The sequence below is a fragment of the Rhipicephalus microplus genome, chromosome 1, assembly GCF_043290135.1.
Source record: "Rhipicephalus microplus isolate Deutch F79 chromosome 1, USDA_Rmic, whole genome shotgun sequence".
NCBI classification, from domain to species: domain Eukaryota; kingdom Metazoa; phylum Arthropoda; class Arachnida; order Ixodida; family Ixodidae; genus Rhipicephalus; species Rhipicephalus microplus.
The window spans coordinates 141,594,683-141,738,861 of NC_134700.1; the positions used below are offsets into that span (position 1 = coordinate 141,594,683).

General features: G+C 43.8%; 1 pseudogene; it reads right to left on the reverse strand.

Moving 5' to 3' along the window:
- Positions 1-1,096: 1,096 nt before the first annotated feature.
- On the reverse strand, positions 1,097-66,130 carry LOC142765781 (hemicentin-2-like; annotated as a pseudogene).
- Between the last annotated feature and the right edge of the window lie 78,049 nt (positions 66,131-144,179).

Sequence of the window (144,179 nt, forward strand, 5' to 3'; positions counted from 1 at the left end):
CCGGCGAGCACGCGCAATGCATCACATCGAAATGTATTGGCGCCTTCACTGTGGCACGTAGTCACGTTCTCACATGACACGCATCTCAGGATTATCACGCTTGCACCAGTCACATACCTTCGTCATCCATTCACGTGCTATAATACCAAATTTGGTATATGTGACTCTAGCGAAACGGCCACGAGCGCATCGTGAGCGTGGCATGTAGTCATGTTGTAACATGACAGGCATGTCATGATTTCCATGTTAGGGTCTGTCGCTTGTGTTCGCCATGCACTCATGCCATACCGTACAAGTTTCGCAGCATGCTATTTGAGCGAAACCACCGCAACAGCTGCAGGACCATGAATTGTAAATCATGACATTCGTGACATACATGTCATCATTTTCATGTCACGACCGTTCAAATATGTTCTACGTACAGTCACGTTATGTCTTAGCAAGTTGTGTATCGATACCATTATAGAAACGGCCAGGAGAGCTAAAAGTCCTAGGTGGCTAGATAGATAGATAGATAGGTACGCGTAAAGTAACTGTAGTTCGCTAAGCAATGCTTCGCAATTAAATTCGTTTGTGCCCTTTTAGTTTGCTAAGGGTTTCTATGTTAGACTTGCGAATTAAAAGTACGGAAATATGCTTTATATCTGCATACTAAGAAAACAGTAAAACGTGGCATGAAGATGCTTATTGCATATCCGAGTTCAATGAGAACGAGTAAAATTGGCCGCATTATGGGATAAAAAATTAGAGCCACCTTCTTCACACTACAATTGTGTCAAGCCAAAATTCAATGGTAAGCAACTAAGAGTAAATACCTGTAAAGCACACATGATTGTAAAACGTGATACCATTGCGTTATACATTTTCTTATATCGTACACGAGTCTTAGACATCCTGTAGTATATTGCATGTTGTCCTATGTGATGTTTATTTTTTTAATTTTTAAAGCGATGAAGTTTTAAATAGTACTTAGTAAGCTCGCTGAACTTGTTCAGCTAATAAACCCTGCTCTACAACGCAAGAAACAGTGAAAGTGATAAGGTATAAAACAACTTGACACAATAAATATCACGGTTGAAGACTTACATGGGGCTTTTAGCCGCTTTACGTTGGCACATCCTCCTTACTCGCCACCGGTTGTTGAGCTTGAGGTCACGGGACTGATGAGTATAGACGAAGTCGCTAAAATGGTCGCTTTCACATTCATCATAGTCAATAAATGTCCATTTATATACACAGCTCCCTCATCGCATACCGCAATTAGCACATCCATGTCTTGGAGCGCCTGAGATGAACAAGGGAAGTCAATTTGTTCGTGGTGGCCAAAACACGACGATGCACATGAACACACACACGCACCTGAAGCTTTACCTGTGCGCGACCAAACAACTGCAATATGCCGCATGTCATTTCATTACACCCGGACTTCATAGGTGCTCCTTCCATCGCTTCCAGATAACATCTCCCTGTCATAACACTAGTTCTAGTTTCTCACATTTGCTCTCCACATAACAACAAGACTATAGAATAGATCTTACGCAATAGCCTCCATGTTGCTATTCCAATAAATGCTCAGTCCTTTTTCCAAGCAGGAGTGCTTTCATTCACCATTCAACTTTGCGTATTTCTTTCCCTGTTTGCTATCACAGTATAAAGAGACAAGGTAAGGATTGAAAAATTGGGTCTAAATAAAATTGTTCAAGTAAACATCGTTTGTCTAAAGTAAATCAACCGGTGTAACTACCGCGAGCTCTTTCTGTTAGCCGTCTTTGTGAAGACCGTCGGCTTTCTTACTCCAATAATCTCGTAGTTGATTGTTGATTAGGCCGCCTGCAATTAGACCCTAGATGAGGTGGAACGTGTCACTGCTGGATTCAGCACCAAGCTGACGCAGTCATGAGCGGCAACGGCTTGGTCACGGGGTAAAGAACACCGGCTGTAGATGCTCATAGGCCCGTGCTCTTCTTTACAATCCACACTTGGTTGTCCTCTTTAGGATAGATGGAGGCTATCTGAAGTTGCGTGGCCTCCTCAGGTGTGGCAACTGTGGTTGAAGGGCAGGCGTCTTCGTCTGTCGCATCCTTCTTCGACTCCGGGCCTGTGAAGAAAACATACAAAGATATAAAATATTCACTCCTTGATTGCGTACGAACGGTATGAAATGTTTTACACTTTACTAAAAGAGTTATGTTTCAAGTACTAAAATAGAACTGGATTGGCCACAGCGCCAAATAAATGCAAAACGAGCACTCACTCTTGTTGAAGAAGCGTCGTCCTTTCAGTTCAACGGCTCCCAGCACGATGAGAGGCAGGATGCACAGAAGCGCCACAGCGGCAATCACCGTCACTAGGAGTGCACTCGAGTAAATCTTGGCTGCACTTCCTGCGTTCCCATAGAATACGATTTCAGCCCTATTTTCGGCAACACGCAAACATGTAGACGATGGTTTTGGTTATTTTCGCTCATTCCAACTGCAGGACCCATACCCGAGTGCGGAAAAGCTTGTTATTGCATCCATTCACCCATTCTGAGCACGAATATGAAAATCACTTGCCAGAGTTTATGTATTAGTCTTCGTGACGCTGGTTTTGTGCTTTAATTGCTGATATTAATACCGCGAAACCGATAAAGTTTTATGGGACACGAAATAAACCAAAATAAGAGCCAAGGAACAGCACGGATGCATGAAACGTTCTAAAGTAAGTATCGGTGACGGTGAGCAGGCGAGCAATCCTTCGATTTCTAGTTTATACCAGAATATCCCAAATAACTTACTTAAATATATATTGATGGCACATCCCACTTTGCTCACAATATTACAAATAAATGATCAGTTATGCTGCTCAGTACAACGTGAGCTTGCGTTCGTTATTTCAGAACACCAGTTTTATTGTGCGTAAGGTAAGCCATAAGAAGTCGCACATGCAAAGCTACTTATTCATACCGCCCGAATATCCCTGTATAACATAGTGCACAACACAAAGAAAAGAATTCAACATTTTACTCTACACGTAAATATGGTGACATCATTTATTCGTTGTTAAAAAATGTAGTAACCTTATCAACAAAGAAAATATTTTTTCTTCAGATTTCACTTATTGTTTGCTCATTCCACACTATTAATTTAGCTTCTTTCACCCGACTCACAAATGTAGTTTTTATTGTTGTCCTGATAATCGTAGCTTCCCCTGTCTCATTATACCAGTATAATGTGCTATCTGAGTTGCTGGGTAAGATAACATCTAGTTTCTCTTCCTGTTGGAGGACCCATAATATAAGCGGATCAATATATATGTCACTAGAATTACGTTGAAAGTGTGGTTAAACTAGATATATTTAAGCTATTATACAAACAAATAAAAAAGTATCTTTTTGAAGCCATGTCCCTTGTGAATATTATGCATCTACTGCATACTCTTCCCAAACATACACACAAAAAATGATGTAGCGGCTAAACGATTTAAAATTTGAAGAAAAAGCCAACGCGTTTCGCTCGTTCTCTAAGTACGCACCGGACTTTGTCAGCTTTCCCACGAGAGGCATAATTGGAGGCAGTATTGTGAGCTCTGGACTTCGGCCTCACTCGTTGACGGCGGAGACCACAAGAAAGTATTCCACACCAGGAAGGAGATCGCGGACCTGCGGACAGTGACGTAAGCATTGCGAATATTCTTGCATGACACGACACTGCTACAATATCAAGCACAACGTGTTTTTCGGCTCATAATTGCCGAGACACAATCGCTAAAGCTTACTGGGAGGCAGTATGTGTAAGTGGCACAAAAGTGCCGGTAAATCGTTATGTTTAATACGACATAGCACTTATCGAAGCAATCTGTAGAAAAAGCATATATATATACTGAGAATTTGTTCCATTATGTTTTCTAAGGCTCTTTATTATTTCTGATGCAATTAGATAAGTGAAAGAATTCTTTCAAAGTTGCGCTTTTAATTTCGGCCTGAGTAATACTGTTTCAACCCTACTAAGCTAGTTTTTCTCCGCTGCGTTTAGTTATATAGAGGATTTCCAGAAAAAAAAACTATTCCCGGCAAAAATAGTTCTCGTTGAATTGAAGTTTGACACCTAATATAGGCAGAAAACAGAAAAGGGGAATATATGTTACCCCATAGAAATTTCCCTTCAGTGAATCAAAGCACACACCTAGAAGGGTGGGAAAATCTTAAGCATAAAAACTGCGAGCGTTGTACACGCTTACGCGTCTATGCGACAAACTGGCGAACCGCAGTTTTCTCTTAGGGGAGCTAAAGTCTGCTTATACGCGAATTTTATTTTCCCCGGTGCATGGGAGTTCGTAAGCAGTCACCCTTTAAACCCGGCGCGTTGGAACATGTGAATCACGCCCAACGCAGCTTAAAGGCATTCCTCGATTTTCTAAGCAGGACAGGTTTGCATGCCCATCTTTAGAACACGTGTTAATGTTTACCTTATGTAGAGACGTTTGTCTGTGTCCTACCCCAAATAGAATAGTGTGAGAAGTAACTCATTGTGCTAGATATCACAATCACACCTCATCATGCGCTCCTCTTTCTCTTTCTTTTCTCCTTGCCCCCTTGAAGATTATCAGGCTAGAAACCCGCTTTTCAGGCCGAGCTCTCCCTCTTTTCAATTAACACCTTCTTCTTCTTCACAACGCTTACAATTTTGTTCATACAAACCACGTATCGAACATCTGGTCGAGAATAAAAGCCTGACAGAGAATAACATTTTTATTTATGTATTGTTTATTTATATATCTATTTCTTTATTTATGTGGTTCATATATGCTGAAAACACCATCTCCCAGAGGCATTGGGAAGGTAACAGCTGACAACCGCCACCAAGGAGGGCCCAGCAGTTGGCTGCCTGCCCTCCACAACAGATATTGTTTAGAACAAAAGGATAGTCCGTAATAATACAGAACAGTAAGTTCCCGTTATTTATCAGTTAAATAACCTTTCATGATGAGAACTGAAAATATAGACCGCTACCTGTCCAGGTGTACTTCTGAGGTAACACGGTTACTCGACCATAACTACGTTAACAAAAGTGCGTGGTGTGTTCAACTATTCGGACACTATATTAGGAATACACGGTAGCCAGTTCTTCTTACTTCACCAATGAACATTCCGTTTTCACCTGAGAGTGATGTGCTGTCACAATAGAGCAGCAACTATTTTTATTTCATTTAACATAATATATTAGTTGTATGGGGCTCCTTGGTGCTCAAAGGTGGTGCAAGAAAGTGCGAGTCGTCTTCACAGTAAACTATCTCAACTCATTTGCTCAAAAATGAACACAGGGAGACATTTATGTAAGCAGAAAAAAAAAGGTGTCCGCACTAGCGATTGCCTCCACCATTGCTGTTACACGTGTTCGTGGTTGCGGCTACGATGTTGCAGTGAAGATGTCCTAAACAAACGCTATGCATTAGCTCTGCCAGGTGAGCACTTCATTCGATGGTATACCCTCACCCAGAAATCTGGCTTGTCGGCGGTGAAGTTTGCTGACACTGTGGCTGTAAGTGCGTCATGCACGGAGAGCACGAAGTGCGCCGGAAGGTGGCCATCTGATCCTGCCTGGCACTCGAGGTGCAGTGATCCCTCAGTTTGGTTGGTGATGGAACAGTTCTCCACAGGGCCTGGGGGTCCTACTTTCAAGTGAACCGCCGACACATAAAGCAAGAAAATACCGAAAAGAAACGTGGGAAGGTTGGAAAGAAGAAGTGAGGAACGACGAGTTAGATCACACTTGGTGAAGCATAAAATACATACCTATATCAATGTATCTGATTTGCATTAGCTTTAGGTAAAACAAAAGTTGTTACCAGCTTGTTCACACTGCTCTGAAAAGAAAACTGACTTGGGATGAACGAAAGCTAGTTCATTTTCTTGACAAACGATTTTCGCTGGTGTAGTTTTTAAAGCTCCGCCCCGCCGCGGTGGTCTAGTGGCTAAGGTACTCGGCTGCTGACCCGCAGGTCGCGGGTTCGAATCCCGGCTGCGGAGGCTGCATTTCCGATGGAGGCGGAAATGTTGTAGGCCCGTGTGCTCAGATTTGGGTGCACGTTAAAGAACCCCAGGTGGTCTAAATTTCCGGAGCCCTCCACTACGGCGTCTCTCATAATCATATAGTGGTTTTGGGACGTTAAACCCCACATATCAATCAGTTTTTAAAGCTCCAGATGATAAGCACGTCTGTCACTGCATTTTACAAGCAGCAATAAAATAATGGTGAATGAATGTCATACCTCTTGATTCCGCTACTGTTATTTCTATAAAGAACAGATAACATCGTCACCGTGATAGCGCATAGTGTTGACAGTTTCACATTTTTACTATAGGTTCAGTCACGCTGTACCATCAAACGCTTTGTTAAAGGGGCACTGAAACACTTTTTTAAGTAACCATGTAATGAACTCTCCGAAAGAGGTTATTGCTTCACAAATTCAATGCTTCAAAAATTTTAAGAATCCGTGCAGTGCGAGTGGAGTTACAAAAGTTTTTCGCATGCTGCACTTGCGTACTCTAGGGAGAAATTGCAGGGCCACGGAAAAACGCCACACGTGCTTCGTGACCTTGAGCACTTTTTTCTTTTTTTTCAAATGCGCGGCTTTCTCAGGGTGATCGCGCGTGCACGCGTGGACAAGTAGCGGCCTTTCACGGAGATCTGTTTAACAAGTGGGTGCGTCGTGTTCAAATCAACCAATTGCTGTTATGTGTGTCGTTGACGCGTGATTTTTTGGCATATAACATGATTTGTCTAGAGAATAGACGCAATTTTAGCTTACTTTGGTAATTTATTGTGAATTCGAGGCCGTTTACTGTGCTTTAATAATTGGCTCGCGTGTTGTCGAGAGCATGTACTACCGATCGGTAGCATTTTCTGACCATGCTCAAAAAGTGGTGCAGAGCCCCTTTAAAAAGTATTGTGCTGTGCTGTAATGCGCGGTAAAGAGCGTTCAACATGATTCGTCAGTGAATTTATATTTAAATCAATACTCAACAGTACACCATATTGAGCTGATTGATAAACAAAGGTAAATAGAAAGGGATGGTGATAGACAAGACATATGCACGGGATAGCACCCTGTCTGCAGTTATGTCATCGCCACGTGTCTAGAGCTGTTTGTTCCTGTTGAAAAGCGAAAGGCGCTATTGTTATATGCATTTGTGCCATGCGAGTTTACAGTGTGGTCAGCTTACTTCTGGACGTTATTAGAAGATTGAAGTGAGTTGTCTTTTTCACAACAAAACATGTTTTATTATAGCGCAGTTTCGCTGTCATCGTGAGTGATAGACGGCCGGCTCGTGCACTTGACTGTGTGTGTTCTTAAGTAGAAAACTTCAACAATTTCTCATGATAGCTTATCCCTGTGTTTGTATATAACAATGCTTCACTTAAACATGGTATCACATGCGCTGTACTCGAAGTTTTCTCATGCAAATAAAAACTTTATACATCAAAAGAATGAAGATAAGTGCAACAGCCAGCGGTCTGTATTCCTCTTTCCTAACGAAATAGCTCATTTGCACTATGAAAGCAAAAGTATTCACTTGTTGGAACCATTTCTAATTAATTACCTTTGCTATTTTTGTATCCATTAATGTCGTGGTCTGTGCAGGCACGCAAGCTTTGGCCTACCCATATAAACAACCCATTTCGTCAAGATAAACTTCTGTCGATAGTCAGTGCTCTGCGCTGTTACGCGTGCCTTAGTATTTTTTTCCTCGTATTTCCAGCGCTGTCCATAGCAAATTAGAAGGCTAAGGGCCTAGAGGAAAAGAAGCAGCCCTACGTTTTTGTTATTTTGTACCTTGTCTCTGTACTGCACTCCCAACAATTATTGATGCCCCGGTCTAACTAACCGAGGTAAAACTCGCTTGAATCACTTTACTGTGGTACTTATTACGCCTGATAAATTTCAACGTATGCAGCTTCACACTCTATTTTCTATTACGCACGTTCATTTGTATTAGGTTTATTTTGAATTCCCCTTAAACTGAAATAAGTTTGTAATCCAAGTCCTTAGACACAGCTATAGTAATCTTCAATAGTTGTTTTTTTTTCAGACGCAGCAAAAGGGACTATGTAATGTGTGTCATACTGAAAATAATTATATCAGTCGTCCATTATTGTACGCAACTCTGCGTACACGATTTTGTTGTCCAGCCAACAAACAAAAGCTTTGCTGTTCAACGCGTTAGAGCAGCAAATAAATTGCCTGAGTAATCATATGCGAGCAGTGCTTAAAGCATGTTTGTTATGCGATTCACTTCTGGCGCGCCTTTTCCACAGTGAACTCGTCCCACAAGTAGCGTGGGGAAATTAGCCTCTGCATTTAGGTTCACGAGACTTCTGTTTCTATTCTCCTTGATGACGCTTGCTGACGGCGTGAAATGACGGATTTGTCAACAGATGAATTACATAAGTCCTTTCCTGAAGCTTTCGTTTTGATAACAATGTCGTTTATAGCAGCACACTCGCTAAATTATTCTTTTACTTCTCAGTCATCTTGTTTGCATTCCAAATGCTCCGCTTATGGTCTCAACGTCTGTACCGGCAGTAGATGTCCCACACAGAGAACATCCACGCCATTCATGTCGTACGTTCTCTGTCCTCATTGGCCCCGCTAAAACAACTCTACGCGAAATCTGCCTGCATGAATACAACTTTACTGACCTGCCTGAACGACGTGGAACAGACATGGTTGCCGTTGCTTCCCGATGCGATTAGAGGCTGTGCAGAGGAGGGTTCCGTACTCAGTGTGGCTGTGGGGGATGTACTGGGCGACACTGCTCGTGCCCTGCGCCGTGAAGCTCTTTAGGGGCCGTTGCTGAAGTGTGCTGTTGAAACGCCACTCGAAGGTGACATTGGTGGGATCCGCTTCCACTTCGCAATGCACCTCGACCTCCTGGTGCCGTGACGCAGCGTACACTACGTGCTGGTTGGCCTTGCACAGTGGCGCGTCTGTACGGAGAACAAACAAGCGACGTGCGAAACATCATTTGTTCTTTTATATTTTCAGATGACTGAAATTTTAATTCTAAGATCATACAGGGAGCTTCAATAGGCTTTCCTTCGCCAGTTTTGAAGCCTGGCTTCAGAAACGTACTGCGTGGCCTTAGCTGAGCTCGCGAATTTGAAAACAACTTTTTTTTTAATGTGTCTGCAGCCGAGCTTTATTTCAACGAGGAAAGAATGAAATAGGGGGAGGGGTAAACAACAAGAGGGAAAGGCAGGGAGGTTAACCAGGCACATGCCCGGTTTGCTAACCTACGCTGGGGGAATAGGAAAGGGACATAAAGATGAGAGAGAGAGGAAAGAGAAGAGAAAGAGAGAGAGAGAGAAAAGGAGGATTGTCAGTCAACCGGCTGGCGCGTATGCAGCGGTGGCACTACACAAAAGTTAAAGGTGGTCACCGAGGCCTGTAGTCCTCAAAAAGCACAAGACAGCTTTGACTGCTTTTTGAGCCGACGAAAGGCGATGACGGTGTTCCAGTAGCATCTGAACAGAGAGTGGCCGATCGTCCAATTGTCGCATTGCATCCGAAAGCTTCTGTCTTTCAGAAGCAAATCGAGGGCAATGGCATATCAGATGGTCGATGTCTTCTTTGGTGCAGCAGACGTCGCATTCCGCATTGTCGGTCAATCCGATGAGGGTTCTGTATGCTTTTGTGAAGGCAACCCCCAAACATAGGCGAAAAAAAGTGAAGCTTCACGTCGACGAAGTCCGGATGGAGGTCGAAGTTCGAGTCGAGGGTTTATTTGGTATAGTCTCGTATGCCTTATGCTTGGGGTGTTCCACTCCTGCAGACTAAGACTACGTGCCAGGTGACGAAGTTGATTTGCAGCGTCAGTCTTTGACAAAGGAATCGGAAGGGTGTGTTCTTCTTGGTGCGATGTACGAGCCGCGCTGTCTGCGGAATCATTGCCACTGATCCCACAATGGCCAGGGAGCCACTGAAACTTGACCTCGTGGCCTGTTTCTGTGACGTGGTGAACGAGCTTGACAACTTCGTAAGTTAATTGTTCATGGCAACCTCGTCGAAGGACTGACTGCATGCTCTGTAGGGCTGGTTTTGAGTCGGAAAACACAGCCCATTTACTAGGTCTTTGGGATTTGATGTACTCTGTGGCGCCACGCAAAGGCGCAAGTTCTGCTGCTGTGGATGTAGTGGCATGTGACAGTTTGATTCGCAGAGTGATTCTTCTAGCTGGAATCACCACCGCACCACCAGAACCAGACGCTGTGGTTGAACCATCGGTGTATATGTGCACGTGGTTGTTGTACATTTCGTGCAGATGGCTCAAGCTCAATTGTTTTAGGGCTGACGAAGGCAAATTTGATTTTTTCCGTATTCCTGGAATTGAAACACGTACTTGTGGAAGTGTCAGGCACCACGGAGGATACACCAGTTTCTCATCAGGCGTAAAACCTGATGTAAACGACGCACGATGAGCGCAGACAATTGTACTAAATTTCGTGCGGGGCCTCTCAGTAGCGAGGGTTGCCAAGTGGTGGGAAGGATTCCTAGCATGTTGCCTGAGGTACGTACGCATCGTTTCAATGGTGATGTGCGTCATGATAGAGTAGTCCTGTGCAATGGCAATTGTTTCAGCTGTCGATGCGCAGCGGGGTAAACCAAGGCATATCCTAAGCGCTTGGGCTTGAATATTTTGGATTGTGCGCAGGTTCGTTTTGCATGTGTTAGATATAACAGGTAGGCTATACCGCAGGAATCCAGTAAATAATACCTTGTACAGCTGTAACATAGACTCGACAGACATTCCCCAACGTTTTCCAGCAAGAAACCTGAATAAGTGACAAATGGCAGTCAGCCGCTTTTTAACGTAGTTTACGTGGGGTGTCCAAGACAGGTTTCGGTCGATTACGATTCCCAAGAACCTGTGACTCCGGCTGCATGACACCAACTGCCCGTTAATTGATATTTCCGTAAGCGGACATTGGTTTTCTGGTGAAGGCCACGACTGCACACTTCTCACTTGCGATTTCAAGCCCTTGTTTGCGTAAGTGGTACGATGTCACTGATGCTGCCTTCTGAAGTCGAGCGCGAAGTTGAAGTCGAGTCACACCTGATGTCCACACACAGATGTCATCAGCATAAATGGAAAGTCGTACACTGCTTGGTTGCTTGCCAACTAGTTCAATGAGTGTTAGGTTGAACAGCGTCGGGCTTAGCACTCCGCCTTGCGGGACTCCTCGGCTGCAGTAATACTCGGGTGTCGGGCCATTCTCTGTCTGCACGTGAAATGATCTATTCTCTAGGTAGCTCTGAACCCACGTATATGTCCTGCCACCGAGTCCCACTCCTTCTAGTGCGCTGAGAATGGCTTCGTGGGTGAAATTGTCGTAGGCCCCTTTAACGTCAAGAAATAGAGCAGCAGATAACCGCTTGCAGGCCTTCTGGTGTTCTACATATGTCACCAAGGCAACTACATTGTCAATTGACGAGCGGCCTCGTCTGAACCCGGACATGGCATCTGGATATATTTCGTAGAATTCTAAATACCATTCCAGACGCGTTAAAATCATCCTTTCCATAACTTTTCCCACACAGCTCGCGAGGGCAATCGGGCGGTAAGAGGAAATGTCCAAGGGTGACTTGCCGGCTTTGAGAAGTGGAATCAGGCGACTTGACTTCCATTCCTGTGGAACCATGCCAGTTTGCCAGGAGTCGTTGTACAGCTGCAAGAGTACCTGCCGAGCTTGATCTCCTAGGTGACACAGAGCGCGGTAAGTAATGCCGTCAGGTCCTGGCGCTGAAGAACGTCTACACAAAGCAAGCGCAGCCTTTAGTTCGTTCATTGAAAACGAAATCTCCATTCGGGGATCACGTGAGGATACAGAAAAGTCGGGCGTCTTTGTCCCAGTTGAATTTGAGCCGCAGGCAATCCTTCGACAGAAGGAATCTGCGACATCAATCTCTTCGCAGCGTAAGTAAAGTGCCAGAGATTTTAATGGGTAGCGCTGAGTAATGGTTGTACGAAGACCCCGGACAGTTCTCCAGATTAGTGACAGAGGCTTTCTGGGATCCAAAGACTCGCAAAAAATAGCCATCGTTGCTTGGCTAACTTGTCCATGTGACGCTGTATTTTCTTTTGTGTGCGTCTGGCCACTCTCAGATCATCAAGTGACCTCGTGCGTCTATAACGTCGTTCTGCGCGACGACGAATCGCTCGGAGTTTTTCGAGATCAATGTCCATATCAGTGCGAGATGAGCTCACCGGAAGCGAACGCGTCGTTGACTGTAGGGCACTCTTTATTGCGTCCTCTAGGTTAAAAGGTGAGGCGCCAACATAGTCTTCCATGATTAACTTGTATTTTTGCCAATCGGTGCACTGGACGGCTCTGGAGGACTTGAGACTTGGAAAGCCGTCAATCTTCAGGTATGTTGGGATGTGGTCACTACCCCTTGTTTCCAAATCCGAAAACCAGTGCACTCTGCGTGTGAACGAGCGTGAGACGAAAGTGAGGTCCAAGCAACTGCTATAGGCCGATCCGCGCAGATAAGTAGGGCTGCCATCATTCACGAGGATAAGTTCACATTCAGAAGCGAAAGACACTAACTGTCTACCTCTAGTGTTGACGCTGCAGCTTCCCCATAAGTAGTGGTGGGCATTGAAGTCACCAGTTATCACCCATGGCTGGAGAGTTGAATTCAAAATTCGGCGCAAGCGCTCTCGGTCTAGACGACTTGATGGATGTAAGTAGGCTTCGATGATGGTGAATGTGGTCTTCTTGTTTTTTACTGTTAGGCAAACGTACTGGTTTTCTTCGTCAGGGGGTACAGGGTGATGAACATAAGTTAAGTCACGCCGTATGAACACAACGACCTTGCTGCGTTCTCCATGGGTAGAAGACGTAAAGCACTCATATCCAGACAGTCTCATCTGGGCTGATAGGTTCGGTTCACAAATCACAATTATGGAGAACTGGTTTGTGAATACATATTGCCGGAACTCGGACATACGCGCCCTAAGTCCTCTGGCATTCCACTGAAGGACAGATGCGTTCTTGACCTCCTCGCGAAAGGATAACATGTTGCGGGCCATCGTTTTACCTTAGAGCTGCAAGCACCGGACTCAAAGTGTCCAGCACTTGGAGTGCGCTCTGCGCTGATGGGGTGTTCATGTTGCTTAGGAGCATGCGCATTGCGCTCATAAGGGTCTGCAACATGTTGATGACCTGGCGATCCTCAGTTGTCTTTTCATCAGTGGTTCGTGATGGCATCGAGGTTGGCGGGGATCGATGCACCTCTGAAACAGGCTGTGTTCGTGGAAGTGATGGCCACTCTTCACGATGTGGGAGTCTTGACCCTGATTCTGTTTTCGGTGTATCCGTCTTCGCAGAGCTTGACGATGGGGGGCCAGTTCTTCTTGCTTGAGATGACGGGTCTCTATCGGCAGATGCCACGTTGCGTGATGATCTTCTGTGGTGACGCCGACGTCGCCTGACAGTAGCAGCGGCTTCCCTGTGCGTTGAATTGTCACGCACCATGCGTTTCAACACCGCGCGTTCATTTCTCACTCGTGGGCAATCTTTAGACGACGCTTTATGAGCGCCGTGGCAATTGGAGCATTTGAATGCAGTTGCGTGGCAAGTGTCTTCTGAATGAGGTTCGGCACACCGCGGGCACACGACATTGCTGGTACATACTCCTTTGACATGTCCCATCTTGAAGCATCTGAAGCATTGTAGGGGCTTCGGTATGTATGGACGGACCTGATGGCGAACGTGGCCAACTTTGACGTGGGGGGGGAAGACTGTCTCTCTCAAAAACAATCTTCAGGCATCGTGACTGACCAAGCCTTGTGATGTGCTTGATGAGGATGTCGTCTGTAGTTGGCTTTATCAAGATTGGGAAATCGTCAGCCGGAATAGAAATGTCCACGTCATAAATGACGCCAACACTGCCCTTACAGTCAGTGGGGATCACTGATTTAACTGTCACTCTGTCGATTTCCGAGATGTTCTGCAGGCTTTGCAGCGCACTACGGTGTAGAACATCAACTGCCAGAATATTCTTGCGTGAGTTGATCCTGACGTCTTTAATTTCGTTTGGAGCGAGTCCTTCGAGGTATGCAGAGAGGACTTGCCTGTTAAGCCACCGTAGGTTGGCTGAAGGGTCCACTGCCATGAAGAGTATAGTGTGTGGCCAACGCTGCGCGGTAGCCTGCACGGTGGATATACTCGTCGTCGACGATGTTCGTAGCAGTCTTCTTTTTGCATTGCGGCTCATGACGACTGTGTAGTCGTCATCCGATGACTCGAAACCGTCGGAATAGAGCTCCGTTGCCTCGCTGTCTGTGCCACTTGAGGTGGTCCCACGTTTTCTAGCCGCTGCCAGACGTAGCGGTTGTCCACCTCGAAAATCCTGAGAGGCTTCTTCATCCATTCTCGCAAGAAGGGAGCAGCAGCTCCCAGAATTTGCGGTAAAACAACTAGAAAATTTGAGACAAGGGTACAAGCGTTCTATGAAATAGACACTTCGTCGTCGTCCAAGAATGAAATACATTACAAACAATGTATATATGACACCACAAACACTGTTAATTTTGTGGATGAGGTACAATTCACGAGCCGCCCGGTCATAATGTGTTTTGAAATTCGACTGAACCACCAACACTAGAAATGTGTGGAGGAGTTGGCCAAAATTATTAACAAGTTTGTTAATTGCCGCAACTACCTGCGACGCCTCCGAAGACAGCAGCCGACTTCATTAAACGAACCGAACTCCATCCCCCCAGGTGCATGGGTAAGTAGGCACATAACGACTTTTTGCGCGCTTCAAGAAGATACCATGCTGAACAAAGAAATACGCACTCTGGGTTGACGTCCGGTGCACATAACCACTTCCCCTTTCATCCCCTAGCGAAAAGATATTTCTCATTTAGCGGCGTAATCGTCGCGTCTTGAACATATGATGCTTGTTCACTTTTGTGTAGTGCCTCTCTTTTTCAATAGCATGTGTAGCCTCATCTCCTTTTTCCTTTCTATTAGTTATTTATTGATTGCTTGTTTGCTTGTACTGGCCCTACCTCTTGTTATACTTCAATAATTATCGAATTTGTACGCATTTGTCTCCCTCTTGCCCTGAACTATTTTGCTGTTGTACTCGCCTTGCTTTCGCCCCGTTTTAACAAACCACAACGTAATGTGTACTTGTGCATGTACCGTTGCATTCCGTACTTTATCTCCAACTCAATGTACTCATCGCATCTTTGTTAAAGACTGGCCGAAAGCACAGGATAAATGTTCTGTATGTTTTTCACGGTGACTCAAGGAACAGGCAAAACGAGATGTGCCTTCACGTGCAACTGCCAATCACCGTCTGCATCTTTTATGCTTAAGGCCACGCTGTCCGGTTTCATTCGTCATACACAGGAGGGTGTTTCACCTCTGTTGTTTAGCGTTACATCACAAGATGTACCGATATCATAGGGTCGTTATAATGATATAATTTGTAATATCCTGATGCCACCACCTGATTACGTTCTGACGTTAAGATAGTTTTTTTCATCACTTGCTTCAATGTCGCAGAACAGTTGCAGCATACAGTCTAATTTACATTGAGTTTCATGAGGCAAAAACGCTTTTTTTTGGATGACATTCCAGTATTCATGCTGTGTAGTTAAAGACTTCGCGTCGCAGAAATTCCTGTGTTGGTGGCTTTCACAGCGCCTTTGGTTGTGAGTGAAAAGAAGAGCGTTGGCTGTGGCTGAAGATCAGAGGTAGATGCAAATACATATAGGAGCCGAAAAGCGTTTGCACTTCGGCTTTGATTGCGACTCAGTTTAGGTTTGCACCGAGAAGCGAAGACAGCCAAGCAAACGGAAAGGTGTGAAGAGGAGTGTGTGTGTGTTTGTGTGTGTGTGTGTGTGTGTGTGTGTGTGTGTTTGTGTGTGTGTGTGTGTGTGTGTGTGTTTACACGTGTGCGAGGGTCACACAGATACGCTTCATATTCATCTCCCAAAAAGCAATACTTTCGGGTCTCCCGATTAGCCGTTACATTCACACGTCATGTCGAAATATAAACTATACAGGATAGTGAAAATGATGCTTCAGTCATTCCCCAAATTTTATGGCCTGTATCTGTTGGATATAATTGAACAGTCTGGCCAGTTTTTGATGCTTTAAAGTTAACACGTAGCCATGAATTTGTCTAGAAAAACTATGACGTAAACATTGCGTTCATAAACTGATGCATGTTAGCGAGAAACTCACGTTGCACACGAAGTTGTAGTGTCTCGCCCTGAGTCCTTCCTTCCGAGTTCTCAGCACTGCAAGAGTACAGGCCCGAGTGGTATGTCTGTACCCGCTGAATCACCAGAAAGTTCTTTGAGACGATCACATTTTCAGATGCCTGTAACTCGTCGCCGTCGAACTGCCAGGCAACTTCTTCAACTGGAGGATTGGCATCCGCGCGGCATTCCAGGTACACGTCGTTATTTTTCTGGATGTTCTCAAGACTTAGCTTGGTGCCTAACTGCAATGAAATCCTGGGCTTGTCTGCAAAGGAAAAAATTGTGCGGAAAACTCAACGTGCAAAATATTTCCTCTATGATGTGGGTGATTTAGGTGCGTGGCTAGGCGCCGCAAGGCAATTAATGCAGAAAATCACGAGTTTTTTTTCGGCTTACCATTATTACCGTGAGTGAAATTATCAAAGAAACAACCCCTCTTTCCCAATAGCAAAACTTTGATATGTTGAATTTCCGTTCCTTTGGTTCACATAGCAAAAGCTGAATAACCGCCTGTTTAGGGAGAGAATCATTCATTGCAGAGCCACATTTAATAATATCAAGGGCATTCAACTGAACCTCACCCCCGATGTTTTGCGTCCGTGATTGTTCCTTATGTTTGCTAGATGGGCTGCAGACCTTAATGTTATGCGGCATCGGCGACTTGCGAATTCTAAAACTTTCACGGATATACACAAAACTATTTTCTTGAATAAATCAACTGTAGCTCTTTGCAACGATATTCGACGCAACTAATATACATAGTCCAACACAACATATATGCTTGTAACAATAGAGCGTATAACATATTCATTCCGTCCCACAAATCACTTTTCTTTCTGCCAAAACCTAGAACAAATATCATTTATTACCAATTTTTTCTAACGAATAGGCTTCAAAGAGCAATAAGTGAAAAAAATTGAAAGCCACTGCTGATGGTATCTTCACAAAGGGGTAGCCTAGAACATTACATGTATAAATGTGTGTACATGTGTATGCGAGAGTGCATCATGCGTATGTGCTCACATGAATTGAGAGTGTCCACTTACACTGCACGTCCATGGTCCACGTGTCCTCTTCAACACTGTCCACCATTGCTGGGTTTTTGGCTCGACAAGCGAGACTGGAGCCGTGGTCATCACTCGAAGGTGTGAACGAGACCACGCTGGTGGTCATGTTGCCGTCCGTTGACACGTACACAAAAGTGTGGTTCAGTTGACGCAGGCCTTTCCACCACGTCACTACAGGCGGTGGCCGCGAACCCCACACTTCGCATACGATTTCAGCAGGCAGGCCCGCCGAGACGGGAATGTCGCCACGCCTGATCTTCACCGACGTTGGACGCACTGCGTACGTTGCAAAGGAAGTCGCAGCGAGGTTTACAACTCCTGTCAGTATATCCACGAACACTTCACAGCAACTCAAAAAGAAATACTTGGCCCCGCCGCGGTGGTTTAGCGGCTAAGGTACTCGGCTACTGATCCGCAGATTGCGGAATCGAACCCCGGCTGCGGTGGCTACATTTCTGATGGAGGCAGAAATGCTGTAGGATAGTGTGCTCAGATTTGGGTGCACGTTAAAAACCCCAGGTGGTCGAAATTACCGGAGCCCTCTACTACAGTGCCTCTCATAATCATACGGTTGGTTTGGGACGTTAAACCCCACATATCAATCAATCAACCAAAAACACGTACTTGAGCACACACACACTCGAACGCGCATGCACGCAGGCAACTTTGGAGATATACGCATCGTTCATAAGAACGGCCAGCATTGGGCAAACGTGGTTTGCGAAGAGTGAAGGCTACTTCTGCGCCAAAACTAGTATAATGCTTTTGATTACTTCGCGCAGTCCAGAATGCTAGCGGCTAAGCATGAATAGTTCGTGGGAGTAAGCGCTATTCCAGACATAATGTTTAAAATGACACTTGGAGTATTCAGCTCATGACATGAGAGTTAACACATGAGGTAAACATATAGTTACTGTACTGTACACTAAAAGAAAACATTTTGAATATTCGTGATTGCTTTGCACATTACTTTGATCGCATTGCAGTAAATATACAAAGTACTTTTGATTGTGCCTGCGAATAAATTGTATGTACAGGGCATGTAAGCGGTCGCACTTTCACGATTGTGTTTGAACAAGTAAGCAGTTTTGCAGATTGAACACTAATTATCACTGAATGTCAAGAGGCAAGGTCGTTAAGTGAATGTCAGGAAGTGTGATTGTAGCAGTTACACAAAGAGTCTTTACAAAGGGTTATGAAAGATCATTCTTCAGCATTCTCTGTGACTGTCCGGGGCGTTCGCCGCTGGGCTGGTGCTTTCATTGTGTATGTGAATGTGTGATTGTGATGACATAAACGGGACGACGCACTCGGTATAACAGAAATGCAAGAAAACGTGTTCTGTACGCCATAGTTTTTTTACAGCTAAAATCACTGCACTACAACAATTGCCTTTCGTATAGAAACTATTACCTAACAGATTTAGGCAATAAATTTTCCGCTTTTACTTCTTACGTGCGCAATATGCATGCAGAATTCCAGCGTGCATTTCCAGAGATATGCGGCACGCTTCAAGCCCTTTCTCTATGTTTTCGTCGCATAGAGGACGCTCAAATCTACAAATGTGGGACCACAAAGCGGCAAGACATAACCGCCATTTCATTGGATTCTCTCATTTAGAGTTCTCTTTACATCCGTGCCCTTACTTTCGTTGCTTTTACGAACACGTTATGGTGCAGTGAAAATGCATGTAAGTCTGGCAGTAGGGCAGTTCTAGCAATAGTAGTAATGGTAAAGTGAGAATGAAAGTCAAAGAAGTGTGAATGCACGGCGGCGCTATAGGTTGGAAAAACAGAGCTTTGCACGAACATGCAGAGGCACGCACTGCGGGCACAGGTTAGCTCAAATACTGATGTTAGTCAATGTTGTCTTTAGCATATTGCGTAGTCAAGCAATCTTCGTCGCTCTTATCTGTACTCACAGATAAGAACGAGCAAAGTTTAGCTGAGTTTAAACAATATTGTACACTGCCTCTTACATGTGGCGTCATATATTATGGCTAACATGATTACTAGAGGAACTTCTACCGACAGGCTATGTTCTCTGACCATGACCATGTTCAAAAGATGCTGCAGCACTCTGTTACTGTCTTATGCCGCAAACTGTTGGCTGCTATCAAAGCAAAATTTACAGCATTCAACGAACGTCAAATACTCATCATGTACACATATGTACATGTATAATTAAATCACGGAAACGTACACGTATACATAAAACCTACCTGAATTTGTTTCAGCCTAAATTGTTATTTAGACTTCGTACCGCTAAACAAGATGTCCTTCTTGATAGAAGGTGAACCAGATGATGATGAGCAGACCATGCATTGTATTCGCAATTTCATGTGATCCATAATGCGGAGGGTATCGTGTCCATCTCACATATAAAGTGCTCGACAAATTTGTTTCAAAGCTTCTCATCTTTTTAGCCAGGCCTTTCCCGTGCTGCTCTTTGTGTAGTAAAAGAATAGCTCACTTTAAAAAAAGAAGCATACGAGAAAATGAACAAAATATACGGCACGTGATATTTTATTTCATTTATATTCCAAGTATTGAGACCGCACTACATGTATATAGCGTGTGTGAGCAAGCAGTGTGGCCTTAATAAATCCACACGTGCGACGCTTTAGCAACAATCCTTTGTAAACCGCAGTGAAGTTTGTATTTTTGTCATGACTTTGAAGTTGTCAATTTCACTGAGGAAAGAAGTAGGTTGATGTTGACAGAATTCGGAAAAAGTGACGCTGTTGAAAACAGACCTACTAAAAAGCACCGAGCAACTGTACAAACAATTAGGCAACACTTTGTAAATTCCAAAGTCTGTTCGACAAAATCAGGCTCTCATTGGGATGGGGTTGGTGCAATGAAGTTTAAAACCTGTTTGGGTCCGTCGGAATGGAACATGATGCGCGCGTCTCCATTCTTTCATGCGTAGGCACAGGCACAGCGACGGTACGCTAGCAGAGCACGCGAGGCGTGTCCGACACGACTGGCATCCGTTGTGTGACCAGGAGGCCACCTTGTATCGTTCCAGGCCATGGACGGATGGACGGACAAACGTGAGCATCAGACAATAAAGGCGTTCGCTTTAAAGCCAAAACACGGAGACGCAGCGGCCGGGTCAGCACACCGAAAACGCAAGCTGCATATAAATGCCTCAGTGACACTGCTCACAAATTATTTCACTGTAAAAGATTAAGCCGGAATACCTGTGAACGATTTTCACATTACTAAGAACAAGAAACTAGATGGGTGCATGACCGTTGTCGTCCAGGGTGGAATGCGATAGATTAATCTGGCCCCGTCAACGTCGCCTTCCCAATCACTGGCCTTTCTTTACTTCTGAACCTCAACCATGGAGCAAGATAACGAGCGTCTGCGTGCATATCAATAGATGAGTCTAGCTATCATAAATTTCGAGTTGCGCACAACAGTGTAAGTATTGCTTTTCGGGATTTTTAAAGTACCAACTGTAAGTCCTCTAAACAAAACGCACACCTGGGCAGCTGTACACCTTGTTGATGCTGTTTCTACTTATGATAATGCTTTACTGAGCCTCGGCGCTTTCTAAATATTGGGTTTTTATATCTCTAAATCTTTGTGCAATGTGCCTTCCTCGACGCATGGTGTTATTCTACGCCACTGCTACGCAATATTACATTTTAAGGAGACTCCTTGCACTATGTGACTTTCATGCCACTTTCTTTCCAGACAGTTTGGAGCACTGACACGGCTCAGTTGTAGGATTGCTGTTGCCACGCAACTGGGTTTCGTTATTCACCAGACAATATATTTGCAATTCTTTTCACCCATCTCAAATGTTCGCTCTCGGAAAACGCTAGTTTCTCACTCATAAACAACACCATCTTTGACACAGGAATTTCGGCAAAACGAGTTCTCTGGCCTTGTCAGGCTAAATTGGACTGTAGTACTTTGCTCGCAATTACGTGCATAAAAGTGACAGCATCTTACGGTTGAGGTCGAGCGTGACGGATGTGTCGGCAGGCGAGGATATGTTGTTTGAGGCCGTGCAATAGAGGGTCGCTCGAAGGTCCTCTCTTCTCAGAGAGTGAATGAGTAGAGTCGAAGTGGTGAGTTGCGCCTCCGACGATGGGCGCACCTCGGCCATCATTCCTTCAGGCATGCCGCTCCACACCAGCGTAGGCTTGGGCTTACCTGCAAAGAAGTCCGAAATTGACGAAGGAGTGAGTGAGTGAGTGAGTGAGTGAGTGAGTGAGTGAGTGAAAAAGGAGTGAGCAAGTCATTGTGCTCCACACTCACTGACCCAAGATAGCACTGCTGTAGACCCCTGCAGAAACTCTGCCACTGTAAATGAATGATGAATTTGTGTGCTAACAGTGCTTAAGCAAACTTGAGACCAGCTAATATTACATAATTATAAATATACATGCAATTGGAACCGGCCAGCTAATTCAAAGCAACTCTTGAATAAAAGCACAGTGCAAACTTTCTCCACTCTTAGCAACACTCGGCTTTTTATATATTTTGAGTGATAGCTTCGCAATTAGGTCCACAGCAGTGCGCCACAAAATTTCATTCTAGAACAACCAAAAGTACCCACTCTATAGCCCTGTCAATCGCAAGGATATAATGATGAGTCTGAATAAATATTGAAACGAACTTTTAATCAGATAACTACAAGTGTGAAATTCTCAAGTGTTCTTTAGAACGAGCTGTCAAGAATTTTTTTAACGAACCACAAAGGGTGATGATCGATCGAAGGAACGCTTTTCGCGCAGCCAATTTTTTGTCAGAGCTGCTTAATCAAAAGTACAGTGACCAAGAGAACAAAAGGTGCACTTTCTTCTGGCGCAGCTCGCTTTTGTTTCCTCAAATGGGTGACGAAATAAAGTGTGAGCGTTGCGTTGAGAGCTACCCAAAATAAAAAATCTGCTTTCTTTTGAACAGCCACTTATTCCTCCCATTATCGCCTTGCCCAACCAAGAAAATATATTGGCGCAGTTTGAGAAGCGATAACATACATAGAGTTTCAATTAATGAAGACCCCCAGTAGAAAAAGTCCACTTAATCGTTCTTGGCCTTATATCGCAGGAGTGCGGAAACGTCTGGACTAGCTTCGTTCCGTGACAAGTTTGACAAGATAAGTTTAGCCCACGATTCATGAGTCAGAAGAGAGCGAACGGTATGAGAATCATAAGAGGCGTTACAAACTGAACTTAGGTTCGTTTCGTCGGTACTGTATGAGAATTCCTAATTAGTAATCAAATTATAACCTCACTCTATTCCTTGACGCACAAGCCCACTAAAATTCTTTTTAGCGAAAATATCTACTCTCCTCAGAGTGTATTCTTGCACTTCGCGTGTTTTGCCGCTAACAGAAGGTGTTGTGTGTTTACCGCAAACTAAAAGGGTGCTGCGTGTTTAAAAAAAAAATAACTAAAGGCTGCTGGAATTTGAAAATTGCTTATTGTAGGGAAAAAGAATAATAAATCTCATAGCTTGAATGAGCTTGATACTTGCGCGTGTGTTTTATGTGAACCTTAGTGAATGAAAAATTTCATCCAACGAATTTTGCGTGCCTGGCTGACGACAGTCAATAGCAGGTAAAGCGTTCTGGCAAGGTTCTCCTCTCCAAAGCTTCCTCAGGAAAGTGTGACAGCAATGTCGATTCAGTGCACCAACCTGCTTTTGCCTGAAAAGATGGCAGCCGTAGGAACACACAAGTATGCAACTTTCTTTCTACCAACTGCGCTTCAAGACATGATGTCACATGAACATTTCTTCTTTGATAACGCAGCGGTAGCACGTTTCTAGACTTAGTAAAATCACACAGTTCGTTCGTCGTCCACGACCTGAGTGAGTGGAAAATAATAAGTTATATTTGTAAAGGCAAAGTCAGAATTTTAGAAAACCCAAGAGAGAACAAATAAGCCGCATATTCCCGCTTCTCCTTGCTAGTAGCTTCAAATAAACCTACCTTGCCTTGTTTAAAACACGCTAAGAACAGTTACTGCGTTGTTTGACTGAGCACCGTCTTCACTTGCTCATACATTGCAAGTTTCCTCGCACTTATTGGTTTGTAAACTGTTTACACCAATTATAAACCTGCATATTGTAGGCATCTATTATGCTCTTCACCCTCATCTGAACAGCACTCAGTCATCATCACCTGTTCTGGCTGACAGTCATCATCGTCTATGAACGTGTGCTTCACCTTCGGGTCCGTTGCGCTTGTTCGTTCCCGAGTTCACGGCCAATAAACCTCGTCACAACTGAGTCGTCATAATAATATTGATTTTACCTGAGTACTACAAACTTCGGTTTAGAGGTTTTGCATCTCTATCAAAATTCCGCATTATAGAACGCAACATCCATATGTGTGGTGGAAAAAAATGGTGGACGCTTGAGCTTCGTCTTTAGGGGCGGATCATGACAGCCTAAGCGGAACTCGTGCACATTGCTTCCGGAACTGCTAGCCTGCTTTAGCTCTCGGTGCATATGTTAACCATACCCTACGGAAACAAACGACTTTGCGGATTATATGGACCGTTTTAAAGTATTATTGAGTCCCTATCTGTTGAGAAAGCAATTGTATTGACCTTCTCGGCTGGATTTTGTCACTGGCGTCACCGTCACTCAATATATATATATATATATATATATATATATATATATATATATATATATATATTTATATATACCTTGAGCGAACTGCGCAAGAGAGATAAGTGAACGCACGGTGGCGCGTTCCCTTATCTCCCCCACGTACTTCGCCTTGCTAAGATGAGTAGGTGGGTGTAAAACCCGTGAACGCACACTCGCACGCCTTTTGGAGCACCTTATATCTTGGCTGTCCGTAAGCTTTCAACGCAACAATTTAGTTGTAATTACCGGGCACACAAAGGCCACTGCAAGTGTTGCACAGGTCACAGTCTCCGGCAAGCAGATCAAAACGTGGGGCAAGTTTCGATGTGCTTGCCATTCAGCGCGTGACCTTCCGAATCGTTCTATCGTGTTCGATGCTTCACCTTTGTGGAAAAGCTGTTATTTGCACACTACGCCATATTTATTCTTTTTAAGAATCAGCGAAGCACCCGCTAGCCGTCCGTATAGGGCAACATGTGAACCTACGCAGCTGTTCAATTTGTTAGCGCTTCTGCTGCTGATGAATAAATATATCTGCGCGCTTTGTAATGGGTGGGCCTTTGAAACACCCACTCGTTGCTCAATTCACATCTTTTGAAGCTTGGCGCCATTCTATGCTTCTACCACGCACTATATGCTGCATTAAAAAGACTATCAACTACATCACATTCAAATAGGGATTTTGACATTGGTATAACAATTTTTTCAAAGAGTCATACGTGTTAGAACATCTGCTTGCCAGGCAGACTGCCTGTGTTCGCTCCTCATTCTGACCATGAATTTTTTATTATTCAATTTTTTTGAAACTATCCCATTTTTTTGTGACGGGCAAGGTGATTTATCGCTCACAACCAACGATCACCACTCAGACACTGACAGCTGACCATTGACAGCTAATCACTCGAATACTTTGTTTGCTTTGGTATTTATTCGTTTGAAACATGCTTGCAGAACTGGGTTTGCTAAGTAAACTTGAAAGCAAGTAGGCACTGTCTGGGCCCCTGTATAGGCACAGTTTAACAAAATTCCGAATAAATGCGGGAAGTAAAGCCAAATCACTGAGAATATTTTGTTACTGCGAGGTGTCTGGGCGAAAATTCAATGCAAGTATAGTCATCACTTAAAGTTTCGCGGGCAATACATCGCCCGAGGACTACTCCAAGTTCCATGTGGACTGTACCTACTTCGGGACATTTGTTGCTGCTCTGTGCATAAAGTTATGAGTGTACAGCAATACAAAAGTCTACTAGATCACTCATCACTACAAAGCCTCACCAAAATGCATAAATACTTTTGCCGTGTATATCCCGACTACATATCATTTACCTGTAATGACATTGTAGTGTCTGCGTGTCACAAGGGTCACATTACAAATATACATTACACATTGACATCAAAATATCTCTACAGTTTAACGAATGAACTACGCTCCTCAAGAACGGCAAATCAATTATATTCTAATCAACACAAATAAAAGTTAAATTTTTTATTGGCCCTTGAATGTTTATTACGGCCTATCAGCATTTCAATGCAGAATGATTACCGTTATACGGTAGACATAGTGTCAAATGAGAGCACTTTTATGGTGGCTCTGAAGCTAGTATGCACATCTATGACCTTCAGCAGAATAAGTTTAATTTAGGTCCTTAGAATGTGGAGCGCACACTAATTTCTTGACACGAACATGGGAAACAGTTCTCCGTATTTTAGCAAAGTCAATCATTATAGATAAATCTGCTTTTTCAGAAAAAAGACTGTTTGGGTGTTATAACAATTGTTCATGGGAATTAAAACATAAGATTTAAAATATGGCCTGTAAATGTTCCATCAGCAAAAGCGTGATTACAAAGCACGCTAGATATCTAACAAATTTAATTCTTCAGCCCACTGCGAAGCCAGATTCAACAATGCGCGCTTCTAACTATGCATAAACCTGCAGCGCAGCTAATATCCTTGATGAAACTTGGGGGAAACGCCATTCGTCGAGCCGCTGCAATCCACGTCGATATCTTGGTAACAGCTGGTTCACTCGCTCCTCATATCGTTATTTCGTACAGCATGGCTTTGCTCCAGGGTGCGCTTTGGCCAATACTTTTCTGCGTACTTTTCTGCCTCAGCGTATCTCTACTCCTTTTCACCGTTCCTTGTTCGAATCCAGATTTCAATAATCAACGACGTCACCTGTCGCGAATATATATTGGAGGACAAAGAAATTAGGATTTGACGTCTTAATTTTATATTTCTTAGGCACTACATCAATAGGAACCCTAGGAGAGCATCGGTCTATTTGTGGTAAACATAGTATAAATCTGAAAAAGTAAAGTGAACGCAAAGAAAACTTGTCACCAGTAGCAACCAAACCTGTAATCTTGAAATAAGCCACCCGATGCTCAACCAGTTAAGCTACCATGTCTGGTACCTTGCCATCGACTTTTGAACAACTGAGTAGCTAGTCACTGGTGCTCGTAGCCACGACTGGGAGTACGGATCACTCTTCTTTATAGATCTCCCACTGGAGATCCGAATCTACAAGTCTTCGCTCCTTGGCGAGCTAAATTAACCAACTAGACCACGCCAATAATGCTCCCCATCACAATAACGGTGCGCTATGTATATACAACATATGCCACAGGTTTACTAGCAATGGGCTTAAAAAGAAACATTCTTGAAAAAGGCCCGTACTTTTATTGTACATAGAAGGTAGTGCCAGTAGGAGAATTTTTGTGTGCATTGTTAAACAAAAAAATACTCGCAATGTGCGCGTTAACTAAACGTGGACTGCAGGTCTCTGAGTCCTATCGAAGTCTTCTGTTTCTCACTGTCCGCTAGCAGCATTTGTCATGTTTCAGTGAGAAACACCGATCCATTGCTGTGTGCTTTACGCCTCTCCAGCCTCCCTCTTGCGCAACGCCGCAAAGGAGGAAAAAGTGGGAAGGCGCGTTTAAAGTGCGTTCCACGGTGAGTATCATGGGGGCTAGCAGCACTGAATAACACTCAGTGGAATAAATGCAGTGTCACCGTTGATAAAGCGCACGGGAGGCTGGCCTTCACTACAGAACAACTGGCACCACGTCGGGTGTGTTCTTCAAAGGTTAAAGGCTCGGTATCTGCTAGAAACAAGTTCTCTTGTCGTGCACTTCAATATCCATGAATTTGTATGCTAATACTACTGATAATGTCTCTTCTACCTTCACAGAATTGTTGTCTGTTGAATTGCATTAATTATGGATGCAGTAGCTAAAGAATGTTACTTCTATGAATGCGTAACTTCTAGGCACCCTATGTTGAACTACACGCCCCCGGAGTAAATAACGACAAATGAAGGCGCGGCTACTTGCTGACTGAGCCTAAACGTGCATACTTTTTTTCTTCGCAAACAAAATCTCTGCTTAGTTGTTTGGCTCAAGCAATGAGTGTAATAGCAAGAAATTAGAATATCCGATGAAAAAATTGGCCCCGTATCTGCATGTTACACCGCAAATGTCGTCGAAAGACGATAGTCTTGTGTCTGGAGAGAGTGAACAAAACGTTTATTTGATGTTCTGCGCAAGAAAATCGGTGAAGAGTATTCTTGAGGCACGGCGTTACAGTGCCTTGAGAATGCAGTGGAGGCGAACGAGCGTATCAAGTCACGTCACACACGAGACATGAGCGCTATCTGGCAGTCATCTTGGAAAACCAAGCGCGCGGAGTGCGCGCCTGTCTCTGAGGTGATAAGGTGTAGAACGCAAGGTGACGGGTAGGTGCCACCACCATTCGTCTAACCAAAGCGTCGGAAAAACTTGCCTTTTTGTGCAAACGTTGCATGGTCCACGCAGCGTGATAAACGCTATGGTCCTTAGGGTTATTTATGTCTGCCATTTCAAGTAAAAAATACACATACACAATATTGACTTGCTGTTATGGTGTCTCAGATATGCGCAATATTGCTTTTACTAGACAATCGCACAAGTATGAACGCTCAGCCTAGAGCATTATTGGTGGGCGCTGCGGATGGGGTCGGCCATTTGAAGCATCGTTTTGCCACTTTGGTTCGTTTAAGGTACAGTTAAGGGTGGGCAAACATACAATTGTACAGACAGACAGACAAAAATTTTTGCGTCCAAGGTCCCCAAGAAAGGCCATCGTCTTTAAAACTACAAGCAGCTCGATACTTCCAGCACGCAGTGGCAGCGCATAGAAGGACACTCGATGACTCATTTGGTGGATTCCGTTCGGAGAAGTTGTGCCGTCAGCCAACTCCGTCGTCAGCGTAGCTCTCGCAGATCGGCACGCCATCCACGATTTCTCGACGCCATGTAGCTCTAGCTGATCAGTTCCCCGTCTGACTCTTTTAACCATGTTCGATTCTTTGCCTTTTCTGAATCTTTACTTCTCACTTCATCACTCGTTATGCCATCCCCTCATGAGCTGAGGTGTCTCACTTACCTGCAGACACTTGCGAGGCTCACATTTCTCTTCTTTTCATCTCTTACAAATGACTACCCCCTCCACACGAAAAAAAAAACGCACAGATATGCTCAAGACAAGTGCGAACTAACAACCTTCATGATTACTACGTCTTTTGCTTGAAAAACACACTGTAAATGTCTAAAATGGAGAAGCCCACGCTGTTTATTTTTGTAATACGAAGCATTTTAGCATTTCTTAGCGAACTTGGGTGACATTGAGCGTATCTATCTATCTATCTATCTATCTATCTATCTATCTATCTATCTATCTATCTATCTATCTATCTATCTATCTATCTATCTATCTATCTATCTAGCTGCTTGCAACTTTAAGCTCTCCTGGCCGTTTAAATAATATTAGCGATACCAAACGTGGTATATCATAACATGACTGTATGACGAGCATAAGTGACTATTTATAACAAGAAAATCGTGAAATGTGTGTAATGAAAGTGATTATTTACAATTTGTAGTCTTGCAGCTATTGCCCTGGTTTCGTTCACATGAAATGTATCGAAAATGGTATGGTATGACATGACTACATGGCGAACACAAGCGACAGACCCTAACATGAAAATCATGACATGCGTGTTTCGAGACAACATGTCTACATGCCACTCTCATGATGCGCTCAAGCGCGCTTTGCTAGCTTCACATATACCGAATTTGATATTACGGGACTTGAATGGCTGTCGAAGGCATGTGACTGTTGCAAACATAACGATGGGCAGATCCCACGTACAGTGAAAATCGAAGATATGCGAAGCACGAATGAAAAATTTATATATGTCACTTTAAAGTCAGCAGAGCGTCACGAGGTGGAGGTAAATGATGGCGTACATCACTTCCCTGTCATGATTGTCATGTTTGGTTGTGTCGTTTACCTTCGTCATCCATTCCTGTCAAGTGATACTAAACATAGTATATGTGGAGACAGCGAGACAGCTGTGAGCACGCTATGACCGTGGTATGTTGCCATGTTATTACATGACACGCGTGTCAGGATTATCATGTTTCCACTATATATATTTTGTTTGTTTGCACTATATATTCATATATATGTTCGTCATCCATTGTCGTCTCATATCACAAAATTTGGTATATGTGGAGCTAGCAAAACAGCTACGAGCGCATCATGAAGGACCCAATATACTCCAATGTAGCGTTGACACACGCGCAAGCTGGGTACAGTGAAGCAGCGTTAGCAAAACACGAGCACTCTGTAGTCTGACGCCACGCGCGACCGGCACGATCAGCGTCCGTCGGCGCGGCTCGACGACAACCAATGCGAAATGCGACATGCTGCATTTCGCACCGATGCGTTACCCATACAACACTGCGCTTCCCTCTTTTTTGTTACGGAGGAACGCGGAACGCGCTGAAACGCGCATGCGTCAAAGCAACGCAGTATATACGGCACGCGCCAGCGAGTATATGGGAGGACGCCGCGCCTGGCGTGGCAACGCCGGCGTGACGCGACGAAATAAACGCCGGCGAGCGCACGTACCGGGTCACGTCTAGATGTATTGGCGCCTTGACAGTGGCATGTAATCATGTTCTCAAATGACACGCATCTCATGGTTAGAATGTTTGCTCCAGTGTCATACATTCGTCATCTGTTGACATCCTGTAATACCAAATTCGGTATAATTGAAGCTTGCGAAACGGCCACCAGTGAATCGTGAGCCTGGCATGTAGTCATGTTGTTACATGACACGCATTTCATGATTATCATTTTTGCACCAATCACATACCTTTGCCATCCATTCACGTACATTAATACCAAATTTGTTATATGTGACGCTAGCGAAACGGCCGCGAGTGCATTATGAGCGTGAAATGTAGTCATTTGGTCACCGACGGACGCTGTTATAGAGTGCTCTATAGTCTGACGGCGCCATACTATGGAGGGCTTGCGTTTTCCTAGCGTAGCGTCGCTGCGCCCATCGTGCGCGCGCGTCAGCGTTACTTATACTTACAGTATATTAGGCCCTTCATGATGCGTTCATGGCCATTTTGCTAGCTTCACATGCACTATATTCGGTGTTACGTCACGTGACGTCAATGAATGATGAAGGTATATGGCTGGTGCAAGCATGATAATCATGACCTGCGTGTGATGTAATAATGTGACAACATACCACGCTCAAGATTTCCTCGTGCTCGTTTCGCTAGTGCCGCACATACGAAATTTGGTATTACATGACCTGACTGAATGGCGAATGTAAATGGCAGATCCAAACATAATAATCTTGATATTCGTGTCATGTGAAGCATGACTACGTGCTACGCTCATAGCGCGCTTGTGGCCGTGTTGCTTTCTCCGCATATGCCAAATTTGATATCAGGTCACGTGAGTAGATGACGAAAGTAAACGACGTGTCAAAACCTGATAATCAAGATATGAAAGTCATATACGACATAATTTACGTCCACCTCCTATCATTGTGCTGATCTTAAAGTGACATATCAACCTTCCTCATTTGTGCTTCGCATAGTATTGATTCACACTGTACGCGGGATCTACTTTGCTTTTTCTTTTAAACGTCGGCCCGTGGAATGAACCCTCTGCGTTTCGCGCCACGTCATAGCGTATCACACCAAGTGTTCCCTGTGTTCCCTTTTCCTTTTTTCTTCTATATCAAGAGTGATACAGAAGACGACCACTTTTTGTGCTCGTCTCCACGGTAATTTTCATTTGAAAGAAAATGTTAAAGCGGCGTTGATAAAATATACTCTCAAGCTGTTCCGAGGTGTACGTGCCGGAAGTGGTAAATGACAAGGAGTTTTAGAATAACGTTTGCAGGTGTTGAAGGCGTTGCTTTAGTTGCGGGCGCCATATGAGGTTTAAAATAGCGTTTGCTCCCCCAAGGAAAAGGTCTAGGGACTTTCGCCCCGACCGCGAACCTAAATGCACAGAAGCTACACACAGTACTTCATGGGCCACATGCACGTAGCATACGCCGCCCGCCTATTCAGATTTTCTGCGGGTGGGCCGCGAACGCGAACGGCGGCTCGCGTTACGACACAGGCGCAGTGGCAGTGACCGCACCAAAAGCGCTTGCGGTGCGCTATTTTAAAATTCCCTAGCAGCTCGCCGGTATAACGCCGGCACAGGCATACCCAGGGTTGCCACCTCCACGGTATGTTCGTCGATTCGCGTTCGTCAATGCAAAATCATTGCGAAAACCGGGAATGCTCTTCGTCTCATGCGAAGGGTAACGGACTGACGCAGAGGCCTCGAGGAGGACGACGTGCTTCAACTGATCAATGCCTTTGCGCTATGTCACTTCACCTGCACTATGGCCATGCAGAACTAGCTCAGAGCGAAGAACGACAAACTCAATGCCCTCAAGAGAAAAATCATCAAGTGAGCACTTGGGCTGCCTAGCCGGAGGATGCCTAGCCGGAGGAGATCCTCCGGCTAGGCATACAGAACACAATATAGGACATTGTCTAGGCTCAGAAACGGGCTCATCTAACACGGCTTTTTTACACATTGGCTGATAGGCGGATTTTAGTGGAGATCGGATACCCCAACCAAGAATTTGTCTATAGCAACATCCTGATTCCCAAGGAAATAAGACAGAAGCTCCTCGTCTCACCACAACTCCACAATGAGCATCCTGTAAACCACGCTAGTCGTCGCGAGGCGAGAGCTTCGAATATACTAAATAACATTACTGAGCACAACATAGACACAAGCTTCGTAGAAATCTCCACGCACCATAACGGCTAGGCTTTTGCCCTTTCCGTCGTGAATTCACTAGGCCATGTCGCCAACTGCGCCTCGTTTCGGACGACAGATGCCGAGGTGACTGAGCAAGTGGCCATTGCACTCGCCATACAAGACAGTAGTAAACAGAAACGGTGCTTAGCGACTAAACGGTGGCTGTAAGGGCATTTCAGAAAGACCGGGTAGGACGGCAGGTAGTTAAAATGCTGAAAGGCACCAAAAACAATCGCAGCACCACACACTTTGTCTTTTGGTTACCTGCCCACGTCGGGGCAATAGAGAGGGTTCCTTTTAAGTTCAATGAGTCGGCCCATGAGGTTGCGCATGGCTTTACCGACTGCGCTATCTCGGATCAGACGACTTTCTCCCCGGACACGCACCTAGCACTCACAATGAAAGTACTAAATTTTAGGGGCGAAGCTCCTTAAGCCATGGATCGTGCGTCCGTGATGCATGTAGTAGTAGTAGTAGTAGTGGTAGTAGTAGTATTAGGTAGCCACCTCCCGCGCACTCATTTGGATTGAGGAGGAAACCCGCGCACGTTAATGATAAATAAAAAAAGTGTTTCTGATGAAATACCCTACAGAGGTGAGTAACAGTGACTTATCATAAAACTTGCCTTGGGGTTGATGCTTACTAAAAAATCACAGCATATCCACAAAATGAATGATGATGAGTAGCGTGAAGCGTCTGTCAATCCGTCCGTGCTTCTGTCCTTGCATTCTTCCATCCGTACGTGTGCCTATTCGTCCGTCCGTGCGTACATCAGTCCATCTGTAAGTGCTCCCGTTCATGCGTCCGTCCGTGCGTCTGTCTGTGCGTTTGTCCATCCGTTTGTCCGTCCCTCCGTGTGTTTGTCTGTATGTCCGTCCATTCGTCCGTCCGTCCATGTGGTGAACACTTCAAGTACCGCCATCTCGCTTCTTTTTATCATATCTTCATTATACACAAGTACCACCATCCAGCGGACAACCCAAGCACTAAACTAGTGTATGTACCACATTTCTGCTGTCAGTGTTTTCGTAACACCGAGAGCGTATAAGGACGACGTGCTACGTTTTTAGTAACATGTGGACATGCGGATGTATGCTTGAAAGGGCGTATGTACCTCTGGAAGGCTACCGACTACTACTACAACCAAACACTTCAGAGGATGTACAGACCCACGCCTTAAGAAACTTCGTACCAAACGCGTCGGGAAGTGTCATGCTCATTAATTGTTTTTTTTTAACCAAAATGCTATTCCTCTATTTCTTCTAGACGCGCCATGTTACAAATATTCACAACTTTTTTTCTTCTCAAAGCTTCTTCCCAGCGTAAGCACATCCCAAAGATTGTCAATTAGGTAAGACTTCTTGTAAGTGATGCGGCTCTGTTCCGTTAGCAGAGGGCGCCAAGTTTTGCTTTCACAGTGAATCTGCGTCAGTATTTTGTTTTAAGATTTAGCGATATCCGCAGCCTTCATTTCAACCAGTAGAAACAGAATCAAGCATGCATTTCGAGGCACAAGTTTTATCATAAAAAGTGACAAGAAGAAATTGGTAAAACAATTTAAGTACGTAATAACTGATTACTTCGATGAAAGCCGCCGCGGTGCCTACGACACCGGGTGGCCGGTAATGAACCTGTCACCGCCATGTGCTCGCAAAACTACGTGAGGACGAAACTCTATGCGCAAGAAAAGCCTGCATGGAGGAAGGCCTAAAAGAATACTGTTCGCGCGAGAGTCCAGAGCTTTGCCCTGTTCGTAAATTATATCCGCACGCTATGTTGTCTGAAGCCTCTTTGAGCAAATATTGATGTCTGTTTCGGATAGTTCCCCTTTATCTATCATTTCCTGATTTGCCGTTTATTCAAGGTACTAAGGAGTGATGGCGGGCCATACTAAGCGATAGCCAAATTTGATCGGAGTAACTTGTCTTTCACGATACTAGGGGCATTCACGTGCGCCTGGTTCATGTTGGCTATGTGTTTTTGACAGAGAAAGATTCATTCGGACACTTATACATAGGCTCTCTGTTTGTACTACACTCAACAATGAAAATTCATTTGCAGGTATGCATCTGCATACCCAAATATGATTAAGCACTTATGCAGTGTAAACTTAAGTGATAGTTGTATTATTGAGGCTGGTAGTACGAAGGAACTTCTGCTGCACGATATTATGACGTCGAGCAACTGCTAAAGTGAATTGAAGTGAATCATAAAAACTCCATCCTCTTTTCCTTGACGCTGTTCATAAGGCAAAGAGTTCACTTCAAAAGTTTTGTCTGTACCGCAGCGCTTTATACTCAAGAAGTGGTAAGAAGCATGTTAAATTGGACACTTGACTAGTCAGCGTGCACTAGAAACTATTCTATTAAAGATTCAGTCCATTTATCTGCAATCTTTATCTATTAGCAACTTCCCTTAAAACTCGAGCTTTGCGATTTCCTAATATTTTATTTTCTGGCCCAAAAATATGCCTAATGTTTTCAACAACGATCAGCTAATAAGTGAGGCTTATAACAAGGGCGCTATAAAACAGACACTTTCACAGCACACTACTCTATGATTAGAAATTACTAGTAGGCCGTTTGATTCCCTAAGACTTATATGAATAAATATTTGCTTGTAAAACACGTTGCACAATATTGCAAAAATTGTAAGGGTGCAGCGGATGAGTGTATCCAATTTTACCTGTATGGCGTCTTTGTACGTCTTGTTTATTCATAGGAATATCCAATGCATAAATGCAATGGCCAATGCGAATCACGAATTTAAAACAGTCTGTTTGTCAGTATAGAGTACAGCTATATTGTTTCAACCACTAAGATATTGATCTGGGCTAATGGGATAGGGACCAGTCCCGGAAAAAGACAAAAGAGTCTTTTATAAAAGGCATGGAGGAGCCAGGAAAACAGAACCTTTTAGAGGCCTAAGTACCACCAACTTTTGGTGAAGCACAAGAAAACGTCGTCTCTTGCAAATGAATTGTTTCGGAAGAAAACAGCTTAAATATATACGCCACACTGCTCCTCGCAATGTAGAATCCGCCGGATGTTATGTCCAAGAAACCAATGTAAGAAATGACGAGCTCAGACTTCCGGGTTACGTAGGCCTTCCCAGCAATACCCAATGCACGGTGATGGCGTGTGGATATTTCCAGTGTACAGACACCACGCATGCGCAAAATGCTTCACAATGGTCATTATACGTACGATCTGATGTTCATTTTTCAGTGATAGACGTGAGTGACCTCTGCGGACCTGGCCAGACGTTTATAGTCGTTTTCTATTTAACTTAAAATTTTTTTTCGCACACTTGTCTAAGTTCTCATCATTTTTTCTTTACTTCTCTCTCTTTTTTCCTCTTTCTCTTCTCTTATCCTCGTTTTTTTTTGTCTTCTCCCGAAAAAGTAAACAGGCGTTGTGCCCGTAGAGTGGCAGTTGCCATTTCGCTTTCTTTCTTTCATCTTTGCCCTTGTGTTTCCGTGTATGCAAATAAAAAAATAAATAAATGCGCGAACACTACTGCCTCAACTAGTTGCTAGGCGTCAGACACGCGAGCAATCGTTTCTACTCCAGCGAAGAAGTTCCAAATTTCGAACTCAGACGCGCGCATAACCACAGACGTGACACCTATACCCAAGTAACTGTTTCTTCTTATCCAAAAAAAAAAACTTTCTATATTTACGGGGTAGGAGCATGTCAGATTTCGGCAAGATTAAAAACCCTAGGAAAGATTGCCTCACACGAGCAATGATTACTATGTGCATGAAAATTTACCGATAAATTGTTTTGCATTCAAATTTCATGCTCCCTGACAGTGATGTTCCCGAACCCTGCCTGACACAAACACGACTGTTTTGAGTAGCATTTCCTACTCCACACCAGCCTGCCGATATACTTATGACGAAGCGTGTTCGTTTTTACACAGGGAGAGCCTTGGTTATTTAGAAATGGGTGAACACAGGCCTGCCAGCTTGCGCGAAGGAGAAACGCCACAGGCACGTTGCGCCAGCTAGCCACGCTCTTGAGATTGTGGACCACCTTAAACACGAGGTACAACCAGAGGTGCTCTTACCATAAACTGCTTGCTTTACTTTGTGCCATTAGGCCTTTAAGAGAGGATTTCAGAACCAGATACTACGTAAGAGTTAGGAGAGGCTGCTGAATCTGCCTGCTCAACGTGAATAATTAAAATACCCTTCAGCGCCCCTTGAAGGCGGCTGGTTCACTGCAGAATGGCAAACGCAAAGAAGCATTTGACACAAAAATACCGTAAATAGCGCAGCTGTTCTAACCTGCCGCACGCATTTATCAAGAAGGCTGCATCATTTCCTCATTTTGAGACACTCACAATGATTCAGCGTTTTTTTTTATTCTATTGTTTCTAAAAAGAGCAAAATGTACGGGAAATTTGAGGTACTTCTAAATCATGGTCTGTGGAATCGTATCGTCATATCACTTCTGAAATAAGAGCTGTTTAACTCACAGAAATGGTATAAAACCACTCACAACAACGTTCGCAGATAGACCAACACTTTCAACAGTCTGTGCTTTAACACTGACGCAATAAATTTTGAATATTAGATGAGTTTTGTTTTAGGAGGCATTTGACTTTATGCTAGTTCAACATCAAACCGTAGGGCTATTTTTTTGCAATAGCAACCATGATTCGTTGAATTTATTTTTCTGTACTGGATGAGTATCCTTCCTTTTAACGAGAAGGAACCACTAGACGTGTTGAAAATTTGAAGAGTAAAACTTACCACCATGGACCACGCACACCAATGCCAGCGTGCTGCCTTCGTTGAAAGGACCGATGGTGCCTCGGAGTTCATTTCTTTCACCGTCTCGTATTGCTGGAGGCTCGGGTGGAGCTGTGTAAATACAAGAACGCGTTCAAACACGAGTCTATGTATTACAAATGACTCTCGCTGCAGCCCAAAGATATTGAGGCCATCGCTATCGTTTCGGTACACAGGACAATCACTGAAAAATTCCTGCAGCTCTCCACAGATTCGACCAGCCAGAAGCACACGCAGTGTTTTCCTAAGAGATGGGGAGGGGGACGAAGCGGGCTCTCAGTGTGTCTCCTTTCTATTAAACCAATGTATGGAGAGCGGACTTTGTTTCCCCTTTTAGGTGACTAGCTTAGGAAGTAGGCCTACACCCTCCCTCCCTCCCCTCACACATATGTACACGTTTAGGCAAGCAGCATTGAAATATTGCTTCATTTTCTCACCAGTTGATTTACCAGTGCTACCCAAGCAGGCTTAAAAATGCTGGAGTGGAAATAATTGGCCAGAAGCAGAGCCGTGGCAAGATGTCGGCTGCAGCGGCCATCTTACTAGGGGCATGATAAAGCTATTAAGACAGGGAAGTTTATTTCAAACTTGTAACAACACTTCAAGTGAGTACAGCTGTCTGGAGTAACAAAACCACTTCAGTGGCGCGTGCAAACAAGAAAACATAGTCACGATGTAATACAAAGCACTTCAATATTCTTACAGATTACGAATCACTCAAAGAAACAAGGAGAAAAGGAAACACAAAAAGCACGAAGTTGGAGCAGAATCACATATTATGTCCGACGAGATGCAAGATTAAGACAGGGAAGTTTATTGCAAACTGGTAACAGCAATTCAGGTTAGTACGACTGTCTGGTGTAACAAAATCACTTCTGTGGCATCTACAAACAAGAGAACATAGACACGATGTAACGCACAGCACTTCAATATTCTAACGGAACACGAATAAAAAAAAACAAAGAGAAAATGAAACACAAAATGCACTCAGTTTGAACATATTCACATAATATAGGTGCGACGAGAAGCACTGTTTTTTTGTGAATTAAAACGGCAGTAAAAGAAATAACTATTCCCATTCCGAAATCCAAAAAAAAAACGTGTATGCCAACTTCTGATGAAGGCTTCTTCACCCCGCTTTGCAATCTGTTCGGAAAGGTACCGAACCATGATCATTCTAATCTTCCGTAACGCTGGGTATGTAGCTCGTTGGGGTCATCGGCATTATTCGGCTATACAGAGCCGACGCCACACGACGAACATCGTGATGTAAAGTAGAAGTTGTTCGAATAAGCCCCTTCTGCGCTCTCCACCCGAAGGCACTGACATTCCGAATAGACGACGCACGACGTGCCACACGCCTTTGGCCGCTACGCATTCAAACATCGTGTGGCGGATCGTTTCTTTTTTCCCGCAGTTGGGGCAGTGGTCATTGGGAATGACGCCCCACTTTAACAGTCTCTGACGAGTGGGCAACGCGTCCCATCGCCGCAGCCAATCAAATTCTCTAACTATTTCCGGTACGCGGTTGTTCCGCCATTTCTTCCACTTGTTGGGCCTCCATCTCTGTTTTTCCTCGTCAGTAATCGAGCGACTGATTAACATTTCGCTAATGCGAGCGGGTGCGAGCTTTGCAAAGTATTCTTCGGCGGCATCACCGTCAACCGAACGCTTGAGGCCCTCTGCTGCTTTATAAAAAGCATGCGGGTGTTCTGCTTGAGGCCCCCGGTACCTTTTCGACGTGAATGCGGCTCCAAGAGATCCGGTCCAGTATGGCAATAAGCTACGACCAGGATAAGTCACTGTCCGGAAACAATTTTTGAACTGTTTTAGCCGTAAGTGCCTTTGTGAATGTCACAACATTTGGCAGACTAAGTCCTCCACACCTTTTTGAGAGCTTCAGGGACTTTTGTTGAAATTTTGGTGTCTTCGCGTTCCATGGGAAGGCTCCAACCAACGACGTAAGGCGGCCCGCAAAACATTTGGGTATGAGTGCAATGTGCCTGATTCAAGAAGCATATGCGCATGCTTTGGTTTTCACCACCATCAAGTGACAAATTGAAGTTAGAGGCATACGCGAAGACCTGCGTGGCTCAATGTACGGCGTGCTCCCAATTTCTTTTGGCCACCTCCCCGTCTTAAAAGCATACCCCGAGGACTTTAACGGCATCCACGTATTGAGTACCGCCCGGCAAAGAGGCGTGGAAGCTACCGAAACGAACGGCTTTGCTTTTTTGCGCATTCAGGAAAGCACCCGACAAACTGGCATACTGTTCAAACAACTCTAAGAAAGCGCGGTAACTGGCTTGATTTCGCACGAACACTGAGATATCATCAGCATAAGCGGTGATGCTGACTGACCCCAGATCTGTCATTGGAAATCCCTGAATATTAGGGCACTTTGCCACTTTCATAAGGAGAGAATTTATGGAAGGAACAAAAGCAACGGTGTGATTTAGCATACATGGCGAAAACCTCTTGTTACTGGAAATCTTGTTTCCAAGCCATTGATGAGAAGTCGGCTGGTCATATTGGTGTATAGAATCTCTATACAGTGGACGTATTTTTTTGGGTCACATAGTGCTCCAAGCGCATCATAGTGTTACTAGTTCTCTTTGGTAAGCCTCTGACTGGAGGAAAAGTTCATTGGAGATTCATTCTCCCATAGTCATTTCTGCGTGTTATTTTGTCGGGAACAACTATCTTTTAATATAGAAGTAACGTAGCAATTACATTAACTTATCAAAGCCACTTGATATCTAAGTAGGTTCTACCAGAAAAGAATATGCTTCCGCCGTCTTGGCAATAGCAAAAGCTGAGTTGACAGCTGCCCGCAACACAGTGATATATGTTTTGGAGGACCAAATAGAAGTTTATTCAATCTAATCAGCTGGCAAGGAAATCCGGGAGCTTCTACTCCAGCAGTTTTTCTTTAAACGTCCTTGGTGCTACCCGATGGTTGAGTATATGAGAGTCACCTAAGGTGCTGTGTCTGAGTGGCTCAAATGGGCAAAAAAAAACACGATATTTTGCCTCTTGGTAAAGAAGTGTGAGACTGGAAAACAAGAAAGTTAGCAGCAGAAAACGAAACGTAACAGATTCTACGGTAATAAAATATTCAGAGAAAAGTACCATGGAAGGTTGTAAGTAAATCAAGAAGTTAAAAAAAAATAACATGGATTGTTTTACCATCACGACGTTTAGGTATTATATGCAGCGATTCCTTTTGTTTGTTCAGCGAATGACGTTATCGCATTTAGTTTCAATTGTTACGGCTTGGTCATTTCACAAGACACAATATTATTCTACACCTAATACAAGGTTAAAACGCCCTTCTTGATTTAATGAAGCGGAAGGAAAAGGATGAATAAAAAAATAACAGAGAGAAAACAATGCTCTGACCTCAAAAATTGAGATACGTGGAATGAGATATACTTCCCCGAGATACGACAGGCGATAAAATGAGAAAACAATCAGTAAATTTCAAAATTTTTCTATATTCTTGGGATATACTTAACGCAACTCTAAATGTGTGCATGCTTACCGGGAAGTTTTAATAGATAAAATAGGCATGTCATATTTGTTCATGGATTCATAGCAATGAGTATTGATAAAGAACTGGCTTGAAACTTGACTAGGTAGCTCGAAAATCGCTTACGCTTAGACAGCCTGTGCAATTAGACTGGAGAGCGTCAATTTTGATTGCACATCTATGTTTCTTAGTCTGTGAAGCCTACTGTTACTTTCGAACTCCCGGTCATTAGAAAATTCTTCACTTCGCTTCTTTCAGAATATTTTGTGGTAAGCACGCTTCATTGGTCACCAATACTCCTAGCGCTAGTACATTGCGTATTGCAATATTGAAGGAGAGAACAAAACAGCATGCATTCATCATTACAACAGATACACGGCACTTCTTCCGCGGTGCTTTAACCCTGTGTCTTTTAGGAAAACCACTAAGGTAATATACCGACGCTTTATCACCTGGATGCCTTGTGGGCAAAATTGTATACTTTGCTGGTATTACAAAACGCACCACTTCCTAATGTACGGACGACATTTTCTTTTTTTATTGCTACTTGCTTTTTTTTTTTGTGGTCTAACATTGTTGACCTATAGAGGTACCTATTTCTTTCTTTTTTACTTTATTTTCAAGTTAGTAGCACCATCGGTAAAATGCTAACTGTAAACCATGATTGCTTTCAATGAATACGTCGGTTACCGCAGCATGATAGTTACGGCTATATGTTGGTATAAGCACGGCACCCACGCTCACTCAAAATTTATAGAAAAGTAACTGTAAAATTAAGAACCAGTAAATAACGTGAGGCATCCCGTTACGATTAACCATGATGCATGCAAATAACCAACCCCTGCTATCCTCCTCTCCCTTCTTGCCACTATTACGCATTACCGCTCTTCGTAATGGTCTTGTATCGATTGCACATGCAGGGCTGGTTATTGCGCCGTAGTGATACCTCTCATGCCGATGTAATCGCCACAGCCGACATTGTGTGGATCTAATTAGGCACTTCCGGGTTCATTTTTCTGGTGCACATGCGAAATGCGTTTGCCTTTGAGTGAGCCACGTGCGAAGAAGTGCACGGTGTCAAGTGTGCTGTAATAGCCAATTATGTGCAAACAAAGGGTGTTAAAGCAGAACATCTATAAAACTGAACAAAATGTTCATATATTTAAGTGATGGGCGGCACAGCTTGCATTGCAGTTTCAGTAAAAACAAGACCTTTTTGCGTATGCCCACATTTTTTTTTCACTGGTGCTGAGCAACGTTTCCAGAGAGGTTTTCACAATAACAGCAACGTAACCGTGCGTACTTGAGCTGAGCAACGCAATAATACATCGGTAATTTGACACTTTATGCGTTTCAATAAAGCAGTTGAACTTAAACTAAATTATGTGCATTCTATAACCTGTGTATCCATAATTCTGGTTTTGCTCCCATTTCTGCGTTATATTTAGTTAAACATTGGCGTATAAAAATATTGTGCTACTAGTTATGCGAGAATGAGGGATTGAGATAGCAAGGCAAAAAAACAGAAAGATTAGGTGGGTGTGCGTATCCCGTTGATACCGCAAGCTCGGCACGGGAAATTTCGGGACGGTCATGTTGGAAAACGAAAGACGAAGAAAAAGAAAAGTGTTCGAAGTGGACACATTGACAAAAAAACTTTAAAAATTGCTGTTCAGCTAGACTGTACTGAAATTCTGGATAATTATCAGAACTGGCACTCAAGTTCTTCACACATGAAGACACGTGTCATTCATACGCTAATGATAGATGCATAAAATTTTCATAGTGGGGTATCAGGAATCTCACAGCTGAGGCGCAATACCAAATAATAATGTTCTTGTGAGTTTCTTGACGCCAAGTATTTGGCTCTAAATCACTCTCGCACGTAGTGCTTACATGAGAATGTGAGTTTTACTGGCGGTGTTGATGCCACACCAGTGTCACCTGCAGCTCAACGCCATATTGGCTGAGCAACTGTGGCAAGTATTCCTTGATACTACGCTCATAAACGAGAAAACAAGCATGATATTTCTATGAAAAAGCGTGAAAGGAATCATACTATAAATCAGGAGGCGCAGCGTGAAAAACACGCCGATGCATTTAAATAAGGCATTTTTAAAGCGATGCCTTTGGCTCCTGACAGACCCGTCGTCCACACAACAAAGTTGAAGGCACACTACACGTCCTATTGGCATGTATTTATGGCCGAAGCGCGCCACCAGTTGGTCTGTCGCAAAACGTGATGCTAGTCGTGCTGCAGGAGGTTTTCTTCGTACTCCCCGTTTTTGTATTCTTCCTTTTTATTATTAGGAAGCAGATAAAACCGCAGAAAATGTGGGCTCTACAAACTTGTTTTTGCTATGGGCGCGCAACTTTTCACGCATCAGAAGCACAATGTGCGTTTCTTGAGTTGCCGCAGCTTAAAGGCTCACATCGTAGTTTATGTTAAATATCAGGCACTCACTCTGCTACACGCCATTCTTTTTTTGGTGGATAGTAACTTCCTGCAGATAGTCTAACCATAAATAACGTATACTATAGCATGTCGAGTAGCTTCTTGAATGAAAAAGACTCTTAGTTTGCTTGATTTCCTTTGTTTCAGCCGTTCCTTAAGACAACCGAGTGTGTTTGAATTCGTTTTTGATCATCAAGAACATGTACGAGTTAGTAAAAACTGATATTGTAAAAAATATTTACACCTACTTGGTGTCAACCTCAGATTTGGTCACAGTAGTGGAATAGTTTTTGTGGTGCTTCGCTGCTGGCTTTTAAGTCTCAGGTTGGATGCAGATATTTCTTAGGGCGAAACGCTAACTTTCTGTGTAGCTAGTTTTATCTGCCCGTTCAATAACTCTGGGTGTTCAACATTTCTGGGGTCTTTCATTAGGACGTGTGTGAAAATTTTATCCTGCTGAACGAATGAAACTTGGTTGTGCGATTTAGCGTTAGTTGAATGGCATTTAGCCAGTTTATATATTTCCCCTCTTAAAGAATTGGAGTACTAAAATTAAGAACTTCACCACATGCTTTGTTCCATGCTCCGGGTGTTCATGCAGCAGTTTGTTTTTTTTTTCTCATCCGCTCCTCAGTTGTGTTCGTATCAGCAATGCATTGGAACAACTTCTAGAGAACGTTAAACAAGATCATTGAGAGAGCGAGCGGCCCCTATAGGCGTCGGCCTTAAGCATAGTGCGGACTACTGAGATGTAAGACAAAGCAGGCTCATTCACAGACAGCAGCACCATTTTTTTTTTCAAGTGCCAAAACTTAAGCACCGTATATATTGAAAAGCTTTTTCTTTTTGTGAATATGGTACAAAACACGTCTTCGTTATTCTCAAATTTCGCTGAGTTCGGCATTGCACGGAGAAAATAGCGTAGACTTGTTCTGCATATAAACAATGCGTCTTCTTTCTCGTTGAGCCTGCCACGCTGATTAGTTATTTGCAGCTAGCAGTCTAGGGAAATCAAAGATTGTTCACGTGGAGGAATCGGGAGAGGGAGTGATTCGGAAGCTGTATAGCCATAACGCTAATACTATAGAGGTCACTGCTAGTACTATAGACTAATACTATAGAGGTCACTGCTAGTACTATAGGGGTCACACTAGTACTATAGATGTTACTGCTGCAAAACTATGGCTTCAAAGGTGGTTCTCCGGGGATGATAAAGGCCATCATGTTAAGATGTTAAGTTTGGCAGCAGTGCTCGCAGGCTTCACGTCGCTAACAGGTTTTCTCTGTACGCAGCTGATCACATTCCTGGGATCGTTATCGCCGCACACTGCAAGCAGTACCACTGACGAGAGCACTATTTCGGACAGCCAAATCGGTGCACATTGTGACGACATACAGTGCAGTTCTACGCCATCTACAAGAAGTGGCTGCGGAACGAATTGCGCCTGCGCGGATGACGTGTCCCCAGAACACGAGCACTTCATAAGTCAGGAAACTTCCGCTCTGACGGCAGTTTGGCAGCAGTGCTCGCAGGCTTCACGTCGCTAACAGGTTTTCTCTGTACGCAGCTGATCACATTCCTGGGATCGTTATCGCCGCACACTGCAAGCAGTACCACTGACGAGAGCACTATTTCGGACAGCCAAATCGGTGCACATTGTGACGACATACAGTGCAGTTCTACGCCATCTACAAGAAGTGGCTGCGGAACGAATTGCGCCTGCGCGGATGACGTGTCCCCAGAACACGAGCACTTCATAAGTCAGGAAACTTCCGCTCTGACGGCAGTTTGGCAGCAGTGCTCGCAGGCTTCACGTCGCTAACAGGTTTTCTCTGTACGCAGGTGAGAATTTCACTACTGCACCTAAACTCTGTTATTGCTAGCACTGCTGCCAAGCACCATTGTATACGTTGTGTCAGCTGCTGTTGTCTTGTTGAAGGATGAATAAGGAACTAGACGTATTTCAGCGAGAGATACGGAAGGAACTCCGCGATTTTAAAAAAAGTGTGGACTATTGTAGTGCAGTGTGTGATGACATAAAGCCGCTCTCCGAAGAGATAAGATCGTTACGAAAAGAACTCGCAGATGCGCGAAAGGCAAACGATATTCTCATGATGGAGACGAAGAAATTACGCATGAAAGTCGAGGACCTGGAGGCGTATACCAGAGCAAACAACCTTGAAATCAAGGGCGTGCCCAATGAAGGTGACCCTTCCGAAGTAGTCCAGAATATTTGCTCAGCAGTCGGGGAACCCATCACTTCCACAGATATTGATGTTTGTCACAGAATGGGAACAAAAAATCCCGATGTAAAGAATATCATTGTACGATTTGTTCGCCGGGAGAAACGAGATGCCGTCCTGGCTAAGGCCAAGAGGGCACGTCTTTCTGCTAACAAAATTGGTTTCCAGTCAACCGATCCTATATTTGTCAATGAAAACCTAACCCAGCTTGGGAAACAACTCCTAGGCGCAACCATAGCTAAGAAGCGTGGCGTTGGATGGAAATACGTGTGGACGCGCAATGGAAAAATTTTTGCCAGGAAAACGGAATCATCAGAGGTGCTCAGAATTGCTGAACGCGACGATTTAGAAAAGATGTGCCGCTAGGTATCGAACAGGCACTCTGAATTGATACAGTCTGCTGCGAAATGGCGTTATTTGACAGTTGTCAATACCATGATGCAGACAGTTTTAACAAAGCGGTCACGCATATTGGAAGGCACTTCAGTGCTTTACATTTGAACGTGCGCAGTATTAAAAATAAGGTTTCTGATCTCAGCATGTTCCTCGATTCCTTAGCTATAAAATTCGATGTAATTTTGCTTTCCGAGACATGGCTCGCTCCTAATGACTGTCCTTCACAACTACAGTCTTACAAATACAATGGTGTTACCAGGACTAATAGTCGTGGCGGAGGCGTTGCTTTGTACGTGAAGGACTGTATTCCTCATGATATTATTGATGAGCTAACCTTTTTGACGACTACCGTTGAATGTATTACAATCCGATTACCAAATGTTCTAGTTACTGCAGTGTATCGGCCACCCGCAAGCAGCAAATCTGATTTTCTTGTTATTTTTGAAACCATTATATCTAAGCTTCACTCGTTCCGCGTGCCATTTTTTCTGATGGGTGACGTAAATATGAACATGCTAAGCGATGACGTTGCCACTATACAGTTTGAAACTATTCTGTCCACCTATTGTACTGAAAACACTATCGGTCTGCCTAGCCGAATCACGGACCATAGCGCCACTCTTCTGGACGTCTGTATCACAAACGTGCCGACGAATAAGACTTTTACAGGCTTATTTTCACTCGACCTTAGTGACCACTTACCCATTTTTGCTCTTTTTTCCACTGCAACGAATAAGCCTAGGTACAATGAAAAAACAACGTACCGCGTCATAAACCAGCTCACCCTAGAAAAATTTCGTTCTGAAATAACCCATACGGACTGGTCTTTTGTGTACGCTGAGCGAAATTCAGATCACGCATATAGCGCTTTCTCGCGCTATCTGAAAGCATGTTATGACAACAGTTTTCCTATGGTGACATACACAATAAAGAAAACGAAAATTCGTAAACCATGGATCAACAAGAATCTTCACAAAAGAATCAAAACGAAAAACAAAATGTATCATAAGTTTGTCCAAACACGCGACCTAGAGGTGCTGAAAAAATTCAAAACGTATCGCAATAAGCTAAACGCCGACATACGCAAGGCTAAGAAGATTTATTATGAATGCCTATTCGCCAAGATTTATAATGATCCTCGTAAACTGTGGAATGAAGTGAATAACCTGGGACAATTTACCGAAAGTAAAATGCGTATTAATGTCAAAGCCTTCTCCCAAGATATGAGCGACGAAGCAGCTATCACGGCTATGAACGAATATTTTGCCCATTCTGGTGATTATGTGCCTCTTTCAGGACATTGTACGCAAGAAAGGATTACCCGTAGAACGAGAGAGCCTAACACAATCAGTCTAAGTCCAGTGACACCTTCAGAGGTACACAGCTCGATAATTAGACTACGTAACAATGTCGCAAGAGGCGCTGATGACTTAAGTGCAGCGCCCTTGAAGCACGTTGCGGACCTTATATCGGAGCCCTTGGCTCATATTATTAATTGCATGTTAGTTTCTGGTATTTTCCCCTCAGAACTCAAGGTTGCGCGTGTATGTCCTGTGCACAAAGGCGGTGCTTTGAATGACATTTCTAATTATAGGCCTATCTCTGTTTTACCAGTGCTATCGAAGGTATTTGAGAGTGCCATAAATTGTAGACTAAGGAACTTTCTTTCAAAGTATCAAATAATAAACCCTGCTCAGTATGGTTTCCAGAAAGGAAAGTCCACTGAATTAGCCCTATTAAACGTAAAAGAGGTCATACTGAACAATTTTGAAAAAAGACTATATACAGTAGGACTGTTCCTTGACCTGAAGAAGGCTTTCGATAGCATAAAACATGACATTCTAGAAGAAAAATTATTTGACTATGGATTGCGTGGCGCTGCTCTTAAACTTATTACGAATTACTTATCTGATAGAAAACAATATGTTACACTCGGAAGCTTAGCGTTAGAAGCAACTGAACTTAAGCAAGGCGTTCCACAAGGTTCTATCTTAGGACCCTTGTTATTTATACTTTATATAGATGATATATGTAATATCCCATACACAGAAAAACTAGTCATGTACGCAGATGACACGAATGCCTTTTTCAGTGCTGATACAGTGGCCGATCTTCAAGTTACTGTAACTAATTATTTAAGACACCTGGAACTGTGGCTCCATGAAAACAAGCTTGACTTAAACGCAAGTAAAACAAAATATGTTATATTTAGGCCTCCTAATAAGCCATGCATTACACTGAATTTCTCCTTTCAAGGCACCACGCTGGAATGTGTTAAAACGCAAAAATTTCTAGGAGTATGGTTTGAGGAAAACATGTCATGGAACATACATATATCAAAACTTGTCTCTGAATTAGGTAAAACTGTTGGCTGCATGTATAAGTTATCAGACCTTGTACCATTATGGCTTAAAAAGGCTATATACTACGCCCATTTCTATTCTCGGTTATCTTACTGCGCACTAGTATGGGCAAAAACGTCTGCTCAGAACCTCAACAAACTAGAGACGTTACAGAAAAAGGTTCTTAGAATATTTGAAAAATTTTATGGGCTTCCTAGCGAACTACGTACTCATCAGCTCTTTATAAATCATGATCTTATTAGAGCAAGTGACCTTTACACATATAAACTAATACTTTATATTCAGAAAAACAAACTTCATCAGCATTCAATTGACAGCTCCTGTCGATACGCTCTCCGAAATCAACTAAGACCAGTTCCCTTTTCTCGCACACGTTACGGAGAATGCCTTCTACACCACCAGATACCAACAATATTGAACAAATTCTTAACCAGTATCGACTTCGAACTGCCTGAACGTATATTCAAGAAACATGTACGAAGTATGTTGTTACACGCATAGGAATTGCTCAAACAGCACTAGCTATCTTTCGTTATCATGTTTTTTACATGTTTTCTTTCCTTTTTGTATAAGAATTGTTGTTTTGCGCATGTGCCTACAAGATTTATGCGACCTACGTGAAATTATGTATGTATTTTGTTCACTAAAAGGAAAAAGTACTAAGCTCTCATTTTGGCTTATGCATGTACAGTGAATTACGCGATATTTTTGTAAAATGCCTGCTGCTCTGGAACGGGTTCTTGGGCTCTCTCAAGATGTCTCCGACATCTTTTCGCCTAAGGACCTCCGACTTGATGTTGTTGGAAATAAACTTGACTTGACTTGACTTGAAGATACGTCCTGTGGGGTTTACGGTGAACAATTTTACTGCAGTAGCGTTATAAAACAACCTACTTTTCTGAAGTTCTTTTTGATGCGTGCAATGATATCGTTATGGATTCCACAGTACTCTTTCATAGGCAGACACTTTCAAAGAGCCAGATGCACAGATCTGACTGGTTAAACACATACAAACACCACAGTCCTGAAATCATTGTAATAAATGCGTGTGCCAGTATCAAAAGCCTCAATAAGTCAGAAATTATCAAATTTCACTTAGAAGCAAGTTTTCCGTGATTGGCCCACGAAAACCTATTCTTTCTACGTTAGGTATTTAGCAAACAGCCAAGCCTAAAGTTTCTGCTGATTGCTTTAATTAGCGTTAAAGTGAGCGATAACGTTTCCTGAGCATCTCTGTAATAGCATTCACTGCACTAGCCCCTTATCTTTCCAAATTCGTGGCTTCGTAATATTACGTTGATACGTTGATAATTACTCGTGTTTAGAGCTAATTGTCACATGAACAAAAGTACACCTTCCGGAATTCAGCGGCCAGTAACAGAACTTGCGTTTCAAAGAGATACATAATAAACCACATTTATTCCTCAGGCTACGGTATAATATTTTCACAACAATTCTAATAGGCCACCACAGTACATTGAGATAGTTAAGACAATTGATTTTGCGTTACATTGACTTCCTTCACAATATTAGCTTATTCGGTTCACAAAGGAGCGCCTTATGAGTTCACCCACATTTTCACCAATTAATTACCTACTTAGTTGCGGCTGCATAGATTTTGTTGTTATTTGGAGTGCAAGAATAATTGAACAAACGCTCGAAGGCATCACTGCGTCGCAAGTGTTCGCAGTAGACAACGTAAGGCAAACTCACCGACGACATGAAGACGCACCGTCGAGTTTCTTCGGGCACTGTCGCGGAACACGGCTGTGCACGTGTACAGACCAGCGTCCTCGAAGCGTACGCTGTTCACCTTGAGGCTGGCCGGGTGGCCGATAATGGAAAAATAGGCCCACCCCACCCAGCCATGCCCAGCTGAACGGTTGACCTGCAAGAACACATGCACATATAAAACAGCGTTGATGCAGGTGTCGCATATGATATTTCCCCAGCTAGCCCGCCACAGCGTCCTAGCAGCCAAAATGTCTCCAAAGCATGCAAAAAAGGACCTCATCCCGTCGTATTCTCGAAGCGCACATGGGCACGCCTTCAAATATAAAGTCAATAGCAGAAGGACATTGCATAAAGCCAGCGGCGTAAACATTTTTTGCGGGGGGGGGGGGGGAACCTCTTAGATTTGAGGGGAGGGGGGCACATGTCAAATGTGGCCACCCTGTCAGATGTGGCCAACGGCACTGCATGGAGCAAACGACGGGCATTTTCTGAACTTTCGTTGGGACCAGCCACAAAATTTGACAAGAACAGTTAGCCAACTTCAGCCATTGTGGTCACCAAAGTTTAGCAATATAATGTGCAAAGATGGTAGGCAGTGCATGTGTTAGTGGGAAAAGCTCTTCCTAATGATCAAAAGAGGCATCAAAAGAGCTTTTTATTTGGCCCAGCTACCTTGCATTTGTTTTCTCTTATTAATTTTTTGGGTTTATTACAGCTAGAATTATCGGCAAAAAAAATTGTTCCTGTAATACTATAATGGTAAGTCATTTATGACATTCCATAACTCAAGAAATGTACGTATGAATGAACAAACGCATCGATCGAATCACTATTATGCTTTTAAAACAACCTGCACAATATCTGAATATGAAAAAAAAACATCCATCATTTAAACCGAAATAGTACCTTCTGAGCTTAAGAAATTATTATGCTTTACTTCAAACAATGATATCCAAGTTAGTTCCTATACATAGTGAAAAATACTGAGGTATAGATATAAACGAATAAATTTGTCAACAAACAAGAATGTATCAGTAGCGATTGAAATGTGGTAACTCTTTACTATATTCCTAAGGGTAGTGTAGGCTGTTTCTTTTTCTGCATAAGACTTAAAACTCAGTAATATAGATCAATATAAATTGTACGACCATACGCGCCCCTGAAGGAAAAACGTTTTCCTTTCATAGCGATAAACCGTGCCTACCTGTAACAAGTTGTTCCCTCGTGCTCCCGTGGAGCTCGTAGCGCCGGAAGCCATAGTCCCGCCACCCACGGTTCCACTAGAGGTGGCCTCCTTGCTGACCGTCGGGTCCGGCCCGAAGTCCACTGTGTATATGGGTTCGCGGCTTGCTGCTGCCGCGCGGAAACCATAGCCTAGAGAGGGTCCCGCGCCACCAGAACCGTGAGACTCTCGTTCAGCCGTGTGGTACCAGTGCACGAAGGCCAGGGAGTCGTTGGAGAGTGCGTCCCGCAGGTCGCACGGGAGCTCCGTCTGATGGCCCTCGCGCACGATGAGACGCTTGGAAGTGCCTGTGAAACAAATTTTCGAGGGAAAGGTATAGGTGCGGGAGCACAGTATTTTTGCGTAAGCACGAAAATACCCAGTACTCCCGTGAAAAGTTCACTGTAATGTCCGCTAGCTTTTGTGTCATTGAAATTATCGCAAGAGCACGCTGCATGGCACCAAACTAACCTACAAATATAAGGCTTCATTTATTGTGTGGAGGAATAAAAAAAACAGATTAAAACAAGTTGATTTTCGGCAATTATAACAAAACATTCAACCCTGTCCGCCACCACCGTCTTGAGTCCATGTACCACACACATCGAATAAGCGCGGCTCACGTTTGGTACATAGTTGTCTCCCGTCTTCAAGGCGTCACTCTATAGTTGCTTCAAGTTTTCTCAGCAGTTGATTCTTATTTATGTGCGAAGCAGGGCGCGGAACACGCGTGTTTTCAGCTTCAGCCAATACGCCTAAATAAGAACCTCCACAGCTTTTCACGGTCCACGCGAACTAGTGGTTCGAATGGGGTGTTCCTTTCTCAACCCTATACGCATCTGAACGAAGAAACAAGAAACGGATCTTGTGGAAGCCAGTTTTTTTTTATTAACTACAACTACGTGATGTTTCATGAACTCTTGCCATGCTGCTTATGTTCTGGCCTGTGGCCAGTAGCCATGCGAAAATGCGTTGTAGTTGGGCGCATTCATGGCGTGGGAGAAGAAGATGGAAGCGATCATCCGGTATTCTTCGAAATAAGAACGTGGCAGCTACAAATGAGAATTTATTGCCCAGACCGGCGGGCTTCTGCACTTCTTCGAACGAGTATTCTCGTTGTGTAATCTTAAGCAAACAGTTCTTGGGGCGAGGTTGCTAGCGTTGGGCCTTCCTCGCAAGCGCCGAAAATCGCAGAGCCCACCAGACGTGACTAATTCATGCGTGAATACCCTAGGCTCTCGTGGTTGCTCGTAAGACGTCTCGAGACATTTTACCGCAAAAAAGGTTCGCAAGTTTTTTCGTTTATTTTTTTAGTTAGCAACTTTATTTTGGCTTTCTTTGCTGACTGATCTCTCAGCTCTTGCTTTCACATGGGCCTGTCTGTCTTGCCAATGTTTCTCGGTTAATAGCCACAGAGTCTTTCTCTGGCGGATTTTCTACGAGTTTGCATTTTTCTTTCTTGAAGTCTTTGATACGCTGTTCAGAATTCTTCCCCTCTGGGTTAATTAGGTTCCGGCATACAGAACGCGATTGTTTTCGCTGTTTCGAGCTTCTTCAGTGTTCTTTAAAGTTCTAACTAGTTCCTAGTACTTAACCAACTAGGTCAGCACGACAGCGGAAGGAAAAACGATCTTTGATTTTGCACACTCTCAGTCTTCCTGCATTTTTTTTCCGTGAAAGTTTTCAGTGGGTTATGTTTCGCGTTAACCCTGCTATACCATCTATGTCTGCTGAACCTCTTCCTGCTGGCTGCATAAAGTCATGTAATCTTCTTAGATATTCACTAGTATAGACGCGGAGGCAGGAACAGGTGGCTTGACTGAAATTATACCTCTTTATGACTAGTGTCATCCACGCAGTATGTCATGACAATCTGCATTTACGTAGAGTTGAATCTATAGTGCTCCCACTATACCTTGTGCAGTCGCTATTCGGGTCATCTCAATTACCGATGCTGCTTTGTCGGCCTACTGGAGCTACATAATCTACTGAACTGTTGCAATGGATTTTGCAATTGCCGCTGCACTTGCCGAGTTCAAGAATAACTTCTCACAACCCTCTCACCTCTAAACAATCTGCTTGAGGGTGAGAAGGTTGAAGCCCTTCGTGGTAGTTCCTGCGCTGTATAGAGGTGGAAAATCAACACTGGTGTGTAGAGGCAGGCACTGCGCCGTGCTCCCAACCGGGTTGCACAAATTAGGTGCCTTTCTCATCTTCTAACCACTACCACCACCATTGAGGCAGATATCTTTGAATACTCTCGAGTATGAAAATGAGGACGTTAATAGGCTTATAGTAGTGCTTAAGATGGCTAAATGGCACCGTTTCTCGGCAAGAAAAGGTAGAGCTCACTCAGATTGACTCAAGAAATATATTTTGTGCTTAGAGCTCACGCACACACAGATTGACCAAAAATGCCTTCAAGTGAGCTACTAGCCACCGAGACCACACTCCATTGGCTCGCGGCTATGGCAATGTTACAGATGTGCAGTATGCGGCTTCCTAACAGTACTTCACTACGCATACAGTAACATTCGTTGCGTAGTAAACGGCAAGCTGAAGTGGTGAGACTAAAGCATGCGCAGGAAGGAGCACAGTCAGCTGCACAGAAGAGATTAATTTGTAACGGTTGCTACACTACAGAGCTTCTTTTGATCGTGAACCAGGAGAATAACGACTCCCGATGACACCATCCCAGAACGCAAGCCTGATTCCTAAAGAAGACGACTTAATTTCCCGGTTCTCGGGTCAAACAGTAACTCTGCAAAATGGTGGCGATTATATTTTGTTCTTATCTTACCTCTTTCACGGCGTCCTTATGGGCTTCTCGATAAGTGAAAAAGTGAAAATGAGGTCTTGACTCGCAAATTAACTTTTGAGCACCTTGGAACATCATTTGTTTCAGTTGATGTTCTGTCAAGATAGCAATCGTCTCCATTATATGTCGTTTTATTTTTTTACTTCTACGAAAACCTAACGATGAAAAACTTTTTCCTTCACAGAGTTCTTAAAATTTTGAAATAAAGATAGAAAAGGCCCCCGTTAAATATTGATTGATTTTGTGTGGTTTAACGTCACAAAACCACCATTGATTATGAGAGACGCCGTAGTGGAGGGCTCCGGAAATTTTGACCACCTGGGGTTCTTTGACCCCGTTAAATATTCAAGAAGTGCTTACAAAGCTACAAAAAATATTTTTGCTGAAACCGCGCTGATACTGTTTATCAAGGGAGTTGGTATAATTTCTTCCGCCATTCGGAGTATTCTGGCCAAACTTCTTTCCATGAATATTATTATAGCGAAGCATTTCTTTGCGTACCGTGGCCACTTTGAGCATCTATCTATCTATCTATCTATCTATCTATCTATCTATCTATCTATCTATCTATCTATCTATCTATCTATCTGTCTATCTGTCTATCTATCTATCTATCTATCTATCTATCTATCTATCTATCTATCTCTCTATCTATCTATTCAGCCGACTACGTCTGGGTGCTTTCGTGATTACCCCCTTTACTTTAGGTGAACTAAACTTAGTATGGGAAGATGAATGTGACTCGCAGGTGATGACAAATCACGCTAGTGACAATCTCGTCGCGTATGTCTTTAAGCCCTCTTCACAAGACCTATGACACATACCTGCAGGAGGGTATGTGCCACAAGTATACAAGTATGCCTCACGGGTGATTCGTAGTTTACATTTACCCTGTAACGGTGAGATAAGGCATGACTAATTTTAACATGCGAGCGCAAACAAAAATTTTAACATGCGACGGATGCTAACAATAAGTGTTGGGGCCCCAGCAGTAATCAAACCCTAGAATTCTGCATGGCAAGCAGTATCCTACTACAGAGCTACGCCAGGTTTCAGAACTACTTTTCATATAGACCCTAGCATTCGTGAAACTTCAACTTTAGTGGCAGTCTTGACTACCCAATTTTATAAACACTACATATATGTACGCCTATGATGCACTCATCACATTGTGTTAACGTCAACTAGGGTTGGGCGCCATCCGCTCAAGTTTATTCATGTAGCAGTGTCCATGGCTATCATCCTCGTGAACACCAGTGCTTTATATCAACATACCACTTCTGTGTTTGTATTTATGTTTCCATTGGCATCGTTCCGGCCCTCTAAACAACTGGGTATACGAAAAAGGTATGCACGTGTCCAACGTTTATCTGCGAGTGTATTTTTGCGCATCGTCACTGCCGCTTCGTAACGTGTCGCGAAATGAAAAATAACAGGACAGCCATATTTAATCCACGAACTTCACATAAATTCAATTCCCAAGGTAGGTGAATTCGGTCAAATTTTAGTTTCCAAATTTATTCTCCACATACTGTTTTACCTAGACATATATACGGGAGTGATTTTATTTGGAAACCTAACATACGTGATTTTTGTTAATAAATTAGGATATTATGTAGGACTCACTGCGCAGCATCTCAAAACTATTCTAATGCTAAGCTGTTCTCAGTGCAAACAATCATTCTTAAAATTTGAAACAACTAAATCTCAAAGGGGTGTTTTGACGGAACGCACAGCCACGATGACAAGAAATATTGGAGGTGCCAGATATGGCGTGTGATGTGTGGTGCGCGTTCAAAGTGCGCGCCTTCGAAAAGTGCGCGTCACGGAAAAAAAAAACAAAAGGAGAAATACCAGAGTGCACGTGCGGTGCTGCTTAAACAAGAATGACGACGTTAAAGAGCGTCAAGCACGAGGATGCGTGGCAGGACGTGAAGTAAACAAAAGGTAAAACATCCAATGGGCAGCGAACACGGAGATTTCAAGGCCCAATGGCTTGACACCACGAAACAGTAGTATCTCCAATGAGAACGAGACAAGTGGGCCAGAGCTGAAGCAGGAGCCTGGGGAGACCAGAGCAAGGGGAATTCGAGGCAGGCAGTGCAAGCGGAAGGTCGTCACCAGACCGGGCGCTGAAGATGGGCCGTTGGGTTCCGGACCCGAGCCTACAGGACTTCCACCGGCCGGGGCCTCCTGCTGTCGGGTTCCCGCTCCAAAGGACCGTGGCCATCCGGTCCTGAACTCCTTTCCAGGGCCTGCGGACTTTGGTTCCGGCAGGCGAGCTACAGCCGTCGGGCTCCGGGCCCGAGCTGTGCGCCCAGCTGCTTGACTAGGTCGACCCTAGTTCCCGGACGCGTCGCCACCAGCCTGCGTTCTCCCATCTCCGACGTGTCCACGCTCCTCAAGCCGAAACCATCACGATTTGGTAGGGCTTTTCGACGTGTCGCCTGCAGCCAGCGTTCCCTCGTCCTCGTCCAGCCCACGCACTGACGCCGGAGTCACGGCGTTCCGGTTTCTCATCACCGCCGAAAACCAACTTGTGGGTGAGACTGCACCGATACTCTTGCGCTACTCCCATCACTCAGCCCCTTTCGAACGTTAGGTTTAGTTACTGACTTTGAACGTTCTTGTTGGGTGTTTACAGATGTGTTTCGTCATGTCCTGTCAACTGTTTATTAAGTGTTTTGTTTTGTGAGGAATCTTTGCCTTTTTACTTTTCAATTAAACTTTTTGTGTGTTTCTTGGAAACCGAACGGCTTTGTCCTTATTAACAAAACTCTCTGAGGCTCAGCCCGGGAGAAAAACAAATCAGCAACAAGAACCCTGCATCACAAACTGGCGTCCGCAGCGACAGGACAAAGCCGTTGGTTTGACACCTTCATTTATTGACGCGGTTGACATCATGTCGAATATGCGAGAGCTAATGGCCTTGGCGGATCGCATGGGAATTGATGGGGCGGATTTTAAAGCATGGTACGAGGAGAAGGAGGCACGAGCACGAGAGGAACGGGCTGCGGAACGAGAAGCTCGAAAGGAACAGTTGGAACGGGAGACGCAGGCCAAGAAGGAGCAGCTTGAGCTCGAGACGCGCGAAAAAGAAAAACAGCTCGAACTGGAGACACGCGCAAAGAAGGAGCAGCTGGAATTAGAGAACCAAAACCTGCAACTGCGTCTTAGACTTGCCGAAGCTGAGAGTAGCCGTGTGGAGACAAGAACTGTTGACTCAGCACCAGGCTCAGCACAAGAAAGGAGTGTTTCATGCAGCGTGAATCCTCATAAGTTGATACCGGGATTTAATGAAAGCCGGGACGACTTGGACGCCTATTTAAAAAGGTTCGAGAGAGTCGCCATCGGTCAAGAATGGCCTAGGGACAAATGGGCCACAGCTTTAAGTTTATGTTTGAGCGGAGAAGCCTTAAAGGTGTTTGGAAGACTTTCGCCGGAGGATTCACTCGATTATGATAAAGCCAAGTTGGCGTTGCTCCAGCGTTTCCGTTTTACGGCCGAAGGGTATCGGGAAAAGTTCCGACAAAGCAAGCCACAGGACGGCGAAACAGGCAAGCAGTACGCAACTAGGCTACTGAGTTTTTTCGATCGTTGGGTCGAAATGTCGAGGACCGGAAAAGAATATTCGGCTCTTCGTAACTTGATAGTTACAGAACAGTTCTTAAGAAACTGTCATCACCGTTTGGCACTTTTCCTGCGAGAAAAGAACTTCAACAAGCTAGAGGACATGGCCGAGGCCTCAGATAACTTTTTAGAAGCTCAGAGGCAAGTCAACCTGTTAGTTTTCCGAGAAAAAGTGGAATCTAAAAGCAATACGGAAAAAAGTGGTAGTTACTCGGAGAGAGGAGCAGTACGTTGTTTTGTATGTGGCAAAATGGGTCACAGGGCATCGGAGTGCCGATCAAGGTCAAAACAACCTTTCTGTGGATATTGTCAGAAGGCGGGGCATGATTCCAAAACTTGCTCAAAGAAGAACGGTTCAGCCAACAAGACGTCATGTCTTTTGTCGCCAGAGGAGCACTCAACGGAAGTGAAGCTTTCACCGGACAAAGAAGAGGACATGGCGGGCGCCGTGAATACTCACCCGAAGTTTGCCACACACAAAATGCCCGTGTTACAGGGCCGAATCTTTGGCCGAACCGTCTCAGTGTTGCGGGATACGGGTAGCAATACACTGGTGGTGCGTCGTTCTCTGGTACCCGATGAAGCCCTCATAGGTACTACCGCTACGCTATTCTTAGCCGATGGCAGTAGCATCATCGTTCCCGAGGCGGAGGTGGAAATTCATTCACCTTATTTTTCTGGTACATCTATTGTCAAATGCATGACAAACCCACTCTACGACCTTATCGTCGGAAATGTACCAGGTTCACGTGAAGTCCATGACCCCGATACCAAGTGGGAGGAAAGGATTCCGGTAAAAACCTACCCCAACTATATAGCGAGTGGAAAAGGAGCAGATAGAGAGGATGGTACCCTGAAGTCTTCAGTGGTTGGTATCAAAATCCGAGAGCAACGGTCAATCTCATCTGAAATCGATGTACCCACCTTGAAGACGACCCGAAAGGATCTTAGTGCCGCTCAAAAACAGGACAAGACCCTAGATTCTTGCAGGAGTAAAGTAGGTCAAGGGCTACAGGGAGGATCAAAGTCCTATTCGTTCGAGATAGAAAAGGGGCTGCTATACCGCTATTATCACCTACCATCTGGTAAGGTGATTCAACAAGTAGTAGTGCCCCAAAGATTGCGCAGCCAAGTGCTTACTTTGGCGCACGAAACCCTGATGTCGGGGCATCAAGGAATAAAAAGAACGATTGATCGTGTTCTACAATCATTTTACTGGCCAGGAGTTCGAGGTGAACGAGGCAAGAGGAAGGTCACAGCTGGGAGCTGAAGACAGGCAGTCGGGTGGCAGACCTGAGCCTTCTGGACTTCACCCGGTCTGGACCTCCGGACAACGCCTTCCAAGGACGGCGAGCTGCCTCAACGGTCGAGACCAAGGCCTGCAGATTCCGGTGCGGGTGCAGCAACGGCAGTTCGGGTCACGGGCCTGAGCCTTGCAACCAGCCACCTCATCGGGCGAATCTGGGCCGCCACAGGCATCACCGAGCGAGTCCCGTTCCATCGTCGCCGCCAGCGAGCATCGGTACACGCCGTCGCCACCATTACAGCAGCAACGTTTTGGTGAGATCGAACTTGCTCTCTTCCCTGCACCGCCGAATCACCGCGTCCGAACTGCATCATGTAGCTGTGACTTTCCGTCGGCAGTTTCGGGACTTTAGATGTTTGTTTTCCTTCTAAAACCCGCTTTTAGCCAGCTACTCATTTCTTGTAGTTTGTGTTTGAGTTTTGCTTCAGTTCTGCAGTAAATGTTTAGGTGTTGTTTGTTAAGCAAACGGCTTTGTCCTTATTAGAAAAACTCTCCGGGGCTCAACCAGGAGAAACAAATCAGCAACAAGAACCCGCATCACAAATTGGCGTCCGCGACAGGACAAAGTCGTTTGTTTTTCCAGTAGATTTTTTGACGCGGTTAACACGATGACGAACACGTGGGAGTTAATTGAGTTGGCGGATAAAATGGGACTGACGGGAGCGGAGTTTAGAGTATGGTACGAGGAGCGGATGGAGAGGGAGCGTGAGCAACGGGCTGCAGAACGAAAGGCGGCGAAGGAAAAGCTTGAATTGGTGCTTAGAGCTAAGAAGGAGGAGCTAGAGCGCGTAACGCGTGAAAATAAAGTGTTGCTAGAGCGTCAGACACGCATACTGAAGCAGCAGCTCCAATTAGAGAGGGTGGACTTCGAGCGGCGACTCGAGCTTGCGATGGCGAAAAGGGGGCAGCTGGCGATGCAGAAGGTCGAGCAAGCGGTGAATGTTTGCTCCGATAGCAGCGTTTGCTGGAGGGAAGTCGATTCCTGCAAGGTTGGCCTCGAGCCTCGCGACAGCCTTACTTCGGAGCGGGAAGCTCAGATAGAGGAAGGCAGAGAGGTGGACAGCCAAGAAGGCAGGAGTCATGAGGAGTTTGTTGAAGCGACGGAAAGCTTCTCTGGCTGGGAACATATTACTTCCGTTAGCTGCTTGGGGACCTCTGAGAGGCCAAGCACCTATGAAGAAGAGCGCCTGGATATGGGCGACCTAGAAGCTGTGGAAAATGTTGTGGAGCAAAGCTTCGATAGCAGGGAACAAAGAAGTTCCATTCAGAATGAGGTGTGTATCAGAACGTCTCAAAGGCCGAGCACATTTCGGGAAGGGGTAGGGCTACCTCTCAATAGCTCCATGGAAGGAGCGCTAGAACGTCATTGGGAAGATGGCAGCGAATGCCATGAAGGCTCTGATATAGTGGCCATTGATTGTTTTGTACCAACAGAGGTAGCAGCAGGCACCACGTCAATGGTCCTAGACCATACGTATATCTCACTCAGAGAGAGAGGGGATTCTAGTTCACAGGATAGCGTAACTGCTATTTGTCCGAGAAAACACGATGGGAGTGCTGAAGCACTCTTCAAAATAAACAGTATCGAATCGGAGGTGGGCTCGATAGTAGGCATGGAGAGTGCCAGACAGGGTCTTGAACCTGAGAACGTGATTGGTTTTGAACCTATAATTAAGTCCACTCAAGATGAGCTGTATAATGACCGAGCACAACGGCATCCCTTCTCAAGAATCCAGGAACCTCACACGCTTGTCGGAGCGTTTGGGCTTGCTGAGGGCACCCCGAGCTTGTGTTCATTAGATGGTGAATTAAAAGAAAGCATTTGTGTGAGAGATTGTGGCATTTGGACATTCGTGTCTCAGTGCGTTTCGTGTCGACGCCGACGGCTCGAGACCGCGCCCTGTTCCTCTGTGACCGGTAAGCGTTCATGTGGCCGGCGGGGGCGCAGACACGCGTTTCAGCGAAAGTGCATAAAAGCATGTTTGCCACAGTTACTTTCGAAACGTGCGAGAAGGGCAGTGCGTCTGGTTTGGGACGCGATAACCTGAGTGTAGGGTTAGAAAACCGGTAGCTCTTTTTGGACTTCGACTTTTAGATGCGGACACAAGTAGCTTTGTCCATAGTCGATTTTGTAGTAAAAAGGTTTATTCCGGGTTTCAGAACTTTTAAATGCAATTGGGTGAATCTAAAGTTTAAGTGTGGACATTTGGACGATGTAGCGAACTGTAGCCCGGTGATGTGTTGAACTGCGTGGTGCAAATATGTGGTTTAATTGTGACGTAGTGCAGAACGCGCACTCATCGGCAGTTTTTTTTTTTCTAAAAAAAAACTTGAATAAAAGGGGGGCGTATGTGATGTGTGGTGCGCGTTCAAAGTGCGCGCCTTCGAAAAGTGCGCGTCACGGAAAAAAAAAACAAAAGGAGAAATACCAGAGTGCACGTGCGGTGCTGCTTAAACAAGAATGACGACGTTAAAGAGCGTCAAGCACGAGGATGCGTGGCAGGACGTGAAGTAAACAAAAGGTAAAACATCCAATGGGCAGCGAACACGGAGATTTCAAGGCCCAATGGCTTGACACCACGAAACAGTAGTATCTCCAATGAGAACGAGACAAGTGGGCCAGAGCTGAAGCAGGAGCCTGGGGAGACCAGAGCAAGGGGAATTCGAGGCAGGCAGTGCAAGCGGAAGGTCGTCACCGGACCGGGCGCTGAAGATGGGCCGTTGGGTTCCGGACCCGAGCCTACAGGACTTCCACCGGCCGGGGCCTCCTGCTGTCGGGTTCCCGCTCCAAAGGACCGTGGCCATCCGGTCCTGAACTCCTTTCCAGGGCCTGCGGACTTTGGTTCCGGCAGGCGAGCTACAGCCGTCGGGCTCCGGGCCCGAGCTGTGCGCCCAGCTGCTTGACTAGGTCGACCCTAGTTCCCGGACGCGTCGCCACCAGCCTGCGTTCTCCCATCTCCGACGTGTCCACGCTCCTCAAGCCGAAACCATCACGATTTGGTAGGGCTTTTCGACGTGTCGCCTGCAGCCAGCGTTCCCTCGTCCTCGTCCAGCCCACGCACTGACGCCGGAGTCACGGCGTTCCGGTTTCTCATCACCGCCGAAAACCAACTTGTGGGTGAGACTGCACCGATACTCTTGCGCTACTCCCATCACTCAGCCCCTTTCGAACGTTAGGTTTAGTTACTGACTTTGAACGTTCTTGTTGGGTGTTTACAGATGTGTTTCGTCATGTCCTGTCAACTGTTTATTAAGTGTTTTGTTTTGTGAGGAATCTTTGCCTTTTTACTTTTCAATTAAACTTTTTGTGTGTTTCTTGGAAACCGAACGGCTTTGTCCTTATTAACAAAACTCTCTGAGGCTCAGCCCGGGAGAAAAACAAATCAGCAACAAGAACCCTGCATCACATGGCGGGATCTTTGTCATCCACGCCCACTGCTGATACAGTAGTTGGCTGATTGCTCGGAGACCTGATGCTGACAAGGTCTCACCCAGTTCGCGTATTTTTGCTGCAGAGGAGCTGTTAAGCCAGCTGTTGGCCGTGTATTGTATACAGAAAGTTATCACCTACATGAGCCTTCACAAGCTTTCCTCATTTGCTTCTTCATCGGCGTCCTTTGATGGGTGAGGGGGGGCGACTAGATAGATCTTGTTTTCTGTTTGTCTCTCTCTTTATATATATATATATATATATATATATATATATATATATATATGCGTGTGTGTGTGTTTATAACAGGTTTCCACAGCCCTAGTATTCATGATTCCTTAGTAAACTGCGATTTGCTCGTGACAGGCACAGCTTCGGCGACGAATTACAACTGTTGATTACTGAACTCGACGCAGGAAGCTGCTGAGTCGGTCTCAAAGTTATTATACATAACACTAAAATGATGTGCACAGTCACGGCGAGAAAAGTCTCTTGTGATTTAAAGAGCAAGAGACAAAAGCTCATTTTTGATCTGGACTTTCACGACAAAGTGCGATGTCCGCCGTTCTTTTTCATTTGTCAACTGACCCAACTCAGTGTGTTCTAAAGCTGCGTCCAGACAGCTTGTCGAATTCCGGCTGCACCAGCCGAATTTTCGATGGAAGCGCAAATGCTGAAAGCTAGTTTGCTTAGATTCGGGTGCACACCAAACAACCCCGGTGGTCAAAATTTTCAGAGCTCTCCACTATGGCTACTGTCATAATCATATGATTATTTCAGACGCTAAGCCACCCGTATCAGTCATTCAAATATACAGTTTGCCGAACACACCGTGAGTGGAACTATGAACCAATATTGCTGTAGAATACGTGTCTATTTTACTGATCTCTACGTCGGTAAGTTGAAAACACGTCTGCTTTCTGAAATACTCTAAAACAATTAACTCCAAGAACACAAACAAGAAGGTAGCTGGCTCTGTTCGCCTCCCTAAATGTAGGTCATGCAAAGTTCTCAACACTATGTCAATTTCGTAATGTTGGTAGCGTCCCCTGTGAGAAGTCATATCAAATTATTAGCAAACAATGTGGCGTGAAAATGCTTGTTCTGCTGTATCTAGCTCGAAATCGCAGGTCTGTGAGCAGTAAGTAGCAAGACTCGCAAATGCTGGATTAGTGGCCTTTATTGCGCTTTTTCGAAGCATCCTCGAGACAATTATTACACGGACACTTGTATAGCGCTCATGACGGTTAAGTCATCGTAATTTTCTGTGAAGCAGGAAAGCGCCCACTATGCAATTAATCCTTATTCGGTGAAGAAGTCCGCTTCCCGCTAAACATCTGAAAGATATTACGCTCACTTTGCTGTTGTGGTGACTAACGACAATGAAGCCGTATGAATCAGGTTTTGTAATAGCTTGAAAGATTTTAACGACCCACTAGTTTTAGAGTTGCCATGGTGTAGCACCTGGTCCTTATTTTGCTGTCCCTATTTTACTAAACCGGAGTATTAAGTGATACTTTTTGTGACGTCAAGCCTGCTAGAGTCTGTTCACAAAGAAGTTTGAATTACCGGCGTGGGTCGGTGGTACAATCTCGGCGCCCATGCACAGGGTTCTGGTTGGAGTGCTGATCTATCCTGAATCTTTTTAATGATTTCGTTTTTTTCTGATTTTGTGTAGTATTGATTAAGGACGTCGGGGGCAGCGGACAACCACGGCGCCAAAAACGAGTGTTGTTGTTATCTTATATCAGCCTTTGGTGTCAAAAAAAAAAACTACGAGCCAAATGGTTCTCGCTTTCGAGTCGACCTATGTGGAAGCATAAAGGACGTGTTATTTTTCTTTTTTTTTTCTCTGTAGTAAATACTTCACATACCTTGCCACGTGAAAGAGTAAGTTCACAGCATTCTGCCGTTTTGCCACACTTTCTCAGAGCCAAAATCATAAAAGCACACACTTAGGAATCTTGCAGAAGTCCCTCGTGAAATATTACGCACTTTTGTAAAATACCAAATTATGCTCTTCTTTCCGGGACAGCCAAAGCGAAGGAGCCTTTGCCCGCGGCAATCGGTTTAAGTGCTAAGGCATTCCATTCTTGCTCACACAAAAATAAAACCCTAGTCGAATAACTGCAGTCCGAGAACTATTGCAATGTTCATCGCTGCCGAACTCGAGCTCGATATTATTTTTCTCGAGGTGCCAAAACGATGGCTGATCGTGAAGGCGCTTTCCATCATTTTATCTCTGGTACTATAGTGAATCGAAAAAAAAATAGAACAACACGGGCAAAAGAAATGCTGGGACCAAAAAACAAAAAAGGAGCACATTCACAAACCTTGAGCTCAAAAAAATTGAGGAACCACACAGCAATACTTGAGCCGGAATACCTACTTTATGCTCTCTTCATTTCTTGCAAGCATTTGAAACTTCCGGAGAAGATCAGAGTTCTCTAAATAAGAAGTGACTTTGCTGAAGAAGCAATTTCCGCCTGTTATACGTTCAGCTCAGCGGCATTCTCCATCATATTGCGGAAGTGTTCGCGTTATGCTTGAAAACCAAATTCCTCATAAAACAAACCACAGCACGAAGAATGGGCGAAGCTCCAGGGAATCATTAAACCCCGTACATTATTTTTTTTATTTTGCTTCATACTGAAATGCACTCCATGACCATGAGAGAAAGAGGTGGGACTGAGCGCGTTTTGCAGCTTTTGGGGCGCCACACCAAAACGAAGAGCGTGCCACAAGTGCACCCATCATGATCGTTCTCCTCTTCCACCTACAATGCGCGCGCTTGCGGCCGGCGTTCCCAGCGCGTGGAAGCCAGGACAACGAACATCGCAGGGACAAAGCTCGTATCTGGAAGTCTTCGTCCCTCAAAGGATGTGCCGCAAAAAGAACCACAGCTGTGGTGCCTAATGTGACGCCACATGAGAGGACGAATATGTTGTTGTTCTCATCGTCGTTAAGCGCCACAGGTACACAGGCGACACCAGGCGCTGGCAACGCATAGAGGCACCACTAGTGAGCCACATTTATTTAAAGCAGTTCAAGCAACCTCGAGTGCTTTCTTATAGCCTCGACAATTGCATATAACCATCATGTTGAGCTACAAGCCAAAGTTTACTTGGTTTCAATGTTTTGCGTGTGCTGCAAAACTGTATCTTCTTGCTTGTACATCGAGTCTCGTATCACGATGTATTTATTCCGATGGGTTATTGCATTGACTTAACATAGTTTTTTACAGACTACATATGATAAAAATTACAATATAAATGACTTTCTTTAGATGGTAAAGCCTAATTTTAAGCATGGCAGATGACGTCATAGCCATATTTATGTGTCACACCCATACTAAAGAACTCAAGGCAACTTCTTTTCTCGAGATAAAAGTCTTTTTGTCCACTTTGTGAAGCACTAATTCCACGCTGTCTACTCTTAAGTAATATTGTATAGCTTTTCAAACAAAAATACATACTTTTAAGGGTCACGAAGCCTTACCCCCGTATTCCAGAACGTCCCTTCACTAAATGTTCCACCTTCAAACGAAAAAAACCGATAGAAGCGCTATCTATATGCAAAGCAAATCACTACATACAAGCAATAATCTGCAGCAATTCTCGAGTAGCACAGCGTCATTTTCAGCCTAGCGGTGGCGCAGTGCTCATTTCTGTCAAGTGAAGGGTGAAGGTCGAGTCTAGGGGCGTTTGTGAATGCGGAAGTTAGTTTCAGTGAATCACGCTACCATAGGCTCAAGAAAACTGCTGCAAGATAGAAATAAACTCGCAAAACAGGTTTCCATGGAAACACAGTGTATACTACTCGCCTTCTTGGAACATCGGCTAGTCATGTATTAATAAGAAAGGGTGCCTTAATAAATGACAAGTCTCACTCTGATTCTGACAGAGGAGCTCGTTACCTGATTCATTGCGTGACTCGACTGGGCGTTTACTCTTACCGGGTTCGTATTTTGCTTACTTGTGTGCAGTTAAGGACAGAGCTACAATACCTTGCAGAAGTTTTTCGCTGTTGGTAGCGAGTTGCAGCGCTCTGGACAGGTAATTCATGTTAGCTTCGCAAGCGTGGACACAAGGAAATCAAAGTAGGCAATACAAGCAGTGGTTGTATGGTACGTCATATACTTACGTGCTGCTGGTATGTGCTGGCAGTCTTTTCCCAAAATATGAATTCCAGGTTAGTATATGCACCAACCTCTATTGATCAGGCGTACGTCGTCAAACTGCATAGGCATAATTTCTTACACCGTCTTGGCTTTATTTCGCATTACTCAGAAGAAATTCGCTTTTATACTAAAATATCTTACTAGAGGGTTTGCATAAACGCCACAATGGCGGGGGGAGTGCATGTATTCAAGCCAGTTTGTTTGCATGTTTATGTGAACATGATCCGAATGCCATGCCTCTGCGTCTTTATTGCGCAGCTTTGTGTAACAGGGTAGCCTTCACGCCGAGCGTTTTTTGCTTAACGGGTGATCATAAATGGTGCCATCTTGAAGCTTCAAACACTGTTTTTTGTCCACGTCTTTTGTTCCGCTCCCAAAACACTGGGGCCCATTTGTCTGGCGCGAGATTCAGCAACTTTGATGAGCAGGCGAATCAGGACAGAAAGAGAAGAAATGAAGACATGAATAGAGAAAAAGACAAACTCAACAAAATTCCACGCATCTCTATGAACTTGATGATGACGAGTAAGCAAATTTAGGTACTAGGGTCTATAATGCCTACCTAGAAGTAGGCGACTAGGATGAACAGATGAACGGTGTTACCTTTGGCCCGGCAGTTCGTATTAGCAGACGCCATTCTGAGTGCGCTAGTCTGCAAGAAAGCTTCACCCCCCCCCCCCCATATCAGCACCCGGTTGGAAGCAAAAAACACGACGCTGTCCTGAAGGTGGGCCAGGCAGTGCGCTGTGGCTGGGCTACAATGAACTCGACGGTAGCTTCGGGAGAGACGAACAGCGTGAGACGGCATCACTGATGCAGTTGTCATGGAGTCAACATCTCAACTGAGCGATTGTCGCCTACGCAGAGCCGTGACAAAGCGCTGACGGTTCGGAAGCGTGGGATGGCGTCACTGTAGCAGTTTTCAGGAATGAAGCGCTTGAAGAGATGTGTTCTAGAAAGTTCTAGAATACTGTACCTAAACACAGCATTGAAATGCTGCGTACGTTCGTGCCAGCGGCTATCTTCCCCACAGAGGAGCTCTAATTCCACACTCTTCCGAACTCTACCTGCTCGCCCTGCAATGGGTTCAAGACGTGGGCTGGGTGCGTCTTTGTGTGGTGCACTCATGTTACCCATTAAACATTTTCGCCTATGTTCCTCATCAGCCTAGTGGTCCAATGTCTGCACTCTTTCTGGTGTGAGGGTAACTGAGACCTAACGTCGCCTGGTTCGCGGCAACAGTGGTCACTGCCTTCTTTAGACAGCCGTGTATAGAAACGATGGGCTATATATGTCGAAGACATTTGTACATAGTTACTGAATTATTGTACAGTTTCATTTCACTTCCATCATATAAATAAACCTACGTTCTGCCTTTGAGAACGTGTATCCTCTCAGGCGAACATCGGCTTTGTGGAAGAAGGTGGTGAGTCAGCTACCATTAAGAGACCCGCTGCACTCGATCTGTTTCTGTTCGTCAGTGGTGGAACGCCATGAACTCCGACTCCTTCACAACTGGTAGCAGAGGTGAGGTGCCATTAACCCCTAGTTCTTTATTACTGGTTGGCAGCGGTGAGATGGACCTTGCGACATGATGCTGTGTTGTGGTGAGTATTTCATCTCGGCTTTGACTTTCCAGGCTTCATTTTATAAGTGTTAGTTGAGTAGAAGCTGAATTGTGTAGGAATTCGGTAGATCAGCTATTTCTGAGTATTGAGTGAGTTAGAGGATTCGCCTAATTATGTGTGAGGCGCAGGACCAAAGTAAAGCAGCAGTCATGGTGTTGAGGTCAATGCTGATCGATGAACTTTTGGCTGCGAGTAAGATTGTAAGTATTGAAGTAGACGAAGGAATGAAAGGGGTACAGATTTAGAGTTGGACTTTTTGAGGATCCAGTGAGGAGGAGATGAAAAACCCAGTACAGACTTTAGGGTAAGAAGAAAGAGAAAGAAAAGAAAAGATTGGAACGAGAGAAGGAAAGACTGGAACGAGAGAAGGAGAGAGAAGAGTGGAAGGAGAGAACAGAGCAAGAACACGAAGAGACAAGAAGAGCTATACAGGGTTTAAGATGGTCTCGAGTAAATTCGAGGATTCATAAATTCTGAGCAGGCGGAAATAGAGAGCGTTATCCAACCTCTAATGAGAAGGTTTGCACTGAACTAAAGCTCCATGAAGACTATTGGTCTATTGGTCTTTTCAAGTGTTCTTCTGTGAGAATTGATGAGTAGGATAGAATAAGTTTCCAAGGAGGAAATTACGGAATAGCTAAGAAACCTTTACTGCGATGTTTCGTCATCAAACTTCAGAATAGGCAAATTAAGCACTACAAGCTTACGAACGCTCTTGCGGAGAAAAACTCGTCTCCTCACTGGCGTACAACGGCTATGTGAACAACGGCGGGTAGCCAACTAGTATAAACAGACCGGCCTAACCCATCTATTTACAACTCGTGGCAGCGGCAGGATGTAATCCACGCCGAGTCCTTTACAATTGGTGGCAGTGGTTGGACGCCATCAAACCAGAGCCCTTTACAACAGACGGACTAACCGATGGAGGGATGGACGCATTAATGGATGAATGATTTGACAGATAGAAGAATGAATGGACTTATGGACGCACAAACTGATGGGCGGATGGACGCATAGATAGATCGACGGACAGGTGGATGGCCGCGTTAATGGACGGTGCAGGTGTTTTTTTTTTTTAGGTGCGAGGCTCCTTATAGCGGCACCTGTTCGTCCCTCGTAGCCGTTGTAGTATGTAACAAGTATAACATTTTGATTTTTTCCAAAGTGGTGCCCGTGAGAGATTTCTTCTGTGCGTTGTTGAACAATAAGAAATAGTGCTCAATGTACATGCCACTGGCTGCTAATGGTGAATGAGAGACAGGAGCATTCGGCTTTTAGTTTACGCGCACGCTGCGATCCCCATTAGCAGCCATTGGCATGTACATTGAGCACTATCTTTCAGGAAAAGGTTGCTGCGTTATACTCGCTGGGCGTAACCTCCTTGGTTTTAGAAAGGTTTAGCGAGCGTTGGGCCACAGTGCCATGAATACAGTGAACTAGTATATACCATGAACTCGAGGTGGTTAAAGGTGGGAAGTAGACCCGAAGCGCAAGCCGTAAGAAAGTGTGCGTGTGCCACCTCTAGTTTAGTCCTTGGAATGTCCACTGGATGGCGGTGCTTCTATATGGGGAATATATAATGAAAACATGCGAGATGGTAGTACTTGGAGTGTTGAATAGATGGACGAACGGACACACAGACAGATGCATGGATGGACGCTTGAACGGACGCAGGGGCGGATTTACGAACGCAGTGACGGACGCACGAACTGACGCACGCACGGACGGGCGGATGGACGTATGGACGGTCACGCAGAAGAACGCAAGGACGGAAGGAATCAAGAACGAATGTACGCAAAAATGCTTCGCCCCACTCTCCATCATTCACTCCGTGGATATGCTGTCAATTTTTTTTTTCACAACTGTGTAGCAAGTGAAGGTGACGCGAGGGTGACGCTGGTCAAGGTTAGCCTCTATACATGTATCCACGCCACGAACTTCTCTGCGGAGATTTCTCCCGCGGACGATCGTCCCGCCGCCCGTCCGGCTGCAAACCGCGTCGAGACGATGAACGTAGCGAGTAGACGGATGCACCGAAGAAAAAAATACCATGGTGGTACACTGAAGTGAGAGCTGTCCACTTCAAATCTTTAAGCTCTTCATCGCGCATTGCGTGGGCTCTTAGTCCCGAGCTGCCAACTGTGTTGGCTTTATGTTTGGGTCCGCAAGTTTTGCCGCAACGTATTCATGACAATTCAGTGTTGTTTGTGAGCGCCGTACTCGTTATCGAAGAGCGATAAGCTTTGTGAGCGCCTCTATTGGTAGGACATAAGATCAGTGTTTAGCGGTAGCACGAGGGCCACCAAATCTCAGATGTCATAATGTGTGAATAGTTACTTCTTCCTTAGTTCTCTAGATGGTGCGAGTGTGTGAAAGTCGAAAAAACAATAATTGCCTGGAAAATTAAAGCAGGTTATCATGTTTTCTTCTTCGTGGCAGAGTTTACGTCGAAGATGGAGTTCGAAAGAAAGTAACAATTCCGTTATCAGAATAAGATGATGTAGTACTCTTCTTTCCTACAAAAAGATATTGTTGGCAAAATGACTACATTGCTGCGAAGCTCCTGTATATGCAACATGAACTGTACCATGAGCGTTTGGCTAGTAACAGCGAAGAATACAGGAGGCTGCTGTGAGTGTCAAGAGAACAGTTTGTTAAGTTGCTGTCGCTCTGGTGATCTCGCATAGAACGACAGGACATTGTTATGCGGTGAGCCATATCAGCGGGAACAAGGCTGCAGGTCACGCTACGGTACCTTGCTTTTGGCTAGAGTTGCATGTGTGTGCATTTCTACTCGAATTAATGCTCCTAATGTGCTGCATCTCAGACTTTTCAGTTTAGCCTATGCGCGAACTTGGTGAGCCCCACTTGCAGAGCCGACATTACGTTGTGTGGGAAAACGCCTGCAAAGTTTCGAAGCAATGTTGGCTAAATATACGAAACCAAATGAGAAAAAAAAAAACTAATGTCGTGCTTGTCGCCAAATATACAATGTCGGCTGGCCCCGCCGCGGTGGTCTAGTGGCTAAGGTACTTGGCTGCTGACCCGCAAGTCGCGGGATCAAATCATGGTTGTGGCGGCTGCATTTTCGATGGAAGCAGAAACGTTGTAGGCCCGTTTGCTCAGATTTGAATATACGTTAAAGAACCCCAGGTGATCTAAATTTTCGGAGCCCTCGACTACGGTGGCTCCCTAATCATATGGCGGCTTTGGGACGTTAAACCACACATATCAATAAATATTGTCAGCTTCAGCTGAATATGCACTGTTATTCCACACGAATCAAAATGCAAAAAAGAGCTTGGCATTTTGTGTTCACGAGATCCTCGGACGCGCCATGGCAGACACAAATCTGTGACGTAGGAACACGTACTGGGCCGTCGACGGCGGAGAAGTCTGGTTTGGTCCGTCGTTTGGATACGCCATAAGGAGCTTTACCCCTAAACTACTTCGGCTCGAGAAGTTTTTGGCGAGGTTCAATTCGCGCCCCCATAACCGCGACCCAAACAAATAACCCGTAACCGCGACGCCAAACAAATCGCCGCATACGTTTTGGTAGCGAAGCACAAGATGAAGGATACGGCTAGGAGAAATAATAGGACGAACAGGGCGCCTGTTCTGTTCACAGCCAGTGCAACAAAAAGAGGCCGAACTTCATTGATTGGTTTATATGTGGGGCCAACATCCCAAAACCACCATTTGATTATGAGAGACGCTGTAGTAGAGGGCTTCGAAAATTTCGTCTATCTGGGGTTCTTCACTGTGCGCCCAAATCTGAGCTCACGGGCCTACGGATTTTTCGCCTCCATCGTAACTTCACCGCAGCCAAGATTCCACCCACGCTGAAATTGTGGTTACTTTAGACATCATATGTAAACATCAGGTGCACGACGCTCTTCTTCATAAATCATTCCAAAGCCAACACGGAAACTAATTGATACTATAGATGCACATAGTCTGGTCTTCTTCCATCGGTTTATCAGATCTCATCGGGTAAATCTAATCAATATGAGTGTTACACCACCTAAAATATGCCCGCCGTCGTCGTGCACAATCTGAAAGGTTTTCTCCGCCTCTTGGGGGACCAGTTAATGCACGCATCTTCCGTAATTTACGGATGTTTGCTCACAAGCTTTGTTTTGCTTGGTCGCCGGCGCATTTGCGCGCTCGTTTGCTTGATAGCTACAAGCGCCAGTTCTCCGGTACTATCTCTTCCGTAGATGGGATCGCTCCAGACATGTCAGGATGCCGGTGGTATTCAAGGACTGGGGCTGTGTACACGCAGTGCATAGGAGACGAATGTTTGGGCCAGTAACGACGTCAGCGGGAACACTTTGTCAAGGGACAAAAGGGGGCAGCTGGGAACGTGTAGGTTGCGCGGATTTTGTCAGTGGGTTCCGCTTGCCCGACTCCATTCATCCTCTTATCTCTGTCAGTCGTGACGGGCGACACACGCCGCCTATCTTGCGTGGCACCTGTTTACTTCGGATCCTTGCGTGTCAACAAAGCAGCCAACACAACCAGCGCACTCGAATGCGTTCTTTTTTTTTTGGATATCCGCATAGCAGTCGGTGCTTTGGCGAGCAGCAGAATAGTTGAGTCTGACACGCAGTGTTTGCGCAACAAAATACAAGATGCAATATGCGAAAATTCCGTTCGATGCCTTCCGGCAACTTCTGTAAATAAACGCGTGTTCACCAATTACAGTATAAGGCAAACGCAATCTCAGTGAAGAACTAATAATTCTATCACACGGAAAGTTTGAATAACTAGAGCCATGAACATTAAGTTACTCTCTGTTCCTAATATTCCTAATTGTCATTTTTTGTTTTTGTTTAGAGCTGTATGCAATCTATCTGTCCACTGAACTAAAGTTGTTCTCAGTCAGCGCCATTCATTGTTTGCTAACTGTACACTTACTCCCGTATTCAGAAACGCTCCTCGACTCGAATTTCATCCTTCACTTGACTGAGTGGAGCATTGCACCACTGCTCGTCCGAAATTGACGCTGTGCTTCTCAAGAATTGCTGCAGAATATTGCCGATATGCAGTGACTTCGTCTGCCAAGAGACGGCGCTCCCGTCGGCTTTTTTAGGTCGAGGAAAGCTCTTGAGTGAAGGAGCGTTTGCGAATACGGAGGTTAGGAAGCGTACTGCTTTGCCTCAGGCCCCAAGTTTCGTGTGAGGGGGTTGTTGCAAGAACGGGCCTTGACCATGCAGTAGTCACCGGCTACTACGATACTAGATGCTGTTTTGCAACATAATATGAGAAGAATAATGTAATAGATGGCAAAAATGTCAAAAAATATCACCTATTCAGAGAGGTACTCAGTGTATGCCGCACGTTACTACAACGCTATACTTGGCGTCGAATTTGGGTGGCAACACAGCCAAGGCTACAATATCGAAGCATGCACTTTTTGCTACGCTTCTGCATGTAGTCTGCGAACGCTACTTTTTCTATACTTCATATGTTAAAAGAAAGCGCAAAAAGAAAATAATAAGTATTATGCTGAATATTGTTTTCATCAATATTAGGAACCCATCCAGAATTATTGTTTTTTGCTGTTTCTGGTTTTGCGGTTCTCCGTTGCCCATTTTACGTTTTCCTGATTCGATAAACAGTGATGCATGTCACTGTGTTGGAGCGAGTTCAAAATGAAGCTTGTGACCAAGAATCAGAAGCCTGTGGCGGAGTCCCAGTCGGAGAGACATGTAGAGAAAATAAAAGTACAAGCGCAAACTAACAAATGATTTATGTCTGTTTCTCGCAACATGCAGGCGCCTGCGCAACAGTGATACATTTTTATAGATCAAAGAGTTGCTGTTTACCACTAAATATATTAGATTCATCTCCTGCACAAAAAATACCGCGCTAACTAGGGCTCATTTTGCTAGGCCAGACATCACTGTTTACGATCTGATTCATGTCACTTCATGCATGTAAAGAGAAAAATTGAATCCCCATTTCTGAGGCTTTACTCTCTTAAGTGCCGTCTCCATATGTTGTAGTCTCGTTTTACCACTCAAGCAGAGATGTTTCACTCTGCCGGTTTTCTTCCGGTTCTTGACAAGGCTCTAGCACAATTTCTTTGATTTATTGTTTTGATCTTTACGGTCAATACATTGAATAAACAGCTCGCAGCAACAGAGAAGTGGGAGTTTAAGACTCATTCGGATGTACAGAAATTGTCGCATTGTGAATGGCCTTTCAAGTCAACGTTGACTTTTCTGCGCCATATCAGTTTTCTTTCTCTGCTCGCTCTTACGAAATAGAACAATCGAAAGATGCCACTTGACGTATACAAGCCCATCTTTACACTTCCTGCACCGTGAAAGCTTGGCATCACTAAAATATTATGTAGAATAACGAGAAAAACACCAAGGTGGTTGCTGGTTTAATGAGAAAATCTGTGAACAAGTCTTTACTTCCCTACATTCGCTTTTATTTGTTTAAATAATTCGCCTACGGCACATTCAATACTGTTATCCTCAACATAGCTTCCACTAACACACCCCATTTATGATCTGCTTTCCAATGTTTTATTGGCAGTATGATCTAAAAAAATAATCTGACGGACAAGTTCTTGGAACTATAACAACAAACACAGGCTTGCCATAGTTAAACATTATTAGTGACTAGAAGAGCTAGTTTTTTGGAACATGAAAATGTTACGATGAGCTCTTGTACCTCAATGAAAAATAGCTACTTAGCAACGTCAGCACACCACACCTGCATAAAGGACGAGCCCCCTGTTATTTTTGTAAGAGGGCGCTTTGTACGAAAATTCTAGGAACTCAAGAAATGCCTATCCTATGGCTCTGCAGCAATCTCACGTATAAAATAGGTCTAACTATAGGTAGGGCAAGTGTTTCCCAATGTTGTGGTTGTTCACTTCAATATAACAGGTGCATTCACTTGTTGCAAACGAAAAAAACGCGCTTTCAAAATGTAAACAGAACTCAAAAAGTTATGCCCCATGCCTGCAGTTACATTCACTGCAGCTGAGAGCTGTTTTCGCTAAAATATTCGTTGTTGTCAAATTTTTAGCCTTCCCGCAACTTGCAGCACTACAACGCGAAAATGACGCTGTCGTGCGTAATAAGGCGATGGTTCGAAAAAGCAGCCATTTCATAGCCGGGATTATTCAGCAAAATGCGGAATAATAGGCGCATTCATTTGTTCCGTTTAGACAAAAACTAATGTTGATCGCGGTTAACCGCGCTGCGCAAACTGCACGCACTTGTTGGTGTGGAAGACGTTAGCTCCGACTCTTCGCATGATGATTCCCACGCTCTTTTCCGCCACAGGGCTTATAATGCTGAAGTAAGCACCAAAGCTACTGGGACTTTGTTTTGAATGAGCACAATCACAACTTAATACTTCGATCGTTCAAACCTGTCGTCTAGTAGCACCGTGCGTCCCCCGCACTGGCAACCCAACTTCTTTCAATATGCTGTTACGTACGCAGCGACACAGATGCAAAGAAGCGTGATTCACGCATGGGATCAGCGATGCGTCGCTTACACTACAAACAGAAATTTTCAGAGGGCGATATTGGGATAATATCAAAAAACACAAAAACAAAACTGCTGTAAACGGAGTTGATGGTGTCGACTACACGGGTATGTTTGAAGTGTATATTTGCTCCATAAGCTTATCGCTACTGAACGACTGTAGCTTGTTGTTGAGCATTTTTTTATAATAAAATAGTGAACCAGGCAACGTTCAACCATTTTTTTTCTACAAACATACCCAGCGATTCGGGCTATCGCTTTTAGTTCACCGTTTTTCACACCACGTGGTGTACAGACCTTCACGCTGTACATCATAGTGTACATCACATCTGCAGAGGTTTGTTGAGGTATTACCATGATCAACGTCCACTTTGACATCGATTTACCGACAGGTGAATTTTTGAACCCTGTAAAGCTGCTTTTCTGCACTATCAAGCTGGGAAAGCTCTCCAGGGAGAAAATTCATGCAGCGTAATCCAACAAAATTGCAAACTAAGACAGAGGTTTTTCAACCGTACATGCCACTAGAGTGCAACTAACGAATAACTCATCTTTGCACTGCAAATAGCTTTTCGGAAATCACCAATTACATTGGCAATAGATACCAAAAATGTCCCGGGAAAAATGTAGCCGCCCAATCAAAATTAATCGCGTTTTACGACATAAGGACGTTGTCAGCATTAAACGCCGGAAGCACAATCGGCGAAAAATCAGACATTGCTTAGTAATCATTTTATGAAGAACACTCCCTTAGCGGTACGCCCGGCGTTTCCCCTAGGGGTGAGCTTTTCAGCCCTACACGATGTCCCAGATTGCTGGACATGCACAATAATTTGATAGTTGTTATCGCTTGTAATCGTATGGGGGTTTTAGCACTTCAAGCCCCAGTTAATTTTAATGTTAGTAGTTCTCATCATCACCATTATTATTATTATTATTATTATTATTATTATTATTATTATTATTATTATTATTATTATTATTATTATTATTATTATTATTATTATTATTATTATTGACCGCTCTGCGCCGTCTCCTCCTCGACACTTTGGAGGTAATCGCGTTCCTCAGAGACGAGGTATCTCAACTAAGTGAAGAAAACCGGCGCCTGCGTAAGGATAATTCCCGCAGTGAGCAACAGCAAGCCCACGTCATTGCCTTCTTTCGAGGAAGAGCAATGACACCGCCAGATGGGTAGAAACATACTTGCTTAAAATATCCTCCTGTCTCTTTTGTCGTGAGATGTCATCAAAAACGCGTGTCCCATGAACGCAATGCACGCGCAAACGCTAGTCAACGAGGGAGGGTAACCTGTAGGCGCGAGTGTTCAATGGTTTAATCAGCCACGTCTCATCAGCATAAAAAGAGTGAAGGGAGCTTTGCACAAAAGGCTTTGTGTCAAAATAAATTGCCGAGCTTTGCGGTGGTCTCGTTCACTCTTTCTTTGTAGCTTACTTTTTTTCTTCGACTTCTTTCTATTTTATAGCAAAAGTTGTAAAAAAAGTGGCAGTGGTGTAGTTGTCCACCACCGCCGCTGGTGTCCGTAACAGCTATCGCACAATGTTACGCAAAATGACCCCAGAAAAAAAATAACATATCCACGGAGTCAATGATGATGACTGGGGCGAAGCGTCCGAAAGCCCGTCCGTGCTTCAGTTCGTCCATTCGTTGTTGCTTCCGTCCGTCCGTCTGTCCGTGCGTCTGTCCGTGCGTCTGTCCGTGCGTCTCTCCGTGCGTCTGTCCGTGAGGACACCCGTCCGTCTGTCCGTCCGTTCGTGCGTCTATTCGACCATACGTCCGCGCGTTCGTCCATCTGCTAGTCTGTCTGTCCATACGTCCATGCGTCCGTTCGTTCGTTTATCTAGCGAACACTCAAAGAACTGACATCTCTAATTTCGATTCCTCTGTAGCGATTCCTCTGTAACACCCGCTCTAGAGCGGAATGTGCCATTGGTGGTTTCCTACTACTAGTACAACATACATCCGAAGCTGTAGAGACCCACTCCTTAAAGAGCTTCGCCTTTAAAGGCTTCCCGGAATGTCAACTACTCCTACCATAATTGTGAGTCAAACATGGGCGTCTGTAGCACTGCGTAAGATTCAGTGCCCCCAACCTCGCTTCCAATAACAAGAAACGGAGTCAACCGGCGTGACAGATACCACTGCTGGTGACTGTTATTCCTTGCTTCCACTAACTACCTCCGTAGCCATTGGTAAGCGGCCCCTCCGTGCACTCGGCCATGACTACGATGACAGTGACGGTGGTTGAGGCGTAAATCTTATTAGAGTGAAAGCTGTATTGAGATCACAACAAGAGCCCATTTGGGCACCATACTCATACGACAGAGCCATCACGGGCGCCGTCCACTTGAAATCCATGATAAAAAATTAACAAAAAATTGCACTGAAAAGAAGATTCTAGGGTTTGATGGAAGTTGAACATGGGACCTCAGCATCGCCGCAGAATAATGACAGAGCCACGCTGCTTCGTGAAACTTCATCGCTGAAACGCAGGTGTTAAGACATATATTATAGCATCGTAAAAGAGCCAAATAACACCGAGGCATCACACAATGCGAATTTCGCACGGAGCCGATCTTTCAATGCTCCCGACCCAATGCAAAAGACTAAGCCATACTTTATCACTCACACAGAGCATAAAGCGCCCATAATTCCTTGCATATGTGTATCACGTACCGCACCTATCTGCAGAGTAAGGCAAAGTGGCATATCTGATGATTCTTTATTCCTGAAAGTTACATGGGTATAGTCGATACCTTACATGTGCACTAGTTGCACAAAGATAGTCTACAAAGGACTCTGTAAAGAATGCTGTTCTGGCTTTCGCTGGGACTGTGCTGCGTGTTTTGCGTAGGCTTGCCAGTGTTTCTTATAATTATTTCTTATGTGCTTGTGACTGTGCTTATTTCTATTTCCCTCTTCCGCCAAAAATCTCATCAGTTATATATGTAGCCAATTTTATCTTTATTTCTCTTTCTTCGATTCTCTGTATTTGTTTTCGTAAAGTTTTCTTCCCTTTGTTTCTCTGAATATCTCCATTTTCCTTTTTTTATGCCTTTTTACGTAAGATGAGCAGATTAAACAAAACGACTTTATTCAATCGAGCGGCAATTGGCCAACCAGCTAACTGCCAAGTTTTTTTACCGCAAACTCGGCATGTCAGCTACCTTACAAGCCCGCTGGCTTGTCATGAGTAGACATTTATGATTGTCCATTAGGACAATTCAATTATTAAAATCTGAGATAATTAATTATGACTCACCTAATGTATTTAAATCGGTTATTTGAGTAGTCGGCTTGAATCAAGACCAATGCAGTTCCGAGATTGCATAACCGTACCTCAAATCATCATCATCATCATAATAATAATCTTCATCGTCATAATCATCATCAGCCTGACTGCGTCCCCTGCAGGACAAAGGTCTCTCCCATGTTCCATCAGTTAAACCGCTCCTGTGTTTGCTGCACCTCAAATAAAATATAAAAAACACAAAAGCTGTTTTCTTTGAACAATCGTAGTCATTTATGTTGAGTTCGCCTGCGCGAATTGCAGTGACGTACGGCCAGTAATTTATTTCACAGGCAGAATCATTCAAGTATTTCGGTATTATATACACTGCAAATCCTAATTGGTGTTCTCACATTCAGTATATTTGCATCTAAGGAATTACGTGCAATTTGGTTGCTCAAGCGCATCAACAGTGACCGATTTAGACTGCATAGAAGAGCTTTATTGATGACATGTAACATATATGTCCGCACAATATTAGAATTTGGATTTGTGTTGTTTTGCGGAGGACCCACTTACAAATTACGTCCTCTTTTTTATGTAGAGCGTTAAGCATTATGCCTGTGTAGGCCTTCCTAAGTTAGTCGCTAATGTTGTTTTTATTCATTAAGCATATCTGCCCTCTCTACAAACCAGGTTTCGCGTATTTACTGTTCAAACATTTCTAAACATCTATGCCTCCCCAGAGAAGCGCTCCCAATACGTATTTATAAGCGAGCTATTCATATTTTTTTATTGTGAGTGGTCTCGAATGCATCAACCTCGAAAATTCCGCAGGTCCCACGTCCCAAGAAATTGACGTTATGCGAAGCATGAGGAGGGAAGATGACCGTTATGCAATTTTTTTTTGTTTTGCGACACATCATTAAATGACACTTTCTGTACAAATGTTGTTCGTACAGACTCATTTTGAGGAGTTGCGGATGTTTACAAAAGCAGTTCTTTCCACTTGCGCAACGATGCCCACTGGAACATGCGTATTAGCAACACCAGAAGCTGATATGAATCACTGATGCTCGCCAGTATGGTGGCCCTGGACACTGCTACGTAAATCAACTTCAGCGCATGGGAACTAACCGCAATTTTCGTTAAACCGAAGTGATGGCTGTATCAAAAGAGGGGTAGGCAGCACTGCAACTACTATTGACGTTTCATGAAGATTAGCGTCTATATCAAAAGTATATCTGAGACCTGGCGTAGCTCAGTGGTAAAATGCTTCATTGCCACGCACAATGCTTGGGTTCAATTCCAGCTGCGACTCTGACATTTATTCTTTGCATTCGTCGTGTTGACGCTACAGAAGTCGCGTATTTGCTAACGCTCGTGCGCTAGAATTGCTCTTGTGTGTTCTCGTCGTTCCTGGGTAGATACTAAGTGTCAATCACCTGTGGCACATACCCGCATACCAGCGCCACATACCAACCCATGGGTATGTGCCACTGTCTGGCGGGAAGTGTTTGATGACGTACGCGACAGGATTGTGACATTACTCCTGTCGTGACCAGGGTGTCACATTCTTCAAACAATCTTACCCTCCCATGCAAATTTTGGTTCACGCCATGTTAAAGGGGTGACCACGAGAGCACCCAAACGTAAACGGCTACATAGATAGATAGATAGATAGATAGATAGATAGATAGATCCGCTTAAAGTCACCGAAGTTCGCTAAGAAATGCTTTGCATTTAAAAATAGTTTGTGAGAAAAACTCTTAGAACAATCGGGGGTGAAAATCCATGAATTGAGTTTCTGACAGGAACAAAATCCTACGGTAAGAATAGGGTTTGAAGATATACTTCCAATAATGCTAAACAATCGCCGATGAAATATGTGAATGGGTTGCTCGAAGACCACCTCAATAGCCTACCGATAAGTCCAGCTTTAGCCACAGATGCTCCCGTTAATGCCGAGCAAGCAGGAGTGGGCATTTACTCAACAGCATTGGATTTCTCTCATTCACTGCGACTGCCAGATTTTACACCGATATTCACGGCATAATTAATGGCAGTGATTCTGGCCATACGCAAGCTCTCAACATATATCTTTTCGGTTGTTATACTGACCGATGTTTGTAAGTTTGCACTCTTCTGACAGCACCAAGGACATCGCCTTGTTTATTAGAATTTCATACGTATATACCTAATCACGTTCATGTTATCGGATTGGTTTGGGTGCCAGGTCACACTGGAATAAAACTGAATAAAGCGGCGGCCACACTGGCGGCAGCATCAATGCAGGGCCCCTTCATGATCATTCTAAAACCCCGCTGCCTATTTACAATCACGCGATTCCAAAATTTCCGTTTACGGCAGGAACACACAAACTCTTCTGTTTTAAATGACGCAGATTTACAGCACCTTAAGTTTCAGCGGTACAGCTCATGGTGTTCAACAAGACAAATTAAAGTGACATTTACTTAATTGCGATGTAGGATCCACCTTTTAACTTTTACTTATACAGACCTGGCTTTGTTTCTTCCTCAGTGTTAATATTGTACACAAAGAGAATCTTTAGAGCACTTTTTCACAGAATGCAGCAGGTATCGAAATTTAAGGCAAACGTTTCTAACACCATATTTCCGAAAGCACGGGCTTGAGCTGTCTGAAACGGTACCGTATACTCGCCCTTGGGGCTTCGGCACTACATCATAAACACGGACATATGTGGGTTTGTATTTACCTATATAACAGAATCAAAACTGCTATCATGCTAAGCGAACAAGCATATACTGATTACTCATTTTCGGCCTTATTCTATTTCGCATATTCTTTACTATCATTTTTATTTTTATTATTATTGTTTTTTATATACATTCATAATATTCTGTTAGCACAATAAAGCTTTTCATTTATCTGAAGAAAAGGAATCCCTCTTCCCAGTATTTCCCGCCGAAAATCACACTGCCGTTCGATTTTTGGCCGATTCCCCATGGTGGGTTGAGCCATTCTTCTTAGATCCGTCCAACCAACCAACCAATTGTGAAACATGAAGCAAGCAAACAATGTCGTCTGTTTATGTGCTCGAGTTCAAAGTAACCTTGTCTACAGGGCGGGCCACAAAGCACGCTGCTCTGCTTGTACTTGGGCACCGGCGTTGTGACCCTTCAGAAACAATTAGTAGCCCTCGAAATGAAGGCACTTTCTCCTCCATGAACGGGCGAAGTGCGCCCTCTGGCATGTGCGTACATATATGTAGCGGATAGCCGCTGCTGTGCGAAATCTAGCCCTAAAGAACTTATGGACGTAAGTAACACACCTAGGAGGTTCCGCGGTTAATGAGTACATATAGCAGGTCTGCTGGAAGCGCAGTGGAGATCCCGTTGCTCGAAAGATGCTTATGAGGTCTGCACGCAAGGTGAGCTCATAACGAAGAATGAAATTTTCGAGGCGCCTTACGTACCGTAGAGACAGCGGCGTTGCAGACACGGAGGCAGGGCGGAACGACGTACAACAGGATTAAAAAGCGTGGGCATGCAGAACTTAGCGTAATGCAGTGCTTTAGATAAACGACACAGGGGGTGGGGGAGAGAAAGCGGAAAGGAATGTAGGCTTTTCTTAAGCTGAAGGCGGCCAGTATGAGCTCGGGCTGCAGTATATAGAAGGGCACAAACTCAGAACTCACCGAAATAAGGTTAGAAGTTTATAGCGGCTTTACAATTCGTAAAGAAGCTCAGCATGAGCGTACTAAAGACACGTAGGAGGCGTGGTTGTTTGACCTTCATAAAACGCAAGGTCTACATTTGCGGGCCTTGCGTACTAGCAGCTGAGGAAAAGAAGCTTGCTGAAATGCAAGCCACTACCTTTGGTATGGGTGATATCGTGCAACAATGACTGATCATATTTGCAGGTCAAGTGACTTTTTGCTATATGTTGAAACAGCTGATGTAATGGTAGAGTGCTTGGTTATTATTTAGGATTTAACTAATCAAGTCACCGTTCTCGTAGTGTTCGTTCAGTAAATTTTGAGAGAGTGTTTAAACAATAAATGAATAACTGATCAATTGCAGATTCAGATTGACTTCATTTGAACAATATGAGTAGGACTTTCAACAAAAGGAGCTTTTTCCAGGTGTAAACGCTTATGGTAAACAGACAAATGTTTTTTGTAGTTATATACATTATCTTAAGTTTGAAACGGGAAATTCTACAAGTTTTTGTTTGAAAGCCCGCACGAGAAAGCAGGGGTATTTATGCAAGAAACGTTTCATAATTTCTTCGCATACAATCACATACAATAGGATATTGCACTATATATGTTTTGCATAACACTTTGACTAGCTTTTCCTCAAGAGGAATGTAAATTACAATGCCCGTCGATATTTTTGTGCACGCAATGTTGAAGTGATCAAACCTTTGATACTGCATCTGTTTGACCTGGGAAACGTGAAAACCGCATGAATATCGTGGAGGGTCTTTTATGACAACTTCGTGCATGCCCTTGCAGTGCAAATAAGACATATAGAGAAAAATGATACATCGCTACACCGATAAATATTATCTTAAGAATAAAGTTGTAGCATGAATAATTCAAGAAAACAAAGCAAAACATTGTGATTAACGAGACACTGCATTCGGCGTCTGTAAACTTTCTTCTCAATTGTGAAAGTATGATTGTCGGAATATCAGCACTTACGACCACGTGACTCGTAATATGGCAAATAATGTACATGTGGCACACCATCTTGGAACTCACCTGCAAGGAAAGAAGAATCTTGTAGTAGCAGATCATGGTTGTAACTCTAAATAGTAAGTCACTGCAGATTAATCTTACAAATTTTATAGGCCCCGCCCAGCAATCTCATACAGCTAAATATTTGTTTATTTATAAACTTTGTTGCATATTTTGAATACTACTTGAGTCTGCTGACATAATTGCATGTACAAACACATAATATTATTACAGACCTAGCAAACGGTGACAAATATGCGATCAGGAAACGAAGGTGTTGAAATATTTACACTTTACAAATTTACGTGATAACGCAAATGGGAATCATACAAGACCCTTGTTACCAAACAAAAGTATTAAAATTGTAAAGACACAGACGCTTTCGTCACAACCTTACATGTTAAAAAATCCGTTGACTTGTTTTATTACTCAAGGGAGATAGAAGAAACGTGATAGAGCTACGCAAAAAAGAGATTGCTGGAAATAGTTTACGAACTCTTTGGTACGTACATCGATCAGCAGCTTTGAAACATAAATAGTCTTAATGAAGGGAGGTTGATGTAATATAAACTGAGCTCGTTAGAGATTCAGCATAATTGTTTGGTCAACATAGCTTTCTTCGAATGTGGAGCTTTGAAACATTAAGCTTTTACTGAGAAATACTTTCATCAAAGCTTGTAGTGCTATATTAGGCTGAAGGCTTTCGGTCGGCAGCTTTATAACATTATAAGTGCAGCGGTAAGAGTACAAATGAACGCTCTCCTTTGAAGTTGTGAACGTGTGCCTTTCACCATTCTTTTCTTTCTAGTATTTCCAATTCTGCCGAATAGACCTCCCTCATACAGAGCCTGAGCTACTTTTTCAGTTGACACGGAGGAAAGATGCAATGAAAACGCTTGACTAATTATTAGGCTGAGCAGGCACATATGCAAAGTATTGGGGGGGGGGGGCAGGTAATCCTGGGCTCCCCATGGAGAAAATGGGCTTAAATGAAACGCGAAGTGTAATAATATATAGCGTAAGCTTTTTCTTTGGTCTACCATGCAAGTACATAGTTCGCTGACTTTGCTACCCAGTGAACAGTCTAACGAGCATTTGGCAAAGAATATCGCCTAGATGTCTCACTCACTAAATAACCCTCAGTGCACTTCAAAACTCAGTTAGCACCTCCAAGCATTGTGATTCAGAGCTCACGCAATGGAAAGTGAGACAAATACTTTTTAGACGGGAAGCACCCCATTCGACAGCTCAATCCGGTGGTGTGCAGTGTGACCACCATTACTGCGCATGCGCAACAGCTCTACCAAGCACTGGCAAAACGGGCTCACGCGCTAGCGCATTCCAGCCTTCGTAAGGGGCTGGGTGTGACGCTGCGGCTGTGGCCTCTCCTTTTTACGCTCTCTCAGCAATCAAGTGATGGCGTCGAAGAACGAGATTCTGCATACGCGTGATGAACAAACGGGCTCCCGCATGGCATGGGGATGAATACACGTGGCATGCTCAAACATCAATCAAGGACGAGTAACAGCAACAGAGGCTGTAGTCAATTCATGGTGTGCTCTCTTTGTAAGGACGCGTTAACATCGGGCAAGGTGCCCTTGATGATCGCAACTTTAAGTTGACCCACGCACTGCTTTGCATGCTACTCATGTTTCCTTTTATTGGGAGCGGCTGTAATTTATTTGCTTCAGAAATAAGAAAGTTTAAATAAGTAGCAATGACAAATTATGCATTTTATGTCCAGCTTGCTTTATTCATTTTATTGTGTCGCTGGTGGATTCGCATCAGCACTTGCGTGCTGATGCATGAATGGTAAATTATTCCTTTGTCTTAACCATATTGATGTCTGCGCACTCATTTTTTACTTGAAATTCGCAGCCATACCAAAGTACGGGTCGACCCTATACAGAATGTATCTTTTTAACAAAGCCAAATGAGGCTGACGTAGCGCAAATTGATGTTTCGATTCCCGGAAAGCTTTGCTACGTGCAGTAAAGGCGGACTTCGAAGCTAAATCACGATAAATCACAAATGAAAGAACTCGTTAGTTTCAGTAACACGCTCATCTTCATTGCATGAAAGACACTCGCGATCTCTCTTTTTTCATTAGCGAGCGAACCATTTACCCGCTCGATGCACCGAACCAACGGAGCGGACCACGCCGCGTTTGAGTGCACTGAGTTGATTCACACGTGGAGACAGAGCAATGAGGAGTTAGCAGAGCGTTCAGTCGTAGTGCAACACAGAGAAGATGACGAAGAGAAGAATGGTAAAAACGGGTGCATTTATAAAAAGAAATGCCTGGTTTCTCTCAACTAAACAAAAACTGAAGCACAGACTTAGCTGGCGTTGACACCAAAAAACGTTTACGGTGCACCGCAAACAAAGTGTGTTCCAACATGCAATCTCCACGGCAACAAGGCTACATGGCAAAAAGTAAGCCTTCATTCATATATGTCGCATGCGCAGCACTACCACGGTTTTAGTGAGTGTTCTTTTTTTTTCTAACGTTTTTCTTTGATTGTCGGGCATTGGTACTTTCACTGGTCGTCGTCTCAATCACCGCTTATCTTCACATGCCCAGGGAGACATTGTATTTTGCTGAAGGCAACAAAACGAAATCCCTTTCAAAGATTTTTTCTTTCATGGTTGGTTGTTTCACTAACTGACAGTCATGTTATGGTTCACTAGCCGCGTTTCACTAAAAAATGTCAATCTTTTTGGAGGCTCACATGCACGATAATTAAATCGCGGAAATTCGTGAGCCTCTAAATCATCCTAATGCTATAAAACTTTCCAGATTACCACTGAAACTATCTTCATGCATCAAACTACCTCTGTCTACCTGTACTTTTCTGATTGGCAAACCGTTGTGTCCATAAATTTATTCCAAAACGGGAACATTGCCAGCAAATGTATACTTCACTGCTGGTGTGGATCGCATCTGGAAATTTGAACAACGCCCGTCTGTGCGATTACTCCTCACCTATTCGAAAATAGACTTTTTGCCTCATTGAATGATCAAGTGCATGCATGATTGCTGTCTACCGGGGCGTAATCCTTCCACTCAAAGCCTAGTCAATAATAGAAGATGGTCATGCAAACATCTTGCATCAAAAGGTGACACATCAGAAAGTAATCCAAATGACTTCAAAGTTCTTACAATTGGAGTTAACTTTGCCTGAATACCTTATTGGTGTCACTTCAAACATTCATTGCGGCAGTACACCATATTATAGCAAAATCTATCGTTTGAAATGCATGCATCTGTAAATATAGTACGAAATAGCTCACTTTTGAAAACATCTTTTATTCGATTCTCTGAGTTCAAATAACCATTTCCGGTATGCATTATTTTGGGGCGCGCACAGATAGCGCACACGGATAGCGTACCATTGTCACGTAAAGCATTTCACAAAATAGAGGTGTCCTGAAGGCGAGGAAAGGCACAATCATTTGCGTTGCGCGTCTGTTATACACAGCAGAAAGAGAAAACAAAAAAGCGAAAGGCGAAATCATGGGCGGCGAAGGTGGATTGAAAGGAGATAGGGGGTTGTCAATACGAACGCTGCTGTCACGTCTTATGTCGTAGAATCGCTTTTCCAGAATTTCCTGTTTGTATATATTTTTTCTGCTTTTTTTCAAAAGTAGTGCCAAGGCTTACAAACAGCAACGAAGGTACATGAATTTGGTCGGTAAGTGCGTCGTTTATGCTAAAATGAAAGAATACCTAACGGTGCCTTGTAAGGCTTGTACTGTTGCTGTAATGCGTATCGACACGAAAATGGCTCTTTTGCCGAAAAAGCGGCAAATGACACTCCGAAAAAAAGGAAAGCACCGAGATTCGCAAAAAAACTACTGACCACAGAATTGGCGTGGTAAGATTTCTGCTGTACCTTATTTCTTCCAGAACGCCAGATATGACCGAAGAAAGGAACGCTCATAGGACGAATCGAGGTGGGCGTAGGAAAGGAACCGACGTAATGTGGGGTGCGATTGCCGGAGATACCGGTAGGTTCTTTGATTGCAAGCCTTGCCAAGGACAGTTCTGTTTCAATAAACACACCAGCAAGAAAACTAGAGCGTGGAAGCGAGATAAGGGCGTGGAAGCGAGACCAGTAGAAGAAATGAAAGTCAGAAGATAAAAAAAACTATGTATAAAAAATCACTGCTGTTTTCAGTATCCTTAGCAGAAGCTGTCAGAGAAACTCGGAACGGGAAAAGCGCTGCGATTGCACAGGAGCAGCGGTTGCCCGCTTTTGCTCTGCGCAGCGTCTTTCTGCTGCTGCAGAAACTGCTGCAACTGCTTCTGCTATGGTTTCAGAATCTGCGCTGCAGTGGGGTTGCATGATATGCTTTGTAAGTGCGAGTTATATATAAACTTTAGGCTGGCAACGGTTCATAGTACTTGATTGATTGATGTGTGGGGTTGAACGTCCCAAAACTACCATATGATTATGAGAGACGCCGTAGTGGAGGGCTCCGGAAATTTCGTTCACCTGGGGTTCTTTAACGTGCACACAAATATGAGCACATGGGCCTACAACATTTCCGCCTCCATTGAAAATGCAGCCGCTGCAGCCGGGATTAGATCGCGCGACCTGCAGGTCAGCAGTCGAGTACCTTAGCCACTAGACCACCGCTGCAGGGCTGGTTCATAGTGAAATCTGGCATTCTAAACACTTCATTGAGTGTGTTCTATAGCGGAGGTAGGGTATCCATTGTGTCGGTTGAACGTGCACAGATGATAATGCTGAATATGTGCACGTGAAAGTCAGGTTTCAGCTTCCTACGAGTGAAGAACAGGGATGTCCTGCCACTTGTTTTCCCTCTAGAATACTGCAGGAAATGTGGGCAAAATTATGACAACATAACATCAGCTAATTTCACTATATTGTTATTAATCACTTCTCTTGAAATCTTCTGTCTTGTGTTCTCGAAAAACCTATCAATTTCTAGCAGCTTCAATATTACCAAAAATGGCACAACATTACTGTACGAAATGGTATCTTGGTAGAGGGAGATATTGGGAGGCACGTGTCTCAGAGATAGGTCTCTACTGGAGAAACTTCTGCTTGTAAGCAACATTGTATGTGCCCATCGCTTTCCTTGTCAACCCTCAGCGTGGTGTCGTCTGCATACAAGGCGAGGTGGAGCCCGTAAATACGCCAGGGCACACCTGGACACCCAACATGACGAGGTTTCCGTTTTCAACGCCCTGTCCCTTACGAGCGAAAAGACGGAGCTCTTTTTTTTTTTGACCGTCTGTTTCACAAGAAGACGTATTCGGGATATTCGTCGAACCTTTGCGATCGCTCCTAATTTTAAAAAAAGACATCTCTTATTTGGATACTGTAAGAACAAAATACTTCTTTTGTGGAACTTAATGCTCACATAGCCAAACAACGGCGTTGCATGCACAAATCCCAACAAGCTTCTCATGCTTTCCATTAAACAACCAGTTTGCATTACACCAAAACTTAATTCTCGAAACACTGCATAACAGTGGATGTTAATCTGCAGTTCACTGCCACAGGCACTAATTAATCTGTTTCTTCAGTCTGACATAACATATGTTTACACTGACCCCTTTTGTCGAATTAAACAATAGCTAGTATGTTACTATAAAAGACTACACATTTTTGCGGCCATTGAAATCAAGGCGTTTTTTTTAAAAGGCAAATATAGAAACTGAAACTACCCTAAGTCTAACAGGAACGTTAAGTATTCTTAAGTACTTTCAACCTCTAGAACACTTCCAATCAAAAATGAGCCAAATACTCCAACTGTTTCAATCTCACCCATATTGTATAAACTACCACTGTGCGAACAATTGTGACTAAAACAACGAGCTTGGCCTTACCCAAAGTGTTTTCTTTGTGCCTTAGTTGTTTTACTATCGTGTTTACATTGCACAAATATGTTTCTTCGGGCGATTCGGCACTTACCGAAGAATAAAGGACATGATTTTCAATGACAAAACTCGACTCCAAGCAAAACAAGGCTGTCTTTCTTACTTCTTGTTGCCTCTTAGTGATACTTTTCAAGTTAGGCACTAAAGTATCATGTCCTGCGCTCGCTCTGACATGGTACACATGAAATAAAAGACACATGAAATTAATGTATTAGGCACCAAATATTTCTTACAGAAAAAGAATCGGTTTGAAACGGCATGGCATAAAATCAACTGGAACGCTTTTCAATGTTTTTAATGAACGTCAAGATAGAGAAAACACGGATGACAGTTTAGAATAGTGCACTTTAAAAAAAAACACTCACTTTTGAAGTCTAGTAATCACCCTTCCATTTTTTATATCTATGTATATAAGGAGAGGTTGGGGCCAATGCGTGGCGCTGGCTACTACTCTTCTCTTGCTCAACAGTTGACATCGCATATTTTGTAGCAAACACAAGTCTCTATATTTGTACATAGCACAACACTTACGCGATGAGTCCACGCTTCTGAATACTGAGTGCCCCCACCACACAGAAATGTGTCCACACTACATAGAAATGGGTCCACATCACAAAGAGTTTGTAAAAACACAGATAATCAAGCCAACTTAGGTGTTCACACAAAACATGAAAGTTGAATGAAATGTCTAAGGGGATGTTGTCGCTTAAGTACTGAACTGTTTTCAGCAAGGTTTTTCCAAAAATATTGTAGTGAAACGCGAAAATATTTTTGCGAAACATACCGGTTGACAGTGGCGATAATACATTTTTTAGTAAGTACTTTTGAGCTATTTCTGTTTCCTCCAGAAAGTCAACAACTGTACGCGCTGCAGTGACTTGTAGCTTTTCTTCTGGCCATGGATTCAAGAATTTCACCATTGATGGAGGTCGCTGATCAAAAAAATTTAGTTTTTGTAAGGTTCTTTTGATGTATGTCGTAATGTTTACAATGTAGAAGAATGTGCTCAACATCTTCTTGAGCTTCTCCACTTGAGCAGGTAGGACTGCTAGTCTTCCTTATTCTTTCTCGCTTCCATGTGACAAAGCACGGAATCGTCAGAAACACAAGAATCATGTCAATTACATCGCAAAATAAACCCATACCGCACATTCGCATCGTTTTACATTAATTTTACGAACTGCTTCATGCAGAATTAAACGTTTCAAAATATAAGAGCGAAATACACACTTTATTACTCAATACTGACGATATTGCACGATGAATATTTTATCCACTATATAGCTTTGTGGTAATTAGGGAAGATAGACGTAATGGTAATAGGTTGTTTGAACAGGCCCCGCCATAATGTCAGAACAAAAAAGTATGTATTGCTCAGTTTTTTTTAATGCATTTGGCTCTTTATAAAGAAAACGTCTGAATTCATACATCGGAAAGCATAGGTAGCAGTGAAATCTATTAAAACAAACGACGCAACTTCGAGACCTGTGCATCATTAGGCCACCACGATTTGTATCATTCAACTAGTGGTTCAGCCATTACGCTGCTCTTTTTATGTATACGAATCGTAAACTCAATCCCTAACCTTGAACTTCTACTTAGGGCACAGGTCTTAGGACGTCACGTCTTTTCAGTACCTCTCCCACAGTTCTCTTTCTCTTTCTTTTCACTGTTGGATAGGTAAAGCAGCTAGCGTTAACAGCAATATTATCAACGTATTGGAATGTTTCCAAGAATTCAGGAATTCAGCCCGAACTCGTTCGCGTGAGTGCGTTGCATTACGCTCTATTGGCATGGTTCAATATCAGTACTCAATTAGTAGCACTACGAGGGAGAACAAGCTGCTGCATTGTACAAGTATGAGTACATACGCAGGTATATAATGTAAATATAGTTAAAAAATATCGAAAGTGTACTGGTGGCGTGAGAACAAAAAAAACAGTGTTGATTGGCACCTAGCAAGTCCTGGCTTCTGCATGGCAACAAGAGTTTTCATTTCTCTCTTTCTCTCTACCTCCCACTTTCACTTTTTTTCTGTTTATATATATCTTAATTTAGTCATTTATTTTTATGTCTTATTGTTAGCTTTCTCGCTTTTGTAATTTTATCATTATTTCCATCTACTTCCTACTTTTTTATTTGTTTTCTTTCCCTCTATTTTTCACTACATCTGACTTTATACCCTTGTGCTACTTCATTTATTCTTTCTTTGTTCTCACGCGTTATATTTTTCTACTGATCTCTAGCTTTAGATTCTTTTTTTGTGTGTGTGCACGTATTTTCCCTTCAATACCTCATTCTCTCACTCTATATTTCTTTCTTGGTCTTTCGATGTCTTTTTTTTTACTTTTTTGCCAATATTACTCACAATTGCTTTCTTGCTTCCTATATCATCATTTTGCTGCCTCTCTATGAATGTGTGTCCTCATTCATTCCAGGTATATGGCATTGCACTCTAGGCAAATCGATGCACGTGTTCTGGAGGCGAAGCATAAGGTGAAGAAGAGGACGAAAACGAAGAAGTAGGCTAACAGAGCTTTGCCGGTTTATATTATTTGTACTTTTTTGTTCAATTCGCATGAATTAACAGTCGGTTGTAAAAGCTCTACGTTTAAAATCGAGGCCTCGTTTGTCTGCGCGTCGAGAGAACGAGAAAAATGAATGAATTGCTGGGTTTTTAAGCCCCAAAACTCCAATGTTTTAATGACAGTTGCCTAAGTGAAAGGTGCCGAAAATTTTTATTGGGCACCAAAATCTAAATTCACGGTATTGGAGCACTTCGTTTCAAGCAACATATACCTTCTACGACCGGTATTCGATATAATATTCTTAGGAAAGAGAAAGGAAAGCGACTGCACAGGCTGCGTCACCGAAATCGCAAATGCATTCTGTGTGGTGATGACAAGCACAAAAAAAGATAGCGAACTGGTTTGTGACAGGTTAAATGCTACAAAAAGTTGATATAAAACGTCTACTGAGTCTACTCAGAGGCCCAGAAGACTTGCTATATGAACTAATTAGGAACTCAGTAGTAACTTCAGAGACACCGCAACGAAAACTCTGTAATTAAAGGTGTGCTCTAGTTTGTTGACCATGAGGGTGCAGGCTACTGGGCACGTATTACGGAGAATGTTTGTCAAATTACTAGACAAATATTCTTGCATTTGGTGGTCATCAAAAGCAGTGTTATTCTAGGCTCAGCTGCGCTTACAATTGGGCTAGTGGTGCAATTGTCAGTGCGCTTGCGTTCATGTGATCATTTGACTTTTCTTCTGCTGTTTTGCGTCGTTATAAATTCATGTATTCTAGGCTACTCACCCACACAGTACACTTAGCGGGATTTGTGGGCGATATAAGCAGCAATAAAAACAGTCAAGTAATCAATCGACAAACCTAAAAATGCACTACGTAACATAATCAGACACATAAACAGTATGAAGCAGGTTTAGAAGGAGAAATAACCTATGGCAGCCAATTTAGGGCACTAATGATCTAAAACGTTTCATTTATTCGATGTCGTTTTACTGAATAGGATGCCGGTTTTTTTTTAAAGACATCTCTGTCACAAAGGCAACAGAAGGATGGCAGGCCTCACTAGAAATGTCATTCTGTAGCTCAATAAGCAAGGCCTCTTCAACCTTTCAAACATTGATACTAATTCCAGTATTTCTTGCCAGCGTGCTCAAAGTCGAACTACAACCATGGACAACATGTCCACCCCAGAGGTGCCAATAACAAACAGAATAGTGGAGCTGAGACTAAACTACATGAACGACACCCGCTGTTACAGGTGTTGCTATTCTCCAGCAGCGTCGGGTAAGTAACGAGAAAAAGAAATATCAAACATTGTGCATACCTAATAGATATCATTCGCGAAATACAGCGAACACATTTACATATAAATAAGAGAAGGAGAACAAATCCTTTTTTTAAAAATTCAAGATTTTGCTAAGTCCTGCGTATCACTGGCGTGCTACTCTGTATGTACATTTCCCATGATAATAGAAGATTTCGGAAGAGAGGGAAAAACTGAGTTGAGGTTCCGCTAAACAGTCATCACTTGCGTGATTGAGAAGTAATCATGCAAACACGAACGAGCGCAGCGAGATAATACAATAGGATCATCACAACGCTCCCCGCCGAATAACCATGCCATCGGATGTGATGCGCGCCACATAAATGTCGTATGTCTTCACTTAGGTAGGTGTTTCTCAGTTTGACAAGTGAACCACGTGGGCATTTGCGATGACAGGCTGGTTGAGGTTAAAACATCAGAACCTTCATAACCTGGGGTTCAAACACCGCAAACAATGCCTGTTTCGTTTGAGGGCATACAAGACATGTTTTAGATATTCAAGATGGTCATCACAGACAATACTGATTTGCCATCCTAAGGAATGCTAACCCACGCCATGGTTTTTTGAGAGCCTGTTTGTAGAGCGTTCATGTTTTGTGAGTCTTCATGTGAAGGAAAACGGGACGCTACCAGTAAATTACTTGATCTCATTGGGTCCATCGAGCCTACGACGGGAGCTGGGTGGCTATTACACCATGTATACCAACTACGTCTGACCTTCATTTCTTCTGTAAGGCTGACAAAAGAATATGTTTTTCATGGGCAAGTTCTATAGCAGCTTCAGCTGCACTCCCGGCATCTTCGCCTGCACTTACGCAAGCCATTATTTTTCCCTACCATCAAATATACACATATAATGTATCTAGTATCCAGACACATTGGGTTCGCACGAATACTCGCTGCATCGGCAAACGAACTCTGCTAATTGAGGACTTTTCCAGTGTGCTAGTTTTGTTTCCGAATATAGGGTGACATCTTTCGGTCATGAGTGCTGGTCGACAGCTCATTTGGGGAAACACCTTCACAAAGATATAAAAGGTAGGCGTGTACTTGTATAAATACGTTACTCTCATCAGTGGTTTCACAAGACATGTTTTTCATGTTTGGTATGACGCAACAGAAATCATGCGTCGTAAAAACGAGGGCAACACGAACAAGCCTAGTGGCTATGGCCGTCACACTAGTTACCTCCCCTCTTTTTCTTAGTCCCCGCTGCTGTGCTTTCCCACTCTTTGTCTTCTTTCTTCAACACAGAATAATGCACTTTAATTAGACGCCTAATGAAATGTAGGTGACCATGTCAACTTTACATCTCTGTCTACGACTCTGTGCACTGCTCCTTAAGTATTTTCAGTCTGAATATTTGTATCTACTAATTTGTTAGTCCATCCCCACCCCCCAAAATTTTGCTTATTTTCTGCTGTGTCCATAGAATATTTGAGCGTTGTCTCGTCGGATAATTTATTGCCCCAGATGCACTTGCGCTTGTCCGATCGTGCATGGTTTCCACTTTGATGATTGAACGTGAAAGAAAGTATACAAAAGTTACAGTCAGATATTACGGTCACCACATTCGTCTGGAATTGTTTGCTACCGCACATTTTGAAAGATTGTGACCCTGCTCCACTTTGGATGCTACCGATGCTTTGCATTTAGGTATACCGTGGGAGAGGAGCACTGTGTTTCCTTGTAGCGGTTCCAAATGAGTGTGAGTTCTCTCAGGTTTTACGTCTGCTTTCATTCAGATCAAGGCCTTTCAAACGGCGAATGTCTGTTTTTACTGAAAAAAAGCTCTCTTTAGGTCCAAGTAGTACAAACTGCTGCAAAATTGAAATTACAGTGAAACTACAAAAGCTTTTGTTGCACGGAACTTCAAGGTGAATACACATCAAAGCTAATGGGCACTTATTAAAGGGGATGAGCGAACTTTGAGGCGTCTGCAGACAGGTATTCTACTCTGTCCTGCAATTACTAAACACTTCGATGCGCACACGGATGGGCGGTTCCCACAATGTGGGGACGCCTGTGACATCTTCCACATGGTGTGGGTATGTGCAAAAAATCTCCATCTGCCCCCTTATTCTACCCCTTCCCGAGAGGCAAGGGAGACTGCCCTCCTCAAGTGCTCTTTGCTGGAGTCTGAACGCACTCTGGTGAGACGGGCGCGAGTCGGGGCCTCGTCATGCGGTGTCCCGGACTTTAACGTGTACCTAAGTCTGAGCGGATGCGCCTACAGCATTTTCGATTGCATCGAAAAAGCAGCCTCTGCAGTCGGGATTCAATCCGGCGACGTGCCGGTCTGCCGCCGAGTACCTTAGCCACCAGATCACCGTGGAGGGGCTATAGAGACGCCGACCATTTAGCGGGGTCTGGCTTTTGCCCCCAAACTTTCTTTTTGTTTCAAAAAGAAACGTTTTATCTCTCTCCAGAAATTCTTGTATTTTACTTCTTTCATCATTTTCCCACATTTATCCTTTCTTTCTTGTTAATAAGAGTTGGTCCCAGACAAAACAGTGATTTTCAAACGCGCTTCACATGCAGTCCATGGTCATGGCACCTGGTGGGCAACAGTGCTAGAGGGGATACGTGTAGGTAACAAATGGTACTTATGCGCTACAGAGCGCCAAGTTTCCCAGCAGTTGAGTGAGTCAAAAGTGTCGGTCGACATCCCTGTAGATTTTGTAACCAACGGTTCCTCGCGCTCAGACAATGATGACGTCAACTGAGCGACGCCAGTGGGCGCACTACCTCCCGCCTAGTTCACCGCCAAAAGGACGCAGGGAGTGCATGCTGCTTTATGAGGACAGTTTTCAATTACTTGAATAGAGCTACGTGACTTTTGCAGGAACACAGCACGTAACTACTAAAACATGATTTTAATGGTGCCAACATGTAATGTGACTAGTATTGCGTAATTTTACGTCTCCTTACTAGTGTTAGCGATTTTGGCAAGGGCCTGTCACGTGAGAACAATTACACAATTTTTTTAGTGGTTACATGTCAAGCGACAAGTAATTGGCGATTTCGGTAAAAATACTTTCCGTGCGTATTGTTCAGCGATTAATCAAGTTTCGTAAAATCCCGTAAAACTAGAAAAGTGAGATGTTACCGCCAAAATTAGGTCACGTGGCAACTGTGACGCGATGTTCATAGAAACATATCTTCCTTGTTTAATTTTGATTTTTCTGTCTTTTTAGGCCTAGATCCGTTTTCCTACCAATCCGTTTTCCTTCCTTCCTCTTCTTCGTCTTTTGGTCTTTACCCTTGTTCTCTCCCCTTCTATCTTCTTCTCTCTTTGTTGCTTTTCTTCTTCTCTATTTTGATCTTACTTTTTATATCTCTTTCTGCCTTTATACCTCTACTGGTTCCCTCAACTAAGTGTCTTTCTTTCTGCAATTCATTCCTTTTCCTATATCTCTCTGTTCCTTTATTCTCTATGCGTAATCGTTTCCTCATCCGTTCAACTTATTGCACCCTCATCCAACTGGCACACGTTTACCGGAAGTAAAAAAGTTGAAGACAAAAACCAAGAGCTGGCTCACTTTAATATTTTGAGAGCGAAAAGATTACACGGTGCTACTTCCTTTTTGTTCGCGGCACTCAGTGGTACCAAAAGCTTAAAGGACTCCGCCGGACAAAGACAAAACAAAACAAGCGTGAGCTTTAGGTCTCACCTCTTCGCGGTTTTTTCTAGCTAGGTATGGGACGTCAGCATGTTCAATTGTTCTGTGTTTATTTTTATAATCAATAGAAACTGCTATAGTGTGCATTCGGTTACTGTTATGTAATTCAAGTTTTCTTGTATTGGATAAACATTTGAATGCTTAGCTATGCTTTAATAGTAAAATACTAAGAAATCGTTCAAATCACAATCGTTCCCCGTTTTAGCGTCACATCCACGGAAATGGTGGATACACATCTCAGATTATTATAATCATAATGATGTGAACACATCTCATTCACAAAAACCAATACTCTCTTGTGTTCTAGAGAAGCGTTGTCCGGACGTAAGCATTGGCTGTGACCTTGTTTGCCCTCGTGGAGTCGCAATTCTGCCGTAGCTGCACTTCATTTAAATATGTCCCATCATTTACTTTTTCTTCAACTTGCAGGAAGCTTTAAAAATTGGCTTCATTATCCCATTTCCTTTTATATCACCATCGACCAACTTTACTCGTTCGAAACGGGTATCTCGAATGAGACGGCCCGCCCCAAAACATGCGAGAAGAACTTGCTAGATGGATTATGCACCAGAGAGATCTCCAATATCAGATTTCCTCTCTCAGTCTTGCCTAAGCGATGTGGAACTCTGTGAGTAAATCATACAAGGGCTTTATAACGAAGGCGTCTGGTTTGACTATCGTTGTGTCGTCTACAAGGTGGCCGCCGCCTTTGTGGAGGTTTCTTGAGATTGCCATGAAGTGCAGGCCACCAAAAAACTTGTACAGTACGCGCGGTAACAACTAAAGATCGGAAATACACCTTCTCATACTCGACTGAAGAAAGCTGAGCCTTACGAGTGGAAATCTAAAAAGGACCGACTCATCAAATTCTTCAGTTTACTTAGGTCCTGGAAAGGGAGAGCATTGGTTCGTGCTACCGTGCTGTGGCACGTGCGACGTGACAAGAATACGTTAAATTCATATGCGCCTACGCAATTTCACTGGAAACAAGCATTCTGCCTATATTTGACCGTGGGGTGATGCCATCTTTTTCTCAGCGTCGTAAGCCCACTATACTGAACATGTAATTCTCTGACATGAAAACTGTGCGCGCTCGCTTTTAACACCTATCCTGAGAAAAGAAAACGTGTGCCATAAGTGTTCCATGTCATTCTTATTCCTCTCGTTCCTTCAGTTTCATGGTTAGGCTTTCCAATCTTTATTTGTAACCTCGCCACAGTGGTCTAAAGGTTAAGGTACTCGGCTGCCTACCCGCAGGTCACGCAGGTCACGAGTCCCATGTGCTCAGGCTTAGCTGGACGTTAGTTAAAAAAACCCGGTGGTCGAAATTTCTGGAGCCCTCGACTACGGCGTCTCTCATAACCACAAGGTGGTTTTGGGACGTTAAACCCATATATCAATCAATTATTTATTCAGTTTTTTCTGTGTGTGTTATCGAATAGGTATTGTGCGTGAACATCCGGGTCTTGAATGTGATGCCTTGCGTCTGCTCGATAAAGTAGTGTGCGTGTACGTCCGTGAGTTGGTGCAAGGACCTGAGATGCTTTAGTTGCGCTGATATTTCTAAACAGGGTCTTGTGCGCGTTCACTTGTTATTTTGTAATTCAGTCTGTGCGTGTACGCTTACAATTTACGCGACCCGAGAGTCTTGAATCAGCTGAAAACTCACGTCGTCTCGTCAGAGTGTGTGTGTGTGTGTGTGTGTGTGTGTGTGTGTGTGTGTGTGTGTGTGTGTGTGTGTGTGTGTGTGTGTGTGTGTGTGTGTGTGTGTGTGTCGATCTATCGATATGTGGTGTTTAACGTCCCAAAACCACCACATGATTATGAAAGGCGCCGTAGTGGAGGGCTTCGGAAATTTCGACCACCTGGGGTTGTTTAAATGTGTGTGTGTGCTTGTGTGTGTGTTTGTAGCCTGAAACGCCGGAAGTGGTTTCAGTTAACTGTTCTCCTGTCTCGCTTTTGTGGCGCTTGCCTATGCATCTATATTCCAAGTGACGAGGCAGACTAGGAATGAAACTGCCGTTAAATCACTTAGCACTAGAAGCCTCCAAGGGAGATGAAAGCCATGCACAAACCACGCTCTCTTTTGTGAAAACTGAAATTCTTTTGTCATATATACTTAATGAGTAACAGACCAACTAAGTGCTTACCTTTTGGCGTCAATGGGTCCAGTTTTTTTACCGAAATATTGAGATAATATGCATCGAAAAGAAAACTTCAGGAACACACATTGCCTCACCATTGATGACACATTGTTAGTTATGCAGGCAGAATGTTCTAAATTTTGAGTTGTGCGCCCTAATGCCTTGTATCTGACATAAGAATACTTTTTCGATATAATATGCAAAATTACAGCTTTCCAAGCTGAACAATTAGTAAAGACTTCAATCTTTTAGCATTCTACATCGCCTTTTATCAAGAGCTGCAGACATGACGGTTCAGCAAGGACTCGTACATGGTCAATAAGCCAACTTGATAACCATGGTCATTGCACAATATGGCTGCGTTTCTTTTTCCTGCCTTTATAAAACCTCGTGGTTTAAGCATGGCTTAGCACGCTAAACACTCGCCATTATCGTACACGTACACTGAACCGCCTTACACCCTCCTTGATTGCTATCAAGAAGGGTGTAAGGCAGGGGGACACAATCTCCCCAATGCCCCAATGAATCCGTATGATTGCTTCGAAAACTGGGGATTATTGTGAAACCTTGCAAGAGAATATAAAAAGCTTCAAGAATGAAGATAACTATAGTGCAGGCGCTACTGATTTTGTTTATGTCAACCGAACGATCGCGTGGAGCGCAAGAGTCCCTCGCTTTACCGCGTGCTTACAGGAGGTTTTCAGAAGCCCAGAATGGAAACAGTTAGGGATAAGAGTTAATGGAGAATACCTTAGTAACCTGCGCTTCGTCGAAGACATTGCATTGCTGAGTAACTCAGGGGACGAATTGCAACTCGTGATTACGGAGTTAGACAAGGAGAGCAGAAAGGTGGGTCTTAAAATTAATCTGTAGAAAACGAAAGTGATGTACAATAACCTCGGAAAGGAGCAGTGCTTCGAGATAGGTAATAGTGCACTTGAAGTTGTAAAAGACAATGTCTACTTAGGGCAGGTAATAACCGCAGAGCCGAACCACGAGATTGAAGTAACTAGGGGCCGAATTCACAAAGCTTTCTCTTTGGCTACGCATTTTCTTAGCCAAAAGTTCTCTTATCTGGAGGGATTACTATAGCGCGGGTATGAATTTAACTTATTTGGCACTTAAGAGGGCAAGGAGGACACACGATAGCTGATGAAACGACAAGGAAAGAAAGAAGCGTGTGCCGATAATATCAAGGTAGCACGCAAAGCGTCTAGCATCGAGAGTATACGATGACAGCCAATGATTTGCTGCATCTAAGTTTCAGTTCCGCGAGCGTCTGCTACAGCGCTTACGGGATGCCGCGTACGTTGTAATAGGCGTTTTGGCGGGCTGTGCAAAGCCAAGCACTCGCCTTTCATCAACGACTGTAGCTAAAAACGAAATTGCTCGATGGCCTTAAGTCATCGAGCAATCCATGCACTATCTCGCCAAGTACAAGTAAACAACACTCCAGGTGTACCACATAAATGAAACTACACATAAATCGATGCATGCAATGTTTGAAAATGTGCCTCGAATGTCTTCCCCTATTTAACGCGACCAGTTACCTTACATTTCATTGAAGCTGCGCTGCTACTTAACTAATTCGGTGCAATCAAGCACGGTATAGTGGTGAACGTAAGGGTGTTTTGTACCTATAGTCAAAGGTAGCCTTTGTTACAATATTCTTATTACAAGACACATCAGCGACTTTAGTGCCTGCAGACGAATTGTGCGGAAATAGATAACAGCAGTAATCAAATGAAATTGTGAGCGCAATTTCGCTGGTTCCATGCACCGCAGCATTTTTATAAAGCCGGAATGCGAGAACGTGCTTACGCTTACGCTTAGGTATATGTCTACGTAAAATGAGGGAGACTCGTCGGGAGGTATCTCAGTGCTAATGCTTTTCACAAAACACGGTGCAAATATTTCGCCCAGGATTGTTTGAGTGCGCAAAGCAAGGGACGTGTATACGAGTCTTGAGGTCGAGAGACGTTATCACACGTGCGAAAAGGATGAAAAGAGAGAGAGACTCTCATTTCGGCTTCGCGAAAGCTTGAAATTGATAGATAATAAAGACAATTTTCTGGCCCAGCAGAGGTCAGGGAAAGTCTCCGCAAAACAGGGTCAGATGCTCGGAGAGCATAAAAAAGTGGAGTACGCGTTATATGAGAGTGACAGCCACTCAGAAAGCGAGATGAAGTGTGACTGTCCTTAGGTGTGAGAATCAATGCTAATTAAGAGAGTTGAGTTAATGAGCCAAAACTTTCCTAAATAACGATTATGAAAGCAAACTGAGCATTCATCTAGTGAAAGTGACACTAGTGACAGTGAACTCATAATAGTTGATTAGCGTTGTCACAGGCCGATATATATTTTTATTTTCTTATCTATATTTGGAAAACTATGAGAAGGTAGCATACGTTAGAGCCGGCTATCCCAACGTCATGACAGTAATGTACAAGAATAAATAGCACACGGTTATACAATCACACGTGGCGGTTTCTATCTTCTAGTAACCTTGGGAAAACGCATTCTAACTATTTTTTCTATTTTTGACAAAGTTTCACGGGACGTTTTTGCATTTGGCTTCATTCGAAGGAATGACGATATATCAGCAATAAGGCGAACACAAGCACTGCTGCAGTGGACGAGCGGTTACAGCGCTCAACTACAATCTAGGAGGTACTTGGTTCGATTCGCAGAATCACTGAGCACTTTTTTTTTCGAGAGGTTGCCCGGCCTGACATTATGCGTGGTGGCGGGTACTAAGTTTTTGAGAAGTAGGCTTTCGCACTTGCTTCTTTCACTCCCCTTTTGACCCAAAAGCGCTGTACTGTGCTCCTTCAAGAATTAAACAATTCAGGGTTCATAATTTTCTCCTCCATCCTCTCTTATCGCAAAAGTGTCCAGTGCTTAAATACCAATATCATACCTGGTATATTACTTTTCACGTGTTTGGATATTCGACCAGCAATCAGTCTTCACGGTGTTTTGAAGAAAATCTACACATGCAGTGAGCTAATTGCTTGCAGCCAAGTTGACTGCCTTTGTAGGGACACGCTTTCGTGTTAATTTGGTGGGCATCATCACATGCAGCAAGACCAAAGAGCACGGACAGTTAGAGCTGATGCAAACAGAGTGATTAGTTTGTGTCTTCTCTCCCGCTATTTGTCATGCTGCACGCTTCAGTGTAATGTCGCTGTCAATGGTTAAAATGAACTATAGCTTTTAATCGAGTTCTGCTGAGAGGGTCTCGTATTGTCCAGAATGGAACAGAACAATGGCAGTTTGATTTGTGTGATAAAGAGATACCCTGCTTTTGGCTACTAGAATAAATTTCTAAACTGAAGTTTATTTTTGATTAACAACAGATCCAGTGCAGATGAAAGGAGCATGGACAAAAATCGTGTATTTAGCTTGACTAGGTTTGTGACCTTAATTGTAATTGCGAACCGGTATCACAGTATGCATAAGTATCACACACATATACAACCACGGGTGATAGCTTGCTTATTCTGATTAAAATTGAAAGGTTGAAATCGACATATTCAACCAACGCAATGTGTACGAGATATGCCATGTAGAGTAGCTATGCTCGAAAGTAATCTTCGCAGGTTCGTTCCATTTTACCCAATTTCTTGCCCATGACTGTAGGTTGGTAAATGAAACTTCTTCGAACACACATATTCTGTGTAAGGTTACATTTATTTTTATGCAGTACAAAACAAATTGAAATGTATATTGGCTCAAAAGAGAAATAACTAGAAACAAATTCAGCCAAATCATTACCAAACTTACTCACCAACGATAAACGGATTCTCATTTAAAAGATACATACATACATACATACATACATACATACATACATACATACATACATACATACATACATACATACATACATACATACATACATACATATACGCACACACACATATACATATGTACACCCATACATACATACACTCAGGTGTAAATATTAAAATGAATGGCTATAAAACAACAATTCTAATACACTCATTTTGAATATACTACAGAAAGTAACTTACGAGAGATATTCACCGGCACTGTTATGTCTGAACACGGTGTTTCTCGAATTATCTCGCAAAATCTTGAGGCATAGTTTTCTGCTGCTGCCCAGTGACAAGCAGTTTTTATAAAAAACACAAGAATAAAGCCCTCGACAATGTCATGCTAAAGAAAAGGGCTGTGCATCAATATTTTGTACATGTCTGCAATATCACTCTGTTTATTTACATAGCTTGGCTCATTCACAACCCACTAACAAAGCATGTTAGGACACTTGGGCTGAAAGTTGGCACAGCACGAGTAAATTCTAGACAAAACATGAATAATACAATTATAAGCTACTAAGCTCCTTGGTGCAAACAGTGTTTATATTGACAGCTATAGCTGTCATTTCGTTTTCCCAAAACACTTCTCAAAAGTAGAATCAACTTTATTTAGCTAAAAGTTTCTATTCTGGCGCGTCGTGGTGGCTCAATGGCGGAAGCGACTCTTTCGGCCAAGAAAACAAAGACCAATTATTTTTCCAGTTCGTGAATTCGCCTTATGCTAACATTGAGGCAGCTGGTAAGAGGGCTTTTGGAGAGAGGAAACCACCACATTCCCACCAGTTGTGGCCTTGGGTAGCTACTTCACTTGGACAAAAATGATTAAAAACACTCCTCAAGAAGACTTCAAAGTTTGCACATCAACACAGTTCCCATACAGCTGTCTATTAGTCTGCTTGAAAAATATTGAGTTTACTGGTGGGCAAAGACTGTACACTATGTGAGGTGATGCTCCAGTGCACTGCATGTATGTCTTGTTGCTGGCCTCAACTGCGATGTTGCTCAGCTCATATGTGTAAAATAACAACTAATACTATGCCACTGCAAAGTTATTATGTGTCATTTGCATGAAACAGGGACCACAATAAAAGAACATAACAAGATTTGCCTTCACAAAGTTCAAAATATGTAAATAAATTTCCACAGAGTTTTCACAGTTCATCTGAGGATAGTAATATTGATTGTAAACACATTCTTACTTCCGCTAACAAACTATTTTAAGATGCCAGATTCAATATTAGAGTATACCAGCACTTTTGTAGGGCTAAACAATTGTACAGGCACCTAGAAAAACACCAGTGAATGCATGGTATAGCTACATATAAAAATAAGTACTTTTATTTCTAGTCTGAGTAGAGCTGCATAGATGATAAGTCACTTGCATTACATTATGAACAAACCTATCCGAGCAAAGTATACATTTCAAAAGTTACACTTACACAGTAGATAAGTAGACTGTTGAAGGACGGACAGGCAGTGGGATAATACCCAAGCACTAAAATCTTCTGTTAAGATATACTAGGAGTAGTGATGATCTACTTCCTTCCAAATAAAATAATCCACATAGATTCACTTCCCAGAGCTTATACACTCATGGCATCATTGGTGCTATACAAATGAGTGTACACTGAAGGATTACATCAACTAAGTACATGATTACTGCATCCATGGCTTTACTTCTTGTACTACAAAGAATGCAGACACAGTTACCATTGGCGACCATGGATGCTGTGATTTCTGGCATGTAAATGTAGAGGCACGCAGGCACTTAACACACATGTTAAAAACTTCAGCTCAAAAATATTGGCCCACTAACACTACAGCGGCCTTTAAATTAGTGTCTTAGTTTGGTATCTTCCATGCAAAATTTAAATAATTTTGAATGCAAGCAAATCAACTGCTGAATAATGCACTGCTAAGAAGTTAAGCAGCAGCTGCTCCTGACATCACAATGTGCTCTTTCTGCTGTTCTAAACTTTGAGCAGGAGAACAGTCACTGGCAGTCCCTTTATACTTGTTGGTCTTCTGTGCTCTGTTCTTGATACACTGTACATGACCGTGGAGCACCAAACCCCTTGTTACTGCTGGAACTTAAAAAAATACAGATCATTGTTACAACCATGCTACATGCAAGAGTGTATAGTTGTCAATTATGTGCTCATATTTACAGATATTGTATTTTCAGAAGCCAATGACAAGCCTCAACACAAACACACACAAACAGTGAAGACTGAAAATATATTTAATATTGACACGTGCGGTTCTTTTGGTTTACGAAGAAAGCCGCTATCACTTTCTGTTAAGCGCAACGCAGGCCGCGTTTATCTTCTATGCCACTCTGGAACGCGTTATGACGCGTGTACAAAAGACTGACACGTGCGGTTCTTTTGGTTTACGAAGGAAGCCGCTATCACTTTCTGTTAAGCGCAACGCAGGCCGCGTTTATCTTGTATGCCACTCTGGAACGTGTTACGACGCGTGTATAAAAGCCGGCGCAGTGCGCCACTGGAGCAGTCTTTTTTTTTCCGTCGGCCGACGACTGTTCACGCCGCTGTTGCTGTGAGTTGTGTTTGGCCTTGTTTTGCGGGGCACAAGTTCGCCCAATAAACAGTTCGCCTGACACCGCCCTGACTCCTGCGTGCTTCTTCTCAAGTGCTGCGTGTATCACAACCTCGTGACATCTGGTGGAGGTGCGGGGTATCGATCCCCGTACCTCTCATTAGGCTGACCTAACGCAAGCGATCTTGAGGTACAGTCAGACAAGCCACCGCCGAACCACCGCGTACCACCCACAGACGAATGGCCTCACCGAGCGTCTAAATAAGACCATCGCCGACATGCTGGCCATGTACGTGGACGTCGAGCACAAGACGTGGGACGCCATACTCCCGTATGTAACCTTCGCGTACAACACGGCCGTGCAGGAAACGACGCAGTTTGCTCCATACAAGCTCGTCTACGGACGGAGCCCAACAACGACGCTTGACGGCATGCTACCGGTCGGCACCGACGAAGAAGACCTCGACGTCGCCAGCTACCTGGATCGCGCTGAAGAAGCTCGACAGCTAGCCCGCCTGCGTATCAAGAGCCAACAGACGGTCGACAGGCGCCACTACAACCTTCGACGACACCACACCGAATACCAACCCGGCGACCTTGTCTGGGTCTGGACGCCGATACGACGACGGGGATTGTCTGAGAAGCTCCTGCGACGCAACTTTGGACCCTACAAGGTAGTCCGACGTCGTGGTGAACTGGACTATGAGGTCGTGCCCGATGGCTTAACGTCATCCCAACGACGCCGTGCACGACCCGAAGTCGTACACGTGGTGCGACTTAAACCTTATTACGCGCACTGATTAGCTGTGACGCATTGTTAATGTAATTTATTGCATGTACTCTCTCTCTTATGTTCTGACTTTAGCATCGGGACGATGCTTTTTCAGAGGGGGGTAGTGACACGTGCGGTTCTTTTGGTTTACGAAGAAAGCCGCTATCACTTTCTGTTAAGCGCAACGCAGGCCGCGTTTATCTTCTATGCCACTCTGGAACGCGTTATGACGCGTGTATAAAAGACTGACACGTGCGGTTCTTTTGGTTTACGAAGGAAGCCGCTATCACTTTCTGTTAGGCGCAACGCAGGCCGCGTTTATCTTGTATGCCACTCTGGAACGCGTTACGACGCCTGTATAAAAGCCGGCGCAGTGCGCCACTGGAGGAGTCTTTTTTTTTTCCGTCGGCCGACGACTGTTCACGCCGCTGTTGCTGTGAGTTGTGTTTGGCCTTGTTTTGCTGGGCACAAGTTCGCCCAATAAACAGTTCGCCTGACACCGCCCTGACTCCTGCGTGCTTCCTCTCAAGTGCTGCGTGTATGACAACCTCGTGACAATATTGTTACGGTGCATCATCGGCAGGAGCAAGCGTGGCACTTAGCGAAGATGAAGAAGACGCCTGTGCGTTAGGCGCCTGCACGAGAGGCAACTCAGGCATCTTGTTCGGCTGCCGACTCTCGGTGGACGCTGTCCTGTAAGCCAAGACCTCGCTCCGTCACATTTGGTGGAAGTGCTGGGCAACCGCCTCGCAACGGAACTTCGCAGCGGCCGACGTTTGAAGGGTCATTCCACAACGATGACGGAGAGTACGGCGTCTGCATCTGCTCCTGGTGTTCCTGCGGCCGGACATGATGCGGTAACTACATCTCCTTCTGCGACCACAACCTTTGTGCTCGAACCCCCGCGGGATCCTGGCACGTTCAGCGGTTCCGGCGATCCAGATGAAGTTGACGTTGAAGATTGGCTGGCAGAGTACGAACGTGTGAGTACTCGATACCGATGGGGCCCGACTCTTATGCTGGCAAACCTGTTATTCTATCTTAGGGGAACCGCCAAATCGTGGTATGAGAACCATGAAACAGAACTTGTGAGTTGGGCAGTGTGCAGGGAGAAAATGCTAGACCTGTTCGGAAAGCCGATTGGAAGAAAAATGGCCGCGAACAAAATGCTCGCGTCTCGGGCGCAGACCTCGACCGAGTCTTACGTCTCCTATATAGAAGATGTGTTGTCGTTGTGTCGCAAAGCCAATGCCGATATGCCGGAGGCTGACAAGGTCGGGCATATTCTTAAGGGGATTGCGGATGACGCATTCAACCTCCTCATCTGCAAAAATTTTTCTACAGTGGACGCCATTATAAAAGAATGTCGGCGCTTTGAGCAAGCGAAGAGCCGGCGGATTAACAGCGTGTTCACCCGCCTTCCGAATACGGCTGCAACATCATCTTGCGAAGACCGTGCAAGAACACAGCCACCACCTCTAGATTCATCGGATCAGGTGACCCGAATTGTACGGCGCGAACTTGAAGCCATTGCCTCTGCTCCGGCTCACACCGCTGCAAGTGACACCACCCCACTCACTGCTAACATGGTTCAAGCCATCGTCCGCCAAGAACTCGCCAGCATAGGTATTTTCTCGGTGTGCGCTTTGCCCAGCCCGCAGCGAGCTTCATGGCGTCCACCCTCGTCCTATCGCGAGCAGCAGTTCACGGCCCGATCTCGCGACCTTGCGGCGTGGAGAACCGTCGACAATTGACCAATTTGTTTTCATTGCCACCGTATCGGTCATGTCGTCCGTTACTGGAATTACCGCTGGTCCTCGCCACCTCGGACTTCATCTCAACCTCACTATCGACAGGACAGCACCCGCTTCGCGTCTGCCGTGCAGCCTTCTCCGCAAAACAACTACAGAAGGTTCAACAGCCGATCTCCGTCACCGCATGGTCATCAGTCGCGTTCGCCTCCAGGACGACGCCAGTCGTCTCGCTCACCGCAGACTCGCAGGCCGTCATCCCCATTCAACCCCGCTCCTGCCTACCCGGAAATCTAAACGGTGCAGCGCCCGGAGGTGACGCTGCATCTTCGACTCCCTCCACAAATCCTCTCTTGACGCTTCCGACGAGACAAAATTTGTTAGACGTTGCCGTTGACGGTGTGCCTATTTCTGCCCTTATAGATACTGGAGCGCACATTTCTGTAATGAGTGCGAACCTTCGCCGACGCCTACATAAAGTGCTCACGCCTGCCGCTTCCCACAAACTTCGTGTCGCTGATGGGAGGACCCCTGATGTTCAAGGAATGTGCACGGCCCGTGTGTCCATTGCTGGTCATCCTACATTAGTTCAGTTTGCCGTCATTGAAATGTGTCCTCATGACCTAATACTTGGTTTGGACTTCCTGTCACGTCATTCTGCGCTCATTGATTGTGCCACTGGTGCTCTTCAGCTTGAACTGCCGCAGTTTGCCGATTTTCCAGCAGACTATTCTCCCCGTTTACGCTCTCGTCACCACGTTCGCTTGCCTCCGCAAGCTGCTACACATGTCACTTTGTCGTGCTCACGTTATGTGCCCGACGGTGACTACCTCGTCACTCCTATATTCGACGTACTGATGGCCCGAGACGTCGCCCTTGCTCACACTGTTGTCGCCGTCGCTAATAATACAGTGGTTATACCACTACTCAACGTGAGTCTCTTGACTCAAGTTATTCCGCAAGACATGTCTTTGGCCACCCTATCTCCACTTGACAGCTGCAACGTTACTGGTTTGGACACCGATACTACATCCCCCTGTCTTGGCCGCAATTACACTCTGCCTGCAGATGACATTAACAAGATGATTGCTCCCGACCTCACTGCAGTGCAAGCTGCCAGCCTCCGTAGTCTGCTAACATCATATAGAGACGTTTTCGACTTTGACCACCGCCCTCTCAGCCAAACAACTGCAGTGACTCACCGGATCAACACTGGTAATGCCAGTCCTATACGGCGGCGTCCATATCGCGTATCTCACAAGGAACGCCAAGTAATTCAAAATGAAGTAGATAAAATGATTACTAAAGACGTAATAGAACCCTCATCCAGCCCCTGGGCCTCCCCAGTCGTGCTCGTTCAGAAGAAAGATGGCAGCTGGCGCTTTTGCGTGGACTATCGCCATTTAAACAAAGTGACCCACAAAGATGTCTACCCTTTGCCTCGGATTGATGACGCCCTCAATTGCCTCCATGGTGCCCAATACTTTTCGTCTATCGACCTTCGATCCGGCTATTGGCAAATTTCCGTCGACCCCATGGATCGTAAAAAAACTGCTTTCGTTACGCCCGACGGCCTCTACCAGTTCAAAGTCATGCCGTTTGGACTGTGTAATGCACCGGCAACTTTCGAGCGCATGATGGACTCTCTTCTCCGAGGATATAAGTGGTCCATCTGCTTATGTTATTTAGACGATGTCATCGTCTTTTCGCCCACCTTTGACAGCCATATAACACGTCTGTCAGCTGTTCTGGATGTTTTTCGAAGAGCTGCTCTCCAGCACAAGTCTGCAAAATGCCATTTTGGACGTCGCCAAATCACCATACTCGGCCACCTTGTCAGTGCCGGTGGTGTTCAACCAGATCCCGAAAAGGTGCGAGCAGTACAACAATTTACTGAACCACGCTCACCCAAGGACGTCCGAAGTTTTGTAGGGCTATGTTCCTATTTTCGTCGATTTGTCCGCTACTTCGCCGACATCGCTCGACCGCTTACTGATCTCTTAAAGAAGGACGTTCCCTTCGCATGGGGTATAGAGCAAGCGGACGCCTTTTCGGCTCTTATCCATCTGCTGACTACGCCACCAGTACTGGCCCATTTCGACCCAGCATCACCTACAGAGCTTCGGACCGATGCCAGTGGCCATGGAATTGGAGCGGTCCTTCGCCAACGACAGCACGGGAAGGACCGCGTGATTGCTTACGCCAGTCGTCTTCTTTCACCTGCCGAACGGAAGTTCTCCATCACTGAGCGTGAATGCCTAGCTTTAGTGTGGACCGTGGCGAAATTCAGGCCTTACCTGTATGGCCGAACTTTTTCCGTTATTACGGACCATCACGCTCTTTGCTGGCTGTCATCGCTAAAGGACCCATCTGGACGTCTTGGTCGCTGGGCGCTCCGTCTGCAAGAATACTCATTCGTGGTCCACTACAAGTCGGGACGCCTCCACACAGACGCAGACTGTTTGTCACGTTATCCGGTTGAAACGCCCGACTTGACAGACCTTGATTCAGACCCCTGCGTTCTCTCCATCCACGCTTTGGGTGATATCTCCACCGAACAACGACGTGACCCGTCGTTACTCTCCATTATCGAGCGTTTGACCTCTGCTCCGACAGACCCTTCCGTTCGCCTGTTCGAACTGCACGACAACATTCTGTACCGTCGCAGCTTCAACGCTGATGGCCCGGAATTACTACTCGTGCTTCCCCATCACCTGCGTACCAGCGTTCTCGAACAACTACATGACGTACCTACAGCCGGTCACCTAGGCGTCTCTCGTACCTACGATCGTGTGCGACGTCGCTTTTTCTGGCCCGGACTGTATCGTTTTGTGGTTCGCTACGTCACTGCTTGCGACCGCTGCCAACGCCGCAAGCGCCCCTCTGTGCTACCGTCTGGCCTCCTACAGCCCATTGACATACCAACGGAACCATTCTTCCGTGTTGGCCTTGACCTGTTGGGCTCGTTTCCTACGTCCACCTCCGGAAATAAATGGTTTGCAGTCGCCACAGACTACGCCACACGCTTTGCCATCACTAAAGCACTGCCGACAAGCTGTTCCACTGACATCGCTGACTTTCTCTTGTATGAAGTCATTCTTCATCACGGCGCTCCGCGGCAGTTTCTTACTGATCGAGGAAGGTACTTTCTTTCACGTGTTGTGGATGATATTCTCCGCGCCTGCTCCACTGAGCACAAGCTTACCACCGCTTATGATCCACAGACAAATGGATTGACCGAGCGTCTGAACCGAACGCTGACGCAGATGCTGTCAATGTACGTTTCGCCAGATCACCGTGACTGGGACAAAGCACTCCCCTTTGTCACGTTCGCGTACAATTCTTCACGGCACGACACAGATGGTTATTCGCCGCTTTATTTGCTATTTGGCCGACATCCAGCATTACCATTTTACACGCTCCTTCCTTCGGCTGCCCCCTTGTCTACTGAGTACGCCAGCGATGTCGTTTCTCGAGCCCATGCAGCCCGTCAGCTTGCCCGTGATCGGCTGCACTTGTCGCAAGCGCACCAAAAAGACCGCTATGACAGTCGCCACCAAAGCGTGCACTTCTTGCCGGGGTCTCTGGTACTTCTCTGGACACCAAACCGCCAAGTCGGCTTATCAGAGAAGCTACTATCACACTACCATGGCCCCTACAAAGTGTTACGACAACTTAGTGACGTGAGCTACGAGATCGCACCCCTAAACAATGCCTTTTCGACCACCTCACTCCAGACAGACGTTGTACACGTTTCCAGACTGAAACCGTATCACCCTCCTCGTTCGTCGCCGCCGTACTAAGCGCCGTGACGGCGCTTCCGCCGCAGGGGAGTGATGTGACGGTGCATCATCGACAGGAGCAAGCGTGGCACTTAGCGAAGATGAAGAAGACGCCTGTGCCTTAGGCGCCTGCACGAGAGGCAACTCAGACTGCCGACTCTCGGTGGACGCTGTCCTGTAAGCCAAGACCTCGCTTCGTCACAATATGATACAAGAGCAAAACTAGAATGTTATAGATGAAGGCATGAAACTTCTGCTAGACATAAAAAGCCAATAAAGTTTCTTCTATTTTGACTTTACACTAGGTGCGAGAAGCAGACCACAAATAAGTTCACTAAGAAATACAAGTTAGACTGCATTACAACGCAACAGCCAATGTTCCTAACTTTAAGGCTGTCTAACATAGCCAGCTCACCGTACTGCGTATAGGAGCAAATAGGCAGTCTAGAAGACACAAAAAACTTGTGGATTATGAGTGTGCTTGTTGCTGACATCTATTATTCTAACTGAAGAAAACCTTTTAAAAATGCACTTCATCAGGGGAAATAATCATACGCAACAAACACAACGGGCTCCTACAGGTGCCACCTACACTCACCATTATTGTTGATACCAGTGTCTTGCCGGATGGATATGCTGCGTCCTGCACAGAACCCCAAAGGAGCGCTCCATGACTTGGATTGCATGTGTGCTAGCTGCATCGCTCTGCTGCTGAAATAGGCTAGCCACAGACAGAGAAATGAAAATCCATGGCTTTGAAACACACTGAACGTCACCTTTAGAGATCAACAATGCATACTTAGGTCAGGTACAATTTGTAGAAAAATATATATCACTATGCAATCGTGGTGAATATGTTCGGCTGAAACATAAGACACAGCAATGAGAGAGAAAAAGCTACATTAGGTAAAAGATGCAGTTACTGGCCCTATGTCATCTGAAGCTTCTTCAATAGGTCTTTCTCCTTACAAGTTGTGAACAGCCAGGCAATTTTCACCCACTTGCTATTTCCTTCCAGAGCACTTGATCCACAGAGGGAGTCACAAGCTCGAGAGCTCAATAAGGAATCAAAGTATTTGTGCTCGTTTCAAAGCACAAGCTTTTGAGCCTCAGATTGTTGGAGTTTCATTCATAAGCTGCAGGCTTTCAGCTTTCAACATTCTCAATTATCTTGAAATTTAGTTCTATAAATGTTGAATAAAAATTATGTGTAAGAATATTACAGGTATCCACTGAAAGCAACCATGATTGGGTTTTCAATTTGTGCACAGTAAGTGGTGTTCACGTAATCGTATGTATAAAAGAAAAACTAACCTTGCAGCCAGCCGTTAGGCAGTTTTGTGCGCTCGAAGCTCCCAAGCAGATCGCAGTCCTTCCAGAAGAGGCTGCCATGCATGCCTCTACGCCCCATCCGCTGAATGATAACAGTCCCAGCAGTGACATAGGCTTGCATAGTTAGGGAGAACGCGTCCTTCCTATTTTTGTACAGGTGCTCCAAGTAATGATGAGTATTGATGTGCCAGAATGTTCAACCGATGCATCACAGGACCTTAACAAACCAATCTCCGCGACCTGTGAAGAGCCAAAGACGAGATATTTAAAAACAATCATTAAAGCACTCACTTCTAATACTTATTTAAGGAAGCTATCACTTCGTTAATGTGACCAAAATCTGCTATAATCACTTTGAAGTAAACTGAAGCCTCATGTAAGCTTACGTACCGCAATATATATGTCCTACTGAAGTATAGTACTAGCACAGTGGTAACCGTCTATAGAACTAATTTTCCTAAATAACGTAAATTTTTAAGTGCAACCTGGCTTCTGAAAAATAAATTCACATTAACTTTCCAACTATCAAACGTGGTCAATCGACAGGCCCAACCTCATAATCAAACAAGAGCTCACTTGTATCAAATCACAAAAAACTTTTTATGTATTTGCTCCATAATATATGTATGTATATAACAGTAGTAGTATATTTTTCATGCTTCAACTTACCATAGAGAAACATTACATCTGATGGCCTTAAAAACTTGCACACGTTATAGAACTGCGTGAATTATAGTACTGGTGAAATTTAGTTCTGCAAGGTGAACTCACCGATGGCAGCATTTAGTAGCCGTCGGTGTCATGAGGAACCAAGTACGGCCAAGAGGCAAAGGGCATCTGCAGACTGGAAGCTGCCAATGACAGCAATGAAGGGCTGGCCAGGCGTGCACGTCCATTAATAAAGTGCAAGAACTGGCCATGACCGGCTGTTGTCAAGGCTCTAGTGCCGTGAAAAACGATGGCCAGACGAACTCGGAAACCTGTAGTTAGGCGATATTGGCCTACAACTTCATCCCAAGCAAGGCACCGGTGAAATCTTTGATTTTTCTGGGGGCCGAAGGGAAGCTTGACGTTCACGGGCTCTCGCTGCCACATAGAACTCTCAAGTTGTTACCGAAGAACAGTCTAGGCGCGCTTCCAAAGTAACACGATCCACAACAGAATGTAGCATCTCGCAGTTTTGGTAGATCACATCACAGCGCTAGGACTATGGTTATCACAAAAAGGAGAAGTGATGACTTAATAAACAAAAGCGCCAAGCTGCCCCACCACAACTTCGCCGGGCAAAACAGTTATCAACGCTGTCTTTCAATTTTCGGTCACACGAGCACAGCTTGTTCACAAGTCTTGGAACGTCAACACAGCACCACTGTTCACAACGAACATCGTTTCACTCCCGAACGGTACATTGCTCTCAAATAAATAGAGGCGTACGGGCTAACTAGTGGCGAAGCAAGAACCGAGCGCGTAGTTCATACGTTTCCGTACGTACTTGGGGTCACTCAAGTAACGTGTCAAAACGCTGTCAATCCGAAAACTCGCACAGCACCCAACTGAGAGACTGGAAAGTCAAGCGAACGAACTGTTACCGGCACACAAACACACATTGCAGGCTTCTCGAGTGCTAGTGGCCGTCGATACATCGACGCCGATCCCCGCTTGATAACCACACCGACGCACAGGCTTCGCTGCGCTTCACCGTACGCCATTGCACTGCCACAGCTTTCCGCACTGCTCACACGCACCGAAAGAGCTGCTGTAATCACAACACATCCGGTCAAACGCTGAAGTAACTTGTGCGAGAAGCATTTGCTGAAAGTCGCACCGACCGATATGCTGTTTACGACGCCATGTTGGTTTCGACAACTGCACCGCACGTAAGAGAGCTCTTAGAAAGTACTTGCACTATTTTCACGGCGTGAAAAAAATTTCTCTTATGTGCGAGGGGGGTGATATGACGAACAGGACAGGCGTGCCAGATGAAAGAAGTGTTTTGGCAACGTCACGGAGTGAGCTGATGTAGAGGGTATTGCTTCACAACCAATCACAAGCTGTGCCTGTCGGCCAAGCCGTCGTCTGCTCGCAATTGTCGTCTGCTTCGATCAGAGCATGCGACAGGGGATTCGCCTTCGCAACGCTATTATTCTCAGGTCAAGTGGCCGCTGCGTCGCACAAAATACATGTCAGTGGCTCGCTCTACCTTTGAATGATGTTCGTGCGCCAAGTTAAATGGCTGGTATTTGACGCAGGGATGAATTCAGCCAAGGTTTGCTCCAGAATCGTGAGGGTTTTCATATTTTCGGTGTCATACAAAGTTACTAGGGTCATTTTATTCCGATTGCTTGCCATATTATCGTGGTCCATATCGGTGTCTGAACAGTGAGGGTGAAGATGCATGATTTGTTTGTAGTTCCATGCGTAATCACGCGCACCCCTAATAGGCTTTGGTTTACAAAGTACGCTTTGTTCCAGATCGTCCCAAAGTGTATCGACAGCTGCATTTCAGAGATCGCAACCATTGGACACTTAGAGCCGATGAAAGTACACTAGAGCACAAACTTTATGAACCACTCACTGAAAACTTCCTCTCATTTTTATTTCCAATAGCGTGCAAAGAATGTGCTCCCATTAACCTCTTTGGGGGTAATTTACACCAATGAGGCAAGGATCTCGAGTCGCACTTTTAATTGGATGAGATGGGGCGCAACACAACAACATAACAAATAAGGTTGATCCTATGTCATGTCGCGTTCGAATGCACCGACCATTCACGTATCACATTGGTTTTCATCCAACCACAAATCTTTACATGCGTAGTTTTATGCCATTGACGCCCAATAGAATTCTTCAATTACTGCGACTTCGAACTTATTGGACGGTGGTGGTTGTCAACACCATCCACTGCGTACAAGGGAAACAGCACGCGAAGCTCAAAGCGCCGAAAGAAATAAAAACGCACCAGCAGTCATCAGGCAGCCCTTAATGGGCGTGAATTAGGTCAAAACCAGCCAGGGCACCAAAGTATACCGCTGCGGCAGCAGGTTCTAAGTAGCCACATTGTTCCTAAGAGTGGTCCGGACCACTCTTGGGATTTTCTCTCAGCCATGCTGTTTTTACGCACAATTTCGCTTCGTGAATCCACTTACGAGCACTTTTCAGTGACGTAAGCAAATATAGCAACTGCATCACCATCGCTGACATGTTCCCGGGCAGTCACAGCGCGCTTTATTTGCAGTGGCCGATGTGACAACTATGGCCTCTTACGACGTTTTTTCGTTTCGTGAATCGACTTACGCAACAAAATTTCTCTTGCGCGAAAATGTTTTCGTAAGTGAGTTTTGTGAATCCGGGCCTAGAAGAATAAGAATGGGGTAGAGCACATTCGGCAAGCACTCTCAAATTATGACAGGTAGATTGCCACTATCCCTCAAGAGGAAGGTATATAACAGTTGTATCTTGCCGGTACTTAGCTACGGAGCAGAAACCTGGAGACTTACAAAGAGGGTTCAGCTCAAATTGAGGACGACGCAGCGAGCAATGGAAGGAAAAATGGTAGGTGTAACCTTAAGAGACAAGAAGAGAGCAGAGTGGATTAGGGAACAAACGTGGGTGAAGGATATCATAGTTGAAATCAAGAATAGGAAATGGACATGGGCCGGGCATGTAGCGCGTAGATAGGATAAGCGCTGGTCATTAAGGGTAACTAACTGGATTCCCAGAGAAGAGAAGCGGGTTAGGGGGAGACAGAAGATTAGGTGGGCAGATGAGATTAAGAAGTTTGCGGGTATAAATTGGCAGGAGCAAGCACAGGACCGGGTTAACTGGCGGAACATGGGAGAGGCCTTTGTCCTGCAGTGGACGTAGTCAAGCTGATGATGATGATGATGATGACACTGAACCGAATCTTATTGCTTTCTGTGACATGGAATCCGTATGATTGCTTCGAAAACAGGGGATTATTGAGAAACCTTGCAAGAGAATATAAAAAAAATTCAAGATTAAAGATAAATATAGTGCACGCGCTACTGGTTTTGTTTATGTCAACTGAACAATAGCGTTGAGCGCCAGAGTCCCTCGGTGTGAATCTGCTCGAACGGAATTTTTAGAACTGCAGCCGACATGTACCGTGAAGGACGCACACTAACTATAGTTAGTACGAAACGTCAATACGTGTATCATTCTTATTTCATATTATTCCTCACGCTATACATCTTTGGGTTATATCTTACCTCTAGATCTGCTTTTCGTTTCAAGACAAAATCAATAGAGCTATCTCACTTCATTAGAAAGTATGGCATTGGGCCAGTTGTTCTTGCGTGAAAAAAATGGCAGCATATCCACAAAGTGAATGATGAAGAGTGGGGCGAAGCATTCGTCTGTCCATTCGTTCTTGCTTCCGTCCGTCCATGCGTCCGTCTGTGTGACCGTCCATGCGTTCATCCGCCCGTCCGTGCGTGCGTCTGTCCTAGCGTCCGTCCCTGCGTTCGTCCATGCATCCGCCCCTGCGTCCGCTCATGCGTCCATCCATGCATCTGTCTGTATGCCCGTTCGTCCATCTATTCAACACTCCAAGTAGCACGGTCTCACATCTTTTCATCATATATTCCTCGTATAGAAGCACCGCCATCCAGCGGACATTCCAAGGACTAAACGAGAGCTGGCACACACACTCTTTCTTACGGCTTGCGCTTCGAGTCTACTTCCCACTTTTAACCACCTCGAGTTCATGGTATATACTAACTCACTGTATTCATGGCAGTGCGGCCCAGTGCTCGCTAAACCTTTCTAAAACCAAAGAGGTTACGCCCAGCGAGTATAACGTAGCAACCTTTTCCTGTCAGATAGTGCTCAATGTACATGTCAACGGCTGCTAATGGGAAATGAGAAACAGGAGAATTCGGCTTTATTTTCTTACGGCTTGCGCTTCTTATATACTTCCCACCTTTTACCACCTCGAGTTCGTGATATATACTATGTAGTTCATTGTAGTCATGAAACTGCGGCTCAACGCTCGCTAAACCTCTTTAAAACTAAGGAGGTTACACCCGGCGAGTATAACGTAGCAACCGTTTCTTGTCAGACAGTGCTCAATTTGCATGCCAATTGCTGCTAATAGGAATTGCAGCGTGCGCGTTAACTCAAAGCCGAATGCTCCTGCCTCTCATTCCCCATTAGCAGCCCTTGGAATGTACATTGAGCACTATTTTCATTGTTCAACAATGCAGAGAAGAAACCTCTCACCGGCACCACCTTGGAGGTGAAAATGTTGTACTTGTTACACACTACAACGGCTATGAGGGATGAACAGGTGTCGTTATAAGAAGTTTCACCCCGAAAAGGAAAGTCATGGACGTTGAACAAAATACGGACGGAGGAGTCTATAATCGACGCCTTTTTTATTCCTTTCAATGCCAGTGCAAACGCGTGCTTCTCAAAGGAGCCCTCAGCCCACATTAGTTCTGTAAGTGGTCGCGATGCGACGCTCCAGGATGGGTGCTTGCGCCAAATGTGCTTCCGAACGCTTTCTTCCGTAGATGCGAAACACGTGCTTCTTATTCCAATATCATACGTCTGCAATTTTGTTCGTTTGTGCTGTTTTGTGTGTGTGGCCCGAAAAAATTCTGCCACCACATCACAGCACAGCGCATGGTGTAGCATTGCAGTGACGCTTCGCCATTGATTGCCCGCATAGCGCCACGAACAGTGACATTCTCTCCCGAAGCACCGTATCTTTTACAAAGCCAGCGTGACCGCAAACATTGTGGGCACACTGAATGCAACACGCCACCCTACGAATCTGTACACAACTAAACAAAAGTTGGTTCACATGATTTTCGGCGTGAGGCACTGCACGAGAGTTTTTCTCCCCCACGACCACGAAGCACCCGCGAAGGCATGTCGATGGGCAAAGAGTGGCGAACAGCTATGTTGGGCGCATCTGGCTGGCAATAATAAACTAGAGGAGACGTTGCTATGATGAAGCGGGTGACGAAAATTGTGCCAAACTGTCGTCTGAAGCTCCACGTGGAGTGAATGCTGAATATTACAATATTTTGTGAAGTTATTCCCCGATTATAGGCTGGTTTTATTGCTAGATGTTGCTTCTGATCAATCAAGTTTTCGCTGGGCTTTGCACAGGGATGCAGGAACTTAGGCATGCGGTTTGCTGGTTCGATGTTTGGGAGCTAGGCTTCCCATATTTGGCGTGTGGTCTTCTTTTTTGACTTCGTCAAAACTGCAGTTTTTTTTTTTGAAGAATAGGCTAGGCCCACATTGCCTGCAGTGCATGGAGGTTGCCAAAAGTTACTGTTTGCTGGAAGGGATATGAATATTCATGAGCCGATTTCTCAGACATCTTCCCAATTGACCCTCTCTTAATCCCCCTTCTTGATGATCTTGAAGCAATCTTCTTGAGCGCTCACGCATAAGAACAAAGGGTGGCGCTAGATCCTATTCTTCTCAACCTAGTGCACTTCGGCTGCCGAATGAGCGTAAAGGAAAAAATACAATGTTGATTCGTATTGTGCATCTTGTCGTCCTACATGTTCCTACTACTCATCGAAAATGGTTTCAGCCTGTATCGTGTTTTAAAATAAATCGCGAATGAACTTTAGGTACTTGTCATACTATTTATCTTGTTTTTGATGAGTTTTGAACACAGCAGAGCATATATATATATATATATATATATATATATATATATATATATATATATATATATATATATATATATATATATATGACAAAAGATCTATTTAAAATTTTCTTAGTTTTTCATTTCCTTTATTAACGCATTATCCGGTAGACTGGACAATTTCTGTTTCCCTATGACCTCACGTACGCATGACATGCCATCTGGACGTAGCGGAGACATTATGACTATCCACTAGACGGCGTGTCTTGAGCAACCATCGATGAAACTTGCGCAGTGCGCATTGCGCAGATTCATCAGGCAATGAGAAAACGCATAATTCAGCGTGAAACTATGCCTCAGTACCATGACCGCTTACTAATACTCTGCTATGACACATTACAGGGCGCGTACAGTGTATTTCGCTAACGATACAATGTATTCGTGAGTTTCATTAAACTCATGACTTCATAGATTGCTACTATAAAGCGGCAAAGAGGGCAAAGGAATAACTGTGCCAGGAGCGCTTGTCTTACACGCGTACCGGTCTCGGTGCGGCAGCTATTACTGCTTTCTCATAAGCCCATCTTTAACTAAGCTTAATTCATCCTAATATTATATATATATATATATATATATATATATATATATATATATATATATATATATATATATATATATATATATATATATATATATATATATATATATATATATATATATATATATATATATATATATATGCTCTTCAGCAAGCCATAGCCAGGAGAGGTACATGAAAAATCCCACTGATATTGCCCGTGAAGCTTCAATGTTGTGTAGATAACGTGACTTCATGCAGTCATCGTTCCTTTTTAACAGGTTCTTGCTAACAGCGACCTTCTTGCAAATCATTTGTGCTACGTAGTGTAGGAACCTTGGACTTCGCCTTCGCTTGGCGCATCATCCTACTTAAGTGCAAAAGCAATAATCGGAGATAAGCGAAAGACTATACACGCGAACTTATTGAGACGTTACACGTGAGTGGCAAAGCAGCGGCACTGAATAAATACACAGGCAACGGCTGGCTACCCTAAGAGCCGTTCAGCTTTACAGCCGCGCGTCGAGCACACAAACCTTCATCGAACGAACGACAGTGAAGGTTGCAACCACCACCACTCATGAACGTCCACTGGGCTGAAACACCGGTGTAGACGAGAGGTACAGCGCCACAAGCGCGCACCTCGCGCACGACCGGCTTCACCGGACGGGGCAGCTGAAAATTACGGCCGCCTATTCTCCTAATGACTGCTATTCAACGGTGGCCACCACACAGAGGAGGGAATGGAAGCGTGCGGTGAAAGCGAACGTGGCTGACTGGGTTTCGCGTTAGTACACTGAAGCCCTGCAGGAAAGGTAGTGTGGGTCATCAACGCAGCCAGATGTAAGGGGACATTCGGTCTGGTTGGTGCTCTCGGGAGTCCCCCCTCTATTATGGCTTCCCTGCAGTACTTGTCTTTGTGTACTGCATTGTCCTCCGCTTCGCTGATTGGCGAACGAAGGCCACAGCGTTCGTGCACCTTGTTGAGCTCAGCCGAGCGGCACGCCACAGAGTGCCTACACGGTGATGAAGTAATTCACGCTTCGCTGATCTAGCGTGTGCTTCTGGATTGGTTCTGGAGCTTTCGTTAAACAAGCGCAACTTTCGCGGTCACCACATTTTCATCGCTACCGCATAACCAGCCAGACTGTCTGTGTACATACCACTGTACCGGCCCGTGCCGTTAATTCCTTTTTTTTTTGTTCTTATTGAGGAACGCTGCACTTGTAGGACAGTGCCTAGTCACTGACAAGCACCACTTTCCGCCTTGACACGCAAGTGTCATGGCATTCGTTCCTTCTTTCTGTCACAAGGTCACCTCCGATGGGTTTGAAAAAGTGTTGATTGGCTCAGTTACTTCAAACTGCCTCCGGCGTTAACGCAACGCTTTACGCATTACTGCCCTTCAATGTTCGGACGCATCCCGCATAGATCAACCTGACTTTCAAGTATAAGCCTTAAAACCACTGTTTCCATGGCGCTTAGAAAACCTTGCATTGCGACGTAGTCAGGAGTAAGACTTCTCGGCTTCAAAAACTATTGAAGTTCAGTATACAAAGTGCTCTAGAAAGCTCGAAATGTGTCACTGCAGCAAGCAAAAAAGCACTTGTTACACAGGAGCCGAAGCTATGTATTCTCAACAATTCCTGAAGCCCGGCATCTGAAGTTAAGCTTAGCTGAAGCGTGCAACCAACTTTATCTACCGGACATCCTGAAATATCTCAATATATTATTTTTGTGACTCAGACAAGGAAAGAAAAAGGAGGAGACAGAATAGGGTGCCAAATATTTGCCTATTTTGTCTCTTTATCTTTCATGGTCTGAGTGGCGCCACAAATTTAATATTAAAATACGAATTTGCAATTAGCCCCAAAAAAGAGCACTCTTGAAATATTCTATAGCTTTGAGGTCTTTTTTTCTTGTTCAATCACGCGCTTACTACATTCATAAGTGTGAAAACCGCAAATGCTAACGCGAAGTAATAAATGTTGGGCGAGTTACGTTACTTTGGCTCCGCCACGTTACATTGACACCAATAATGCTAGGTCTACATACCAATGCAGTTGCGTAGAGTGAAAGGCGCGGGTAGTTAAAGAAATGGAGAGGAATACAAGTGTGCGCAACCTATTAATTTCTTTGTCCTGATTGTTTCATACCTTTCATACGAAAATGATACGCGGCGTGAACTGCGCAAGAATGCTGCAAGAATCAGCCCTAGTCAATTCAAAGCACTGCTCTTTCTCCTAGTTGAGATATGTGTCTTAAATTACAGCTTCGTCCTATCAGACAAATGAAGTTGCATCCTGCGCCATTCATTTGGCTCTGTTCGACAGTAAAATTACCGCTTTCAGTGAAATTAAACCTGTACTAATCGCTTCCTAAAAGTCGCGGGAACAATTCAAAAATATGTTTGTACGATGGTCATTATAATAAAGCTGAACAAACTATAAAACGTCGCTTCAGTTCAATTCATCACGCTTTTGACGTAAACTGAATATTCTCGATCGTTCTCATAATATTTTTACCTAAAACAAATGTACGGTGGCGCTTAAAATTTTTTCCAGCAGTGCGCAGACCAGGTATGCGTTTTCAATTGCAGTACAAGGTCACCTAATCTGCGTATTTAACAGTAACTGGTCAATTATATGATTTCTCTACCTGTCAAGACTAAACAAAAGCCGATTTAGTAGGCAGAGTCGGCTTGTTTTTTTTTTGTTTTTTTTTTCAAGCCGTCATTTTAGTGAGTGCGTTATTGACATTGAAATTATTTTATTGCCGCTAGACCTTCCTACTCCACATGTCGTGGTGCACATCAATAATATCTGGGGTTTTACATTCCGAAATTATCATATGAGTATGAGAGATGCCAGAGTAGAATGCACCGGAAATTTCGAGCATTTTGTGTTCCTTGCGAGCACTGACAACGCAGAGTAAACGGGCCTCTAACGTTTCGCCTCCATCGAAGTGTGACCGCCATGGCCGGAAATAACCCACGACTTCCGGGTCAGTAGCTGAGTACATTATTCACTATTTCCCCGAATTGTCCTGCTCATCGAGCCCTTTTTGATCTTCAGTGTTTGGGCATAAGACGGTTAACTAACCTTGCAGCGCGAAATTGGCGTCGACAGAAGAAGATACGACTAGCCATTAGCTTAACTTTTTTTCAATACTCAGCATCAAGAAAACTTTGGTATGCATAACGAAAGGTCAACATATGCCAATTACATTGTCAGAAAACATAGCTGATCGCCCTATATACGAATCGGTATAGCACGAAAATGAGATGTGTGTTTACTGAAGTAGTTGAGCGTTATTTGTGCACTGTTTCAGCAACAGCAACGCATTGTAGAGTATCGTTAAGAACGGCAAGCAGCTCGAAACTCAGCATATGCAGGACAAGCGTGGTATACCCAATCAGCTTACACCGGACCAGTGTGGACTAACAACGGTTACAGCTCGACACTTAAAGCGTTCTGTTAAAACAGATAGAAAGTAGACGAAACTAGCGCTCAAGTACACAGAGTACAAGCGAGAACTGTCAAACGCGAACTGCAGCTGTACAGTAATACGGAATCAGGGTACCTAAATTTGAACAAGCTTTGCCTGTGCTTGTTTTTACTGGCTGTGGTGGGAACAAAAGGGGAAGGCTCTAAATTTGTGTGCATAGCGTTGCATTTGGCTGTGCATCTGTGTGCGTCGCTGTAAATGTCAAAATATGATAGCCTTCTGCAGGCCTTCTTTCGGGCATATCGTTGCATTTTTAGCGCAGCATAGGAAACACCAGGTTCTTTAAAAGTGCGTATTTATGTATTTTCAAGCAAAGAAACACACCGCCTAATGCTCACGTATTGATGCTGTGCCTCACATTAGCGTAATATTTGTTTTTTTATCAGTAATGTTCACAAGTATGAACGCAAACCACTTCAAGTTTTCAGGGAATTCAGCAAGTGCTTGAACTGTAATCGGGGTGCTTAGTCGTTTGACAGAGAGATAGAAGAACAGACAGACAGGTTTTGGTCTGTGCGTGCTCATCGAGATGCTTGCGTGCCTAATCTGGACAAGTCATGGCTCTGCCAGAGTAGAGTGTGTATAGTGGTCTAAAACGCTCATAGTTTATTCTAAACTCGGGCACAGACAAAGACATGCGTTCAAGTATCACAAGAAGGACTATCGTGTTTAAGAAACCTACCATCGGCACTGACCACGTCTATAGTCTCACGTCTGACATCGTTTCGTGTTTTCAAAAGGGTTGGTCGCTATCCAACTCAATATATGCCTATTAAATCAACACCTGCCATTTAGGTCACTCTCTAAACGCTTTTCATAAGCCACATGCGTTCAGCAACTCTGGCTGTGTGAAAAGCAAAACATCCCACCGAAACTCTTACAATGTCGCAGTGTATCACTAATACGCTGAAGGTATGAAAACAAAAAAAAAACAAAATGGAAGTTTAAATTGCGGCTGAATACGTCTCTGAATGCGCTCTATTATTTCTTGATAACTCTTTTGCGTTCCCTTTTTTGTCTGTTTACTTTTACCTCTTATTTTTTTTATACCACGCTTTCAGGCGTTTTCTCTGAGAAGGCAATAAATGACGATGAAGGTCAGCGATCGTTACCAAGGAACTGTCTGTACTTTTTTTTACTGTGCATTGCTCATTCAAACTGATCTCTCGCGTAGGCTGCGCATACTTTCTTGTATTGTTTCTGCATTACATCATTAAATTGTCTATATTCTGTATAATAAAGAAGAGGATTTGCGGCCACAATCCTGTGACTAAGTCGTTTACTTTCAGTCTAAGCGTGCATCGAACTGTTCATGCTCCTGTTTCGGAGCCTCGTTGGCTAACGGGACACGCACAATTGGCGATCGACGCACTTAACGCGCGAGCCCACCGACACGGCAATTTGTAAAGCGACCCTACCCCAACTCGTGCCATCCTTTTAAGCACTAAAGCCCCACTGAAAAAAAAGAAGACATGCGCCAAGGTGTCATGGCTGTAAAAAGTCTCGATTGAGTGTCCATTACATTGGAAACGTCGAATCTTTTTTTTTTGCAATTGATACTTCTGAGCTTCGTATAAAAGATTGAGAGGAAGGGACAATGACGACCATTCTGGCGTGTGCTCGCTGCGAACGCCTCAAATATCGCTCTCTCGTTCCCCCGTCAAAATATACGGCTGTTAAAGTGGTGCGGCGTTTCGCTATCAATTTCTTACGTTTAGGACAGCTTATTGAGGACGATAGAAATGAGCCGAGGCATAGATTTAACTGCACGACGTTCAAGGCATCTGACTCACATGGAGCTTCAAGGACCCGTTTTACCCCTTCGCGAGGGGCGAGCCGAATCCTACGTCGAGTGCGCTTATTCGTTTTTCTTTCTTTCTTGCCTTCCTTCTTTCTTTCTTTCTTTCTTACCATGCAAGATGTTCAGTGAATGCTAGATAATGAAACTTATCGATACAACTTTAGAGTTTGCTATGAATAGAGCAAATGTCTTCCCCCACTTGCTATCTACTGGTAGATAGATAGATAGATAGATAGATAGATAGATAGATAGATAGATAGATAGATAGATAGATAGATAGATAGATAGATAGATAGATAGATAGATAGATAGATAGATAGATAGATAGATAGATAGATAGATAGATAGATAGATAGATAGAAACGGTACAACTGACCTTGGTTTGCTAAGAAATAATTGGCATTTAACTCTATTCCTAATTAGTTTTCTGGCCTAAAAGATTGCGAAAATACAAAATTTGTACATAGATATCTGGTTCTACGTGCTTTGAAACATCTCTTAAATTATTGAAAGGTGCTTTATTCGCAACACACACACACGAAAAAAAATAATATATCAGCAGAGGATGTAGAAGATGTGCTTCACTCCACTATACTTCGAAAATGGCCCTAATCGCTTCAGTTTCCAGTGCAGAAATTAGCTTCTCAATATTTTAAAAACAAAATAGACACAGGGAGCGATTCCATGAAAACTAACGTAGGACTCACCTCGGGGTATTTTTTTACATCTACAACGGCGTGCACTGCCGATACGTCAAAACGCTGTCGTCGCACGAGTCTGATGTTTCATTCTCGTCATAAAGAATGTCTTACATATCCGCTTTTTAATAATGATGCACCAGTTGAATACGTCCACTCTTTTAAAAGCCTAGCCATATATTGTTCCGCAACAACGTCATGGGATGCACACGTTGATTTCCTGGTTAAAATCTATCTTGAAGTATACAACTTTTGAAGCGATGCAGTGCAACGTTACTGGTTACAGTAAATATACTTCTCTGCAACTCACTTCTCTCTTCTACTCTCGAATATGATGCTCTTGTGATGGCCACAACAGCAAATGCAAATATCCTGAAAATGTTTCTACTACAAAACAAATTACTAGACTAACTTGCAGGGTGCCCTATTTGTCACATACAGCTGAATAGTTTGCGAAATTGTGCGTTGTTTGAGTTGATTGAGTGATATGTGGGGTTTAATGTCCCAAAACCGCCATGTGAAAAGCACAGATACCGTAGTGGGGGGCTCCGGAAATTTCGACCACTAGGGGTTCTTTAACGTGCCCCCAAGATCTGAGCACACGGGCCTACAACATTTCCGCCTCCATCGTAAATGCAGCCGCCGCAGCCGGGATTCCATCTTACGAATTGTTTAAGTTATATCACTATATGAATATAGAATCTGTATTTACTATAAACAATGCACAAAAACCAAGACAAGGCCTTAAAAATTGTAGGCAACCTTAAAACGAATATGGTAGCATAGAACACCTGAAACTCAGCAAAGTGGCAAGTGCCACGGTGTCACACAAGCTATGGGAAACAAATGGCTCGTTAACATAAACCTTCACAGTTAAACCAGTTGCAGAAAACAAATGGCATTAATATTGAAAAGTTATCAATAAAGGAGAGAGAGAGAACACAAGGAGAAAGGCAGGCAGGTTAACCAGGGCTGAGTCCCGGTAGGCACCCCTGCACTGGGGAAGGAGAGAGGGGAAGGAAAGGTATAGAACAAGCTCCGTGATATTTGTAAATAAGTCACAATGTTGTTCATAATATCACAAACCTTATTTGTACACATCCTTTCAAGGTTCGCGATTGGGTTATCTTATTTTGTTGTTATTTCTTAATACGTTTTCTCATCTAGCCAAAACTCTTTCACCCTTGATTTTTTTTTTGTTGTTATACCAATGTTCTGCAGTTTCCACCAATATGTACCAAGAACTGTTGTGTACCTTGCAATCTGTTAAATTCTGTAATTTCTCCTAGTCACTGCGTGCTGCTGTCCTAAACAAAAGGAGCCGTCGTCTTTTCAAGCTACTCACTGTAGTAGCTTGTAGGGACAGCTCCTATCTTTCCTTTCCGTGAGAGATGAATAAACTTGATTTGATTTGAATTTGTTTGATAATTTAGAGACACTATGCTGCTATGTATATAGATACTGCCAGAATCACAGGAAAACGGAAATTCCTAATTTCGCAAAATTTCGCCAAACCACGGCATCTTTTTTTCTCAAAGAAGCTGTTCTGGCAGATGCACGGAGAGAAGGGTTTCATTTCCTATTCTGTTCTTAAAAACCATGTTCTTGCTTGTTTAAAATATACACTTTCAACGTGTTTTTCAATTTTATTACATTGTTGTCCATTGAAGCTGAAGGAAGCATAGCAAAATAGATGAGGGTGTCTTAGCTGCGTCTTCGGTGCAGGAGCAGTACAAGCTCTGTGGAGGAGTGCAGCTCGTCCTCGGCAGGAAAAAGTTGTAAAGAAATGAAATGCGCTGGTAGCGTAAAACCAAAAATCGAATGTCCTGTAAAATACGTAATGTTCACTCTTGCAGTTAAATATAAATAGTGGAAGAACGTAACTGCAACACATGGCATGACTTCTCGAAAACGGAACTTATGCAGCTATATATTTCGCTCAGGCAAATTGTCAAAGAAAATGTGCTTTGTGTCAGTGAATTCGCCAAAACTTAATCTTTCATCCGTGTGGAACCGCCGCAACGTCAGACGAAGTTAGAATCGAGAGCCGCACCGCTATTTTGCACCGGACCAAAGCGAAACAGATAATTTAATTTATTTCTTTTGACATGTAAGTACACAACTAAGGGTCTTTGTATCTGGTAGCATCTACTGTTCATAATGAGTGCTACATAATTGCGATATCTGTCCACGCAGTTCATTTCCCTCTTTACCGAAATTCACCTAAAGCCGTGATATGAGTGACTCCAAGATAACTTTCGCTCCCGGAAAAAAAACTCAACATGCACCTAAATCAAATCATGTTGACGGAAATTAGACGCTTTACCCGAATTTAGGTTCTTCGCAACCTATATTTAAGTTAATAGGTCTCTATTCGTTTGATGCGCATTTTAATGCGGCTCTTGTGACTGGGATTCAAACCCGTGTCCTCATTAACTTAAACTGGTAAATGTGCACCTTTATAATGGTCCTGCCTTTACTTTATCTCATTTGTAATTTAACGCATTCATTTGATCATTTTGTTTGTAAGCATTTATGCGTTAGAGTGTGTTCCTGCTCCTGAGCTGTGTGTAATCACTTGTATGTGCGTGCGTGTGTGTGGTGCGTGTATGTGTGTTTCTACAACGAAGACATCTGCTGCGTCGCATGCGGCGGAGCGTACTGCTGTTGGTGACAGCGCCATGAATCACAGCAGTAGCGTGGTCGGTAAAGCAAGTTACACAGCGGTGGGCCGGAAATCAAGCGGCCCCCCATGGCCTCGGTTGAAATTGTTTCTGCCGCAGTTACATTAGGAAGTCAAAAACACACCTTCTGCTGAAAAAAGTAGACTATATTAAGCCAAACACGTAGAATAGCGGAGAGAGGCTTTTTTTTCTCAAAAGAGTGTATACACGTTACAATAGACACAGTACAAAGTGCGAGACATCATGCGGAGTGATACTGGTGTTTAGAGTCTACATTATTCTGTCCGCAGAGACATTTTTAACCACCATACCTGACTTCTTGCGCAGACTTACCGTACATATAAATCGAGGTGTTATTTGATGTTTAAGGAGCACACGGTAAATGTTAAATCCGGAAATTCCACTTCAATAAACTCTTAGAAAGACTGACGACAATTGACTCGTGAAAGTTATCGTCGTCAATATGAATTGCATGGGGTCAACAATACAACTTTCTGTCAGCGATGTCTAAACGCGCGGAGCTATTCAGTGGGGAGGGGGGGGTCATAAACATAAATGTTTTTTAATGAAATATACCAACACTGAAAAATGCATCATTCATCCCAACCCACGTCCTTGCATGATAGTGCTGGCGGCTCGGGCTTTTTATGGACTTATTGTATCATGGTATTGGCACATCAAAGAAAACTCTATTGGTATTCGTTCCCTATAATACCTTGGCCCAGGACAGCTTATACAGGACAACTGTCGTACACCAAACAGTGGATGACGTTGGGGAAAACTGTCCAGTTTCTGCGATACCTTAGCTCTCAAAATGTTGTAATTTCACAAGTTGCGACAATATAGAGCATCGGAAAAGAATGTGACGACATAACCATCGCGTTTTAACATTCGTGCTGCTTTTGTGCTTCTTTCTGCAGGGTAATATTGCGAGAGATCATTTGTTTTTGCTTTTTGCAGGCTTTATACGCCAACATTAACAACATTACGTGTCTACGACCTGGTTTTAACATGTATTATAAATTCTCTCCAATTTTTTTTCGGTTGCCAACCGTTTGCAGTGCCCGACAATACACGAACCACATTTTTGACCGGTAGCGAATGAGGCGGCCAATGCGTCAGCGAATATTTTTTTTAATTTTAAATACGTTATTGAGCAGCGAGTGCGCGAGCGATAACAAGACTAGGTCAACGCATTATGAAGAGATTTGTCGCTTGCCATAAAATGTGCAGCAAAACGCTTTTTTTTTTCAGTTTCTGTTTCAACACCTTTCGAAAAAGCTATTATTCCGGATGGTACCCTGGTTGTCGAGAACTGCGAGAATGAATGACACACAAATTGAAACTGCTCTATAAAGTAGGAAAATGGAAAATATACCTAGACTGAACGAAAAAAATAATGCCGCGGTAAAGACAGAAACAGCACGTAGATGCTTATGTTAACAGTTTTATCGGTATATAATCGACGTTCCATGTGACTGCTCGCACTGGATATTTCGTAACATCGTTTCTGTGAAGCCAGAAATAAAAAGTAGGTAGTTTATCTGTGTACTTTTGCCCTTTTTTTGCGCAATTATCTCACATACCGTTCTTGCTACTTTCTCATCATTTTGCTATTCTTAGTGGCAAACAATTCATTTAAATGTACTTGTTTGTTCATTTATTTTTATTCACTTAGCTACGCATGCAATAATCGGAATTCTCTAGTGTCGGGCTGGTAAAGTTTTGCCACGCGTATTGTTCCTGGAAAGGGCGCAGTGACAAAATCTTGCCTTTATTTAACGTTTTAACCCCTGATGACGCCCAGGAAACAACATAGCTGGTTTTTGTGTGAGGCTGAGCTTCAGTGGGCAACACTTGTTATAGTGGCGTACAAAGTCAGCTGGTGTGACCTGTTTACAAATAAAGCTCTAGCTGCTTTCCCAAACGGGTTTTCAAAAAATAATGGTTGCTCTAGGGTGCTTCAAAAGTTTGTCAGAATTCCTCGGAACGGGTATGTTTTCCGTATAAAAAGCCAGCAACAGAGCGTATCTTTCTATTTGTAAGTCAACTATTTGAATCCTACAAATTTGATAAGGTAGCAGGAAATAGCTAACGTAATTCAATCATGTATCAATACAAATCATGTTAGGTAGGTGAAGCAATGAAATCAAATGTGTGAACATGTTTATGCCACTTCAAGGCCGACAACCTTCCTCCCGTTCCACTGTCAGGCAAAACGACCATGACCATAAAGAAATGAATCTTTAAGACTGAGTAAATTTTTGAGACTTCGGTAAGTAGAACAGGTTCCCACTTTCTAGAAGTAAATGTATTAACCGCTCTACTTATGAATAACGCATGGACAACACGAGTATGTATCAACTCAACTAACCTCCTGTACCCGCAGTTCAAAACAAATGCGAAAGAACACTTTCCTTGACTGCTTCATTGAACTTCGTGTTCAGAGAATACGAACATTTTCATCACAACATTTAATGCTGGCATGGGCGAAAGGGCGCTTCGGAAAAAACACCAACACACAATGTTTTACGCTAGAAACACGTCTCTGTGCCTCTCTGCTTGCGTACGCAGTTTAGGGGTGTGTTTTCCGTGGGTATAACGCTACAGGCACTGGGGAAAAAAAGATGAAGGACGTCATGCCGATGCCTACGCTACAACCATTCAATAAAACTCTTGCTTGTGTATAACTTCGACGCTCAATTTGCCTTACTCCCTTTTTTGTTTATTTCCTTGCTGGAAGTGCAAAGGCAGCAGTGCTGAGCGCATGGCACAGTGCTAAGACCACCTGAAATAAACGGACAATGATGTTGGTATTTATCGAAAGGCGCTTCTTGGTTACTAGAACATTCGATTATTTATTGTACTTTTGTATCTTCGAAAAGTAAATTTAGAGACCTAGCACTGTTATCAGATAAACATTTTAGGCAATAAATAAAGCTAACGACGAAGCCGGTCATATAGCGAAGTGAACCAGCGAATGACAAAAACATTCTTGAAAAAAAGATAACTTCGTATGTGTTCGCCCCTGTGCAACTGGAAGCACTACAACAAGCAAGAAGCGATAACGCAAAAAAGTAAATGAAGTAGCGAGACAAGCGGCTACTTGAAGTCAAGTGGACGCAAGGTGATTGTGCAATAATTTCATTTTATTATAATCAACCCCATGAATCGGCCTGGCAAAAACATTGAGGAGCTCCGTTAATACCCCGCACGTCGTGACGTAGATGCATGTCTCTGAATAACAAAGAATATGTGCCAATGAAGCCGTCTGCACTCAAGGGAATAGAAAAAAGGTGCGACAAATGAAATGCGTTATTCGAAGGTCACAGGTTCAGTTGCCGGCCACGGCAAGTTATTTTTTCACCCACTTTCCTTTCTTCACATTTACCTTTCAATTTGGTCTAATAACCTCTCCTATATTTTCCTTGGCATTTTTGTCTGTTAGATTTCATTATATTGTGTCAAAACAGGGAAAAATGAGCCCTTAAGTATACACTTCTTTCCCTTATTCATAAACGAGGGTCTCGTACTGGCAGACTTGGTGCCTTAGGTTGTATACGAAGGACCATTGGCCAGCTGCCAGCTCATAATAAGCTAACGTCCTACGTGAGACGTGACGCCACACAGGCTCATAAAAGAGTGTACCACACTCGCCGCCATGGCTACAGATGGCGCTGACTGACACTCCCACGTTTACATTCACATATATACCCAATAATGTGGCTGGGAGGACCGCCGTCGTGGTAGCTCAGTGGTAGAGCATTGAACGCGGTATTCGAAGGTCGCATGTTAGGATCCTTCCCACGGCAAGTTATCTTTTCCTCCACTTTTCTTTAATCACATTTACCTTACAATTGGCTCTGATAACCTCCCCTGTACTTTCCTTGGCAGTATAATCTGTTAGATTTCTTTATATATATATATATATATATATATATATATATATATATATATATCTATAAATATGAAAGTAGATGCGCTTTCACATAACAACTGTTTATTGTGCCGACGTTTCGACAGGAACCCTGTCTTTTTCAAGGCAGGGTTCCTGTTCCTTTTTTTCGATTATGCCTTGAAAAAGACAGGGTTGCTGTCGAAACGTCGGCACAATAAAGAGTTGTTATGTGAAAGCGCATCTACTTTCATATATATAACCTTGCGGCAACCGAAGTTATTCTTCTGTATATATATATATATATATATATATATTATATATGTGTGTGTGTGTGTGTGTGTCAGAGAAAAGAGAGGAAGTAAGAAATTGAAAGCTAAGTGTAACAAACAAAGCCCCCGGCTGCACACTTTTTTCAGGCTGAGTAAGAATAGTGCAAAGCTGCCTTCAACTTTTAACATTGTAAATTGCCCTGTACTATTTCCAGAGAACTCATCACTGTTTTCCGATCGAGTAAGTTTGGCTGAAACGTCTGCTTAAATTGACATTCACGTGGCGGCTTTTCTCATACCTCAGGCATGGGTCATTTTGAATGGAATTTCGAGTCGGAACGCGAGCAGTATGCATGCCGATGTGCAGAACAAATGAGATCTTGAGGCTGATTGTGAAATGGAGATTTTCGATTCAACAATTCGGTTACAGCGGATGATCATTACATACGTCAACTCACGTGAATAATTCTTGAGACGTGTTACGTCTACGCAGCTCAAGGAGAATATTATTAGGAAAATTTACGAAAGTATGCGATAAAGACAACTCCCTCGCTGACGTACATATCTGACCACATCCTGGCTGGACACAATGGTAAAAGAAAGCTACATTGCTAAAAGAGAACTGGTGACATCGTACAACCGGACCTGCAAGGAGACACTGCCCAAGCTAGCGCTGAGTCGCTATTCGCGAGAAATGACCGCAGAAAGCACACCCGACACCCCGTGGGTAACGATACGAGGTAAACAACCGCAGAAGACAAAGCGATGGTTCCTGCTTGGCTGGTGGGCCGACTTTTGCGCTGCCATGCGAGCAGCGTGCCGTGATAGTCAGGCAGAGAGAGCTGATGCATCTGAGGCTAGCAGAAACGAGAAGCCAAATGCGCTGATCGAAGTTGGTCGATCGACAGGCAGGACTGCCCTGCTCCCGTTGCACAAATCGCCCTGCCCATCTGGGACAACGCGAATCGCACCCACTGGACACTGGACCGAACAAACGAGAAAAAAAAACAATAGTGTTGACGCGCTAGAATAGCGGACGCCATCCGTCTTTTTCTCATCTCTTCTTTCAGCATCTTTTGTGGCTTGCTTATCTGGCGTCTCTTTTTCTTCTTTTTTTCGATCTTTTATGCCACTCTGCACGAATGAAACCGCACGCCATGAGGCTTGGCTGACGGACGAAGCGTGTGTCTCGCTTGACTGCCCTCTTTGGATCACAGTTTTCTTGTGACTACGTGTTTTATCAGTGCAACAAAATATCGAAAGCATGCGTGAAGGAGCACGCATGAGAATTCATACCTAGGGTGATTACTTTTATAAAGACTAGTAACTATTGACAAACTATGTGTACTTAGAATAATGAACATAAATTGAAAGACTTATGCAATTAATTGATTTTAAGGGAGACAAATTATACAGATAGGTGCACATCTTCTACTGCCCCTCGCTTTGTTAATTTTAAAGCAAGCTTTACAAAATTTTGCAAATTGCTTGAATGGGAATTTTACTGTACTAGTTGTGAATTTGGCAAAAACCTGCTCTATAAAATAAAAAATAAACTATTTGACTAATTTTTTTGAAGAAGTATTTGGGTATATTATTTCGCATGTGAAACGGTGAAATCCTTTTTGTTATTACATGAGCCTGAACCAAAATAATATTAGTAGGCGCGACATTCTTCAGCTCAAATATAAATATTTTATGACTAGAATTTTAGGACAGTTTTCTGCCAAATGCGAAAATGCTACTCAGGGGCCAAAAACATTTTTTCATTCGGGAAGGGTGCATGATGTTCAGAAAGAGGTCAGAAAAGTTCGCATTTAATTGCTGCAGTAGTTACAGTAAAAATGTTCCTTTGCGATGAAAAAGCTTTTAAAAAAAAGAAACACCATTTAAAGGTTGAGTTGCCGCAGTGCAGTCCCAACATAGGCGCCTTTGGGGCCATCTTCTATCACGCCCTCAATCTTGTCTCTTTTTGCCCACGTTTAAATAGTTTTAACTACTAATTTTTCCCATCCACGGTCGACATAAAGAATAGTCTACACTGCGCACTTCACCAGTTGCGTCCCGCTTAATTTTCAGAAACAATTCATCAGCACCTGCCTCCAGAACCCTATATGAGTGGTGCACGCTTTGTATATTTTTTTTGTATTTGTGCCACCTAACAAGCGTTATTTGATGCAATGTTGACTAGCTACCCACACATTTGCATACCTTTCTTTTTATATGCTTGTTAATCCATGCAGTTTAGCGTTCATTTTGTTTGCTAATTTGTTTCATGTTATGTCTGATTTCCAAGAAAAATCTATATCTACCCCTGCGATGTCTATCAGGGAGACTGCAGTTTATAGTGATAAAAAATCTTCAAGTGCTTTCCATATCGCGTAAAAGCTGGTCAAATAGTTGAAGCACTTGTCACCAATGCTAGCGCATTGTCCCATGAAAATTTAAAAATCGCATTTTGAGTCATATCTGCCCTTCATTCCTCCTTAACCTTTCATTCCAAGTTGGAAAACAAAGTGTACCCACCGCTACGCACCAATATTTACAGTGTTAGACTGTGGACCCAGTGGTCGCGCGATCAGATCTAAGCTTGACAACTGCATTTCAATTGAGGTTAAATGCTAGAAGCGCGCTTACTTAGTTTTAAGTTCACGTTAAACAACAGCGGGTGGTCAAAATCTCCCGAGCCCTCCCATGCAGCGTTCCTCATAATTAAAGCGTCGTTTTCAGCTATGAATACTACAAGTCACATCACTACTAATAATAGAAAATTCCTCAGAGCCCACTGGGCCATAATATTCAAGTAGATTTGAAAGATTTCAGGATGTTCAAATACTTTTCAGCATTCCCTGATACGTTTTACTCTTCTATTGTAATAAATCTTCAACCACCTATTTTAAAAAACGCAGACCACAGTGGGCACTGAGAAATTAAAAAAAAAAGACATTTCAAGAAAGGAGTCACAGTAACCACGAATGCTAACCGAAAGGTTTGAATAACGTGACTATCAGAATATGCGACGTGACATTCCGTGCGGCAGCTTCTTTCGAGTCTTCTTCAGGCGATTCGACTCGGAAAGAAACAAGCGATCACAAAAAACTCTGCCAGGAGATACACAAACGAACTACCCGTAATCTGAGCAGCTCGAAATTGAATGCCTATGCTATCGCCGAGGTCATTCAGGCTCAATCTTTTCTATTAACTTTCGTGCTCCGGCTCGTATTTCTACAGCACGGGGAAAAGAAAATAATTAAAGTACGGATTCACTGATTGTGATTCTTTTCATTAAAATAGAAATAAAGAAGCGGGCTGCTTGAATAATCGATGAACACGAGTCGGGCGAGCAACACTGCACATCTTTAAAACTTTATTCGACGAGCGGTTAATGTAGAAGGCACTGCAACAGGATGTATTAAGAACCACCACAACACATACTTGTACCACGAGGTCAAGTTTCAATGAAGCAAGACAAAAAGAATAATGAAAACGCAAAAAAAGGGAGTGAAAAAGTAACCACAGTCATTTCTGCGTCGCAGTAATTTGTTCTTTTCCTGCAGGGAGGTCGCAGGGACATTTGTTGCAGCAAGTTATCTTTTCACCCACTTTTTTTTTCTTCATATTTACCTTACGATTCGGTCTAATATCTTCCGCTATACTTTGCTTGGCATTATTGCTGTTAGATCTTAATCATTCTGTGTAAAAAACACAAATAAACGAGCCCTTAAGTAACTATATATATATATATATATATATATATATATATATATATATATATATATATATATATATATATATATATATATATATATATATATATATATATATATATATATATATGTATATATATATATATATATATATATATAAAAGGTCGTTTCCTCACACAGATTCACAAGAGTGCAAGAGTGCATCAATACATCGATTTATATTTGAAATGTGGTTTGTCGGATTGGGGAAGTAGTCTCATCATTATACGAGAACCTTCAGTGCCAGTATCAAAACAAGTCAACAGCTTATATGACCCCCACTACCAGAAAACTTACGCATAACGCACTCTGGTTTCATTATCATTCTGTATTTTTATTCTATATTAATGAAGGCATGTGATACCATGTCGTTCATTATACGAGAACATTTCTCTCATCCTTTATCCCCCTTACCTCCTTCCCCAGTACAGGGTACACAGCCGGTCTGAGAACTGGCTAACCTCCCTGTCCTTCCTCATTTATTCCTCCTCCTCTTTTCGTTCATTTTCCCCACTCATAGCCACGTATTTCTTCCTCCTTTTTTTTTATCTCTCGAAAGCTATCGAGCCAATTTCGAGGACCACCTTGGCGTTACCGCAACGGTAATGAAAATGCGAGGACACCCTCGCCAGCCACAGGGTGAAAATGGCTTCGCGAATCGGGACGGTTGTAATATGTGTTCCCCCATTTGCACGCGCAAATGTTGCCTGCGAAATGGCGCGGTATCACGTCTCTCACGACCTCGGCTCGTTTGTTCGATGGTTTCTCCTAATGAGAATACCCCACAGAAGCCTGTCCCAGAGCTTCTTTTTTTTTTTTTGAGGGGGGGAAGGGGAAAGGTTTTCTCTCTTGTGTTTCTTTCCATCCCTTTACGGCCTACTGCTTGTTTCAAACTTATTCTTTCTTTCAGTCAATGTATTCGTATATTTCCTTTGCGGGTGAGGTAGGGTGTGCCGGCTGGAGTACCGTTTTGTCTTCGGCACCAGCAATTCGCCAGACGCCGAGAAGGGCAAGCGAGATGTTCTATTTACGCCGAAACCAAATTGTGACAGTATTACACGTTTACAAGTAAAGCGTATAATGAGTTACTCATATCGGGGGTGGCATTCACGTACGCGCAAAGAGCTAGCCGGCTACACAAAAGCAGTCCTCAAAGGTGCGCCCATACCATCCATATTGTTATGCGCAGTCCTGGAATAAGTTATCTCTAATGTAGGATTGTCGAGTTTCCGCCTTTTTTGATACGGCAATCTAATATATTGAAGTCACTTTTAATTTAAATTACCAGAATTTGTAGTTGTCTGAATAAGAACGAATCATCTGACGCTTCGGCAACGGTAGCATGACGTACTTCATTTATACCCAACGCCAACTGTGTAGGCACGCTCTCTCACCACTCTCGCGAGCAATCATCGCCATTTTGTTTCATCTGGGCATTGAGGTTTCGGCAGATCTCACGTACAGTGGGAATCGATGATATGCGAAGCACGAATAAGGAAGGTTGATATGTCACTCTAAAATCAGCACAAGGTTACGAGGTGGAAGTAAATGATGTCGTACGTGACTTACGTGTCGTGATTATCATATTTGGGTGTGTCGTTTACCTTCGTCATCTCTTCAAGTCACGTGATACTAAACTTAGTATATGTGGAGCTGGAAAAACGGCCACAAGCATGCTATGAGCGTCGTATGTTGTCATTTTCTTAAACGACACGCTTGTCAGCATTGTCATGTTTGCACCAGTGAAAAAGATTCTCAATTCATTCACGTCACGTAACACGAAATTTGGTATACGTGGAGTGAGCAAAACGGCCGCGAGCACATCATTAAGCGCCCAATATACTCCAATGTAGCGTTGACGCGCGTGCACGCAGGGCACAGTGATGCTACGTTAGCAAAACACGACCACTGTATAGTCTGACGCTAGGCGCGACCACCGTCTGTCAGCGCGGCCCGACGGCAACCTGCGCGAAATGTCACATGCTGCATTTCGCACTGATGCGTTGCCCAGACAACACTGTGTCTCCTCATTATTCATGCGTCTCCCCATTATTCATGCGTTCACACAGAGTGGCATATTCGTCGAGCCATCTTACTCTGCCATGATAATTTCGGGTCACGCCAAGTTAAGGGGGTGCCCACGAGAGCACCTAAACATTAGCCTGTACATAGATAGATAGATAGATAGATAGATAGATAGATAGATAGATAGATAGATAGATAGATAGATAGATAGATAGATAGATAGATAGATAGATAGATAGATAGATAGATAGATAGATAGATAGATAGATAGATACGCTCAAAATCGCCGGAGTTCACTAAGAAATGTTTCGTATTTAAAAGCATGCACTCGACAAGCTTCACTTGCAGGGCTTTCCCTGACAAAAAAAAGGTCTCGTAAATTCTTTAATTTATTCATTTATTGCATCCTTAAAGGCCCGAGGGCATTACATAAGGGGGGGGGGCAAAAAATACGCTGTGTGTGTGTATAATTCAAGTTGAACAAATTATTATAAACAATACAGTTCTAATATGGTAGTTTGGTCAAAAATGACAACAAAAATGTATCAAATAACACACAAAAGAAACGCTTTGGCTGGGAATTAGAGTGCAAAAAACTAAGCACAAGCAACTTATACATACAGTACGTTGGTAGAATATATTTACAGCCACGGGTTAATGGGTGGAATCAAAGTGAGATTTCAATTTTGCGCGGAACGATGTGCGGTCAGGTGTGGCAACAATGGTGTCGGGAAGGCGATTCCAAAGTGTTATTGCTTGGGGGAAAAAGGAGTCGTTCATTGCGGATGTACGGCCGTTGATTCGTGCAATGGGGTTTGAATATTTAATGCGGGAAGAAGTTCTGTTTGGGGGCTGTAAAAGTTCGTGTCTTGATTGGAGTCTGAAAAAGAAACTGTGGAGGAGGCATAGGCGCGAGATGAGGCGGCACGACGCGAGTGATGGCAGTTCAAATGATTGTTTTAGGGCAGTGAAGCTGATTTCTCTGAAGTACTGTGAGGTTATAAAGCGGGCAACGCGGTTTTGAACTGCTTCTAGTTCGCTAACGAGGTATGCCTGGGATGGATTCCAAATGGACGATGCGTATTCGAGCTTTGGCCGTACGTATGTTAAGTATGCTAGTTTTTTAACGTCAGGAGATGCTGATTTGAGGTTACGGCGCAGAAAACCAAGCGTACGCAGAGCGTCTGAGCAGATGGACTGTACGTGCGGTGCAAATAAAAGAGATGGGTACATGTGCACTCCGAGATACTTGTATGACGAAGCCGAATCGAGAGAAAGCGACAAATAGCTAACTTTTTTTTATAACAATCTTTCAGAAATTTACCTCTGATGGTAGTGTCTTCAATGAAGGGTGAGAAAGACGCACCGTTGAGCTTGTCTAAGCGCCAATGTCTGCACTTCCTTCCTGCGGTATTGTTCCTTCCTGCAGTGTTGCTGTGTATGCAACGTAGAACTTATTCATACGGACAAATTCCTATGAATTTCTTTGTGGCCTATTGCTTCAGACGGGTGGTCGTTGCAAGTTACAATTCTTAAGCCTTCCGCCATCACGTAAATCCGCGTAAGTGACCTTCAAGGTTTGGCGATGTCGGTTCGGCAAATTTGTATCACGTTAAAAATATCACAAATTTAAAGAGTTTTCTTCATGCCCAATCACAAAAGCTTCGCCAGTTTTCAACTTTCCTCTGTGCAATCCATTGCGGCTCAACTTATACACCAAGAAAAGGACTCATTTCCGGCAGGAGAGGCTGCGGAAGTTTCTGAGAGTCAGAAAATTTCGATTTGTCCACGGTCAAACGACCGCATTATGCACGACCGCGACATAATGCGTCAGTGACAAACCGAGACACTTGGGTGCAGCCGCTTGCTCTATCTCACCCCTTCTGTACTCCACAGTGAAGGCCGCACGACATTCTGGTTAATTGACTCGAGTCGCAACAATACCGCGATAAATAGATCAGATACGCAGTGCATGGAGCCTAGCGCGACATTTTCTGCATGATCAAATACGCGTAATATCTCTGAGTGAGCGACTCGGCGTGTTTAGAGTGAGCCGTCAACCATAATTATCCGAACGGCAATCTATATATAGCGGCAACTGTGTGAAAACGCACTTCACTCCGGATGGCTGAACACAATGCCACGATGACCTCCATCATTAAGCATCTCCGAGGGGAACTTTTTTTTTCTGCACCACTGCAGATCTGATCCGCTGAGCTCTTTTTCTGGTTTACACTCATGGAGTGATGCGGATTGTAGGCCTTGTGAAGTCCGTTGATATCATGAAGGAAACATGTCAAACTATAAAAATAAAGAAACTATTTAATCAAGGCGGTGAGTAAGGGATCTTGGTAATAATTAAACGCATATGCAACTGGGCGAAAGGCATGTCCGCGTTACTTTGACAATCTCTTCGGCAAACACGTATAAGTGCATGACGGCACAAAAAAAATACATACAACGAAAACAAGTCCGTGCATTAGACCGAAGTAAATGTATATCTGGTTGCGTCATTCATAATGATACTGATATGACGTCACCTTGTGGAAAGTGTGGGACCAAACACGCTGCAGCTTCAGAAGAAAAATATGATAAAGCAGGATATATGCATGGTCGAACGTCCCTAAACCATGATATGATTATGAGAGACGCCGTAGAGGAGGGCTACGAAAATTTCGACCACCTGGGGTTCTTTAACGTGCACCTAAATCTGAGCACACGCGCCCAGCAAAAAAATGATAAAGCACTAAACTAAGCTAGCAAGAAGGCAGGATTAGTGGCATCGTTGTCACTGCTTTCGGCGCCTATAGGTCCCTCAACAGGAAAACATATTCGGGTTTGCAGTCAGCATGATTCTTATAATTAGCAAAAACAACAGTCAAGCTATGAAGAATATACGAATCGAAAATAGCTTTCAAGCTGCAAGGACTACCGGGCTGTTGGAAGCTCGAACGTAGTTACGCAGAAATTCAATTCAGTTTGATGAAAACGCGTAAATATGGCGCGCGCAAATGCCTCCACTGTATTTATTTTTTCGTAATATACACAAAATTGTATCCGAACGTGAAAGTGCAGCACTTCAGACTCCAGCGCGTGAACACCTTGACGCAAGATTTAACGCGGCCCGTAATTACAAGAGGCTCGGTTCAAAACAAAGCACAGCACTTTTCAATTGTTTTTCATAGCTTCTTCAGAAACCGCAAAAGAAGAAGGGTGATATCTGGAAGAACCGAGCAAATCAACCAGAAGAAGCAAGGCTGGCCCGGTGATTTGGAACAGACAGGCGCGCTTTGCCGCAACGCGGTGTTTTCCTGTTCATTACACAAGCATGGCGGCGCCTGAAAGCAGTCTTCCGTCTTCATCAAGTTTCACAGCCTGGCCTTCCAACTTTCTGTCGGCAGCGCTGAACAACAATATGGTTGCACCCGCCCTCTTGTTCACTATTGCGCACCACTGTCAGCTCATTTACTTATTTTGCACTGTCCCTCTCTGCCAGTACTGTTCATTCTGTTCTTCCCAAGACGAAGTACGATGCTCTCGCCAGCATCTGCTTGGCCCGTGTTTTTTTTTTTTTTCCAAAAGCAGCCAACAAGCACCGAGCCGCAGCTGCCGGTAGTGAGCAATACGCACCACTCAACGAATAGGTGTTGGTATGACCGGCTGCATCCTCACCTATGTTTTTTCTTTCTCTTACTCCCTCTTGCTGTGTCTGAAGCTTATTTCGTGGCGTCGTTGTTTTTTGCATGCTGAAGCGGCAAGACAGTAGGCGTTTTCATCGTCTCCTCGGCGAAACAAATTCGCGGCATTGTTCGCTCGCATGATAAATTGATAGAGGGTACTTCCACGCAACACGTCCCAAACATTTTGGTGACCATCTTTGTTGTACTCGAAAAAATTGCCCCAATTTAACTCATTGAATACAGTTCATTGCTGGAATATTTGAGATAGAAAAACATTTTTGGTCTCGTTGGTGCTTTTTCCAAAACAATCGCGTTCATTAGCGGCATAAAAACAGTGAATTTCTTGAATATTTTAGAGAGAAAAAAATTTTGGGCCACGTGGACTCTTTGTGAACTTCCCAGAATTTTGTCTAGATGTTGTTTGGGAAAATTTCTTTCAAGAGTATTGCTCCTTCTTAATAAAGCAAACCTGTTATACGTATTAAGGAATGGCAATTTTGTGAAGTGTTTGAATCTCAGTAATATTAGCGCACTTTTTCTGCCCCACATACCTCAAAGAATTTATCCAAAATGTAATCTGATTTTTATTTGCGATTCGGCACTTTCTATGAATATTTAAGTAATGAATCTTAATTCTCAGAAGCTATATTTCAGAGTATATTTCAAAATATTTTGAAATCCCTCTTGCGGCTAAACTTTACATGAATAAATCCCAAATTTACGAATCTAACAAAATTATTTTTGTTGTCCACAATGAGACGCAATTCGCTCCATGTGGTCCAGTTCGAAATCGCCTTCATGCCTGCATCAGAGGCAAACGAGCAGTCATTTTTCTATGACAGTTTTATTTTCACGATTCATTATAGAATAAAGTAATTTTTAAAGTTTCCCATTCAACGTAACAGAGAACTTGAAACAAAACCTGCCATGTATCCAAATGGGAAGATAGCCGCCAATTAAATACTTCGAATATTGTTTTCGTTATAAAACAAAATTCTAGTGGCAAAAATTGCCACACAAGAAGAACTATTTTGTAATTTCAAATTGAGGTATGAAGGTAATTTTTAACAGTACCATGGTTCAAATAGCGTCTAAATGTAGACAAGAGGGACAATTTTGTGAACCTTGTATTCTTTTTCTCGGAGAGTTCAGCTCTTTGAAGGGTCTTAAGTTATTTATTATTTTCTCCGCAAAGTAAACTTTTTGTGAAGTAAGTATTCATTGCTCAGATATTCTTACAAAGTACCATGTTGTAGAAGTAATAAATGCGAACACAACACTTTTTGGGTAAATTCTTAGAGGCGTATGTGGTGAAAAACTCCGCTAATATCACAGAGCTTCAAACATCTTACACAAGCACCTTTACTTAATATACAAACGAAATCAAGTATTGAAAGATGAAGCGCTTATATTTAAAATCATTTATTCCCAACCCCACGCCGACAACACTCTTACAATTTCAGAAGTCACCCATATCACCAAACATTTCTTCGCTCCAAAATATTCTAGCAAATATGGGTCTTCGAAAAATTAAATCAACACCTTTTTTTATACATTTGAGATAGTCATTATTATGGCTGAGGGGTTTTGCGTGGTATCACCCACGAGGAACGTCTGTAACGCTCATGCGTCATTCTGGTGCAGTGAAGCAGCGCTTC